This window comes from Pholis gunnellus (genome assembly GCF_910591455.1).
Source record: "Pholis gunnellus genome assembly, chromosome: 7".
NCBI lineage: Eukaryota > Metazoa > Chordata > Actinopteri > Perciformes > Pholidae > Pholis > Pholis gunnellus.
This window is the reverse complement of record NC_136533.1, coordinates 26626399-26768202: the sequence shown is the minus strand read 5'-3', so window position 1 is coordinate 26768202 and position 141804 is coordinate 26626399. Positions and strand designations below refer to the sequence as shown.

The following is a 141804-nucleotide window of genomic DNA, read 5'->3' as shown; positions in this document are numbered from 1 at the left end:
TAAATTAACACAGTAAAAGGCATGTGTAGTTCATGAACGTTTTTATTTGTTCCCACATTAATACGGTTTTACTAAGCATATGATGCAGACTGAGTTTAATTAACAGCAACCTGAAGTGCCTTTGAGCAAGGCATTGTACTCCCAATTACTAGAGCCCAATATCAGACAAATGTTAAGGTCTAATATTTTTGTAATTCTTTAGTTTATGTAACAGAGAACTAATCGTATAGTGAAAACATTTTTTTCCCATATTGTAATATTTTAAATGTGATGTATATTTCTGCAATATTCTGTTATCCGTTTCAGACACTTCCGAAAACAATCGTTGGTTTTAGTATAAATGTGTAGTCATTTATTTATATTCTTTTTTCTTATTCATTTACAAAGGAAAAAACGGTTGATATAATCACGGTTTCAGGTTACCGCTCTTGCTATTATTTTGAAAGTGAAGCAACTAAGCTTCCGATCGAAGCCTATCTTATTCAGTCGGACTTTGAATTAGCTTGTTGCCATATCAGCACATGAGGGAGACGATTGGATCTGCGGGAAAATGACAAGCAGGACAGAAACTATCCTCCCGGCTGTCGCATTATCCACCTGCTGTTAGCCGAGAGAAGGAGAGGAGGAGGGGAGGACAAGGGAAGTTGTTGGTATTATTTCACTTCATGAATCAGGTCTAACTGTTGATGGCATATTCTCACGATGGGACGAGTGTTTGACTGCATCCATCCCCAGAGATGGGCAGTATTTCTATTACTTGTAATTGAAATACGTATTTCAATTACTTTTGAGTATTTTGTAATTTGTATTTGATAGGGCCGATTAAAAATCTAACGTAATTTGTAACAAAATACTTTAGAGTGGAGTAATTTTGTATTTAAAATACACAAAATACTTTCTCCACGAAACAAAAAATAGTTCACGAGTTCAGTCTTCAGATCTTCAAGTTCAACGGATTATCTGTCAAGTTAAATATTGTATCTGAGTGTGACAGATGTCAACTAGCTTGATGTATAACTTATGTCTGGGTCTGGCTACATAGGCTATTGTATATACATGGTGATGGTTATAATATCAAGCTAGCGATCGATGCTAACATGCGAGCGATCGATGCTAATATGCTAATGACGCTAGCATGCTGTCTAGGCTAGTGCATAGCCAGTGTTTAGCAAGTTAACTTATCAGTCGAGTAGCTAGCTATTTAAGCAAAGCAACTTCACGTGGAGAATCTCCAGAAACTGAGCAGAGTGGATCTGCTTCTGTGTTGAAGGCATAATGATATGAAATGTTCTTATTGTAGAACATATGATGTGTCTACTGAACTAATCTACATCAAATTATTTTTATTAAACATGTTTCTTTTTGTTAACTTGTTTAGAACTTTTCTTCTTTTAGTATACAAGTGTTCATGACAATAAAATCTTAAACTGCCTTTAAATATTAGTCTTGGCCAATGTAAACATTAAGAATAAGCTTAAATAAATATGTTATATATTTGTAAACACACACTGCTATATATTTGTAAACACTGCTATATATTCGTAAACACATTTAGTGAAGCTTAAACCATATGCTATGTGCAGTAATCATAATATGTCTCTAAGTGTAAAGTCACAGAGTGAGGCAGTGTATTCCACCTGTGCAGGGCCCCCTCATTATCTAATACAAAACAGGAACCAGGTACTCCCCGGTCTTGCCACTGCCTGGTACAAAATAACAGTTTCGACTAAGAAGTAGTTAAGCGACCTTGGCTTTAGAATGAACTCTCAAACACACACACACACACACACACACTGATCTGACTCATCGCTGGAGCGGCTGGCTATCCGTGTGCCGGTGGAGACGGACATCCTGTGCACCAATGAGGCTCTCAGAAAGTTTAAACCAAGAGCCGCCTCCACCAATAGTCAACCAATCACAAAATGCCCTTAAGAACATATAAATCATTGTGACTCCCCCTTGGGGAGCGCCTTTTTCTTTGCTGTCACAGATAGTTTTGATGAGGTCCGAGCTCGTATTGATCTGCTGCGTCAGAATACTCCTGTTATGAATAAACACTTTGTTCGATTTTAAGTATTTTGAGTTCAGTCTTGTCTGTGTCCTCTTTCATTAACACCAACTAAAGTCCAAAGAACCTGAAATGTAGAGATGAGTATAGTGTCAGTAAGCCGTTGTAATGAAACATGTTGGTTAGATGTCTTTAGGAGAAGATATATCAACCAACATACTGTTGTCTGAGGTGCAGGGGAATGTGTCACAGACTTTCAGATGTGAAATAACTAAATAACATTACAATGAATGAGAGAGCTTTAGGGCTCTCTTAGTGTTTGGAGCTAAGTTGTATTTCCTAAACGTGCAAAAGGACTAAATATCTGTTTTAAGTTATCAATTTTGTATCAGAAGGCACATTTGTGAGGCTTATAAGGACTTCAGTGTGAAATGTTTGCCTAAAGCAGAACAGCTGGAGGTCAGAGTGGGTGACATCAGCTGCTCCGCTATCGCCCCCTTCTGGCTTGGGCCCCGTTCCTCGTACGTGGTTCAACTAAGTCAATCAAATGTCCTATCATCCAGCTTAAATTAACCCGATGATTGATGTCAGGCTATCTCGGGTCCTCAAAGGCTGATCCGCGCTCAAACAATCTCGTTAATTCGAACCAGAAACCATGATTTTCTAACAGTACAACGGCCAATAAACTCAAAGAAAGAGCCTCTTTTTTGTCCGCTGATGAGCAGGAGATGATCATGAACGCATATGAGGGAGTTAAATGCGTAAGTGTTGGGAAAATGTATAGGTTAATTTTAAGTGCCTCATCACCCCAATCAATCAGATGATATTTCTTTAAATGTGCCTGCTGGCAGTAGGCTTAATGGAATGCATCATCCAATGAGATCTTATAGTGAAAATTATTATCTCAACTCTTTCAGAATAAGTAGATAAAAACAAGCCCAAAGAGAATCTAACTGATACGAATTAATAGATACTTATGAGGATATATGTACTGTATGCGCTTATGTATCATGTACTATATATATGTGTATATACATGTATGTGTAGTTTACCATATACAACTAGGAGTTTGAATATGCGTGTGTGAATCTGTGTATGGGCATATCAGTATATGTATTATTCATAATCAGTAATTCAATCAATTGAAGCAGTGAAAATAAATTGTGTGTGATTCTCTCTATTCTTATCATGAGTCCACCTTAATCATTTTCTACAATAATGATATGCTATGGTGTACTAATAATACTGTCATATAATTATGAGTGCTTTCAACCATCATGTAGTTGCAACCCAGCTATCAAGAGGACATGGGAGGGAGTAAAAACTAAGCACACAAACATTATTCAGAATGGTGAGTCAATATGAAGGCAAATCACTGTCAAAATCCGAGAGCGCAAATGAGATCCATGCGCGAGCGAAAATCAAACAGCCGCGCTGTTACTTTGACGTTACTTTGACAAACCTCGTCTTTGGATAAACTGGATATCACTCTGACTTTTCAGATTTTCAGATTAAACTACAGGTCAGGGGCAAATAATGTACATTTTACTGCACGGGTACTTTTACTTTCTGCACATAAAGTACATTTTGCTGATAATAACATACTTGACTAAGGTTTTGATTGCAGGTATTTTACTCGTAGTGGATTATTGTTTCATCAGTATGTTATTAGTACGTTTAGTGCAGTGAGGATCTGAATACTTTTTCATCCACTAATTACTTGTCAGTGATTTAAGTTGGGCAAACAGTTAATATACAAATAGTGGTCCCTAATCTCGGCTCCAGATCCTTGAGCGGGTCCAAATTGTTGCTCATATTATATCTCTTAACTTCTGTAAACACAACAGTATGATTAAATATGATCATCATGTTTTAATCAATTAAGATCAAAAAGTGTCACCAGAGGTTTGACTATCAAACACACATTGTCTGTAATAGAATGATGGAGTGAATTTAAACCAATCTGAGCAACTTGACTTTAACACATTTTGTATTATTGTATTTAATAACGCGATTAAATTGAATTGAAAACCACCTCTATCAGACCTAGCATCTGCGTCAGAGTGATATCCGGTTTATCCAAAGACGAGGAATTTAACCAATTATATGTAGAGATACAAGTGAGACTGGGTCCGCCCACTTACTGTCAAAAAGAAAAACTACTCACGAGCGAGCAAGAAAAAGACTCGCGAGCAAGCAGATTAAAGTTTCGCGAGCGAACAGGTTTAAACTTCGCGAGCGACTTTCACTCGCACGAGAGTGAATTTTGCTCGCGGAGTGATATAAAAGTGCTCGTCAAAGTAAAATACGCTCGCGGCTGTTTGATTTTCGCGCGCGCATGGATCTCATTTGCGCTCTCGGATTTTGACAGTGATTTGCCTTCATATGCGGCGTGTGGTGTTAAATGTATGGCTTGAGAAGCTCTTGTAAATAAATGATTCCGTGTCGGCAGAATCGATAGCGCTCGTACAGGAAGTCATCATGCCATACCAGACAGTGATGCCTGTGGTGAGGGTGCTCTCTACCAGTCCTCTGTAGGCCTGGGTGAGAGGGCGACGGCTCAGACCAGCTTTCCTGAGCAGCCTGATGAAATAAAGCCTTTTCTGGGCTTTCTTTACTGTGGCTGTGGTGTTAGGAGTCCAGCTCAGGTCCGAAGTAACCTGCATTCACAAGAATCTGTAGCCGTCGGTCCTCTCCACCTCGGTCCCCTTGATGATAAGAGGCGGTAGAGGGGGAGGATTCTTCCTGAAGTCTATTATTATTTCTTTGGTTTTGTCTGTGTTGAGGATGAGGTTGTTCTCTTCTCCGTAGACAAGAATGTTATTTACCAGGGTCCTGCACCCTGACTCGTCCCCTCTGTATATATGTGGCCTAATTAAAAGGATGAGACCAAACACTCAGATACATTTAGATTTTATGTGGGTCTGTCGTGTAGACAAGTTAACAAATTGAGTTCGAGGCGTTTACTTAGATTCAAGCAATAGTTTTATTTATCACAGAGATATTAGCCGAGCAGTTAAACGTGCACGGTCCTAACAGTTCCTCTCCGATTGAGAGCAACGTGAAAAGGCGCTTGGACACGGCAGCGCGGTAAGTTTTGTAGGTTCTCCTTAAAGGAGCCATTGGTCAAAGTCAAGTTGCAGGCGGGATCGATTTTAGCAGAGCGACGACCTGGTTGGAGCACTGAGCATATCCGCTCACACTGGCTCTCGTCCGGGATCCTCCTTCGATACGTCATCAGTGTGTGTGTATGTTGTGAAAGCCTAGCCTAACAGGCTCCAAAGTGTGACGTCTACGTTTTGCTATCCCAAGCTGTGGTACGTACTGTTCTCAGCTGGCAGTTTACTCCAAGATTTGATATCAGTGTATAGTTGCCCAAGCGTGTCCTTCAGAGTTACAGTTTTCTCATTCCTTTGTACAGGCGAGTGCTAGAACGCCCCGCCTGGAGTTTTAAACCTTCATAACCTGTAACTCGCAACTCCGCGAATTAGCACATAACGCTCTGATTAAGTGTATTTACATAACAGGTCTTTTATTTCCCCCCGACTGCACTCACAGAGTACAGCGTTAATTAGTCAGATTTTAAGGCACTTTACAATTTACAGCAAACCTAAACCTTTGCTTTTTACTGAATTTAAGGTTACGATATACATATAGCTACATATAAAACACAACAGTAGTGGCTTCCTCCTGCCAAACAGGATATATATATATATTTGTGAGCTGTGGCCAGGTTTTAACACGTCAAGCACTTCTACATATCACAATTAGAAGAGCAATATACACTCTAAAAAGCACAACACAGCAAATGTGTAAACCATTCGCCGTCAAGTCAAGGCTCGCTCCGCCGTCAACTGCCGACAGGCTCCGCCCCACCCCATCTCGCTCCGCCCCACCCTGCCCCGCTCCACCGTCAAGTGCAGACAGGCTCGACAAGCTCCGCTCCGCCGTCTAGTCCGACAGGCATGCCGACAAGCTCCGCCGAGCCACAAGCTCCGCCTGGCACACAAGCTCCACTGAACCGACAGGCCTCTGCCAATGCCAACAAACTCCGCCGAATCCGACAAACTCCGCCGATGCCGACAGGCTCCTCCGATGCCGACAGGCTCCGCCAATGCCGACAAGCTCCACCGAGCCGACAGTCTCAGGAGACTGTCGGATCGGCGGTGCCGCTCCGCCGAGCCTGATGCTCGGCGGAACCTGTCGGATTGGTGGAGCTGCTCCGCCGAGCAGGCTCGGCGGAGCCATGAAGGCAAAGCTCCCGGCGTCAAGGCTCAAGCGGCCGCCGTCTAGGCTCAAGGCTTCGCCGTCTACACTCAGGCTCCAGCGTCAAGGCACAAGGCTTCGCAGTCAAGGCTCAAGGCTTCGCAGTCAAGGCTCAAGGCTCTGCTCTGCCGTCTGTTCAAGGTAGGGCCATCCAATCAATTTCAGCAAACTTCCCAGTATGATTTAATGCAAACAAATTAAGGTATCAAACACGCATTACTACCTTGCAGTTAAATATTTTACATTATTCCAACACGAGAAAAAGCAGTAAATAACATCTTATTTTTGTCACCCTCACAGGCAATTCAATATATATATATATAATAATAATAATAATAATAATAATGACGACTATAATACATTTAATTTCACTATATTTTTTAAATAAAGATGTCTACATTTCCCTTTCTCTCCTGTAAGCTAAGCTCTTTTTTATTCTACTAAGTAAATAATCAATGTGAACAATTTGATATTCAAGGAGGGATTTGGTAATCCTAAAATCAGTCTGGTGGCATCAAACATCCTGAGCCAAATAACAAAAAGTGGTAGCAGTCAAAGTCTATTCTGAATCCAAAGTTACAGGTCAGATATGCTACTGGTTTACATGACAGGAGTTTGGTGCAAGTATCTTACCACAGCATCCTACATCAGACCCACGGGAAGCTTGAAGTGAGCTCTGAGGCAGACTGGCACAAAGACTTCCTGCCCCCAGGTAGCACTGAAAACTGGCCGACCATCTTTACACTCAGCTGACGGCAGCCTGCGGCTTGCCCCACCCAGCGAAGTAAGCCACACAGTGACCTATCATTGGCAGGACTCAAGAGCGCGACTGAGTCTTCCCCCCAGTTCAAACACTCACCGTCAGCATTGGCTCCGAGAAGCCAGCTACTACCTGGGGGCAGTTCTGAAAATATGCTGCGGCCTACCTCAGAGCTATCCAGCTGTCCTCTGTGGAGTTGTTTTTTTTCCATACTATACAACATTTCTACAACTGTGTGATTATAAATACCGTGGCTCATTGGGTAGAGGGGGTCGTCCGGTAACCGCAAGGGCGGCGGTTTCATCCTTGGCTGCTACATGTCCTGTGCCGAAGTATACCTGAGCAAGACACTAAACCCAGCCCACTGCTCCCAATATGCTAGGGATTGGTTAAATGCAGAGCTTGAACTTCATATGTATATAATGACGACTATAATACATTTAATTTCATTATATTTTTTAAATAAAGATGTCTACATTTCCCTTTCTCTCCTGTAAGCTAAGCTCTTTTTTATTCTACTAAGTTAATAATCAATGTGAACAATTTGATATTCAAGGAGGGATTTGGTAATCCTAAAATCAGTCTGGTGGCACCAAACATCCTGAGCCAAATAACAAAAAGTGGTAGCAGTCAAAGTCTATTCTGAATCCAAAGTTACAGGTCAGATATGCTACTGGTTTACACGACAGGAGTTTGGTGCAAGTATCTTACCACAGCATCCTACATCAGACCCACGGGAAGCTTGAAGTGAGCTCTGAGGCAGACTGGCACAAAGACTTCCTGCCCCCAGGTAGCACTGAAAACTGGCCGACCATCTTTACACTCTGCTGACGGCAGCCTGCGGCTTGCCCCACGCAGCGAAGTAAGCCACACAGTGACCTATCATTGGCAGGACTCAAGAGCGCGACTGAGTCTTCCCCCCAGTTCAAACACTCACCGTCAGCATTGGCTCCGAGAAGCCAGCTACTACCTGGGGGCAGTTCTGAAAATATGCTGCGGCCTACCTCAGAGCCTCAGAGCCTCAGAGCTGTCCGGCTGTCCTCTGTAAAGTTTTGGAAGATACTGAGTTTAATTTGCATATTAACCTGGCTTCATACATAAGATGACACGTCAACATTCTAATTTATTCGAGTCAGAGAACAGTGCGTGTTCCATCCAGCATTCTATTCTATTCTCAAGGGCAGATAATGTCTTCTTTTATGAATTCACTATTTGCTAGTCCAGCGTTCACTATGTTTTCCATGGCACAGTTTTCACAAAACTCCACACATTATGACCAGTTAGCAGTAATGAAATAACACTGTATATTACAAATAAAATGTGTCTATTGCTTTGCAGAGTCACAAGTCAGAACAAAAGTTTAAGCTGTGGCAAGTAACTCAACAAATTCTCCTTTTAACATTGTTAAGCTGTCTATGTTTGCAAATTCATATTCAAATGCTAATATATTGCATCCCGTGTACTTGATGGTAACTATAGCAACATCCAATCTCACCTGCTCCTGAGTTTGGGAATTAGTCAGTTGATGGATTTAAGACCTTAAAACTGTTTTGAACTGAAGTATTTGGTGGTTAATAGTTATTAAGACAAATAATAATAATAAGTCTTTCTATTACCCAATTTACATTTTACTACTATGACTTTTTTTGACATAATATAGGCCTACTATGACTTTATTCACTATGCTATACTGTGACTTATTTATTACTTTATTCGACATGCTAAAGCTAAACTATGACTTTTTTAGCTTGTGAAGTAATTCATATTTTTCTAGCTACAACGTTAGCGAGCAAGCAAGCTAAGGTTAGCCAGCTAGCTGCAATTTAGCTATGCTGCATGGATTTGGCAAAAACGTTTTGGACATACTTTATATGACTTTTTTCAATATACAATACTTAAACTTTTTATACATACTGTAATATGACTTTTCTTTGACTTGGTCCATATTATTTTGCGACAAAGGATGCTCTGCTTAATATTTAAAATGTAAAAGGTATTGTGGACTCTCATCTTAGTATAAATATTCATTTTTAATTGAAAGCTTCCTAAAATTCCTCTTTTTGGGGTCCCAGTAAAGGAGGACGATGCTGTAGGATCTCTGAAGTACTTAAACTGCAGGCTTGCTATCTTAGTGAGTGTGCAGTATGAGAACAACGGAACTGTGACATCAGTGGCGGCTGGTGGAAAATCCCAGTATGGTTTAATGCAAACAAATTAAGGTATCAAACACGCATTACTACTTTGCAGTTAAATATTTAACATTTATTCCAACACGAAAAAAAACAGTAAATAACATCTTATTTTTGTCACCCTCACAGGCAATTCAATATATATATATTAATATAAAATGCATATATAGATATAAGCTATGATGAGTTTTCACTGTTAATTTACCATCTCAATTAAATATTGATGCCTCCATGACCAAGTTAAGCAGATGAGACTGAGGACAACTATGTAGAAGAAAAGATGTTCACTTTGCCTAATATGTAGCTTGACAGAGTTCTCATGTGTGCCCTGGTGTTCTCATGTTTCCTTACCTCCTCATCCCTCACTCCCAAACCTGGTTTTTTCATGTTTCCTTACCTCCTCATCCCGCACTCCCGTAACTGTCCGTGCTGGATCTGTTCCCGTTGTTTTAAGTTATTAGCATGACTGCATCCAGCTAGCCAAACCTGTCTGGTACAGCTAGTAGAGAAGCTTCATGTACTGCTTCCTTTTCCCGCTAGTCTGCTGTCTGATTGTGAGGTCAGGCTTATCTGGGGTCAGCTCTTTGGCCTGTAGTTTCTCCTAAAACTTCTCCTCTCAAACGGGTCTTGGGGGAGTAGCGCTCGCGCTCGCCTGTGGAGACTTCTCCTGACGAGAACGCGCAGCTTGGGGCCAAATCATTTTGGCCCCACTCTGAATCTATTTGAGGACGCTGATTGGGTAAATTGTATGTCACTCATTTCTATCTTTAATCAGCAATTGGCTAAACTGCTTCATAGACCCGCCTCGGTGGGGCCAGCCCCACTAGCTGCGCGTTTTGAGCCGTGCACACAAGCGGAGATGATGAGCAGACAGGCTGCATACAAAATCCCCTTCAAAATAAAAACACAGGATTTTCTTTTCTTCTTTTTTTTTGGGGCTCAAGGTGGGGTCAGGCCCCATGGCCCCCTATTGACCAGCCGCCACTGGAACCAATGTTCACAGGGTAGGCATTGCACGTAGAAATGTGTTCTCAATTATATGTTATCTATTTGTATTGTCATATGCAGGCTTTATAGAGTTAATTCAGATACTGTGTGATGGACAAAGAGAACAGCCAATAAGAGGTGCTGAAGGTGACGTGTCAATAAAGTTTTACTTTGAAAAAAGAGTTCCACTGAACAGAAGTGATGCCCCACGTTGTTTTATTCCTCCGTAATTACATTCGGGTTAGCACTGGGTATACACGCCAGCATCGCTGTACAATCTACATCTGCTAACAGGTTATGGGCCCAGAGTTATCCAGAGCTACCCAGGGTCACCCAGAGAAAATTATCCAGCGAAGTACCACCGAGAGAAAAGTCGCAACGTACCGCGTGTCCAGTGAGAGTTCGCATACTATGCTAGCACCATGAGTAGGCGAAATTATGAACTGTGGGAGACGAAATTTTTGGGCCATCTTCGGTTGCAAGGGCTAAAGGATACTATTTTAAATGAGCCCACTGAGGATGAAGAACCGGCAGCCTACGAGACGAAAAATGCCAAAGCATACGCGGAGCTAATCCAGTTTCTGGATGATAAAAGTTTGTCGCTAGTAATGAGAGAAGCGGCAGACGATGGGCGGAAAGTACTGACGATTCTGAGAGACTATTATGCTGGCAAAGGGAAGCCACACGTAATTAGTGTGTATACAGAACTGACTTTGCTTCAAAAGTCGAGCAGTGAGAGTGTGACGGAGTATGTTATACGCACAGAGACCACCATCACAGCATTGAGAAACGCAGGTGAGACATTGAGTGACGGGCTGTTAGTAGCAATGATTTTGAAGGGACTGCCAGAATCATTTAAGAAGAGGGAGATTGGGAGCTTGTATGTCATATGTGATGAATATTTTCTTGTTGATACAACGCCAAAGTTTATGGGCTGTTAAGTCCCATTAATACAAATATATATATATATACATAATCAATCAAGTTGTTGTCTTGTAATAGCTTTGCTTAGTTACACTGACATTCCGTGACTGTTCTTCCTTTTTGTGCGGTTCACCAGAGCTTTATGTACATTATAGCCCAAACCTGAATGCTCTGCTATACCAAATTGTGAGAAAACAGAAAATCCAGAAAAAAGTATTTCCTATATTTTAAATACAAAATACATGTATTTTGTTACATTTTCTGGCACCAGTATTTTGTATTTTGTATTTTGTTGTAATACATTTATTTGGGGGTATTTTGTATTTTGTATCAAAATACATTTTGATGTATTTTTGCCCATCTCTGTCCATCCCCCTTTCCTGCTCCTGTCTCGCTCTTTTCACCATGTGTTATTTGTGTTATTTAACAAGAATGAAGTTGAACTTCCGAGCACATCTTTCAAAACAAAGTTCCGGGACCGCCAAGCTGCAACATGTCAGTTATTAAATATATTTAATATAGTTTACCACCGAACTTCGACCATACCTAAAACACACACACACATGTGTGTAAATATATATAAAATGCCATTAATATTTTAGGTTCGGCTGTAGGGAGCGCCACAAGGCCTTAGCCAATTGGAGGGGGAAGATGAGGGACATTTTCTTTAAAAAATAAAATTCGAATTATTATTATTATATAATGAAATTTAATTTCAATTTTAATTAATGGATAACACATAAAAAACTGTTGCCATGTCCACCCTGAAGGACAAACAATGCTAATAATGGAAAACGGTAATATTTACGTTAATGGAATGATTCAAGATTTGAAGTACAAATGTAATCATTATTGCATTAGTAAAAGTAAGGAAATATATTCAGAAGTGTGCTGTTGTTTTCCATTTGCCATGGTATTGTCAATGGGCCCCCGTCCGTTTTGACATGATCTTTGCTCTGAAAATAAATTACAACAACAGTGGTATTGGGCCATGTGAAGCAGCTATGTTATAGATATTTTGGGAAACCAAATGGAAAACAACGATAGAATTAAGGGAGTAAGTCAGTGGTTTTTCATGTTTTAGCTTATCAACTTCAAATTCCATTAGTTTCAACATTACTGTTGACTATTTTCCCAAGTAAACCATATATTTTTAGATCGATTTCCTACATGTGTGGCAGAATTGGTTTTCCCTTAATTCAGGCATGTCCAAAGTCCGGCCCGCGGGCCAATCACGGCCCGAGGTCAGATTTTATACGGCCCGCGCCTTCTGTCTTAAAATGCATTATTTATGGCCCGCCAGCACAGTCAAAACGGAATGAATAAATCATACAAATTCAACATGCAATTCCTCTTTTCACCTCATGGTGGCAGCACCACTCTGTAACTGTCTGGCTTTTTTTAATTGTCTCTGACCCTTCAACTGTCATGGCTACGGCAAGTAAAATAAGGAAAGTCGATACCGAGGGCCGCCGCTTTCATATTTTTTCACCGAAAACCGAAACAACTGTGTCTGCCTAGTTTGTCATGAGACTGTTGCCTTGTTTAAGTGATATAATGTAAAGAGACACTACGAGAAAAAACATGTTAATACTTCAACAAGCTATCAGAGAGCGACCGTGCTAGAAAAGCGAAGCAACTCCAAGATAACTTGGCCACACAGCAGCGGTCTTTTTCGCGGGCCCACGAGTCAAATGCATACCTGCAAACTTGTTGCTTTTCAGCGAAATTAGCCGTTTTTAATGAAAATATATCATCCACGTGATCCGTAGATGTTTTCTCTTTAGGGGGGGGGGGGGTTCATCTGGCCAGCCAGCGTTTCTCAGATTGGATTGAGATGAGGAAAAAAGGTGATGACGTGATCTTCGCAATAAAACATCTTTGATGTGTCGAGTCTTGGCCAATCAGCGTTAAGATGTCTACACCGTCTTTCCCTCCGTTACAGTTCAGACTTGCTCGGTTAAGGATAACGTCCACTGCATGCAGAACTTTGTTTGTTAACATTCGTCATTATCGCGATTTAGGAGGAAAAAAAACGTAACGCGATGAAACATGCCCGGTTCAGTTCACGTTGATGCAGGGGTGAGATGTGAAGGAGCTGGGCCTGGATAAAGGTGGAGGTCTACTCTAAACAGACGTGAGTACAGCTTCCTGCTGTCGCAGTGTTTTAGAAATATTGATAAGGCAGGGTATGCTAAATGCTGCCTCTGCTCCGAGGAGATGAACTATAGTAACAAGGGCTCACGTGCCCTCTCATCACACTCCCAGACACTGTTCACTGTGATGACCACAGCCAGGGTACTTCCGGTCCCAACAGGGCCCTGAAGTAATGATAGAGAGGGTTAAGGTGCCTGTATCTTCATTTCAGCAGGTTGCTAATGCAGAGGTGTGTATAGATCACAGCTATTACTTTACTCTTCATTCTAATTTAAATAATTGAACTGGATTGAATGCATATTATTTGCAAATAGAAGATAGGCCACAATTCTCACAGCTTTACAGTAACAGTGGAAGTTAATACAGTAACGGGGTTCAATGAAAACTAATCACTTTATTTGTACAGGCGATGGTTCTCGCTACTCTTGCTAACTTTGGTTTTATATGACAAACTTTTGAAAATGAGACCTCGTTCTCAATGGATTTTGTCTACATAAAAGGTTAATAATAATAATAGATTGAAAAAAACTATCCAGCTGTTCAACCAGAGCTGAAATACTGATTAATAACTGAATAATAAATTAGTTTTTTGCTTAAAGTAAATGTCTTATCACTTCATTTTCTTCTCAGAGTACACCAGAATGCTACATTTTAAAGATCATATTTAAAATAAAATTATCCCTGCTGTGTCATTGAAAATATAATTCTTAAATAATAGTGTGTATGTATAGGCAACTTGTATTGTTTAAAATAATGTCAGCAGGGACTGTTGGCCCTTGGGCATCTTCACATTATCAAATCTGGCCCTCTTTGAAAAAAGTTTGGACACCCCTGCCTTAATTGCATTGTTGACATGACTGAGATTTTTAAGCTCCAGCAAAGAGTTTGTTGAAAGGAAAGGTTCATTTTCTCTACACAAATTACATTTGCATATAGTTATGATGGCGCCACGGTCTAAGAGAATGCAAACAGCTATAGCCCCAATGGTTTTAGCTTAAACAAGTATGAAATATGGTAGTTTTTAGATGGTTAATTTTTTTCACTTGGTAATATTGAGAATGAACTCCTTGACTAACTGAATTTTGTCAGCAGAAGTTGTATGCTTCAAACTATTTTGAGCTTTTTTTCAGCTGCCAAAAAATCTCATAAGGATCCAGGGGAGGAATGAGAGGCTGCTTCATATCATGGAAGTCTTTAATGCGTCACGGACCTGTCAAACCTTTTATTTTGAAGGCAAAATCACTTAGTCTCCTGATTTAAATCTGTCTTCTCGTGTTATCTTGTTGCAGCATGTTTTCTCTGCAGTACCACTCAAACTGCAGTCAGCTTACTGAACCTAAAACGAAAAAGACACTTATATTTTGTTATATGTGTATACTCCCCAATATTAATTGCTGATATATGTTATGTTACACTATACACAAATCATTATTCAGAATAAATTGTTCTCATTCAGGTCGCATTACATTTCAGATTTCTTTTCGGAATGTGATTGGTTGAAAATGAGGCTGACATCTGATTGGCTACAGATGGCACATGGTGAAAAAAAATGCATTTGCGAATCCAGCCACATCAGGGGAGTCTCATAAAACCCACAAACAAATGTGAAGCGATTTACAAATAAATGCAGTACGATCCACAAATAAATACATACAAATCCACAAACAAATAGAAAAATCCACACACAAATACATACAAATGTAGAAATATATTTGTGATTTTTTTTTTACATTTATATAAATCGTAACTTATTTATGTGTGCATTGGAATGTATTTGTGAATCGTTCTGTTTGCATTTGTAATTATTGAGACTGATCTGATCCCATAAGTGTGACTCAAAACAGTTACGAAGACACAACATGGATACAGAGAGACACAAGCAGACCACAAGGATACTCAAAATGACTACAAACAGACAATTAAGAACAAGCAACTATCAAGTCTATGTGTATTGCTCCTATTTAGAAGAGGGACCTTTAAGCATGTCTGTGCTCAGGGGCCCATTGTCTCATAATCAGCCCATGCCTTTCGCTCCCCAGTAGTCTCATTATCAGCAGGAACGTCATTTCCAAGGATATGAGTCTTCATGACAAACGTGGAAGTAGAAAATGTTCAGAAGTCCGTGCTTTCCTACCACGTAGTTGTCTTTTACATATTGAAAAAAAGTTCTGAAATTTGAATTTGGAAGACGTGGATGCAGGTGTCATACCAAAGTGTTGTTTGGAATTCCCTCTTTGTGTTACTATCCAGACAGTTCCCTTTGAGGAGGGAGAGTAACACAAAGAGGGAATTCCGAACAACACTTTGGTATGACACCTGCACCCACGATAAAAATGACTGGATCTTTATAGCTCTGAGTTTAGAGTTCATTAGGCTGAATCTAAATGTACTTATGCGTCATATTCCACAGCCACTCATGTGTGTATTTATTTATATACAGTATATATTTTTAAATTACGCTCAGTTAAATATTTATATAAGGCGTATAGAGCGTAGTGTCTTTGTAAACATTGATGTATGCATCTACAAAATGCCATCTAGGATGGTCATAAATGTATAATTCTACTTGAATTATGTTTTGGTGTAGTGGCTTTCTGTGAAAGAAACCTCAGGAACCATCACAGTGAACATTGTGATGAGTGTAGTGAGTAAAAATTAACTCAAAACTATTTTTTACAGTACAGAGATGTTTTAATCCTATTTCACAGATTCAACTAGACTCAGCCAACAGATGGCGCCCAAACGTAAGTTCTGTGCTGCTCTCATCTTCTCTCGAACATTGTGAAGCCAGGTTTTAGCAACCAGCTTCCAGTGAAAGGCCACAAAATAGAAACAGCCAAAGGTTACATGTAAATATTTATTGTGTTCATTAGTACCATAAAGTTTCATGACTACGAACACCAAACCCCTCGGAAAGGCACCGAAACTGTCAACTGACTCTTCACACAAAACCAAAAGATAAGATAAAGGGTCAAACACACACACACACACACACACACACCAGTAAACAGTTTCATACGTTTCACATTACACAGGGACAACATGTTAACTGTTCAGGCACTTCGTGAAATCAGTGGCAACCTTTTTTCCAAAAACATTTTGATTCAATCCACAGAGGAAAAACACATCATGTTGGTCAGTTTATCTGCACATTTGAACTGCTGATCCCATTTGTTTGAAGGTTGAAGCATCACTGTGCAGCTTCCTATAATGATTCACATCCAACAATACCCCAAACCACTACCGTTAAACACGGTTAGTACGTGTGTTCTGTTCAGCTCTCTCCTTTCAACACTCAGCATGTATTTGTTAATGCAAAGGGTGGGATACTCGGCAGGTCAGAACGTTATATAACACTGTCCGTTGGGAAATACATTAACATTTCTGCACACACACACACACACACACACACTGAGAGAACACAGTGTACTAAGCCAGCACTTTGTTCCATGTGTTCTATATGTTCCATATGTTCCATATGTCTCAGGCAGACAATCAGAGTGAAGAAACAGACTCTCGTCTTCGCCGATATTAACTCTTACTGACCCTGGCAACACAGTAGACGTACTGTATTTTGTTTCACTTGACTTTAACAGATACCTGTAAGCCTTTCTTATTGAATAAAGTATGTGTGTAAGAATTATCAGTTACCTGCGGATATCATATGTTTAGGGCTTTTATTGTGAAAGGTACGAATTGGAAAGGAGCAATCTGGTCCGCACTGCCTTTGTCAAGATTGAAAGGAGCAGTAAAGCTTGCCTTCTTGGTTCAGACTACAGGGCATCTGTGTTGTGTTTCTTATAAATAAGCGCAGATCAACCTGTTCCGCACAACGTGATTGGTCGATGCCTTTATTCGCATTGCTAAAGCTCAGAAAAATCAACCTTTTTCCACAAAGAAATGCGTCCCTCTTTCGCCATATAATATTTACAAAGAAGTCATAACAAACAATAGAAAAATATATGATGCAAATTATTTGCATGAAAAGAAAAGGTTCATGATTCTAGTATTTTGTGATGAGCTGCTACTTTGGAGCCCTCGTGATGTGACTCATCCATTGAAAAATCACTAGAGTCACTTTCTACATGTTGCCTTTGGTGAAGTCATGTTTTCTTTTCTAATGCTCACTGCTCTGTGGGTCCATCAGTGAAAGTCTTTCTGTTTTTCTTTTTTTGCTGCCTGCACAAAACAAGGTTGGTAAGCTGCGGGTCTGAAAACTAAAGAAATGAGCTGAAAGAAGCTTAAACTCTCCATAAAGAATGACCCCGTTCTCACTACACACATCTGAGCCAGGGTTAAAATATTGATTAGTGCAGCTGTGTTAAGTTAAATGTGTTAAGGGTACATCACAAATCCACTTTGATGTCTTTTTTACCAACTGACAAAAGAGTTAGCACACAACAAAAAGGATCTTTGTAACTGGGACACAGGTCAGGTTTGCCTAAATTGTCAAAGGTACTCTCCTCAAAACACTATCATGTATTGCATCAGTGTAATCGTTAATCACACAATAAAAAAAGAACAATGTTACCCTTGAGGAGTGGCAGCATCAAGTAAATGTTTGAGTTTGTCCAAACATTCAAATAACAGGAACTAGACGTCCCTCGTGTGTATTGGGAAGGAGGTTCAACCATTGGTTTTTACCATAAGTTCCAGTGGGAGAGGATTGCTTCATCGGTGGCCAAACAGACACCTGAGAATAAATCTGTGGGGAAAATGAAGTACCTCCACAGTTTGAAAATAGTGTCCTTGCCTGGTGCAAGTGTGGCTTTGCTGATTCAAATTCAGTACATCAAACTAAGTAGCGGGCTAACAACTTAAAGTGTGCTTCCTGACAGATGTCGATCCATAACCTTAGCAAACAGCCTCTCCTCCTCTGTGGGAGCGTCATTGGTGATCAACAGTCTCCTGGTGATCAACAGTCTCCTGGTGGTACAGACCGGGCCTTCAGGGGATGCTGGCATGACGCCCAGCTTCAAACAATGTGGATTCAAACGTGCACACAGTGACTGATGGCAGCAGCTCCACAGAGTATCAGGATTTGCAGGGATTCTTGTGTCACATCACTGCTGAATATGCTCTGACTGTGCAAAAACCCAGGCCCAGATTCACTTTGAGCAGGGAAGAGCGCACTCCAATGAGCCCACGCGGTTCACAAACTGCACACAAAGTGGAAAGCTACTAAAGAGCGCTGGTTTTGAATACAAAAATACAGCCTCTTTGTATTTGTCCTGATCATCTTATTTATTATCTGTCAACTTCCTTATGTCCATCTAGCCATCCATTATCTTTTCTACTTATCTGGGGCCAGGATGTGGGGGCAGCAGTCCCTCTCCCCAGCAACATTTTTTCAGCTCTTCCTGGTGAACCCTGAGGCGTTCCCATGCCAGACAAGATATTTTGTCCCTCCAGCGTGTTCTGGATCTACCCCCGCGTCTTACCAGTTGGACGTGCCAAGAAAACCTCTAAAGGGTCCAGTAGGCATCCTGATCATAAGCCCTATCCGCAATCTCATTCTTTTGGTCACTACCCAAAGCTCATGACCATAGGTGAGGGTCGAAACGTAGATGGACTGGTAAATCGAGAGCTTTGCCTTCCGGCTCAGCTTCCTCTTCACCACAACGGTACAACGCCCGCATCACTGCTGACGCCGCACCGAACAGCCTTTCCTTCGCCTGCTGCATTTTACCCTCACTCGTGAACAAGACCCCGAGATACTTGAACTCCCAGGCTTGGGGCAGTGACCCAATGCCAACCTGGAGGGCCAATCTAGGCTTTTCTGGCAGAGACCATGGCTTCAGACTTGGAGGTACTGACTTTCATCTCGACTGCACACCGCCCAGTGCATGCTCAAGGTCACGGTCTGATGGATCCAACAGAACCACATCATCTGCAAAGAGCAGAGAAACAAATCTGAGGTCCCCAAACAGGAGAGTCCTCCCCCACCCTAATTTTCCAACTGAATTAAGATTGCGGCAGTTTCACAAATACATTGTAACACAAACTCACCCAAATTGTAAAATCTTTTTAAGTTTTGGGTTGTGGAGCCAATCCAAGTTGTATAATTGCTGCAAAATTGTTCTTTTACACATGAGCCAGTCTTCAGGCAATAAGGGTAAATCTTAGTGGATCCGGTAATGTGTTTTCCATTTCAGTTCCAAATGTATGTGATACAGCATTCTCCAGCCCTCTGTACAAAATCTATTGTCAACAATTCTGGTGTTTAATCCTCTCACTCCACAGTGTGAAATGTGTATTCATCACAAATCAATGCTTTAACCTCAGACATCATGCAAGGTGATGACTCATTCTGCGGTACCACTCATTAGTTATTAGTTATTAGTTAACGTATACAGCCAATAAACCCTATAAAGAATACAGACGTCAGTCCAATGTAGTCTCTTGGTGTCTTTGTCATTCAAATGCAATTTTAACAGTGGTGGGCTGTCAGGGCCAGCTAAGCCTTCTCTGCTGGCCTAAACAGAATCACAAAGTTATAGCTATTTTATAATTTAATAATTTTTCAAATACATTTTTTCCCCATGATCTTATTTTCTCATTGCACAGCTCCTGTCTTCCTCTGTTGCTCTGCTTCTAGCACAGCTTGTTTTAAGGAGAGCTTTTATCCAATCAGATTCAGGCCCTATGTCTCTATGTAAGGAGAGAGGCCCGAGGTCCTCTAGGTAGACTTTGAAGTATATGGGGACAATATTGTTGATCGTCAAAGTCTTCAACCAATCAGATCTTTAGTTTGACATGTTGGGCGTATTCTTTGACGTGCCTCTGGCACCGAGGTAGCCTGCTAAGTACGTCTGCATTAACGTGCGCCGTGATTGGTCAGTGGGCCAGCATGACTTCTGTCAAACAGAAAGCAGATCTTAGTATTTAATAAGAGTTCAGGTTGAAACATATGTAAGAGAAGTTGTGAAATTTTTACCGTTTTGCTTGGTGTGGATTCTTTTTTTTTTACCTAGCTGTGTTTTTTTAACACTCAATGGCTGAACTAGGAGAAACGGATTTCTGGAGAAGGACATTTCCAGAAAAAAAACATCGTATCAAAGGGTCGGCAAACCCCACAGCAGCCCTGACCCAGCATGGAAAAGGATTTGTACGATTTGTATTTCTGGCTGACAGCGTTGGAGAAGCGTTGCACATTTTATGGCTAAGAATGTGTTTCATTTGCAACTGAGCTCTTGGTGTTTGGAGCTGTTTGGAGCTACGCTATGCTAACCAAGGCGACAGGACACCACAAGCTACGTGCTTTTGAACAGCAGCTGTGGTAAGTCAACTGCTTTTGCGTTTTTACATCTGCAGTAGCAGTAGCAGTATTGTGTCGTTTTTATGAATAATATGAATGGCTCTAGCACTGCAGTGTTGCTGGATTGATTTGTTGCTTTGTTGTCATATACATATATGTGACTGGTTCTTGTCATTGTGTTAATTACATTGATTTGGACTATATGCATTGTCTGTTAATTACGAAGCATCCCGTTATTCACGGGGTTTGAATCCGTTCGGGCTGTTGTTTCCCTGCTAAGCTAGTTAGCTTAGCCCCCCTGAAGACACGTGCGGTGCCTCAGCTGTTTTTTGTTATTGTTCCGGGTTCAAAAGGTCACAGCCCGTTGTCTGTTTGCAGTCCACCAAAAACATTATATTTCCCACAATTTAAGCTTCTGCATTTTCCAAATGCACTAGTATTATTCAAACGTATTGTTCGGTTCGTAAGCCTCATACCGAACGGTTTCGTACGAATACGTGATGTTACACCCCTAGAAACAAATAACCGTAGCTGTGGCGTCATAATGAGCTTATTAGGAGATGGCTCAAGTGTAGTAGGACAGCACAGCAGGCCCAGGTATAAAATGCACGCCCCACCACTGAATTTTAACCATTACTAGGATGCTCTGTTTTATCTGGCATCCAGCTGAACTGGTACGGTTCCTGTGGCACCAGTAGATCTATGTCAAGTCTCTTCTGTTCTTTTTCACTGTTAACCGTCCTGTATCCGAGCAATGACATGGCCCCTTTACACACCTCCTGGATACGTTTGACCTTGTTGTGTGGCAGCATGGTACGCCAAGCCTGGGAGACATCGGCGGCATTCCGCGAGGTGATATCGAAGGCCTCTTTTTTGGTGCCTTTGCCTTTTCCGTGAGTCACCCTGTAGATCCAGTCCTCCAACTGGCTGGTTGCCTCCAGACCTACAAACTCATACAGGGCAGTTATCTCCTCAAGTGGGTTGCGTGCCACGTCCTCATAGCGGACCATTTTGTAGCGGCCTTTTAGAAATGGAGGGGGCTTCAGGATGGCCCTCTCATTAATGCGGACGTGGCTTCGGCAGATCTCCTGCATGACTTGATACTGCACCTCGGCTGCTGGAATGCTTCTCTGCTCCAAGACGATGGCGCTATCACTCATGAAGGAATTGGCTGACGCCTCTCTAGACCGCAACACAGCCCGGGGGTCTCGGACCAGGTGGATAATGCGGAGATCTAAGCTTGGGTCCTGCAAGAGCGGGTAGAGGGATTCCAGTTCAAAGAATCTCACTTCTTTCAGTACCACGTGACTGTAGGTGCCACACGCCTCCTCCACCCCCTGCAGGCCACTAGTACCACATGTCTTGGAGCACTGAGTCTGGTTGCTGAACTGGCCACGTGGCGTGAGAGGACAGGCCGGCGGTGAGCACAGTGCTCTACTGTGACTCCACATAAACAAGGAGGACACATTGTGGATCTCTGGCAGGTAGGCCTCCATCACAGAAATGTCACACTGGAATACGCTTCGTAACAGATCCCTCACTGCCATTCGAAGAACCCGCGCACCGAGTTTTGGAAGTTTGGTCCACACATGCCACGCTGGCTCCATAAGATAGAAGACAGATGGGTGCTGGCTGAACACTTGACCTATGAAGGATGAGCCTGATCGCCACGATGACAGCAGCAGAACGTGAACTTTGCCGTTGGACGGGGCGGAACCGCAGGGACTAAGCTGGACGTACCAGCCGCAGAACAGAACCACTGCTGCTCCCTGCAGGATCACCAGGAAAATCATTGTGCTGAGGTTCACTCTGCAGCGGAGCATGATGGCTGAGGATCACTGCCGGTCTCTGGTGCTCGATGTGGATTTTTTTATTTTCCGTGCTTGGTGGAGCTGAGGAGAGAGGGAGAGAGAGAGAGACAGAGAGAGACAGAGAGAGCAAAATGGATATGTTGATATGTTGGTATCAATATATTGGTATATGGTGAGATATGATGGTATGTGATGGTATATGGTGAAATATGACGATATGTGACGGTATATGGTGAAATATGACGGTATGTGACGGTATATGGTGAAATATGACGGTATGTGACGGTATATGGTGAAATGTGACGGTATGTGACGGTATATGGTGAAATGTGACGGTATGTGACGGTATATGGTGAAATGTGACGGTATGTGACGGTATATGGTGAAATGTGACGGTATGTGACGGTATATGGTGAAATGTGACGGTATATGGTGAAATATGACGGTATGTGAAGGTATATGGTGAAATATGACGGTATGTGACGGTATATGGTGAAATATGACGGTATGTGACGGTATATGGTGAAATATGACGGTATGTGACGGTATATGGTGAAATATGACGGTATGTGACGGTATATGGTGAAATATGACGGTATGTGACGGTATATGGTGAAATATGACGGTATGTGACGGTATATGGTGAAATATGACGGTATGTGAAGGTATATGGTGAAATATGACGGTATGTGACGGTATATGGTGAAATATGACGGTATGTGACGGTATATGGTGAAATATGACGGTATGTGACGGTATATGGTGAAATATGACGGTATGTGAAGATATATGGTGAAATATGATGGTATGTGATGGTATATGGTGAAATATGATGGTATGTGATGGTATATGGTGAAATATGATGGTATGTGAAGATATATGGTGAAATATGATGGTATGTGATGGTATATGGTGAAATATGATGGTATGTGATGGTATATGGTGAAATATGATGGTATGTGAAGATATATGGTGAAATATGACGGTAAGTGACGGTATATGGTGAAATATGACGGTATGTGATGGTATATGGTGAAATATGATGGTATGTGAAGATATATGGTGAAATATGATGGTATGTGATGGTATATGGTAGTATATGACAGCAGCCCATATTTAGAGTCTTTCTGAGCTCTGAGACCAACCTCTGGTGGAACGTGCTGATCACATACATCACATCAATACAGCAACATAGAAAGCGGAGCGTCTGCATTTATGGCAATATTTTGGCATTTCTAAATACCCTGGTGTCCCGTAATACTGCCCAAGACTATATGACAGCATTATACAAAAGGCTGCCACCCTCATGAAGACATTCACTTCTGAGTCTGTCTCTCTTCCTCCTAAGCCATCCGTATTTGCTTTACTGTCACACAGCTGACAAATATAAATCACCTCTATCTAGCCTGAGCTGTATCCGTCTCTATTCTCTACCACACGGATGTGTCTTTTCCCACATGTAAAGTCCGTACCTTCCTAAACTCATACAGCCACACACATAATGAACTAGTGAACTAGAAACTAGATTTTAGAAGAAAGGAAGATGTGGGACAAAGGGAGAGGTGACTAAGCAGCACCCTACAAGTCACCCTTGTCATCTGATCTTGGCTGAGGGACAGAAAACACAACCAGCTTTTCAAGTCAGTGTACAATATGCACTTCTGCTGTGTAACGTAAGAGTGCAATAAATGTTGAAATAACTACTCTAGGCCTCACTTTGGCCTAACTGCTCTTTACTGATTTATAATCTATTTTAATGGAAGGAAGCCTTGTCACATTACAAAATATGGCAGTCAACCCGGGTGTGACGTCATTCCCAACTCCGACTTCTGAGGTAGATGGAACGCAGCATAAATAACAATCCGGAGACACCAGAGTGGAACCGAGTTTATCGGATGGATCAGTCACGTTAAACCTCACAACACAAATTTTGGTAAGTGTAGAAAAAGGGAAGCCCCTGGGCTTACTTCAGGCACACTGGCACAGCCAAGGATGCAGTTACGATGCCTTTGTTAGTTCAGAGCATATTATAATGAAGTAAGACAGCAGGGAGACTGAGACTGTCTACAAAAAAGGTCTGAGTAATCTACGTTGTTGGCATACTTGTGTTCTTTATTAATATAGAACTTGTCGCGAGTCCAAATTGCACCAAATTTGACAAAGCACTCCTTTGGGTCCCGAGCAAAACACCCACCAATTGTGAAGTAGACCGGATGAGCGGTTCTCGAGATATGTGAGGAACACACATACAGAGATTCCTCGCTCTATAGTTTATTTTTATGTACCTTCCCTATAAAGTCCGTCTGTTGTTTAATGTTAGAACACCAATATTATTATTTTTAACACATTTTGATGTTTTACTATCATTTAAGGGAGCTCATCCTCCTTTGTGAGCTGATAATTTATAAAACATTTTGGTTTATGAAACCCCTTCAAAAGTAAATACATTTTTACTGAACCAGGCAAACGTCAACAGGCATGCCTTCATGTCGGCCTTCAAATGGGTATTCTGATCAAACTAAATTGATCTTATTTTCAGCCACTAAACGATATTCAAACACCAATAAAAACAACAATCTTACCCACGCAGGACCACACTAATGACTTGGTGGTGCTAAGACGATTTTGTAAAAGAGCTTTATTGGAAATCTTAACTACTTTTAAATGATTTTGGTAGACATATCAGAATATCTACACAATTAGTGTACTACTCAGCCAAGTACCCCCTAACCAGCGCAAAGCATTTTTGGTTGAAAAAAAGATCATTAGTAATCTGATTTATTAAACTGTCAACACTGAAGATTGCATTGTTTAGGTTAATGAAATTGAATAGCCTTCTGAATATAAAATTCAGTTTATGAACGTACACTTATATTCTATTGAATATTTATTAAATAACTATTTTTCAAGGATTTTTGAATGAATGCTAATTTTACCCCAATTTGAGAACCACTGCTCTAAAGCATAACTCAAAGTACTGGTGTGAGATGGGGGTTATTACCTCTGCAGTTTATGATGTGATTCCTTTCAACTTTATCTCCCGGTAACGAACACGTAGGTGAGCTGAAAAGAAAGAGACAGAGAACTTAAGGGAACATAAAGCACAGAGTCACATGTGGGGAGCAGAAGAGCCTGTGTAGACGCAACTGAGTCAGGGGTTTCCACTTGTGCACACAATGTCCAGCTGGGGGAAGATAGTAGCCAGCTGGGGACCTGGGTGGGGGGAAAATATATAAAGCGGGGGGGGTCTGTGGGTCCAGCATGCAGGAAATGTAGTGCCTCAAACACCTCTTTTCCTAAATTCTGAATTTATTCACCAATTTAGTTTTATGGAAACATAAAACTCTGCTGTCAGGTGATAATACAAAAATACAAAAAAGACAGATGTCTGTACGGAAGTGTTTCTCCAAAGAGTTTCAGAAAGGAAAAGCCTCTGGAAAAGCATCAAGTCTATCACGGGAGGATACATCTTTTAGGGTTCGATTAAAGGCAGGGACACTCACCACATCTCCTCAGTGGTCTCTCCCCGAGCCTCAAAAGAAACTCAGTGAAAAGAAACGAGAGCAAACACAAGAAACAGAGTTTGGGGCTGTCCTTCGGTGTTCCCAGAGGGAGATCAAGATCCCTGCTGTCTGAGATGATCCATGTAAGCATACCATAATCTGTTGTGCTTATTGAACAAGCCCTGACATGAGCTCCTCCCCTCCAGACCCTCCGGATACGAAGGTAAACATCAGACATTACCCTGACAGATCCATCTTCCTCTCTCTCTCTCTCTCTTTCTCTTATTCAGTCTCCTCAGTTGCTGGTATTAGACACAGCACATGTACATGTCCAGTTTCCCTTCAGGTATTTCCTTAAAAACACACATTGTTGTAATAGTAAGCTAATCATAAAGGTTTTCTCTTATCTCATCTCCAAACATGTCATACATTGGCAACTTCACGGAATTTCCCTAAGAGACTGATTCACCCTTGTTGTACATTTCCTCCATGTATTGGCTATTCAAGCATATCACATGTGTCATTTAACTTTACAACATGTTACGTCATCAATGAAAATATCCTGAGTTACTAATTCCTTTACTTTAGATTGACTGATGTTGCAACATTTCCACACCAAAAAACTCACAAAAACAGGCCTCTAAAACGCCTGTGTTCCGGTCCTCATGAGTTACCACATACTAATTCCTCTCAGTGGGTGTGGCAGCGATCCACAAGGACTGGATCCAGGTAACAAGGAGTTTCAACTATCTAGGACCTATGTCCTTGAAATCTAGACCACCTTGGATTGTTCAACAGTCTGTCCAACAGGGGACACCTTCCCATCATCGCTAACAGAGACAGTGCCCTTTAGTTGACTCTTTTCAAACCTTTAGGGTTTGCGCATTAGTACCAGAGTTTCTGGTGTCTATCTGAAATCTGCAGGCTTGCGATAATTTCAATCCCCAATTACTCAGTAACTTAAGTCAGTGAGGGTGGCAGAGAGAATGGGTGCTGCAGGGAGATAAGCCCTTTCCTGTCATTGCACTGAAACAGATCTGAGTTCAGTGACAGACTCGAACAATGTGTTTCATGACGCTGTGGCTAAATTTTCTCTCAAGATACCAGTTTAGCAAGGAAGCTGTTTAATGTCTAGTGCGTATTATATGACGGCACCTAGCCAAGAGGTTGCAGATTGCAACCAACTGAAACTTCTCCTGTGTGGCAAGCGTGGAGGAGAACTACTGTGGCTGATACGAAAAATGTCTATCCTACCCTCTAATTCTGCCAACAACTCTTTCTCAAAGGAGGAGAAATTAAAACTTCTCTATTAACTAACTTTCTAGCTAGCTAGCTGGTTAACAATAAAACATTTTGTGAAGGAATACCGAGCTGATGGCAGTTTCAGTCCCCATCTTTTGTAGCCTAATAACTAGTTCCCAACAGGTGGCAAGCTTCTCCATATTGATAAAACTGGGTTAAACGTGGATTTACTAAACAGTGATTACTTTTTAATTGTGCAACAGCGCTTTGCATAATTTCTATTTAATTTCTAAACTCTGATTAGAATTGATCTTAGATTAAATACATCCTTGTTAGTGCCACCCAGCCCAACAGTTGCTGTCATTTTCATTTTCTGCAAAACATACATTTGGTCACCTACCCATGTTTGTGACAGACTGCATTAGGGACAGATTTATAAGGAAAAACTATTTTGGATCTGGTTCCAAGTCTGCTTTATGGTCTGTTTGACTCTAAATGGACCATCATTTACTAAATGAACATCATGCTGTATTGAAGAAGACTTGAAACTAGAGATTGAGACCATAAACTCATGTTTACAATGTTTACTGAGGTAATAAATCAAGAGAGAAGTAGAGTCATTTTCTCATAGACTTCTATACAACCAGACTTCTTTTTGCAACCAGGAGTTCCCCCTGCTGGCCATTAAAGAGAATGCAAGTTTAAGGCACTTCCACATTGGCTTCACTTTTCAGAACCGGAGGTTGTCACCTGGGGGGAACGGCATTATGATAAAGTATGATCTTGTGGCTTTTTTTGACAACTTGAGGGGGACGAGTGCTCTGCCTCAGACGTGCTGAACCCGAGATGGTATCAACAGAACCCTGACCACATCTGCATCAAGCCTTTTGATGCAGCAACACTCGCTGTGGTTGGTTGGGGTGCCCCCACTGGGTGCGGTTAGGTGTGAGAATTCCATGCGTGTCATAGGAAACACAATGGCTGTCTCCATCTTCCACGGGACAACAGTGGTGGTTAGCAGCATTTAAAATAGAAATTGGGCAAACACATTCATTCTGGGGCTGAAATCTGAAATATTATGTAACGGTACAAATGGCAGGCTCATAAAAAATTGCCCTGCATTTTTAAAAGCCCCCCCACACACACACACACACACACACACACACACACACTGCTGCAAGCCTTTTGTTGTCCTGCTTACATCTGAGAACACAAAAACATTCTGCATAAAGCTGCTTGTTGGGCCCAGCTGTCTGAATGACCAAACAATAACCCAACAAGCTCCTCAGGGTTGTTCTACGGTGTCACGCAGCTGCACGGAACAGCCACGAGTATTGGTGGGAAGAGCTTTGTGTTCAGAGGATAAATAAACATCAGAGCCCGGCAGTTTTCTTCAACAACAACCTCAAACAGCTGTCCGCTTTGTCAACTCTTTTTTTTATTGGAGGGCTGCCTTCAATTAATAAATATGTTAAACATTATGCAAACACCTCACATTGGTGTGGCTGTTCATTAAAAAAAGTTGGGTTAATTATGAGATCCTGCTGCTGGTCATAACACGGCAAATATTAGGGCTGGGTGTTTTTTAACGCATTGTTGGTTGTAATTATTGTGATACTTCAATCCACCACGTCATAGGCTATTAACTCACTTCAACCTCCATGACAAATCTCTGAGCCTCAAACTCCCACCACACCCCAGGAATAGTACTTGAAGGTGATTCAGGGAGGTCTGCAGCAAAAGAGTTTTCATTTACATTTATTGAATCAACCAGTCATGTTCACGTCTCAAGGACAATACTCTTGCTGTGTGGCCCCCGGGTGAAATGATAGAACCGCCCGGAGCTAGCTGTACTGACCCAGACCGAATGGGATCAATGGTGTGTTATGGAGCCCCTCCGTGCGTTTTTAATAAATCCTGAGTTTGGTTCAAGTAGAAGTTTCTGCATACGTTTAGCCACCAACGAACTGGTGTTTGCTGCGCGTGACTTAATTTGTCAGGACGAAAAGGTCGAATTTATTAATGATTTGTCATTAAAGAAAAGTGCGTTCTGCTAGCTTCTTCCCAGGGGTCCCATGGACGAAACTAGCTAACTTACACGAATCACCAAGGTGACCAGAGACAAAAAACGGTCCTGGCCGAAGAGGAAAGAGAGGAGAAGATAGTTTATGTTTTTCTTTTTTACATCTCTTTTAGGAGAGTATATTTTACCTTTAGCTTTGTTTTCGGTCGTGGTGCCTAGCGACGGAGCCGGTGCGCCGTGCTCTCCCGTCCTGAGACCCCGCAGCACTGTCCTCTGCTCCCCTCTGTCCTTTGGCCGGCAGCTGCTGCTCGACTACTTACACCGTCCGGTTGTGTACGAAGCGGTGTTTTGAGACGTGGCCAGAGGCTCTTGCTGGGCTGACTGGCGAGTGGGCTGGGCGGGGAGGGGGCTCCGACGTAAAGGCGGGGTGATGGGTGGGAGCAGCGGAGCGGGCGGGACCAGGGCAGGAGCACCGTTGCTGCTCTCCAAAAACACAAATAGGCTGCTGTCATAAAAGACAAATAGTGTCAAACTCAATAGTTAGGCATTCATCAATACAAAAGTGGTTACAGTGACGCTGCGTGACGTAGGTTGAATTGAATATCAAATGACTTATTATGTAAATTAAGTTTGTGGGTTTTAGGATTTACTTACTTGAACAAACAAAAAGCTTGAACAAACAAAAAGCATATATAGTATAATGATACCACTATTCACCTGACTTAAAAACTCCAAATACGAAACATAACTTTACTTACTTTACTGTGCTTGTACCAAAATGTTCTGGCTTTTCTGTCACAATATTAAAATTAAAAAAATAAAAGATCCAGGATAGTGTGAGGTTGTAATTATGAAGTTTGTGTCAAGTAATAGAGGAACTAAAACATTTAACTGACAAACCAACTTTAATCAAGCCCCTATATAGACTCCTGCCTCCCAGACACACATTGCCAGATTGTTCTTCGGTTTTCAATGACAGACTCTCCAGCACGCTCTCACGGACTGATCTCCTGTTACCGACCCTGCCTGCCCCTGTTCTACCCGCCTTGCCTGACTCCCGGTAAACCCACCAGCCTTCTGATCCTGACTCTGATTAACTCTGCCTGCTGTATCTGGAAGTTTGTAATAAAAGCCAAAGATCCCTGGAATCTTGTGTGTTGCATTTGGGTCCATATACAACCGGTTACAGGTGGGCCAGCAAGGCCTTCTCTGCTGGCCTAAACAGAATCACAAAGTTATAGCTATTTTATCATTTAATAATTGTTGCTCTGCTTCAACTGCAGCTTGTTTTAAGTAGAGCTTTTATCCAATCAGATTTCACCCCTGTGTCAGGTAAGAAGAGAGGCCCGTGGCCTGCAGACTCACAAGTGAATCCCTTTGCAGTTTAAGTAAATGGGGACGATATTGTTGACTGTCATAGTCTTCAACCAATCAGATCTTTAGTTTGACATGTTGGGTGTATTCTTTGACATGCCAGAGCCTGCTAGCTGGCCTACAAGTACGTCAGCATTAATGTGCGTGATTGGTCAGTGGGCTAGCGTGACTGTTGTGAAGCTGAAGCAGCTTGCAGTAGTTAGTATTCGTAGTAACAGTTCAAGTTCAAAGATATGTAAGAAGTTATGACATTGACATGACATTTTTAGCATTTTGCTTCATTTTTTTTTACCTAGCTTTGTTTTTTTAACACTCAATGACTGAAGGAGGAGAAACGGATTTCTGGAGAAGGACATTTCAGGAAAAGCTGGACAGGGTCGGTCAACCCCACAGCTAGCAGCCCTGAACCAGCATGGAAAAGGATTTGTACGAACAGTATTTCAGCATCGGAGAAGCGTTGCACATTTTATGGTTGGGAATGCGTTTTATTTGCGACTGAGCGTCTTGGTGTTTGGAGCTGTTTGCAGCTACACTAACCAAGGCTGCAAAACGACACCATAGCACAACAGGACACTTACAAGCTACGGTGCTTTTGAAAACTTTTGGAGAGACCCGAGTGGCTCTACAACTCAACGAACACGTTCACAGGAGGACCTCTGACTGGAACAGAACTGAACAACCGCGGTATTAAACTCTTCATTAACAAAGAAAGGAGGATATACTTTTTCTTTAAGTGAACAGCATCTGTGGTAATTGAACTGCTTTTGTATTTTTACATCTGCAGTAGCATTACTACTGTGTTAATTTGTCTATCGTGTCATTTTTATGATACGGTTGATGTTGTTCCCTCTGATGTGAACAATATTTGAATGGCTCTGTCATGATTAGGCTTTGCCTCTGTGTTCTGTGTGTCTTTGTGTAGCTCCACACCCTCCTCACTCTACGGCCAAATCCCAATGTCCCCCCTTACGGACTCACAGACTTTGAGGCCCGCTCCCACGAAGTCCGTGAGGGTTTAGGGATGTCCCACTGTCAAATCATCTTGTGTTTGAGGGCTCTCTCGCAGACATTTTGAGCCCTTTATGAACCCTTTCCGGTATGCTGACTTAGCCTAAGGGAATTACCCACAAATCATTGCAATGGGACGTTAAACACGGGGTAACCAGTGGATGCATGGAGACGTAAAAAAAAAAAAGGTAAACAAAGAGGACGGCTCACTGTGATCAGCCTGGAGTATTACATTTACACAGAAACATTAAGGGTTAAAGATGGAACAAACAATAAACATGAAATCAGAGAATATTTATTTATTTATTCATCAAATATTTGATTTTGTCATTGAAGCTGTTTTGACAAAAACGAGTAAACAGATTATATGAAGTTACCTCTCTTGTGCGGAAAGAGCCTGAAGACATTCAAATCAGGGAGTACAATTTCCCACAATAGCTTCTGCATTTTCCAAATGCACTAATATTATTCAAACGTATTGTTCGGTTCGTAAGCCTCGTACCCCACGGTTTAATACGAATACGTGTATTGTTACACCCCTAGAAACAAATAATAACCGTAGCTGTGCCGTCATAATGAGATTATTAGGAGATGGAACTGTAGTCGGACAGCACTGAAGGCCCAGGTATAAAATGCACGGCCTGCCACTGACAACAAAGTACTCGACTCAAGACACATGCTTTGTCTTGTGTGTAGTACCTGTATTTTCTTGAGGTTTATAATTTAATGTCACTTTACTTGACTACATTTCAGAGGGAAATATTCCACCAAAATAATTTGACAACTAGGTATTGTACTGAACGATATTAAATACAAAACATATGATGATCTTATAAAAGTACATCTTGCTGATACTTCCATTTCTTTCCTTAAGCAGCAAACATTTCAACGCTTTTACTTGCAATGGATTATTTTTATAGTGTGGTATTGCTACTTCGACTCGAGTAGATTATATAAATGATATAAACTTCCACCACTGCTCTTAAGAAACATTTTATGAAAATCCATTTAAACCCAATGTCAACTCATTTGAAGTCCTCTGTGTTAAAATCTTATCTTGTAAACCACAAACTAGTACAGCAATCAGATAAACGTGGTGATGTCAAAAATACGTTATTTCTCTCTGAAAAGCAGCAGAGCAAAAGCCTGGAAAAGTATTAAAAAAGGAATAGTTTAGTTAAGCATATACTGACAAACTTAAGTTCTTTTGCAAATGATTACAGGTGTTACTTGTTTGCAATACATTAACAACAAGATTAGTGGCCAGCAGCAAAATAAAAACAATCATTAAGATTGAAGCATGCAGAATCCCCCTTGTAAAATTAAGAGTACTGGATTTACAACCATCCAACACAGGTCACTCGGGTCAGAGGAGGACACCCAGGAGCTCATTTCTGTGATGTTGCTTTGGAGGCAACATGATTGAACGATCTTTCTTTCTTAATAATTTAATAACCAAGAGAGATCAGGCCGGGTCAGCACTATTTGACACTGCTAATTATTAAATTAAATTAATTTTTGTATAGCCCAAAATCACAAATTACAAATTTGCCTCAGAGGGCTTTACAATCTGTGCACATGTGACATCCTCTCTCCCGGATCCCTCACATCGGAACAGGAAAAACAGAGGAGGGATCCCTCTCCCATGATGGACAGAAGTGCAATAGATGTCATGTCTACAGAATGAACAGCATAACAGAATTACAACACATTCAATGTATAATTATACCGTGCTTGTAGTAGTATCCTGTGGGTGCTTCTGTTTGTGACTCCATCCATCCATTTGCTGCTTATCTGGGGCCAGGCTAAGCAAGGTAATTCAGACGTCCATCTACCCAGGACCGTTTTCCAGGATCCAAAGGCGTTCCCCAAGCCAGATGAGGTATATAATCTCTTCAGCATGTTCTCGGTGGAGGTCTCTGGAAAACCTCCAAAGGAAGATGCACAGAACCTAAAGCTGAGCCTGAACACCCATACAGACGAGGCTCATTTCATCTGCTTGAATTCGCAATCTCATTCATTTGGTCACTACCCAAAGCTCATGACCATGGGTGAGGGTTGGAACGTAGACCGACTGGTAAGCCCCGTCTAACTCTTCACCACAAAGATCTGGAACAATGTCGATCTCAGGTACTATTTTAATCGCACTCAATGGTGAACAAGACCTAACTAAAGTAAATGGACTTGCACTTATATAGCCTTTCCACACATATGCTTCACGTCCATATGCTGATGGCAACACTTTCGCAAGCATGTTGGGGTTCAGTGCCTTAAACTTGCATTCTTTCTAATTGTCCAGCAGGGGGCGACTCCTCCGGTTGTATAGAAGTCTATGAGAAAATGACTCTACTTCTCACTTGATTTATTCCCTCAGTAAACATTGTAAACATGAGTTTATGGTCTCAATCTATAGCTTCAAGTCTTCTTTAATGCAGCATGATGTTCATTCAGTAACTTATGGTCCATTTAGAGTAAAATAAGCCATAAAGCAGGGTATGCTTTAGGGAGGGCCAACTTTGTGATTGACAGGTTGCTACCACAGTGTTGTCCGGTCTGGGAGTTGTCTGACAACTTTAACTCTTTCACAGTGACTTATTCAGCATGCGTTTGTACTTAGCTCCACCATTTCGTGTCACTCCTGGTTGCAAAATGCCATGGCCAAAAACCAAGATAGCGACGGCACAAATGTCGAACTCAAGGCTTCAAAGCGGCAGTCCACAAACAATGGTTAACGTCAAGGTGACTACATCCACTTCATATACATAGCCTATGGTTGAAATCCCAAGAAAAAGCTATAATAGTGGACCGGACACTGAAATGATTTTGGGACATTTAACTTCAAGAGGGTTCAGAGTAGCATTCTTTAGCAGCATGTCTAAAGGTGCCTTCCCTTGTGCCAACTTTAAAGGGCCCAGAGGCAAGATGCCCCTAATGTTGCTAAGCGACCACAACTAGCAACCGTATCATTTTGTGGAGCCGATCTTCTTCCAAACATTGTTTTTTAAGTATTGTTTTAAAATATTGACAATGGGGCAGATCATAAAACTCTGTGTAGACCGGCACAAAAATGATCACTGTCTCCTCCATATTTACCGTAGACTGATGGGTCAAAGTTGAAAGAAGTTTGACGCCACGCCAAGGGTTGCACTTGAGTTGGGCGCTTCTGCTCTTCCCTTTGGAAAACAAATGACACAGCCAGCGCAACGCGGTTTTACCGCTGATCATGCGTGTGTGGCTTAAGGCTGTAGGTGAAACGGATGAAATTTCCATATATATGCTATGATATTGATCACAGCATTTATCCAGAGCAAAATAACACAACACTGAAACAAGGATGCACCTGGTTCCTGTAAAAAACACACTCATATCCTGTTCTGCTGCTCTCTGAGGCCAAAGCTAAAGCTCTTTGGTCACCAGTAAATGCTTGCTGGATGAGGAGAGAGGAATGGAGGGGGCAGGGGTGGGTGTCCCTGCTCTGGGGCACTGATGTGGAATCAGTTTGAAACAGCCACAGTAGGGCAGTAAAAAAAAAAAGAATACAGTACTCTGTCATTTAAACAATAGTCACTCACAGGCTCTGTAACCGTGTGTGACGGCACTATTGTTGAAAAAACGGTAACAAACCGGCTGAAAGACTGTTTCTTATTTTACCTTAAATATCTCTCAACTATTGGATGCATTGCCGTGGAATTCTGTGCAGACGTTCCTGTTGCTCAATTTTCACTGATCCTGTGAAAGATCTCAACAACCGATGGAGTTTTGCACAGACATTCATGATTCCAGAGGATGAAGCCTAAAAACTTCTGGGATCCCCTGACTTTTCATCTAGCGCCATCGTCATGTAAAAATATTACTTAATTAGTTCATATTTCATAATTAGTTCATGAACAAATACGAGCAAAACGGATGCTATGTAAGAAATTGTTAGCATGCTAACATGCTAACATGCTAAACTAAGATGGCGAAGATGACAAATATTACACCTGCTTAGCATCAGCATGTTAGCATTTTTATTGGAGGAACTGTGACTCAGAAAATACAGTGGGTCATCCCTCAATCAGATCGGCGGTTCGATGCTCCCGTAGGCTGTGCCATCGGTGTGTGAATGGGTATGAATGTTAGATAGTCCTGATGGGCAGGTGGCACCTTGCATGATAGCCCTGTCATCAGTGTATGAATGGGTGTGAATGGGTGAATGATGACATGTAGTGTTAAAGCGCTTTGAGTGGTTGGAACACTAGAAAAGCCATACAAAGACACTTCCATTTAGTTTTGGAGATTGTTTAAAGAAAACATTCTTTTCCATCCTGCCTGCGAGTTTTGGGGTTCAGAGGGTTAAAAAAACCTGCATATAGTCACATTTGAGAAGCTGGAACTGGAAATACTTTATGCTTAAATAATCAATTATTAAAATGTAAATAAGCTAATTGTTTCAGCTCTAATACTCTTATATGAGGACAGAACTGTTAATAGTATATTATGAAAAAGAGGGCATCAAAACAATCTGAATCATTGGCTAGTGTATTTTCATCTAATAGAGAGATAGATAGATGGATAGATGTATACTTTATTCATCCCCAGGGGGGAATTTGTTTGTAGCAGCAGCAAACGAAGTTACAGAGTAAACATAAAAGATGAAAGATGCTCAATATATACAATACAATAAGATAACAGAGCAGAATATAATAAATTAAAAGAAAATGTAAAGAAAAGAAAATATGCACAGTATATACAATAAAATATAATGGTATTAAATTAAATTAACTAACTAGGTAAAAAACAGTAGTGCAAGGATCACCAACAGCAAACAACAACAGTGTAGCAGTGTTGTTGTCAATTGGAGGATGATCTGGTTTGTTTGTTTTGTTGTACAGTCTTATAGCAGAGGTCAGGAATGTTCTCCTGTATCTGTCCTTGTGTCAGCGGAGCTGGATCAGTCTGTTGGAGAAAGTGCTCCACTGTCCCTGCAGTAGGTGGTGGAGAGGGTGATCCGGGTTATCCAATATGGATAATAGTTTCTTCAGTGTCCTCCTCTCCACCACCTGTTCCGGATTGTCTTGTTTACAACCAATGATGGAGCCGGCTTTCTTAACTAGTTTGTTAAGTCTGTTGGTGTCTCCGGCTCCAATGCTGCTCCCCCAGCAGACTATGGCGAAGTACAGTGCACTGGTCACAGACTGGTAGAACATCTCCAACATCTTGCTGCACACATCGAAGGATCGAAGTTTCCTCAAGAAAAAGAGTCGACTCATCCCCTTCTTGTACACAGCGTTGATGTTGGTCTTCCAGTTCAGTCTGTTGTCGATGGAGACACCCAGGAACTTGTACTCCTCCATCATGTCTACGTCCTCTCCCAGAACTCTCAGCGGTTGTGGAGTTGTCGTCTTCCTCCTGAAGTCAACCACCATCTCTCTGGTCTTGGCCACGTTCAGAAGCAGATGATTTCTACCGGCCCACTCCACAAAGTCATCCACTACTGCCCTGTACTCCTCCCATCCGTCCCTTATACACCCGACCACTGCAGAGTCATCAGAGAACTTCTGCAGATGGCATGACCCCGAGTTGTATTGGAAGTCAGTGGTGTATAAGGTGAACAGGAGGGGAGACAGAACAGTTCCCTGTGTAGCTCCAGTACCACTGACCACCGTATCAGACAGCACACGGCCCAGTCGGACAAACTGTGGTCTGCCTGTGAGGTAGTCAGTGATCCAGAAGACGGTGGACGTGTCAACCCCCACCACCCGCAGCTTCTCCCTCAGTTAAATGCACTGGAGAAATCAAAGAAAGTGATTCTCACAGAGCCACCCGTTCCATCCAGGTGCGACTGAGCTCGTTGCAGCAGGTAGATGATGGCGTCGTCCACTCCCACATGGGGCTGGTATGCAGATATGAAAGAATTGCAGTATGATTTGTACACACACCATTATGTGACTATAATCATTCTGTTCATAAATCAAATACCAAATTTCGGGCAAGTAATGCAGCCCAGTGTGGTTTATTGTCAGGAGTGACAGTCAGAAGTTACAGTAAATGCAAAATCCAAGCTCTGTTGAATTTGGGTTGGCTAACACAGCTTAGTTCTGCTCTATGTTCAACTGCCTTGAATCTACTGCTAAAAAAAAGTGTGTATGAGTGTGACATATTTCAAACAGCCCATTGTTGTAAATATGTTGCCACTTAACACTACTAGTGTTACCTGGAATAGCAACGATAAAGTAACTGCTTTCATGATTTCTGTAGGCCGGGCTGCAGCATACAGGTTTGTGATACAGCTGCTCTCCCTTTTGCTTTGCTGCTGAGCTTTGCTGAATCAAATGCCTGTCTGCTACCCTCCTGAAGGAGGGAAGAGGGAAATGTTACACAACTGCACTGATACACCCAGATGTTTCCTGCATGCACAGACACAGTGACTTTAACAGCCTAGTCATCTCTGAAAATGTTAACTGTTCACCTGAGGCTTCAGGCTACTACCTGACTGTAAACCTGCAGGAGGGGAGGAGCAACACATCATCAAAAACGACATGAGGAATTCATGCAAACAGGTAGAACGCAAAAATGAACTGTTTTTGTAAACATCAAATTCAAAGCAGAAAACTGTGCGACACTCAGCACGGACACAAATCAAACTAAAACGTTTCATGAACGGTGTGGGACACTACATAAACACTATAACATTGTGAAAGGTTTCACACAAGAAATTGCAATAGAGAGAGCAGTGTCAGGTTCATTTTTTCTCTTTGTATGCATATCTGTCACAAGGACTCACAAAAGCTGTTTTTCAAAGGTTTTGTACAAGATAAAAATCTTTAAAGCTTGGGTTTACAAATATTGATTGATAACCACAGGCCTTGAAATCCTTTCTGAACATTTCACAAGCTCTAAATCGTAATGTCCCTTCTTTTGAAAGCACAGGATAAAAAAAGTCACTCGGGATTTTGGTCCGTGCTGAATTGCCACACATTCACAGTGGTCCAATAATTGTTCTGAGTCTCAACTGTGTAGGCCATTGTGTACAATTTAACAAAACAATGATTGAACTCTTTGACCTTGCCTGCCTCATTTACCACTATATGCCAAATACATGACGTATATTTTGGATAATGTGGATAATCTTCTTGTTTGGTTGGAAGACTAGAAAAGTGCTATACAAGACCATTTACCATTGTGCATTGTTAGTATTTTAGCTTGCTGACGTTAGCATTTTGCTCAAAGCGCCGCTGTGGGTGGCTAAGTGCAGCGTCACAGAGCAGTTAGCCTGGCTGTCATCTCCGCGGCTCCTTTACTTACACTTCCCTCAAGATGTTAAAACGATATCACAATACATTATATTAGCTGGTTAAGTGGTAAACAAGGCAATTCAAATTTTATAGAGATATGGTGCCTTCTCTCTAATATATTTAGACTATATGTCCCTCGGTGTTGTGGTGCTCAAAACGACTAAAACATTAATTTGAAAACTCAACAGCAATGTCACTTTCCAGAAATCATGACCCAGTTACTTTAGATAGTCCACAGACCTCGTTGTGAACAGTTTCATTTTCTTGAAAAATAGTTTGTTTAGATTTTGGGTGAACTCTCCCTTTAATGCCAGATATTACCATAAACACACACACAATAATTTAATTCTCCTTGTTGTCTTGTTTTAAATACCCAATTGTACAACCTCTATCTCTCTAGCTGCACTGTATTAATCGACATGAAGGCGGCTGCAAAATGGCAAAAAGGAATTTAATTAAGAGCAGATGAGAACTTTGGGCGGTGAAATTGAGCAAACAGGGTGTGCCTCTTACTAGCCAGTCTGGTCCAACCCAAACTGGCAGATGTAGTGGCTTAAATGAGCTAATACAGTGGTACTGGTCCAGAATTACACACACACACACACACACAATCCATGCACATATACAAACAAAAATGTCCTTGAACAGTGAGTCATAAGGGAAAATGAAAACCATGACTCTTGCCATTTAAAGTGCTGCAGATTATCCTCCCACAAAGCACATCACATTATTTCATAAGCCATTATTAAATGGAAATAAAGCAGTAAAAAAACATCCTCTAAAGTTGTCATTCAAAGATTAGTCCGTTTTACATATTAGTAATTAAGAACAGAAGAGCATTATTTCAATAAAATTCCAAAGTCTGTTAATCGACTCTTCTTACTATTTCTGTTCCATAGTTGCGCAACAATTTTCATTATTAAATAGTCAAACTGTTTTCTTTGCTATTAATTACAAATGAATCTCTTCACTTAAAAAAATGAAATTAAAGTAGGAAGTGTGGTGGAAAATATTCCTATACCCGCTTTGCATGAACCTTTTACTGCTGAAATACATAATACCGAAACCCAGGATGTCTTAGTATTTATTCTCTGTGCAGAGAAGGTTCAATCATCACAACAGAATGCGTACAGTCTCAGTGAGGAAGAACCAAGAAAAAATACAGAATGAGCAAAGGTGGGGGCCGATGGCCAATGATAGACATTTCGGTCTCAGACTTTTGGTCTCAGACTGATAGGAACAACAATGAAAAACAAACGGTTAGCAACCACAACAAGCGGCCCAAAGGCCTTGGCACTGGAACTCTCATACAACACAGTTGTATCTTTGTGAACAATCTTTGTGAACAGGCAAGGGAGAATTCTTCTTTTGCACAACAGAGACACGGTGAAGTTCAACAAAGTTCAGAGCAAAATTACTTATGCATGAATATCAGTGGTGGGCCGTCAGGGCCAGTAAGGCCTTCTCTGCTGGCCTAGACAGAATCACAAAGTTATATCTATAATTTTTCATAAATACACTACATGTATTATAAAAATATTGCCATTAGCATATATTCTCATTGCACAGCTACTGTCTTCCTCAGTTGCTCTGCTTCCAGTGCAGCTTGTTTTAAGTAGAGCTTTTATCCAATCAGATTTCACCTCTGTGTCTCTAGGTAAGAAGAGAGGCCCCAGGCCTGCAGACTCACCAGTGAATCCAAGTGCAGTTTAAGTGAATGGGGACGATGTTGTTGATTGTCATCGTCTTCAACCAATCAGATTTGAGTTTGACATGTTGGGCGTATTCTTTGACGTGTCAGAGCTGCTAGCTGGCCTACAAGTACGTGATTGGTCAGTGGGCTAGCGTGACATGTTGGGCGGTGACAATCCCAATATCTGCTGCCTCTGTGGAGCGGACATTTTCAGCCCTCAAATGCATTAAAACGTATTCAAGAAATACAAGTGGGGAGGCTCGACTGTCTTCACTGGCGTGCGTCCATGAATCGAGAAGGACTTCTTACTGCCGGAGCGGAGGACCTATTGTTCTTCTAATTAGGGCACGAGCACCGACGTAGTCGGAGCGAAGGACCTATTGTTCTTCAAATGTTTATTATTCTTATTAGGGCCCGAACACCGATGTAGCCGGAGCGGAGGACCTATTGTTCTTCTAATTAGGGCCTGAGCAGGTGGACCTATTGTCATTATTATTATTATCGTGGGTATTTCATCAAGAAAAGGAGGTGCTTGGGATACAGGTAACATTTAGAAATTTAGCACACAAGGCAGTCGTGGTGAAAATTGCAGTCTGATTGGGGTGTCCAGTGTGACATATTGGCTCGATAGCGCCTCCTATTGAGTAGCCCCAATATTGGGTTTCAACTAGCTGTATGAAATTTGGTAGGTATGTGTAACGTGATGGCACGTACAAAAAAATCCTCTTTTGTAGTTATTCACTGAATGAAACAGGAAGTCGGACATTTTTTATTTAATGACGTTTGACGATTTCAAGGCTCCATACTCTAACGCAGTGATTTTCAACTGCTGTGCCACGGCACAATAGTGTGCCGTGAGAAAATGTCCAATTTCACCTAATGAGTAAAAAAAAAACGTAGTCCCAATTTTTTGTTTTGTCCCTCTCTGTGATTGAGTTTGACACCATGGCATATATGCTGTATTATGCTAAAATGTGTCATTTTGTAACGTTTTTGGTTGTTGGTGTGCCGCGGGATCTTTGTAATGTAAAAAGTGTGCCGCGGCTCAGAAAAGGTGAAAACACTGCTCTAATGAACTCCTCCTAGAGATTTGACCCGATTTACTTCAGATTTGGCCAGTATGCTCTTGAGACCGTGGCAGTGAAAAGTTACTCAAAGATCAAAAAGTTATCAAACTATGTATCCTGTTCGTGATGCCTATTGTGGTGGAAAATATTCCTATACCGCTTTGCATAAATCTTTTACTGCTGAAATACATAATACCAAAACCCAGGATGACCCAAGTATTTATTCTCTGTGCAGAGAAGATTCAATCATCACAACAGAATGCGTACAGTCTCAGTGAGGAAGAACCAAGAAAAAAGTGAACAAGCTTTCTTTATACAGAATGAGCAAAGGTGGGGCCGATGGCCAATGTTTCGGTCTCAGACTTTTGGTCTCAGACTGATAGGAACAACCATGAAAAACAAACGGCCAGCAACCACAACAAGCGGCCCAAAGGCCTTGGTGCTGGAACTCTCATACAACACAGTTAGTTATCTTTGTGAACAGGAAAGGGAGAACTCTTCTTTTGCACAACAGAGACACGGTGAAGTTCAATAAAGTTCAGAGCAAAATTACTTATGTAATAATACAATATACTGAGTAGAAATATACTGTATACTATGTTAAAAATTACCATTACAGAAGGCAGTATGACACAGGCAATAAAAGGTGTTTCGGGAAAGTGTGAGTGACTTCAACTAGCAGAGGTGGTATGAAAAGCCATAAATCTCCACCCAAAATATTATGCCGTTTCCTGCAGCAGAATGCAAGATTGGCCGTGGACAGACACAGAGGTGCACACTCATTCTCTCACGCAAGCACACACGCGAATGACTGATTCTCCCGGTGGAGATAAAGATGAAATTAAATAAAAGCATTGCAATACCAAACGTTAAAATGTACAAATCGTTTTTTTTATTATCCATCACCTAAAGCTTTCTACAACAGAAATAATTAAATGAGCTCATCCGCAAAAGAACTTCTTTAATTACTGTAACAAGTTGTCATAGACATACAAATAGTAAAAATATAGAAAATCTGTAAGTAATTTCTAGAAATGTCCATAGTTTCAAATAGAGGTAAAAGAAGGAATGCATTTTCATATAAATGAATTTGTGCATGTTTGTATAAAATACAGCCAAATCATGAAGGGAATACAGCAAGTTCTTGCTTGGAGGTTCATTGCTCATTACTGGTTAAGTGAAGAGGACAAACTAGAAAGCTAAATCTTAAAGTGAAAAAAGGAAGAATTTGGTGTGTAGGTGTTTTGTATTTGCAAAACTGACCTAATGGATATTAGCATAGCATCAGTGTTGGTGAGTCCCTGTGAGACATGTAGTCTGTTCTTGTATACCCAGAGGTCAAAGCACCGCACCACTGCATCACGACAGATGAGGTCTTCCCACTGGTACAGGTACGGTGGTTAGAACCTGGTTCTGGAAAACAAATCTCTGCACGCGTTCAAAGACCCAGAGGAAGACGAGGAGAACGCTGACGTATTGAATCCAGGCAAATTTGATAGTTTCCCAGAAGCCAGGCCGATAGGTGGCAGGAGATGGGTTAAGGCGTAAATAAAGAGGATAACTTCACAGCAACATCCTGAACATTTATGTAGCTTCAAACTAATATTTGCGAACAAATGCATCAGAGCTACTCCTTGCTTTGTTGACGTAGCTACGCCGGTCGCGCTTGCACTAAATAAGCAAGATGGATGGATCCTGCTCATTTAAGGAACAATTCAAAGACAATGAGGAGCAGCTTCAACTTAAACTAAATAAACAACTGCCATGCCGATCGTTTCAGCTTTGTTTGCCAAAGTATCTCGCAGTGCGGAGGTGAAAGGAATTCGTTTTTTTGGAGCTAACTTGAAAAATGACAATGACAATGGTTACTCACGATGCCTCACAGGGAGCAGGCTTCATTGGGAATTTTTCTACCAAAAGATGGATACATTATCTTGAAGGGATAAATAGTAGAGAGAAAAAAATTGCGATCTGGACATGTTTTTTATCATTAATAAACAAATGTCCGGCGCTAGGTGCTGTAAAATATTCAGATTACCCTCTCTCCAGCAATAAGTCCTGTAAGGACAAAGTTCATGTGCTGTTTTACATTGTGTACACCAGGGGTGGCCAACCAGTCAGAGACCAAGAGCCACATTTTTTACTGTGTTACCGCAAAGAGCCACATCATACACATGGGCACACATGAACATCACCCTATCCCTTCCTCACACACACACATACCTTTGCTCAGCCAGATTTATTGTAAATGTCACACACCAACATGATAATGACAGAAATGGACTCCTAAGACCACAGGCCAGTCATTTTCAACAATGAACATTGTGTGCACTGTGTCACACAGACAAACTCTCAGTTCAACCAAGTCCACAAACAAAAATATAATAATTTACAATAGTGTTTTTCTTTTACTATGCATGTTACTTAGTGGGACTTCTAGCATTCCTTGCCTTGAACAATCCTCTTCAAATCTGGCTTGTATTCCGTTGTTGCCACTCGAAGCAATTCTTTCACATGGGTGTCAGTCAGAACAGATCGATGCTTTGATTTCACGTGTTTCAGGGTAGAAAACACAGACTCGCAGACGTATGTTGACCCAAACATTGACAGTATCTTAACGCAGCCCGTTTGACATTGGGGTATTTTTTCATTGGCACACTTTTCCAGAACTCAATGGTCCCGTCCCTTAAAGCAGGTTTGAGTTGGTCCTCCTCACAAAGATCGATCATCTCTAACTCAGCCGCAGCCTCATCTGTGACTAGCGGGGCTTTCAAACAGTCCGTCTCGGCGTTAAATGGGTCGACGAGGAACGTAATCTGTGGCCGCACATGTGCGTTTGACGAAAATACCGTATTTAACTCAAGCGAAGCGAACACGCACATTAAAACATACACAAACACAAATACAAACATTGATATGAACGTAAGAGCCGCATGAAACCGGGCAAAGAGCCGCATGCGGCTCGGGAGCCGCGGGTTGGCCACCCCTGGTGTACACAAACACAGACAGACGGATGTTACCCTGACTATATAATATGCACTTGTACCATGAACCACGGTAGAGTGATGTAGATCTTCTTGTGAGGTCAGCCTCTTCACTGAAATACACAAATACTGTTGGAAATATTTTGTGCAGATGCAGACCACAGCTTGGGTATTGTATTTTCAACATTCAATTAAATGATAAATGAACTTGCATTTGTAAAGCACCTTTTTACTCTTCCGACCACTCAAATACATTTTTCCCAAAAACGGTATCTGTCATCTTCAGAAGCGATGTAAAAGAACAACACCTTCCTGCATTTATTAAAGGATATCTAATGACCTCCATAGGGTACCGGATCTCAGCGTTGAGCTGAAAGGGAGAGCCAGCAGCGCGCCCCACAGTCCAGACTGGCATGGGACAGGACAGTACTGTGGTCACTATGGTAGGAAAAAAAGAAAGGGACGAAGAGACAGAGAGAAAAGTGAGAGTTGTCATCATTACAATATCCACATGTTATGCAGTGGATGTAATAAGTAAGATTTAAGTCCACTCAAAGGTGGTGGTTTAGCTTAAGTTCCAGGTTTAGTCACACAGTATATACACAGCAGCAATAAAAGCAAGCAAGCAAAATAGGTTGCTTTGTCAACTTACAGTTTCTTTCCTGGTAGCTCTGAATTATGTTGTCAAGGTTGTACGCACTTGCAAAGTGGCTGGAGCCATCGATCACTGACACCTTGAGAAAAAAAAAGACACTTTAAAGTTGGGGTAGGCAATTCATTTTGGAAACACATTTTGTTATATTTGTTGAAATTTTCCTTACATCCTGACAGAAATCAATAAATCAAATTCTTTGACGAAAAAAAGAAATCTGGTATCTGCGGCTGTCATAACGCTGTAATAAGCCTATCCAATCATTCCATGCGGGCTGAATGAAATGATTGGACGGCCTACCGGCCTGTCTACCTGCACCCGCGTACCTGGCAGTGCACTGACCCGGAATCTTCAACAAAGCCAGGCAGACATATTGCTCAAGCTATAGCGAGTATTGTTTACGTTCATTATGATTATGTTTTATATTTCATGTAAATGAGACTCGAGGTAGATGGATAATATTAGCGATGACAGCGACGACAGCGAAGCGCTGCTCCGCCTCCACGCTCTCTGCTCTCTCTTGGACTCGTCCTCCACTTAGACTGTATCTAAGTAACTGATGTAGTCAACAAGAAGTTGGATAACTCATTGGTTCGTGGAGTGCCATTTTAAAGGTTTCAGTAAACATTTTGGCTGTAGCCATCTTGGTTTTTGGCAGTAGCCACCTTTTAAAAAACAGTTTCATAAGCACATTTGTGGGAAGACTATATTTGCACACTTCACTGTAGTCCAGTCTCTCCTCGCTTCACAAACATCGGCCTCCCATTTCAGCTCTCCCAATTCATAAATTTGCCTTTTTCATACATTTTTGTTGATTGCTTAAAAGGGAAAGGAGAAAACAAGAGAAGAAGAACAGGTGGATGGGTGAACTCTCACATTGTATATGTCGTACAGTCCCCGGTGAGGCAGCGGTGTCCTCTGCAGCAGCCTCAGGTCTCCGCTGACCGACAGCTTAGCTCCGGGAACGGAAGAGGAGTGTTGCACATAAGCCAGGCTCTGCATCACCACTGTGGACATCCGCTGGGGAGAACGCAAAGACATAATGAGCTTTACTTTAGTGGGAACTTCGACTGAGACTGGTCTGGATAACCCGGGTGTGGAATACATACAAAGAGCTTGTAGCTGAAGGTGAGCAGCAGTTGGACACTGTACACCTGTTCCTCCGGTTTTAGAGGTAGCTGCAGTTGAAAAATCAGGAGATCCGACTTCCCATCCTGGTTCTGGTCGTCTTCTCTCACCTGTAGAGTGTGTTCACCCACGCAGAAAAGAAAAAAACATACTGTTAAGTAGTTTGATAAGACAAATCACCTCTGAGTTATAAAAAACAGCGGTGTTTGACTTGATTATTATGCAAGTACACGGCCCATGGGACACGTGTGAGGGAACTGACTGTGTTCTCACAGAGACAGAAGGGATCCGGAGATTGGCCCCAAGCATGTTGTTAAGATGGGGGAAGGAGCTCCAGGCCACATAGTCTCCCCGAGTACTGGTTGCTGCCACCAGCAGAGTCTGGTACTGGAACCGCACAACCGGTTGTTCCTCATAGGTCTTTCTTTTTATCCAGAAACCTTAAATAGCATGGCAATCATTGTTAAACAGCGGGCAAGCACGTCTACTAACAAACGCGCATTTACACATCACAAAACGTGTTTAAAGTTTCTAAATAAGCAATAGCCACATAAGCAACGGTCATAATATTTTAGCTCGAGTTGGACATTACAGTAAGTTACTGTACCTTGGCTCCTGTAGGCAACGAGCAGAGGTGAGATGTAGGTGAGGCACAAAACCACAACCAGAAACAGGGTGGCTTTCGTGCAAACACTCGTTTTGTACCGAATCAAAGCCGGGTGAGAATAGACGTCATAGAAAGCCATAGATAACTGTATAAATAGCGTTCGTGGCCGCGAGTGTTATGTATCATCAAGTCAGCCGGCTAGTTAGCTAGCTGAGTCAAGCTAACGTTTAAGCTAGCATATATGGTACGTGAGTAAAACTAAGTGGATGCGACGGAGGATTAGCATGAGTAGACACAGATTAACCCTCGGTAAGTAAAAGAGAGCGTATTTTTGGCAAAACGTAGCGTATAAACATGCTATTTACGTTAGCCACCTGGCTAGTCTTGTGCCATACACCGCGCCATGTTTCAGCTTAGCCTAGCGTCGCACGGTTACCATGGATATACATTCGTGCTGCATTCAATCAATATCGGTACAATGGGACGAACAGAAATCCCTTTGTTATTCCGCTGTGGGAGTGTTCACGCGCAGTTATCCCAATCAAGTGGCCCTCTCGCACATAGTTTAAATAGCCTAAATGTGCTACTCTTATAGTGTTACCTATTTAGAGATACAAACTACATTTTTAAAAACCTTTTTGGGCTTTATTTTGCAAAATTAGTTATTTTACGTAAGTGACAGCAATGGTGGCTTTGAAGCCATTTTGCCAACAGTTGATTGACACTTCTGTAGTTATTCTCACTGAGTGGGAGCAGTGGCGTAGCACAACCCATCTGGGCCCTGTACATATGGAGCCTCAATGGGCCCCCTTCCCCTTTTAATACAGCCCATGTAACTCCTGTACATATTACTATATTTTGTCATAAAATACAATTTATTTACAATTCTGTCTGATATCAGGCAAATTCAGAGTATCAATATAAAATATCCCAGTCCCTCTGTGTGTGCTGTAATCAGAGATTTACCTTGCTTAAGATTTATATTAATGCAAAAATATATATAATTATTTAATACATTATGATACGGTATAACAGCTGATAACACGTCCAGCCCTATGGAGTCGTTGGTTCCAACTTGTTTGTTAGCACTGACAGCACTGTTGTTGTTGTTAGCACAGTTAGCTGCTCACCGTCGGCTCAGCCGTCCTCTGAAGTAAGGTACACATTAATGTGTCAATAACTATAATCCAGTACCATATAATAAACATTATTCTGAAATGGGCCATTCTGCATAATGAGTACTTTTATTTTTGGTACTTTAAGTATGTTTTGATGTCAATACTTGCCAGTGCTTTTTTGAATGCAGGATTTTTACTTAACAAAGTAACTAAGTATTCTGCACTATAGCATTAAGTAAAAGGTCTGAGTACTTCTTCCACCAGTGCCTGGCAATTGATGGATTGATAGTTTCCGGGAGAACTTGAAGGTAGCATCGTTATCACCACCCCTTCTGTCAGACTGTGACGTCACCTCACAGCTAGACGGACAGTTAGAAGCTTCGGGCAGAGAGACATTGTTGACGTTTTGTTTTGATCGCTTTGTCGGGATTTTTTGGACGTCACGCCGACATTATCCGCTGATTTAGAAGCCAGCCTTTTCCTCGCCACCATCACGCCTCAGTGCGGGGACCCAGCAAAGATGAAATGGATGTTTAAAGAGGACCATTCCCTCGGTAACGGGGTTTGGATTGTTATGAAACGAGAGATGCTCTTGTCATGTCATGCGCTCTCCCTTTCTGTTTTGCTCCCTCCGCGATTTTGCCATATCATTCCGCATAGGTGCAGAAACGCATGCGACCCGCAAACGACCGATCCATAGCGGCTAACGTTGCATGACTAGCAACAAATGCTAACATGTTCCGCCTGCAAGTGAAATGACCGCTGTTGAATCGGGTTCACGTTTAACGTTGCTGATCCATCATATTAGTCAGCCCCCCCCCCCCCCCCCCCCTTAAACCTATCTTATGTTTGCATGGGAAAGTTTCACTGCCATACATATTGGTAGGCAATGGCTTATTGTAGTGACGTTAGATAATTCAAAATGATACAACACAAAGAAGTCCTTTCTCTCAATAGTAACTTTTCGCATTGCTCCACACTGCCTCTGGGACATTATGCTGACATTATGCTGACAAAATACAGCAAACGTTTATTTGTTTCTTTTAAATAACAGCAATATATTTAATTGAAATGAGCAGGGACTGTGTACTAAGTGGGTGCCAAATTTAAGAGTATGATCTTAATATTTGTTTCAGAGCTTGTAACATGTCCCACTAACGTGAACATTGTAATGAGTCAGGGTGAATATTCATTTAACAGAATTCTGAATGGAGTTTGGTGAAGTTCCCCCACACTGGGCCAAGTTTGATTTGCAGCACCAAGAGCTCCTCAGCTCCTTTAAGCTTCCCCTGTTCACATCCTCTTCAGTTAACCTCCACCGTCCTTTTTTTTTTTAAAGCAACTCGAGACGATTCCAAAAGTAGGCCTCTTATCTGGGCTAATGAGAGCCTAAATGGATCCACCACATCTTATCGCCCATCACTTTTCTGGCCTCTGTTCAGTGTCTGCCTGCTGCATCTGGTCCTGCCCACAAAGAAGCACATCACTCTTTGATAGTGAGAAGTACCAACATGTTTAGTATCATTTAATAAAGACTGTTGCGATTAAGATCACTAAAATTAGAGAAGATAATCACATAGTCCGTCTGTCCAGGTGTCTGTCTTTATGCTGAGTTTGGTCCCACATATGGAGTACTGGCAGACTAGGCTTGGCTGTGGTTTGCATTAAAGGCACTAGAGGAGGAAGGCTCCCAGGAGGCCTCACTCATCCCTTTTAATCCTGACTTCCTGTTTGTTTCCCCTCTCTCCCTCAGAGCACCGATGTGTGGAGTCAGCCAAAATACGCAACAAATATCCTGACAGAGTACCGGTGAGTAAGAGGGGGGAGGTAGGATGGGGGTAAAGGGTAAAGATAGGGTCTTTCTCAAACCGGAACCTCCCCACTCTTGTTGTCACACTCTCAGCTGAATGAAGCACCCTTCTTAAAAGGTGGAGGGTGTAAACACAGCAGCGAGCTTTGGGAACGAACTTTCCTTCTCTCTGACAGCAACAGCAACCATGATTTCGCATCAAGCGGCAACTGTTACACACAGCGCTAATAATGAGCGACATAAGCAGTGGCGGCTGGTCAATAGAGGGCAGTAGGGCACCCACAGGAGGCGGGTCTGTGAAGCAGTTTAGCCAATTGCTGATTAATTATATGAATGAATGACATACAATTCAGCCAATCAGCGTCCTCAAATACATTCAGCATGGGGCAAAATTTGTATCACCCTTAAACTGCGCGTCCTTGTCAGGACTAGTCTCTACAGGCGAGCGCAAGCACTACTCCTCCAAGACCCTTTTGAGAGGAGAACTTTGGCGGAGAAACTGCAGGTGAAAGAGCTGATCCCAGATCAGCTTGACCTCACAATCAGACAGCAGACTAGCGGGAAAGGGAAGCAGAACATGCGAAGCTTTTCTAGTAGCTGGTACACCAGAAAGGTTTGGCTAACTGGATGCAGTCATGCTAATAACTTATTTAGCTTTTTAAAACAATGGGGACAGATCCAGCATGGACAGTACGGGAGTGAGGGATATGAAGCATTTGTCTGAGAATGTAAGGCCACATCCACACTACTCCATTTCCATTTGAAAACGCATATGTTTTGCTACGTTTACACTGAGCGTCCACACTACGCCGGCGTTTTCGAGCACAGAAAACGGAGGAGTTTGAAAACCCTCCCGAAGACGGATACGTTTGAAAACGCCGGGGTTGCATATTCTTGTGGACGGTCAAAAACGGATACATTTGGAAACAATGACGCCCACACCCGTGTTCGCTACTTGATTGGTTCTTAGCAGTCATGACGTGTCCTTCTCTGATTCGTCACACACCTATCACGTGACCGTTTCCCGGAAATCATAAACAACAGCCTTGGTTACCGATCGACTACCAGGTTAATTTAACATGGACAACTGATTACAGGCGATGCTGACCTTGTTGTCTTTACTAGCAGCTGTTCTTCAGTTAAAGTCTGCATTATTAAGGAGGAAACAGCTTTTAATGGAGCGATTAGTGAGCGGCGTGTCCAGCGGCGTTATCAGACCTACGGAGCGGCCGTCTGAAGTCACGGTTAGCGGCTTTAGGGAGGGTGATGGACACACAACGGAGGACTTTCCTTTTCTTAATAATGCTTATTTTGCTGTGCACAAGTATTGTGAAGTCCGAAGATAAAATGTAAAAGGAGCCAAAGCAGTAATTGCTCTCCAGTGTGACAGATAAGCCACCAGCAGAGCTACGAGTGAGAACAGACAAAAAGGAAACCGAGAGGGAACGAGTGAGAGACGCGTGTTGACCACATTTATGGACCCATAATCTAGTAAACCTTTACGTGTAAGTGTTGATTTTATGTGTGAGAGAGAGAGAGAGAGAGAGAGAGAGCAAGACCCGCAGCGCTGTAACGTTAAGTCTGAAAAATAATATATTTTCACGGACTGTGTCTGTTTGAGTTCATAGAGGAAGATTTTAGAGAAGATCTTAAGTATCAAACACGACCTTTCATTATTAAAGACTATGTCGTATTTTTTTTTAACGAAGCAACCAATCTACTTTCTGTTTACATCGGCACCCACACGCATGCACAGTGTATGTGAATAGTCACGTGATATTCATTTTCAGGAGTTTTAGTGTGAATGGAGATGCTGAAACGACGTGTGGACGGAGATCGTTTTCGTTTTAAGATGGAGTTTTAAAAGAGGTTGTGAAGAGGTGGATACACGCTTCTCTATACAAGTTCAGTGAATCACAATCAATCTACATCGTACTGTCTATTGTAGGTTAAAGTGTCTGTAATGACGATAGAATATTTTTATGATTCAAACTGCTTATTGCCTAAAATTCATTTTTGAGTGACAAGATGTGACCGACTGCTCCTGAACGTGATTTTGGACACAACAGCTTCAGTTCATCCTTCTGAGCCACAGCCATGTGGAGATCAACCGAGGAGTCGAGGTAATTTACGCTTATCATCCGAAATTCAAAGTCTCCATTATTGTTTTGTCTTCATGATCATTGAACTGCTAACATCTCGGATAATGTTTCACTTGGTCTGTTTCATTGCATTAGGTTGCTAATATTAGTAGAGCTAGCTCTGTAACGTTAGCTAGCTCGAGCTCAAGTAGCCTTAGAAAGGTTAGCTAGCTAACAGCATAGCAAGTTAAGTTAACATAAATAAAGTTAATCACCAATTACAGTGTTAAGATGTAACGTTAGTAACCTAACTTGTGTTTACTTGTGCTATTATTGAACCGACTGTAGGACCGCAAACGGTACGATAATGTTATGTACGTGTGTTCAAGACGATGAACAGTTGAGGTAACGCTAACAGTAACGTTACGTGTTCTCCCAGGAGCAACATTAACACCAGATCAAACTCATTTTATTGTTGAACTTAGTCCATTGTGGCCCATTGTCTTAGCTTAATTTCTTCACCTAACATAATCAGCTCATCACATGTAAAGACTTGCACTGATATGTTAACATATGTGAGGCACATGCAAACCCACAGCTGCACACCCAAAGTTTCTTTTAAGTGTTTATCCTGGATGTCATTGAGCTTTCCAGAAGTTCAGAACATTGTGTTTCTAAAGTTTTTATTTTGTTTGTTTTACAGTCACTCGTCAGAGATTGAGGATACCAGCCAGACGCTGCAGTCAAGTCCTCTTTTAAGGTGTTGTCTCTCTTTATTGTTTTCATTCATGTGTGAGTTCATGCAGTTTAAATTAACTATAAATGTGTATACGACTTGTTAACAAGCTAGACTGTGATGCAGTTCTATTACACTGTTGTTAATGCTATTTTAATTCAGTGTCTGAGGGAATGACACCGAGATCGAAAAGTGGCCGATGGTATGACACTGTGGTTCAGCGATATGTACCTATCCCTGGAGTGGTATGCTGTTCAGCAGTAGGTACATATCCTTAGAGTGGTATGCGGAGTGTGACTTGTTTTCTTCTAAACATGCAGTACATTGTGAGTTTTGTGATGTAATACAAATGTTTCTTTATTGTTTGTCTTGAAAACATGTATTAAACTGCAACAATTATGTATTGAATGATTATTGTTATTCTTTTATTTTAGGATAGGAATTAAATGCAAAAGTATTGGGTTGTATTACCCTTTGTAAATAAACGGTAACATTCTGGTATGTACCTTAAAATCACTGTAAAACCCAGTTATCCTACTATCACATACCGTAATCCAGTATACCGTAAAAGTAAATTACATTTGGTTCACCGTAAAAAAACTGTGAATTACTGGCGTCCCTGCTGCCAGTAAGTTACCCTTATTTTATGGTGAAATTGTTTAGAGTGTATATATATATATATATATATATATATATATATATATATATATATATATACGTATGTGTGTTTTATATTATACTGAATATTATTATATGATATATGTTATTATATTATACTGAATTGCCTGAGTGTGACAAAAATAAGATGTCCTGACGTGTTTGTCAGATGTTATTTACTGCTTTGTTTTGTGTTGGAATAAATGTAAAATATTTAACTGCAAAGTAGTAATGTGTATTTGATACCTTAATGTTTTTGCATTAAATCATACTGGGATGTTTGCTGAAATTGATTGGATGTGGTACAGCCCTACCTAGAAAATGTTCCACCAGCCGCCACTGGACATAAATAACAGTGAGGGAACAGTGGAGTCATTACATTCACTCCACATAAAATAGGTCTTTAAGCCTATAAAGAAGAATCAAAATCTGGTCTATTGCCAAGTGAGTTTTAACATACAAGTTTGCTTTGAAGTTTTGGTGCATTAACAGGAAACATACATATAGACAAAAAAAAAGACAGTTAATATATTAAATAATAGGCCTATTATTAAAAAAATGTGTACAATGTATCTGTTTGAAATGAAAGAGCTTGGCAAAGGTATATTCTAGTGGATGTGCAAAGATTCACAGGGTTTAAGAATAAAAATAAATATATACAGAGAACCTAAAGCAAAAAAAATAAATAAACGTACTCCCATGCTACTACCTTTGTGGCATTTCCTTTTTTGGTAAACCTCTCCTCGTTTTTAACTCTTGTTTATGAGCTTCTCGTTTTTTAACAATCAAATGAACTACCGTTTTCTAGACAAGACATTTCATCCATAGTACAATGTAACCTTTAACTTGTTGACGTCTGTATGACAGTATTAAATGTCTACCTTAGTTAGAGCAGTTTACATTTGTTCAGGTAGTTGCGCGGAACAATCCTTCGCAGCATCTTCCATGACGAACGCAACACGCTTTTGCACTTCCACTTCCTGCTATTTAGTTTGGGATGGCACTCAATCTGGCGGACCCACCACACGAATGTCCAAACTGCGTGAAATCGGGTAGGGAGAGGTTTGACAAAGGCCCCATAGAGCGATCAACAGAGTCAAGAGATAAGGAGCGAGTGCAGAAGAGAACGAGTGCGTGGTAATAATAGTCCGGTAAGGCAGATTAGGAGAGTAGCTCAGAGAAGCAGAGTTCCAACTGTGACCCAGATGAAGAATCCCAGTTTTTATTCAATCAAATCAGAGTGGCTCCATTACTCACAAAGTTCCTTAAAACTTAAAACCATCTATGGAACAACTCTGATGACACCTTATTGTACACTGCAGAGTAACCTATACGGAAACCTTCAGGATGTTCTCACAATCAAATGCCTTTATTCGGAATTCGCCAGTCATCACCACTAGTTTGAAAGAGAAACTGACTAAGTGACATATGAAAAGAAAACACACCATGACATGTTCACTGGCCTCCATGCTTATTTCTACTGTTTACTAAACACACTTTCCGGTTTGTGAAGTTCGAACCTGACACACCAGGAAAAACCATGCTGCCACGATGGTAGGAAGGGAATATAGCATAACGAGTGACACCTCCGATCAGAGTGCATACAGAGGGACTGAGGAAACACACACACTCTGGGCCTTTTGTGTGGATTATAAAGCCTGTTAAACTCAATCCCCTTGAGTAATTCCTGCGTTCTGCATCTGCTTAATTAATGGGAAGACAGCTCACTGCATTGTTAGACCTCACAAAAGAGACAAGGCTCAACACTGGGGGGCATTGTAAACTAGAGCAAAGTAGTACTGCAAAGACATTTACATTCATTTCAAGACCAGTGGTTCCCAACCTGGGGTCCAGGCAAGGATTTGTCCGCTCTCAGGACTGGTACCAAGTAGCCAGATGATAATATTCTGTAAACAAGACACACAAATGACACAGGGCAATTTCACGTCTGTTCATCTCGCCTGCTCCACAGAATGAGGAAACGGCATCGCGCCATTATGGTCATAACTCTACTGTTGTAAAGCCTGCCCGAAGCAAAGCAAAAAGCACCCTGCTGGCCACAGGGTGGAATGCACACTCCATACACAATGAAATCACGTCAGTCCTTTATAAAATTATTATATTTCTAGCATATACAATGCTCACTGCAAACCATATTGGCTGTACATAACACAAAACACACCAATTTACATGTGAAAGCACATTGGTGGGCGTCACACATGCAACTATTTAAAAAAGTATAATCTTTTGTCCTCACTCAAAAATAGTCATCCACATTCTGTTTAAACCCTGTATTACTGCACAGTGTCAGATACAGATCAGGCTACACTAATATTATTAGTATTATACTATTTGTAGAATTGGATTCCAGTGGCACCTGGGTAGGATTGTATTGTATTGTGCTTTTCTTAGAAACAAGTTGCAACAACACTTTAAAGCTGCAAAGTCAATATTATTATATAAGCAATGGATCAGATGACCATGTGTAATGTAAAGGGGGTCGCTTGTCATGATAAACCCACAGGGAATATATCGCTGTTTCTCTCAATTAATAATTAACGTTTTTTAGCTGGTTTTAAGGCCCACAGCCTGAATGCTTTCAGCCAGTCCCATCACTCATCAACGGCCGCATATTGGGGCCATTGTAGTTAAAAAATAAATATATTTACGGAGCAGAGGGAGGGGGTTACATTCTGAGAAAAACTTATAATCAAGTCATAAAATGTATGAGAAAAAAACTTGGTTAATCCGACAAATTTACGAGAAAAAATAGTGGCGTGGAAGTAAGGTTTTGCTCGTCAGGCTTATCACCGTCGATTACTAGTGACATATGTTACTGACATTTTTAGATAGCAACTAACATTCATAAAACTGTGAAATTGCATATTAGAGCGTGCCAAATCACACCTGATTTTTCTGTTAATGTATGTGCTCCAGGTGATAGTGGAGAAGGTCTCCGGCTCTCAGATAGTGGACATTGATAAGAGGAAGTACCTGGTGCCCTCTGACATCACAGTGGCCCAGTTCATGTGGATCATCAGGAAACGCATCCAACTACCTTCGGAGAAAGCCATCTTCCTCTTTGTCGACAAAACTGTCCCCCAATCCAGGTGAGAACAACCCTTCATTCGGCCGTCGTAATAGTGGAAGAAGCTTTCGTAAAAATTGTAAACATGAATTTATGGTCTCAATCTCTAGTTTCAAGTCTTGATGTTCATTTAGTAAATAATGGTCCCATTAAGAGTCAACTAGACCAGAAAGCAGGGTATGCTTTAGGGGTGTGGCTACCACGGCGTTGTCCGGTCTGTTTATTTTCGTCTTGGAACTTTAACAGTGTGTTTTCACTTCATAAAAGTTTTGATCTCCTAAAAATGTTATTCCGTTGTACTTAGCTTCACCCAAAAATGGCGACGGACAAAATTTGGAATTTGAGGCTTCCAAACCGCAGTCCACAAATCAACGCGTTACATCACGTTGACTTTGTTCACTTCATTCACTTCTTACATACAGTCTATGATTAGAACATCAGGGAGAGGCAGATCAATAATGACCTCATCGGCTGTCCACATCTCCTAGCAACAATGGCACTTAGATGTCAGTCAATCACTGCCATGAGAAACGCCGATACAGAGGTCGGAAGCATAACTCCACAGATGTGTCCAAAAAATATGCAAAATACCCTAAGTCTTTCTTTTTCTCACAAAAAGTTCAGATAGACTTGAAGCAGTTTTCTCTAGAGGGCCACAGAGTGTTTATATCATATTGATGCTGCTATACATTTTCATTAGAGCCTATAGACCAGGGGTCACTAATAGGCAGACCGCGGCACTAATAGGTCCACCCCGGCAGAGCACCATGGCCTCAGATTTGGAGGTGCTAACTCTCATCCCCGCCGCTTCACACTCGGCTGCAAACCGCCCCAGTGAATGCTGGAGGTCACGAGCCGAGGAGGCCAACAGGACCACATCATCTGCAAACAGAAAAGAGGTGATCCCGAGACCCCCGAACCTGACGTTCTCCACCCCCTGGCTGCGCATAGAAATCCTGTCCATGAAAGTCACGAACAGGACCGGTGACAAAGGGCAGCCCTGGCGGAGGCTCTGACTTATTGCCAAGAATGCGGACACAGCTCCTACTGCAGTCGTACAGAGACCGGATCGCCCGTTGTAACGGGTCCGGCACCCCATACTCCCGCAGCACCCCCCACAAGAACCCCCGAGGGACCCGGTCGAAAGCCTTCTCCAAGTCCACAAAACACATGTGGACTGGTTGGGCAAACTCCCAGAACCCTTCCAGTAGTCTTGCGAGGGTAAAGAGCTGGTCCACTGTTCCACGGCCGGGACGGAATCCGTACTGCTCTTCTTGAATTCGAGGTTCGACAAACGGTCGGAGCCTCCTTTCCAGCACCCTGGCATAAGCTTTCCCCGGGAGGCTGAGTAGTGTGATACCCCAATAATTCGAGCACACCGGTCTGCCAGTCCAAGGGCACTGATCCCGACCCCCATGCGACACTGAAGAGGCGTGTCAGCCAAGACAGCCCAACAGTGTCCAGCGCCTTCAGCATCTCAGGGCGGATCTCATCCACCCCCAGCGCCTTGCCACCAAGGAGCTTTTTGACTACCTTAGCGACCTCTGCCAGGGATATGGGTGAGCCCCCCAGGTCTTCAGGCGCTGCCTCCTCTGCAGAGGACATGTTGGTCGGGTTTAGGAGTTCCTCAAAGTGCTCTTTCCTCCGCCCGACGATGTCCCGCGTCCGGGTCAACAGTCCCCCCCCCCTGCTGAGAACAGCCTGGGGTAGGCCCTGCTTTCCCTTCCTGAGCCGTCGGATGGTTTGCCAGAACCTCCTTGAGGCCAACCGAAAGTCCTTCTCCATGGCCTCCCCGAACTCCTCCCATGCCCGAGTTTTAGCACCCGCGACCACCGCAGCTGCAGTCCTTCTGGCCTGCCGGTACCTCTCCGCTGCTTCAGGAGACCCCCAGGCCAAACAGGCCCTGAAGGCCTCCTTCTTCAGCTTGACGGCTTCCCTCACCTCCGGTGTCCACCACCGGGTTCTCGGGTTGCCGCCACGACAGGCACCGATGACCTTCCGGCCACAGCTCCTAGCGGCCGCGTCCACAATAGAGGCTTTGAACATGGTCCATTCGGATTCCATGTTCCCAACCTCCCTCGGAATGTGTGAGAAGTTCTTCCGGAGGTGGGAGTTAAAGACCTCCCGGACATTGTCCTCCGCCAGACGTTCCCAGTTCACCCTTACTATACGTTTGAGCTTGCCGGGTCTTTCCAACCGGTTCCCCTGCCATCTGATCCAACTCACCACCAGATGGTGATCAGTTGACAGCTCTGCTCCTCTCTTCACCCGAGTGTCCAAGATATACGGCCGCAGATCAGATGATATGATTACAAAGTCGATCATTGATCTCCGGCCTAAGGTGTTCTGGTACCAGGTACACTTATGAGCCACCTTATGTTCGAACATGGTGTTCGTTATGGCCAAACCATGGCTAGCACAGAAGTCCAATAACGGGACACCACTCGGGTTCAGATCAGGCAAGCCGTTCCTCCCAATCACCCCCCGCCAGCTTTCTCCGTCATTGCCCACGTGAGCGTTGAAGTCCCCCAGGAGAACTATGGAGTCGGCAGGCGGCGCCCTTTCCAGGACCCCTCCCACCGACTCCAAGAAGGCCGGATACTCTGGACTGCTGTTTGGTGCATAAGCACAAACCACAGTCAGAGCCTTGCTCCCTGCAACCCGTAGGCGCATGGACCCTCTCGTTCTCTAGGGAGAAATCCAACACAGCGGCGCTCAGCCGGGGGGCTCGTGAGTATCCCCACTCTCGCCCGGCGCCTCTCACCTTGGGCAACTCCGGAAAAGGACAAAGTCCAACCCTTCTCCAGGAGCTTGGTTCCAGAGCCAGTACTGTGTGTGGAGGTGAGTCCAACTATATCTAGCTGGTATCGCTCCACCTCCTGCACCAGCTCCGGCTCCGGTACTCACAGCTCTTAAAGTGTAACTGATAATCTCTCTTGTAGCGCAGCACTACACTACCACGCTAAGGTCGCAGCTGGGCGTGGTCACCAGCATCCTTTCAACCGACAGAAGCCGGTTCCTTCTCTCCCAGATGTGTGGAGGCTTTAATAAGTATTGAGTTTTAATCTTTAAAACACATTTTTTGTTTCTATTTATGCTCAGCATTTTTGCTGCGATAGCCAGTCAATCTGTTTGCATTAATTCATTCCTTTTCTGAATAGTAGTTTTTATTGGTAATGGCAGAGTCCACTGTTACCGCACTGGATCCAGATTGCCTACCTACGCCATAGTCTGTATTTAAGAAGTGGACGTAATCATCGTGGCGTCAGTCATTGGTTTGTGGACTGATGTTTTGAAGCCTTGAGTTCTGTGATTTTGCCGTCGCCATCTTGGATTTCGGCCCTCGCAATGTTGTTTGTTTCGCAACCAATCAACGGAAGTGACCATATTTTGACTGCGGAGGAGTGAGACCGTGGTAGAGACCTGTCAATCAGTCAAACCCGCCCAAAAGCATACTCCACTTTATGGTCTGTTTGACTCTAAATAGACAATCATTTACTAAATGAACATCATGCTGTATTGAAAAAGACTTGAAACTAGAGATTTTACTGAGGTAATAAATCAAGAGAGAAGTAGTCATTTTCTCATAGACTTCTATACAACCAGAGGAGTCGCCCCCTGATGGACATTAGAGAGAATGCAGGTTTAAGGTACTTTTCAGGGCTGGAGGTTTTTGTCTGGTACTCCAGCAGTATTTGGCAAAGTGGTTTTGGAGGGAGGCCTGAAGGGAGGGGTGTCGTTTTTTCAATTGAAGTCTTTCAAATTCTAGCCAACTCTTGCAACTCTTAACATCTTTAACAAGTGAAGATCTGCTGTTCCTGTCACATCTCACTCAGCATGTGGTATCACTACATGGTGGTAGTATATTGAAATTAAATATTTGTACTGTGATAATTTTTGATGGCTAGAATAAAGATGTTAAAGAGTGCAGGTGCATGCTGGGTTGTAAATCTGAATCAGAATCAGAACCATTCATTGCCAAGGTACAGTATGTTGCACATACAAGGAATTTGACATGACGGGTGGTGCGTAACATTAAACAATCAACAACAATTAACAGTACAAAAAGTAGAAACATATTAAAATTTACAGTAAAATATAAAATAAAGTGAAATATAAAATAAAGTGCTCAAATGAACAGATAACAGGACTATAAACAAGTGAGATGTACAGTAAGAGTAATGTAAAAGTGTAGTGTATTCAAGAATGAATGGGCAAAGCAAGTTTGATGACCAGTCCTTATAATACTATAATTTAATTTACTTTTCTGCAAATTGCCACTAAGCTGAATGAGCTATTAGCAGTTCCTGTTTGCAGTGATTGCCGCCCAATAGCAAATGTGTTAGCAAAAAGTTGCCTGTTTACACTTGTGTGTAAGTATTTGATATTATTAACGTCTGAAATTCAAAAGAGTCATTTTAGATGGACGACTGCATTTTTTTCGGCCTATAGTTGTTGTGTCTATAGCCTTTAAAAAAAAATGTGGAAATCATTTTTTCAAAATGTTTGTGCTTCTGCTTTTTGCATGCGTTTTGTCCTTTTGGGAATGCTCTAGGTTTTTGGAAAACACTTCAAATTTCTGTCGATCAGCACAAAACAACCACTATTGGAGGCGTTGATCTTCACAGACCCATACATATATACATATATAATTTATTCTGCTTAACTGCTGTTTGTGCTGTGTTGCAGTCTGACTATGGGCCAACTCTATGACAAGGAGAAGGACGAGGACGGCTTCCTGTATGTGGCCTACAGCGGAGAGAACACCTTTGGTTACAAGGCCTTTTATACAACACAGGGTTAACGCCACACACACACACACACACACACACACACACACACACACAGTAGGGCCGGACATACACTTGAGCACCATCTTTCAAACCTTGGCCATTTGTACACAACTAAGGCACCCACACAGTTATTTATGGTAAATTTTTTATACTAAAAAACACGCATTCATGGTGGAAATGAACTCCACCGATACACCACCACAAACTGGTAACAAACTTGCTTGAAATGCTTGACTGTAATGGCTGGTCTTTTGTCACGATCGCTGTTCGAAAGGTCAGTTGTGGGGAGAAATGTCGTCAACACTGCCGTTAAAGTAAGAGTAACAACGCACATTATTGGCACATCATTCATTTTCATATTGATATCAGTATTACACTTTTAAAGAAAACTTATTTAGGCTCTGACACACACACACACACACACACACACACACACACACACACACACACACACACACACACACACACACACACACACACCAATCATGCTACACTTTCCGTCAGTCCAGCTTTGTCGTCGCGGATATTTGTGTGCAGCCGAAGTGAGAAAGAATAATCGTGCGACCAGATTCATTAACCGCATTATGGATGTATTTGTATGGCTCGTCGTATCATGTATTAAAACGTCAGTATTTAACGTTAATGCCACAGGAACACTCAGCGGTACGATACGCTGAGAGAACGACTCTACGCATGTGAGAGGAAGGAAGAAGGCGGCTCACGCTGTTGCTGCTGGTGAGGAGGCAGCCAGTGTAAAGTGTGTCCGGCACCACTCCTAGGATGTTCTCTGAGTGCTTCCCAGCCCGGCCGTTATCAATTTGCACATGTTGTTGGCTGGATAGATGTCAGCGTCGCCACCGGGGTTCGTACTCGTGATGCCAACAGCGAGCCATGAACCTGCTAAAAGAAAGTTAACACTTTACTTGAAGTTAAATTAAATTGTGATATTTCGTCGTCATCGCACAGGAATTACTTAAAAGAAATGTTTTTAAGTTTATAATGTCTTCCCCTTATATTATAAATCTGTAACATTTGTTTTTAGGAGGTTTACTACACTACCCAGTGTGCCTTTCGACAACCTCACACATTTTGACCTGTCAAACGCAGGTGTAACTAATAATAATAGTAATGGCTGCATTCCACTGAGGCGCTTAGTTCTCCTTCAATCAGTGGCACGGATTCAGACACCTAAATGCTAATTCAATTCAAAGTCAGACTCATTTGTATATCTGCTGATGTGATATTGTTTAAATTCTACTAAGAAAAGTGAAAATATTGCAGTGCATAATTAGGGATGCATTGACATCTCTGACTATTCAATTAAATTCTATGTTAATTTACTAAAACATTATATCATGGAATTTTAGTTCCTGTTGAAGTTTTTACCAATTTGTTGTTGCATTAAAAAGGTCCACACTTAAATTGTAATTTCTAGGACTGTGCTGCCCACCGGCTGCTAACGGCTAACGTTAACTAGCTCGCTTAATCTGTCGTTCAAAATGTAGCATCAGGGAAAAAATAGAGTGCACGAGAGTGTTTAGGTGTGTCGTGCTAGTTCGCACATGTGCAGTAGCACAGATCGGTTAGCTAGTGATAATAATGTGATCACGTGATATCCGATCGGTGCATAGACTTGCTTACTCGCTGATACCTGATCCAGCAACAACTCTAGTTAGAAGTCTAACAAGCTACAAGCAAGAAGTTTGTGCTTTCTGGAGTTTTTTTTTAAAGGCATTCTGGAAAATGTAAGAAATCCCATCTCGAAGCAGGCCGTACAACAACTCAGTATGTAGCAGTGGAGTCACTAACGGCCTTCAACTGCTGCTTCACATTAGTCCAGCTTTGTACAACTGATCTGAGTACAGGGTTGGTTTGTCTGTAGAAGGACAACCGCTGGCTGATACACTGTGAGCCATCGGCACACAAGCATAACATCAATATGACGTGTTTTATGTTTTCATTTTCTTCCTGGAAAGCCCCGACACTGCACACTATCTCTCTTATGTTGTACTGATTAAACCACACAATGCTCTAAGCGGAAATGTTGGTTAATAAAACTGCTGAATGTGTATCGTTAGCGTGCAGAGTGCTTGTTAATGATTAAATATGTTTAACAAACCCTGTTAAGCCATAGTTAAAATATACAGCAGCGGCATTCACGTTTCAGATACTTCAAGTAAAGTGTTGCTCAGATCACTAAAAGAATGAGAACCTTTAAGATGACGCTGGCATTCTGGCTGCATTTCCACCCTTTACTTGACCCCATGGTATTTTCACATTTGTGCACCACAAAGCCGATTCAGGCTTTTAAACATGATATGTAGATGTGTAATATATTGATGGAATGCTATGATATTCAGTATTGTTTTATTTGGTCAGTGTTGTATGTTTAATATATCTTAAAGGCATAAAGGAGTTTTAGATATCTGAAAAAGGTAAGGGAGCTGGAAGACCCGACCAATAAAAACGAATGTGAAACTAATTGAACGGTGTTTGTCTAATTAATGAGGGATATGATTAATACGTCTCTACACTTTCACTTCATATTTCTTCAAAATGTAAGCTACCCTGAGATCCTTGGTAGCAGAGTGTTTACATATGACTGCAAAGTCGCGGGTTTGATTCCGACCGTGGGACCTTTGTTGCACATCATACCTACAGGTAAATAAAGACAAACAACTTCTATCCTTAAACACACCAAGGCGTGCGTCTTTTATTTCAGCACAGCGGACACTAAACACCAACCTTTGGGAAGACTTTATTGCGGTTACAAGTTCTACATTAACGCTTTGAAGACACCAGGCCCAACTCTTACTGTGTCAGTTGAAAAGACAATTGCTTGAACTACAGGTTGTGGTTGACTGCCCTGGTAGGGACCCACAAGCTAATGTCAAGTGGGGTTTTATATGATGGGTTGCGTTAGCTAGTCGCCCCAAATGACATATAATTAGGTATGTGAATGTAAATACCCAGACTTTAAGATGATTCTTCAAAAATATTTTAGATTTACAGGAAGAGAACAATGGGATTTTGACAAAACATTAAGCATGCAACAACAGACATGAACAATTAACAAAGGAACACAAGATTAGAAGGAGGAAAATATATTTTTCATTTCACTCGCTTTTTAAGTTATAAACATTACACGTCACATTTATGCACATTTTAGATATTTTCTGACGATTACTTTCTAACAAAAAGAATGCTGTGGAAGTACAAAAGCAGTATTGCTTCAATTATGGCCATCTGCCATATATGTATATATATATATATATATATATATATATATATATATATATATATATATATATATATATATATATATATATATATATATATGCTACATTAACATTTCCCACAATGCATCTCTACAACTTTATTAGATCCTCCCTGCTTTTCAAACTTTATGACCCCTCTTTTTAACCTTGTGTGTTATGGAATTGTAGAGTCCAACCCACGCTGATGTCATTATCAGACAGAGGACATGATACTAGTGTAGCCATGCTCAATTATTTTTGCATGGGTCGCCATGAAATTTTGTAGACACTTAAGTTCAACGGAGGAATTGCAATAACTTAAAGCTGGTTTGGCAGTTTTTGGGGGGCGGTCATTGGGGAAAAATTCCATAATAACCTTTCGGCATTTTGTAATTCAAGTGGTTTGAGATAAAAAATAGTTTTAATCTGTTTTCAGGCTTTAGAAAGTCTAGCCTGTGAATCACAGGTCAGCTCAGTCTTCTGCTCGTCGTAGCCAATGGCTCACGGCTGCGGCTAATTCATGTTTATGTAGCTAGCCAGAGTGTCACGGTTTAGGCTTTGCCCCCTTTGTGTCTCTGTCTCTGTAGCTCCGCCCCTGGTCTCCTCCCGGCTCCCTCCTGTGTGTCTCAGTGTGTTTCCTGATTGTCCTCATTCACTACACCTGTGCCCAATCACCTGCCCCTGGGTTTCCCCTCTGTCAACCCCTCTTATATAAACTCCCCTGCTTCCCTGTTGTTTTGTCGGATCGTTTAGTTGCTTCCCTGTGTGTGTGCGCCGTGTACCAGGTTTGTTCCCTCCACGTCCCAGGGTTTGGACTTTGTCTTTTTGGACTTTGCCTGTTGGAACTTTGCTGTTTAGTTTCAGTCTGTATTTTTCACGCTACCTGTTGGAGTTGTTTTTGGTTCCTGTTTTTGTCCACTTTTGTGCCAGTAAATAACCTTGCCTTCCACCTCGTCTCCAGTGTCTGCGCTTGAGTCTTTGCTCTACCCCTGCACCACATCCCATGACACAGAGATGGAATCACAGTATGTCATCTCAAAGGGCCAGTTTGTGAAGAAAACAGGACCTATAACGGCATGGGGATCACAATCGCGATCGGGATAATGTTTGAAATGAATGACTATAACTTTGTGTTTAGCACTAATTAGCGATTGATAGCATGCTGACGTGGCGGCAATGGTAAACAATATATCTGCCAAACATAACCACAGATCTGCTTGTGTGCTCCCCTGGGTTCACCAACAGAGTAGAATGTGGTGAATAAGCAGATCTTGATGTGTAAATCTTTGAACGGCCCCTTTTATGACAAATCTGTGGACATAATGTTAAAAAACATTAACTGATTAATAGAGATACTATGTTCCTGAGCATCGCCAGGTATCATCAGTAAATGTATGCCCACAGTACAAAGAATTTAAAAAAGAAACTAAATCTCTTAAACCCTCTGTAGAGGAAAGAAAATGACATTAAATACACAGTGCAAAGAGCTCCTTTGTCATAACTTGCAACGTGCTGTTCGACGTTAGCGGAGCCAAGTGGGTCGTTACTCGTCAGTGGAATCTGCTGAGCTAAAGCAATAACACAACTGATCCTCAGTCCCTACGGGGATTTGGTGTCTGGTCTACGATGAGGGACATAACTGTTGTGCAAAAATATGCAGGTTCAACTTGTTCTTTGTCTTTACGAGTTAGTCAAGTGTCCCAGAGGACGGGAAGCACCCTGGTCAGGTTTACAGGTCATCACAAGCTGAATACAGACACATGTGTAATTATTATTGTGGTCGGTTTACCTCACCAGAATGACTGTGGGAGGACAGGTACAAAGACGTCCAGCTGTGTTTTCACAACCCGGAACACCAGCCGGCTGCAGTCGCTACATGTCACACACATTGTGAAAATAAAACCTTCATCTGAGGACACTGAGCGGCGGTCGTGAACGGAATGAGGGAGCAGGGTGTCCTCAAGCAGCGGCCCCCTGGGCTGTGGAGAGTCAAAAACAGCCAGACAATATTTATCCAGACCTCAAACCTTGCTGACCAGCTGAACCCAACTGGGCAAGTTGGACCACCGACGAGGACATTTTCAGTTGCAGAGCAGCGTTTCAGTGGAAGAGCAGCAGATCTCTGTCACTGCGTGGCCACAGAGGGAACGCCTGGCTGTGCAGCTGCTGCCAGGCCTGCTGATACAAGCGGGAAGCCTGCTTGAAGTCCCAGTACGTCTTCAACTCTGTTCTCCTGAACACATACACATCAGAAAACACAAGGTTATTGCTCACTCTTTGGTTCTTCTTCTTACATTGATCAGTTCAACAAATGTTGCAATTAATGACAAGGTCCCCTACTTCTCACATGCGTAGAGGGATTACTGGACTGGCCTATCGGGCACAGGGGCCCAAAGTGTCAGGGCCCCCCCAACATTCACCCACAAAATGTCACCCAAAGAGACACATGCCAACCAAGGAGAGACTCAAAACGACTACAAAGAGATGCAAAACAGCCGCAAAGAGACACACACAAAACGGGCAAAACAAAAAACAAAGACGCATAAAGCAACTACAAAAAGACGCCAAACAACTAGAAAGAGACCAAAAAAAGAGTCTCAAAACAGTTACAAAATGACGCAAAACGACAACAAAGACGTACAAAATGAGCACAAAGAGATGTGTAAGAACTCCAAACAACACAAAACAACAAAAAGTGGCTTAACAACTATAAAGTCTGTGTCTGGCTGTAGGAGAGGTGTTAGGGTCTTGTGTATGTCTGTGCCCAGGCACCCAGTCTCATAATAATGCTCACATGTCATCGTTTTGGAAGTTCCTTCTATTCCAAAAGATTAAATTCCATCCGTGCTCTCTGAATGAATATAAACATCCGTTCTGCTCGGCCGGAGAGTGCTTGTGTTACAATGGAAGTCCGTTTGAATGCCACTGTGGCCTAATCAGCTCATAGCTCTTTAGTAATACAAACATTTTTGTATTTTTGCGTGACATTTAATTTATACAACTTTTCAGTTTGTTGCTTTTAGTTTTGCCGTTTTTTAATTTGCTGTATTTATCTAATCTCGTTTCTATTATTGCTATTTGATTGTAATTTGTGCAGGTATTGTTAGCAAAGGATACGTGTAGTGATATGAATCTAAATCCCCTCAACCAGAGCCACCATTCATGTTATTAGAGTCTTTCCTGCGATGCCAAAAGGTCTGCAGCAAAACGGCGAACCGTTAACGTGCCAACCCACAATCAGGTTACTGAGCCGCATTAGGAACAAAATCTTGTGCAGATAAAGTGTCCGTCTGCTTTACGCAATGATTTATGTCCCGTCATACCAACTACACAATGCAAGACAAATACACACCCCCTGTCCTCACCAGACATACCACTGTCGTGTCCATGTGTAGGCCGGGCTGCACTGGGATCAGGTTATCTGCTCGAATGCTGATGAACAGAGAGACCACTGTTCTCCCTGTGGAGAGGATCCTCAGCCACACTAACAGATGAAATGTGAGCACTAAATGTCACGCACAAAGACCCGGCCACAGCACACACTCATACGCAAACACACACAGACAACATGTGTTGTGTAATCTCAAGCGCTTTAAGCAGCAGATGAGGCGAGAGTTGCCCACAAGGACAAACGGATGAAAGTCAGATCCACTCGTTTGGAGATCTTCTTCAGCGTTTTGGGTTGTTTGAAAACCACAGTGACATTATCAAAGAGTCTATTGTTTGTTACCTGAGGGAGTCGGGAAGTGCTCCGGGATCAGTGGCCGCCACCACAGACAGGAAGGAATGGAAAAGCTCCAGTTTACACAGGAGAGACCTGAAGACACAAACATGCATGAATTTCACAGAGTTTGGGTGGAAAGGAATGGTCTATATACAATGATCAAATTCAGCAAACAGTGACTTCTGCTTTATATAATAATATTATATATAATAATGTGTGATAGGGTGAACTTCCCACTGACGTTAGGACAGCAGAGTCACTGCCCATCTTTCATCAGGCTGAAAACTCACCTCTTCAAGAAGTGCTACCCTGAGCCTTCCACTTAGCACTTATTTTATTCGTATTAGCTTATTGCACTTATTGTAATCGTATTATTTCGTTGCACTTATTGTATTGCGGGTTTGCTCGTTGCACTTATTGTATTCCTTTGTTTCTGCACTGTACTTTTGCTCTGGTTTATGCTCTTAGATACTTGTTTAACAAAGGAGATGCACTTATGACTTCTGGTGACTAGTAGTTCTCTTGAATACCGATGTTGAATACACTTCTTGTAAGTCGCTTTGGATAAAAGCGTCTGCTAAATGACTGTAATGTAATGTAATGTGAGAGAGTGTTGGCTCTACCTGGCTTTAGCTGTGCCCAAGGCCTTCTTGGTGACTCCGTGTTTGTAGCCGTTGGCGGTGACATCTAGTGGCCGCTCGGTCACGTTACACCAGCTGATGGCTGAAACACAGGGAGGCTTTTCTCACTGCAGCTTAGCCCGGGGCTAATCACAGCCCAACACAATCATTGCAGACTCTCAGAAACCTTTCTGAATTTGAATCCCTGATATCAGAAAGAAGACTTTTTGTGCCAAAATGCAAAACCAACTGCTTGAAGCTGCTGTTTGGTCCAGCATCAATCAAGCTACTGAACTCCCATGAATCCAATAAAAAACAATGTGCAATAAATACACAAGCACTTTAATCTGCCGTGTTGTCAATGTCTTTTACTGTGTGTTTTAAGATGGTTTCTTGTTTTTGTGATGTGTTTTTTTAATTTATTTTAAAGTAATATATCATATTATCATATATCATGTAAATTCAGTCATGTCTGTTGGTTTTGGGTGTCCCGCCCCAAGATTCTAAGTCGGCCCATCTGGCACCTCTATGAACAATGTCTGGGGGCCTACCGCCACCTATCGACTTTTGAAAAGTGCTGAAATGTGAAGATCAGAACGGCATCAACCACCATAGATTTCAAATGCAATCTAAACAAAGTCACTTTCCAGATCTATCTTAGTGGGTAGAAGACATTAGCTAGTGGCCCAGTATTTAGTGGAAAGGTTTAAACATGTATTTGGTGGAGAAAGCTAGCGTGTAACGTTACACCAGAGAGACATTAGGAGCTACAAGTCTCTAGTCTAGATGATCCAACTCTGTTATCTGTGTTCATGTACAGAACGTCAAACCACCTTTGCAACCTCTGAGTATGAAGGCAAATCACTGTCAAAATCAAACATCTGCGCGCGTATTTTACTTTGACGAGCGCTTTTACATCACTCCGCGAGCAAAATTCTAACAGACCTCTGTCTAACAGACCTAGCGTCTGCGTCCGAGTGATATCCGGTCTATCCAAAGACGAGGAACGTGGAGCCAATTAGATGTAGAGATACAATGGAGACTTACTGTCAAAAAGAAAACGAGCGACCACGGACAAAGTTAACACGGCCACTTACTGAAACAAACACCTGTTGCCGTGAAACATTTGTGATCCTGTCTGAATTCTTATTATGAAATTATTCATAGTGAGTCTACCGCTTCTTATTCTACTTATGTTCTCTCTTTTATCATTTCATATTTAGTACTCCACTCACGCTCAGAGGTAACAGAGCCAGTTGATAACCAGCTTTTTGGAAGTTTTCCAAGACGTTCGGCTCAGAAAAGTCAGCTGACCCAAACAAAGCCGGACTAACATGAGCTTGCTTCAGCATTTAAACATTGTTACAACTATAAATACAAACAACATAAACAGTATAAGCCACTGTCACACTCAGTTTAGGAGTTTCAAAAACACAATGAAAACAACAGAGTGACCACGAGTGCTATTTACCAAAACCTTTAGAATTGACGAAAAATGAATTAACAGTAATCAGTTCGGACCATTTCGCATCCGGCAGCACATTGTTCCAGGAGAGAGGGGGAGCATATCTAAACTGTAGAAACCAACATCTGTAGAACATTGTGAGAATGCACGACATGCTGGTGTGAATGACCTTATTAAAACATGGGATCAATGAGAGAGATTCACCGGGTTAAGGCAGGAAAGTGTTCACGTCGTCTGACAGTTGGGTGATTTCAGAGATTAAGTTGTGAGGGTTAAAAATACTGTGCATTGCATTATGTTCAACCACCTCAACAAACAATGGACTTTTGTTTGGTTTCCAGGCAATTCCACAATATTAAGCACAAGTCGAAAGCTTTCAAGAGTTTTACGATCAAAATTACGACTTCGTTGTTGAAAATGTGCTGTTTACAAGTCAGAAACTGGTAATAACCTTAACTCCCACATGACATGCACGTGAGTGATGATCCTACCTGCTCCACAGGGCGAGATGCGTCCCTGTCCCGCCTGGTGTCGGCGCTCGGTCTGGGCCTGGCTGAAGGGGAACTCCAGGCTGGAACGGAGCAGCTCAGGTGGACACACAGAGAAACCAGCAGGGAGGCCCCACACACGGGAGCACCTGGGAGGACAGGAGGACTACATTGAAGACAGTCTGCTGATGCCCTTACCCTGAAAGAAATATAACTACAATACTCCAACACTGTATAATGGAATCCTCGCACAGCAAACAATATGGAGGTTTTTTTTAAGCTGGTAACAGTGTGGATATTCAGCATCTTAAAATTGGTCTATTTTGATATAAATAAATAAAGCCTGAATTACAACAGTTGTAGCTTCAGCCTCCTGCTAGCTGGGGATGAACAACTGTTAATGTCTCTATATAGCAACACCAGGAAACCAAGATATTGGTCTAAAGCAAGGCTCCAGACTGCGACCAAAATAGTTGCATATGTGATAAGTTAGAATTGTACGTGGTCACATTCATGCGAGTGCATGATGATCATTCATTCTAGAGCGGAGACATCAGCCACCGTCTATAGCTTTCACTTCCGTTACACCGTTGGGTGGTTTGATGTAATGTACAACAACAATGCATTGTATTTCATGTACTCATAAATAAATGTACTGAAGTTAAAAAGTACAATATTTCCCCCTCAAAATTGTACTTATGTACAGTACTTGAGTAAAAAACAAATCACCTGCTGCTGCGAGCAACTGAGAAAGTAGGTGTTAGATAAAAACCTAAATAATTACTATGTATTTAATAATTAGTGAATGTTACACATTTAACAGTGAATTTTTCTAACAGTAGGTCTAAAGGTTACTCAGCATTTCATGATGTCGAAATAATAGGTCTTCTTCTAAAGTATCTCTTCCACTGTATTCATATCATCATAGGAACAATAACGTATTTTCGCCTGACAGGCTTCCCTGGACCGTGGTTCTATCTGGACCCTGGTCCTGCTGACACACACTGCTACTGGCTCCCTGTAGCATTTAGGATCCACTCACTCTCACTTACAGAGCACTACACAGCCAGACTCCTACATATGGGACTGAACTACTTCACCCATATTCACCCTCCCGCTATTGCTGATACAATTACTGCTGCTGTTATTATTATTCTACTATACCCATTGCTGCTGTTATTAGTAGTAGTCGTAGTTTTTCCATCATTATTCTGCTTACTACTCATTATATAATTTATGTCATACGAATGTGTTATAACTGTTATGTTCATTCTGTACACACGACATCGATCACACTTCCCTCCTCTGTATCTCTCCCTAAGGTTTCTTCCTCTTTTCTCCCCGTTAAAGGTTTTTTGGGGGAGTTTTTCCTGTTCCGATGTGAGGGTCCTGGGACAGAGGATGTTGTATGTGTACAGATTGTAAAGCCCTCTGAGGCAAATTTGTGATTTTGGGCTATACAAAATAAATTGAGGTTTTTGGTTTGTAGTTCTGACATACCGAACGATTAACATCGGCCTGTGTCACTCTTACATTATCTCCTTAGGGGTATTCAAACATGATGCACTCCTGCACTGTTCTGCTTTAGGGCGGGCTTACCGTGATTGACAGGTCTCTGCTGCTACCAGAGACGTATATGACGACTCTACGTAACTCACGTAACGTAATTCACTTCTGTTTATCGGCTGCAAAAAACAACATGGCGACGGCTGTATTCCAAGATGGCGACAGTGAAATTGCCGAAACTCAAGGCTTCAAAACGGCAGTCCATAGACCAATGGGTGACGTCACAATGACTACGTCAACTAAGGACTGTTATATTTAAAGCTGCCCAAATATATCTCTTTATTTGAATACTGGGTCAAGTGTGTAATGTGAAAGCCTGACTCTACAATTCCCCTCCGGCTCCACAGATCGTTATTAGCATCATTTAACTCACTGTACCTCGTTTCCGGCTGCAAAGGGGAGCTGCTTTGAGCTGAAAGCAGTACACTTCCTGTCCAGCATCAAATAGCAGAAAAAAAATGAAAGACAAGCTGGTGAAGGAAGTTAAACATTTAGCTTGATGGACTGTAATTGTATTGCGCTTAACTAGTCTATCCGACCACTCAAAGCGCTTTCACACTACTTCTCATCATCATACACTGATGGTAGGGGCTGCCATCAGGACTAACTAACATTCACACACCGTAGGCACAGCTACGGGAGCAATTTTGGGCGTAAGTGTCTTGCCCAAGGACACATTGACATGCGACCAGCAGAGCCGGGGATTGAACCGCCGATCCTTTGCTTGACAGACGACCCGCTCTCCACTAAACCGCAGTCGCCCCATAAGAGAAAGATTATATTCTCAGGAGCTGGTGGAGACCAAAACAGAGATTAAAAGGGGAACAAATATAAGATGTATATTCAACCAGAAACACACCTCAAAAGGAATATTAATGTTGCTCCATGTCTGCTGGATTAGCAAAAATTCACTTTATAAAAGGTATTTATATGTTTACAGATTCTTTGACTGCCCAGATAGAGTTCTTGATTTATGCAACAGTGCGAAACTCTCTGTCTGTTAATTGGCTAATTGTTCTAGCATCAATGCTTACCTTGTAACCAAAGCTCTCTTCATGACCTCTTGGCTGTATGGACACTTCCCCACCACCACAGTGCTGAAGTAGAGCGCCTCCTGCAGGTAGTGGGACAGCAGCGCGCCTTGGAAACCCAGCACCCCCCAGCGGGCCAGCTTGTCGCTGCAGGAGAGGGACCGGGTCGGCTCTCCTCGCCCGGGCTTTACCCGGAGCACCCCTGTGCTGTGGTACCCCAACCCGGGGTGCAGGGGGTCGGCTGGGCTGCCCGAGACGCACTTGGCCCCCGTCCTGTGAACGTCTGGGACGGGGGCCAGACGTCCTGCGCTGTCTGAGGGGCCAGGTGTTTTTGCAGAGTGACTCTGCGATGGATCTTCACTTTTCGTGGAATTGGGTAGGAGGGATTGTTTTGTGTCTCCTCCATCCTCTAGATCCAGACGGGGCAGTTTAATGTGTTTTCCTTCACTTGATTCCTCAGCTCCCCTTTTCAGGTCTCCTCTTCCATCATTTTCTTTGTGGCTCTTTACAGACGAGACAGGAGGGCAGGGCTGAGGCTGAGTGTCAATCATGGGGATGATGGCGGCGTCACCACCTGGTAATACACAAGACGATTCAGATGGATTTTGGCTTGTTTTTGCGGGATTAAAGCTATCTGAGGAGAATAAATGTACCCGATAGCATTTAGATCATCAAGGGAGACTCAAACTTTCTTTTTTGTAGGAACTAAAATAAACAGAAACTATCAAAATAAAAACATTTAAGATGAATAAAACAACAGCCTAATAGTCATGGAAAAATCATACACTAATTCACAGACAAAACATACGTCTTGCATACATATCTAAATTGCAACACATGTAAAATACATGACAAAATATAAAGCTTGATTTAAATCCTGTGAATCCTCTCGGATAAGTGGCCGTCAACCAGACAGCCAGTTAGCATACTGGACTCACAGGGAGTGTGACTGGTGAAGAAGAGGAAGACAACTCCGGGTCGAAGCCTCCACATCCCCCGCTGATCTGCCTGACAAAACACAGAGCTGTCCCCACCACTCACGGCCCTGTTCAGCTCCTGGATCAGGTACCTACCAACACACACACACACACACACACACACACACACACACACACACACACACACACACACACACACACACACACACACACACACACACACACACACACACACACACACACACACACACACGGGTAGCAGCCTATACTTGAAATTGTATATGCGTCAGCATGTGGCACCAGAGCCAACAAACTCCAAGGGATAAACACAAAATTCAAATACACACCTGATGCATCCCCTCCTAGCAATGACTTCTGCATGGCTGTCATTAAGTATGTCACCTAAATGGATGAGAGAATCAAGACAAACAAAAACAACATATTGATATCAAGGTTGTTTTCCAGAAATGAAGACAACAAAAAGAAACTTCCATCTAGGCATTGATGGATTATTGACGGGGCCTACCGAGAACAGGCCTAGGGGCCCAAAATGTCCTTCACCTACAAAACGTCACTCAAAGAGACACGTTCCTACCAGGAAAGGACTCGAGTAACAACCACAAAGAAACAAAACAACTACAAAGAGATGCCAAACAGCTGCAAAAAGACCCTAAAGAGTCTCAAAACAGGGGAGCAGGGCCGAGATCCTCCTCGTGGCACTGGCACCTCAGTGGCTAGTCCGTGGCAAGCGTCAGTCAGGTGTCAGGACTGTGGCACTTCAGCAGCAGGCGGCAGTCAGGTGCCACAACAGTGGCAAGCAAGCAGCACTAGTTCGGCACCCGTCAAGAAGCTGCCGAGCTGAGCGGGCGTTAGCCACACTTCCTGAGAACACCCATTGTTGTTACGATAGGTCAGCTTCTGTGAATCAGTTTTATGATTTTAGTTGAGTCACCTGAGCCACCAACAACAATGGGTGTTCTCAGGAAACGTGGCTCCGCCCGCTCAGCTCGGCAGCTTCTTGATAGGTGCCGAACTAGTGCTGCTCACTTGCCACTGTTGTGGCACCTGACTGACGCAAATCAAATACAAAGAGACACCAACTACAAAGAGAGACAAAATGAATACAAAAAGACTCAAAACTACCAAGCCGTGCAAAACTACAAATTGACACAAAACGATTACAAAGAGACATTTAACTACCAAGAGAGGGGAAAAAAACTACATAGACACCCAAAATGACCACAAAGATACACAAAACCACAGAGAGATGCGCAACAACTACAAGAGACACCAAGCAGCAACAAAAAGTAAATATTTTTTGTGGTGCAACTGTTTTTGGTTGGATTGTCGAAAGAAACTCTCTGTATGGGAGACATCGAGTACTCAACACATAAAGAAGGTGCAGGGCCGAGATCCTTTTTGCGGCACTGGCACCCCAGTGGCAGGTGTCGGAACTGTGTCAGTCAGGTGCCACAACTGTGTCAGACGAGCGGCACTGTTCGGCACCTGAGCGACACTCGTTCGGCAGCTGCCGAGCTGAGCGGGCGGAGTGGGCGGAGCCACATTTCTTGAGAACACCCATTGTTGTTATGACAGGTCAGCTGCCATAAATCAGTTTTATGATTTTAGTTGAGTCACCGGAGCCACCCGTTCTCTGTATACATCCTGAGAGTAACCACGTTGTACTTTTTTGTTTCTTATTCATTTTATTTAAGTATGATTTTGCTGGTTTTGCAACAAAAGGGAACATAATACACTCCTTCCAAATTATTACTTTTATAGTCATTTACAACAATCGGCTAAAATAATGAAAATAAATCATCCGTTTTATTATCATTTAAAAGTATATATATAAAAAAGTTTTAAAATGAAAACCCATAAAATCTCCAATACAAAAATACATGTCTGAAAATATCTTCACTCTTCCTCTGCTTATATGTAGGTGTCAGTAGTAGCCACAAGCTGCAAGTGTCAATAGCTGTCACAGGAGTGCCGCCAGCAGTCAGAGGGGTGTCAGAGGGTGTCAGAGGGTGCCAGAGAGTGCCGCCAGCAGTCAGAAGGGTGCCGACAGTAGTCAGAGTGTGCCCCCCCTGGGTCCTCTCCTCTTCTTTTCACCTTTCTTTCAGTAATTGAAAAGACAACTTCCGCCGATTTTAGCCGATTGTTGTAAATGACTATAAAAGTAATAATTTGGAAGGAGTGTATTATGTTCCCTTTTGTTGCAAAACCAGCAAAATCATACTTAAATAAAATGAATAAGAAACAAAAAAGTACAACGTGGTTACTCTCAGGCTGTATACAGAGAATGGATGGCTCCGGTGACTCAACTAAAATCATAAAACTGATTTATGGCAGCTGACCTGTCATAACAACAATGGGTGTTCTCAAGAAATGTGGCTCCGCCCACTCAGCTCGGCAGCTGCCGAACAGTGCCGCTCAGTGCCGCTCGCCTGCCACAGATGTGGCACCTGACTGACACAGTTCCGACACCTGCCACTGGGGTGCCAGTGCCGCAAGAAGGATCTCGCTGTCTCTCTAAAGAAGGCCAAAAACTCAACACCACACACCTTTGGGACTCATAGCCGTCTGTCCAATACATTTGGTCCCAGTTCCCAGGGACACAACCTCCTTCTTAACTGTGAAAGTACAAATTATTTGATTAGAATATAATTGATCACATATTTCGCCTTCATACACAGACATTTGTCTTCTTCTTCTACACATGTTCATATCCTATTCAATTGTTTTTGTGTCCTAATATGTTTTGCTGCTACTTTGTAAAGCACAACTAAATATAGGCAGACACTTATTTTCCACGTTTTCTTCTCAAGACTGGAGCGTGATTTGGTTCCTGTCTTCTGTTCATACCTGAAGTCCGGTTGAGGTACATTTACTGAGTTTAGCTCATTGTAACTTACGTGTCCGTTTTGAATGGAATACATTCACTTTAGCTAAACGTAAAGTTGCAATATTGTATTAGATATGGGGGACGACAATTAAAAAAGCTAATTCCTGTCCAGTTCTAAAACATTGTTGACATACAAAGAGCACGACATATGTTGTAATGTCATAGCTTCATTCCGTTGTCCAACCTGTGTCAGAGTCAGCACACCGGGTGATTTGGACCACAGCAGCCAGCAGGGTCCACTCTCTGCCCGGCTCAGGCTTCCCTCTCCGGGGAAGCTGGTTGAAACGCTCGTAGCACAATTTGGCAATTTCATCCGCGTGCACCATGTTAAACCGGACAGGCACGTGTTAGTGGAGGCAGACGGGCGTTACAAAATAAACGTTACAGCTATTTTCAACAGCCACGGTATCACATTAACAATATATGAACATTATTTGCGATTAACTTGGGCCAGCAAGTCTGCTTGGAGGCATCTCGAGAAAACGAAAAGGTTACTTCCGGGCCGAGGGAAGGAGTGCTCTACCTTCACAATAAAAGTCCTTAATTTATGGAGAACTGAAACTCTTACATTACAACTTCTTAGGTTCTTCACTTCCTGCCCTCCATCTGAATTTCGCGCGTCATAATAGTCACGTGATTGCAAAAAAAATATATATTAATGCGTTGGATGTATATTTGAGCACAGAAATAGTATCCTCTTAGTATTAGTAGTACATGCAACGAAAACAGCTGTAGTAGGTATTATATTAGTTAGGTTAGGTAGTTAGGTTAAGTAATGTAAGACGTAGAATAAAATAGAATACCACCAAGACATTACATATTAATTGGCCTATCTGCCAGTTCATTAAAAATATTCTAACATACAAACAAAGCACATAAAAACACTATGGAAGCCCATTTCCGCCACTGTGAGGAAAAAATACAGATCCTGTAAGTCATAATGATACTATCTCATATGAGATAGTATCATTATAATGACTTACAGGATTATTATGATAATAATGACTTACTATCTCATAATAATGAGATACTATCTCATAATTATGACTTAGTATCTTAATGAGATTCGTTTCTCATAATTATGACTTAGTGACTGAGGGCGAGGCGTAGCAGAGCAGGGTTTGTCACCACCAATTGCAACACTGACTTCTTGCATCAAATTTCATATTGTAGTCTTGTCCTTGTTAGTGAAAATATATCTATTGCATTATTAATTAGTGGAAACATATGTGTCATTCTACAGAAACGGTGGAATCTAGGTAGTACAGATCTGCTGAAATGTATTTCTCCTTAAAAACGAAAAACCTATTGTATAAGATCAACTAACATCTAAACTTAATGATTCCACAAAACATTGAGCTTAATGTATTTAAATTTTTCATGTCTTTTTGCAGCTTTTATGTGGCTCATTTATACAGGAATGTCACTGGTGTTAGGTGTTACCAGGAGGAGTAACACATTGTAACCCCAATGACAATATAGAGAAAAACCTAAAATGTTAACAAAATGGCTGCCGTGTGTCAGACCACATGTTTTCAGGCAAATCAAAATCATTAAACTGTTCAATATAACCAGTTATAATGTTCAGTTTCTTACCCCTGCGGCCAATACATGAGTAACCCAAATGACAGACTTAAAAGCTTCGCTCAATATTCTCACATATATCATGATATTTTAAACAAATTAAGTAAGACATCTGACTCATCAAATGCCTTTGCCCACTGTGGAGAATTTAAGAATTAGAAGCATTATTTAGTAGAATTTATAGCACCCCTAGTGGTGAATGAAATTGTCACAATGATGAGAATGTAAATTATGTTAAGAGTCACAATATATTTACTTATGGAATGTAATATAGGTTTACAGGATGTTTACTTATAGAAGATATTATATGTTTGCAATAAGTTTACTTGTAGGAGTCTTTTAACATAATCATTGGAAGTGTTGAACCAAAGTACAGTCACATAGGTTAGGGGGTTCTGAGCCATGAGGCAGAGACATCAAAGGGGACACAAAGGTGCTGGACAAATGGCCAAGGAAGGAGGAGGAGAACCGGAGACAACTGATGAGGAGCAGACGGTCATAAAACAACAGAGAGGACTCCTGGGTAACACCATGCGGCCGCAGGACAGAGGGCAGGTCAGAGGTGATGTCACAAGGGGTCCAGCCATTGAGATGAGCAGTGGATCGATGAAGGAGGCGTCAGAGCGATTGGAAGCCAATCACTGACCCCAGAAGACGGCCTTTGTGTTTTACGACAGATTTCGGACACTTTACGACCATCAAAGGACATAAAAGGACTGTTTGCGAGGACGTGCGCCAGGCCATGGTAGTTCGCTTTGCAGGATCCGACTTGGTCGGGCCTGTGAGGGGAGTTGCACGTGGTCTCTGCTCTCGAGATGCATACTATCGATAGTGTATTATAGATTGTAATTGTCATCATCAGTTTACAGTCGTCATTGTTTAATTAAATACTGTTTGAATTTGGACCGGATCGAGTTACTTTATGATGCGCCTGCGCAGAAAGAAGTAAACACAGCAGCGGCCTTGCGATTCCTCCAGAAGCTTCAGCCTCATTTCCTCCAAGGACCTCTTGATCCAGGCGGAACCTCAAATGGTCAGTGTAGTATTTTCATTTGAATAAAATATAAAGGCTCCTGTCGTGTAGACAAGTTAACGAATTGAGTTCGAGGCGTTTACTTAGATTCAAGCAATAGTTTTATTTATCACAGAGATATTAGCCGAGCAGTTAAACGTGCACGGTCCTAACAGTTCCTCTCCGAGTGAGAGCAACGTGAAAAGGCGCTTGGACACGGCAGCGCGGTAAGTTTTGTAGGTTCTCCTTAAAGGAGCCATTGGTCAAAGTCAAGTTGCAGGCGGGATCGATTTTAGCAGAGCGACGACCTGGTTGGAGCACTGAGCATATCCGCTCACACTGGCTCTCGTCCGGGATCCTCCTTCGATGCGTCATCAGTGTGTGTGTATGTTGTGAAAGCCTAGCCTAACAGGCTCCAAAGTGTGTAATCTACGTTTTGCTATCCCAAGCTGTGGTACGTACTGTTCTCAGCTGGCAGTTTACTCCAAGATTTGACATCAGTGTATAGTTGCCCAAGCGTGTCCTTCAGAGTTACAGTTTTCTCATTCCTTTGTACAGGCGAGTGCTAGAGCGCCCCGCCTGGAGTTTTAAACTCTTCATAACCTGTAACTCGCAACTCCGCTAATTAGCACATAACGCTCTGATTAAGTGTATTTACATAACACTCCACTTCCATGTATGATAAAAGTGACAAGACAATTCCTAGAACTTAGGATTTTAAAAACATTGCCAAAATTAAACATTGTACATTAGATGAATACATTTAGTTTTATCATTGCAAGGATAGTCTTTAATTATTGAATATGTATAATTTATGTGATTATTAAGTTAACTTAAAGGAATTTACTGTCTGCAAAAGTAAGTAACAGCACTTCCACTGTTTTTGTAGAATGACCCATATGCTTCTTGTATTAAAAGATGAATAGCGTATTTCAAGTAGACTGTGAGTTATAAAGGAAATTGTAAACAATTTTTTACAATTGCCCCCCATCGGCCCTTAATCAAGTACAGTTCATACATACTTTTACATACACTCAGCCACAGACTCTTACATCTGTACAATCTTGACTGACTTGTGGATCTATATTTCTAAGATGCTATGTTATGATAATACGTTATCTCTCACGGTTCATGTACTTTCATCTTTTTATGAAATAACTGCAGATCCCCTTTATTCATCTTGGTTAATGTCCTGATAGATGCAGAATTAATCATGTATGAGGTTTTTCCTTTTGTTTTAACCAAAACATCCCAATGGAAATTCATTTTGGATATAGCGAGTGTTCAGGCTAAATTGTCATTTATTTAATTTAACATTCATTTTAAAAGGTAAGAGCATAATATTTACTTTACTTATTGCCTGCATCTATCATCTGCATAAAGAGCACAAATTGAGTCAAAGTGACAGTAAAGTCAATACACTGATTTAAAATAGTGTTTCATCCATCAGCTCTATGAAGTCAGATATCACTTTTTGCCATCATATTGATGGCTGACATATCTTCAAGACGTCTGGCCACACCAGACTTTTGCCCTACAGTGTGAACTGTACATTGAGGAATATTTAAACATTGTATGCCACACTGTCATTGACTGGCACAATCACTCTGACCGTGCAGTGCTGCTGTTTGACGACCAGTGTGGGAACACAGAGCCTCTTTGTGCTCTTCGGGTAAACTTACATCCCTTACGTAAAAGTGGAAACTGATTTCATGTTCACTGGCCAATGATGCAGTTGTCCCTCTGTCAGAGGTTCACGAGGGACGCTCTGCTTCTCTGTGCTCACCTTGTTTCAGGGTCCCTAACGGAGACGCACACATCTACACTTTGAGCTCTGACTGAGACTTTGAGCTCTGACTGAGGTCCTTAAACACATCTTTCATACCACTGTCAGTCCTTTCCTTATTTTACGACATCATTTTAATGGACAAGCTCATTCGGTCTGCACCTTGTTGTGTGCATTCTAACCTTTAAAGAAATTACACGATGGCATTAAAATAATAATAAAACCCTTTAAATCATGCTGAAGTAAATTTTTTTGTAAATGTAAAGACCAATTTAAAAAAAATCTGATCACACTGCATCCGCAGTTTTTAGTTAAACTCTGAATAATAATAAATAAGTAAGGAGTACTTGATTTCACCACCAAAACTTTAACTTTGACTAATACATGTTTCGAGAAATTCTAAAGATTTTTAAACTTCTTTAGCAATCAACTTACAGTTCATCGACATTAATGCAGAGTGAATACTAAGGTAGCTAATGCTAAAGGTTCCACATTTCCTCCGAACTATAAACAGGTTTTGAATGCAGTATGTGCTGTGCTGACGTCATGCTAACATTGATATGTTAGAATGTTAGTATTTAACTCAAAGCCCCCTGTGTGTAAAGGCCTGTACTCTTATTTATAACATGAACCCTGAATATATCACGTCAAACTGTCTCTCCATTAAAAAAAAAAAAGCAGATTGAAATCTCATTTATTTTAGTTATGTACAGAGGAAAAAAATGCTGAATTTCACAAGTAACAGAAAAATATCTCATGAGTCTGTCTGTCTGTCTGTCTGTCTGTCTGTCTGTCTGTCTGTCTGTCTGTCTGTCTGTCTGTCTGTCTGTCGTCACAAAAAAAATGTAGTTCTCTCTGGTAGATATGTTATACTGCATTTGCGGGTAGCTGTGCTGCCATCGTGAGTCGCTGCTGATGTTAAAACCATCCGGTTGTCTGGTTTTCGTTGCGTTTCTAAGCGGTGAGTAGAGGTGTATGTATGTGTGTGAGTGTGTGTTGGGGGGGTACTCTAGTCAAATATAACTCTCTGTATGTGCCTTCCTGTCAAACCCACATAGACATACACACCATTTTTATGCATATACACAACGGCATCAATGTGAGCAACCACACACACCTACACAGGTAAGAGCACACACACTGCGACTTTAACCCATGACTCGGCTCACAGACATCATCCCCTCCAGGTGAGAGGGCCGTAGATGATGGATGATTTGTCAGCCCTGTGATTAACAAATGCAAAAAAATAATAATATTAATAACAAAAGAACTATTCCATTGAATGAACGGTTCTCCTTTTCAGCGGCCCGTGTCTCTTTTTCCACCGTCACTCCTGTCCGAATCCCTCCGTCTCCTCGATGGCGAACAGGAGTTTCTCTCGGAGCTGCTCCAGGCTCCTGTAGGGCGGCAGGTCCAGACGGTTGAAGCTGTGAGGACGAGAACATTGTGTAGTTCAGTATATTGGTTTGACATTAGCAGAGATGTCGCCGTCGGTGTTGTCCACTTAAAAAACAAGGAGATGTCGCCGTCGGTGTTGTCCACTTAAAAAACAAGAAAAAAAAGTTTGATGCTCTCTAAGCTCACAATCCTACTCACCAAATTACCTTAGTCATTATCAGACTTCACCCAAGTGTAATGTATTCACGTGTTTTAATCACCATGGGTTTAACGGTATTATCCTCAAAATGTTCATGAAATGGTCACCATTTTTTTTCTACACAGGATTTTCTGTATTTTTAAATCCTCTAATTACCTCCCCATATAGTAGTTTTCATTGTTAGTGCAGCGTTCGCCATTCCAGCACTGGTCTAAATGACCTACACACAAGAGATTCACAGGAAATGATGCACCATCTAATCTGGTAAAAATGATGTAATATTAAAAAGGTGCACTTGCTAGCTTTTTGGAGTCTTCAGTCGGGCCAAAGGCTGTGGTTACACTTGTCTTTTCAATGCGACTTTAGTGAGCTGATGAGCTAAATCAGAACTGTCCACACTTGACACTTGAATGCAACCTGCCTGATCGGATAGTGATCGGATATATTTTGTGGTTGAAGAAGAAGCTGTAAAATGGTGGATGAACACATTTCATTTTCAACTTTTCACAATAAAAGTCCCTGTTGTTTTTGCCGTTACTCGTTCTCCCTGCAGAATTAGTAGACTAACAAAGCTCCGCTAATTGATAAACACATTTTCCTGTAAATTCTTCACAATAAAAGGTATTTAAAAGCTTTGCAATTAGGAAATGTTTGTTTTTCATCAGTAGTAACTCAGACAGTGGGTCTCAGCTGCCTGAGATTTCCTCCTCTCTTTAGTTTGACCTCATCAGGAGAGGAAGTCCCATGTGGGAGGAAGATAATGGAGGCCTACGTTTGATAAATTGTTGTTTTGTCCAAATGCTGTCACCTCACTGAGATCAGAACTCAATGCGAGCCAGGCCACCTCGTCATGTGGACTGATCTAAACCCCATAGGAGCAAGACCCGATCTCGGATGCCACATTGAAAAGCGAAGTAGTGCCACGGCCTTACAGTCTTCCTTTTGTCTTCAAGAACATCCCTCTGAAAAGCCGTCAGATGAGGCAGCAGCTTACCATGTGTGGCTTCTTGGAAGCCAAGTCTCCTTCCCCACCTTGTCTATGCAGAACTTCTGGGGACCGTTACTTCCTGCACAGAGAAAGAACAAAATCATTTATTTCATCAAATAAAAGCTTGACATTTCTTTCCAATCATAAAAGGTCTCACAAAAACACATAATTTAAGATTTTTCTTTGACTTTATTTAACCATAAATATAAATAGGGTAAATGATCATATAAAACTGCTAACAACATAATGTACATTTGCACAGCTCTTATTGCATCAGTACAACATGTTACACTCACCGCTTTGCTGCTCTGACTTTCTCTTTTCAACAAAGATACTTGTGTCATACACCTATTTATTCCTGTTTTTCTGACCAATGAAGCGTCATATCGATTTTTCACATTAAAAGCTTTCAGTGCCAACAATGGCAAGGCTGGGATACAATCAGTGTCATTGAAGTAAAAAAATCTATCGGAGGTGACGGACGCAGACTTCATTTACGGCAGCTCAACATCGATTTGTAAAAAAATCGAAAAGTGAAAGGACTGGAGGCGTAATTTCAGTTAGAGAGGAGAAACGGAGAGCAGCAGAGTATGACACCACCATGGCATTGCTGCTGTGGGAAAAAAAAATATCCAATGCAAAAATAGAATCTCAACAAATACACGGCACTCATAAAAAACAAAACGATGTACCTATGAGCTCAGCGAAGCCTCCGACAGGCAGCCGACAGGTTCCCGTTACAAACTGAAGCAGACGGATTCTCTTCTCGTTGTCCATCTCTTTCACCACCTGCAGGAACACAACTTTGTCATTCACTGGACAGTATGTGTGTGTGTGTGTGTGTGTGTGTGTGAAGATCAAGGGCCCCTGTAGCCACATTGTGTCCGTACCTGCCAGAACCAGTGGATCTGCTTGCTGTTCTTGGTGTAATGTCTATAGATCGTGTTCTTCTGCCAGTCAGCCATGTCGATCTCCTGCATCCCACACAGCATCAGCTGAAACAGACCAAAGTTATGTCCTTTAGTATGTTTGTCTGACTCAGTGGGCAGAGGACAACGCGGCACAGGACAGAGTAAACGTTTCTACTCCAGGATTATTTCATTCCCAGTTTGTGCTGGGATGGGCCTCAGCGGCAGGACTGTTCATCAATCAGGAAGAATAACAATTCACAAACTAAACAGACGTAACTGACAAAAAAATAGGCAGGAACAGATGTTCAGTGCAGCTAGTATAAATTACTGTTAACCCACAACCCAAACGTATAACTGACACATGTAGAATGAAGTGATTTTGATGAAATATCAAACATTTTAATCTTCCCTTTGGTTGCTTTTCCTGACTGAAGCGTTGGTCACACAATGCGTTCAAGGACCGTTGGAAAGTTGAAAAACTGAAAATGTCTGTTTTTACAGCTTCTGGCTATAATAAATGTTTTTTTTTAAGAATAAATGACTGAATTAGTCTCAGAGTAGCTTTGAGTTTGTGCACCATGCTAACATTATTTAACCACTTCCACTTCTTTCGGCCGCCGGTGTGCTCGGCCGACTTTTGTGTCTTTCAGGTGTTGAAGACCAATTAAACCAGTAAAACAAGGAAACAAAGCTGCCCAACTGGCTTCTCCCACCCTTCAGCCCTCCTCACCTCCAGCTCCTTCTCGTCGAAGTAGCGGAGCCACTCCAGAGGAACCACTTCGTTGAAGCCGTCCAGGAAGGCTTTGGTCTGCTCCTCCACGCCGCGGGTGAACCTCCAGTCCGTCAGCAGGCTGAGGGGAGGTGAACCTCCAGTCCGTCAGCAGGCTGAGGGGAAGGAACAGCGGCAGGTCTTTATGTTTGGGTCTCCACCGCTGACATCTGGTTCTCTAAATACTTTTTGTCGACATTCAGGCTTTTACTGCTCGTGTTAACTCACCTGATGTACTCCTCCTTGTTCTCCTCGGTGACCAGCTCGTTCTCACCGTCGTCCTTCAGCTGATGGGTGGAAACCTTCCCGAGGATCTCCATGTCCTGTGCAAAGTACAGCTCCACGCCGCACTCCTCCAGATTGTTCTCTCTGAACACACACACACACACACACACACACACACACACACACACACACACACACACACACACACACACACACACACACACACACACACACACACACACACACACACACACACACACACACACACACACACACCTTCAATCTAAGAAGCATCATTCTTTTAAATGCTACTCTGACTGTTTAACTTCTCCCAGAATGAAAAGCTAAACCTCACCAGTTTTTAAAGTTTATTGATCCTTAGAAAACTGATTTTTGGAAATATTCCATTTCAAACAATTTTCACTGTCAATTTTATATTTGTAATAAATAGTAGGTCATTTTTTTCGGTTTTGGTTTTGTTTGTGGTCCGTGCAAGGTTGCTAGAAGCAGAGGGGGCAGGAAGTGGGAAAGGGTCCATTCACACCCCCCCCCCCCCCCTTAATCTACGTTTTCGACCGGTTTGGGTGTTGCAGCTCGTGTGATCTCATTGCATCTCTGTAATTGACTGATTTCACAACGGTCTACACACATGGGTAGTTCTTGTTTGGTTCTTTCTTTCAGTTACAAAAACAAAAGCAAGAAACAAGGCCTGAAAAAAAACCTAATTTCTACTCTTTCAAGCACAGAATAACAATAACACACACGGAGAGCTCACCCATCCTGCAGTACTTACTTGACCCACATGATGGAGTTATAGAACTCGGGGTCTATGGACTCCAGGTCTTTGAGCGTAGGTTTCTTGTCCAGCATTCGCTTGTAGAACGGCAGCGTGAAGCCTGTGTCGATGAACTTCCCGTGGTACAAAGCCTGCAGGGGAGGATTTCTTACATTAGAAACCACGAAAAGGAACTCAGAAATGTATACATAACATAGTGTAGGTTCACTGAACTGTATGGATCTAACAAAGTAGAAGAGTCCTGTAATTTTGTGACATTACAGTGTTGTTGGATGGTTGGTGACATATGGTTCAAATTTGTTCCCCACAAATGATAAAATATGATGAATCACTGGGGATTGTTTTTTGTGCCCATTCAAGTGTTGGAACTGTTAACAGCCAGTAACCTTTACAGGAAATATGAATGTGGCTTTTCTTTCTGGCTGCGTGACATAATTCACTCCACACCTGCTGGTCCAGAGGGGAACAGACATCGTAGCTACTGCCATGTGTTATTCTGTTCCCTTTATCCTTATTTTCATGGTGATAACTACAAAGAGTCTGCTTCAAACCAAGTTATAATTCTAGTTATGTGTGTGTGTTCAGTGAGCAAACTCAGACAGATGGAGCTGTTTAATGTTAAAAAAAACCACAGAGGGATCAGAGCTGTGATGAGCCAAGAACAACAGAGACACCCACTGACTGACTCAGACTGTTCTGCTTTGTCCTACTGTATCCTGACTGACCATGTGTCTGTCTGTCTGACAGCCAGCGAGAGACACACACACACACACACGAAGATTTATAGACAGAGAGTCAGTGGAAAGTGAGGCGTAAAGGTAAAGAAAAGAGAAAGAAAGAGAGGGTTGGTAGAGACTAGCATCTTTATAAGGGAAGTCAGCAGTGTGCGATTTTTCGGACTAAATATAGGCAGCCGCTGGCGGGCGCGGGCTGGGTGTGGCGGTGAGGTCATGGTGTGGGTGAGGGGTGGGCTGGCAGACGGAAGGAGGTGTGGGGGTGTCGGTTTTGGGACCTACAGATTTCTGGAGTTGATCCCTCAGAGAGAGCGAGAGCGAGAGCGAGAGCGAGAGAGCGAGAGCGAGAGAGAGAGAGAGAGAGAGAGAGAGAGAGAGAGAGAGAGAGAGAGAGTATAGTACATACTGTACATCATATATAGACACTGGAGACCCTAAAGGTTGTGTAATGAATCGTAAACCTTTGTTGCTAGCAAATAAAGGCAAGATATCCAGAAAATAAGACCACACATGTGGTGATAATGTTTCAGTCTTAGCTGGTAGTTCTAAGAAAAATCTGGTTTCATGGTTTATACTCCTTGGCTTTGAAACGACCCGGGAGGAGATAATGCTTACAGAATAAGTAATCTCTTCTAAATCCATTCTCAAAAACAATTTTTACCGGCTTTCTTTAATGTGATGTCCTCTTTCCATGGCTATTATTATTATCTTCACCAGGAGGATCATGCAATCGGTTGCGTGTGTATCTGTGATTGAGTGTGCACCGTTGTGTCTGTCCCCGATTAATCTGGTATTCTGCTGCAGCAAACTGCATACTATTTTGGGTGGCCAGTTATATTTAGCCAGTTTAGTGGCCATCTTTCTTGTCAAAATCTGGTTACTATATTACCCACAATGCTACTAAACTGTGTTATGTGTTATGCTAGTGGCGGTTAATGCAGCCTCGAGCTGTAACCTGCAGCAGAGATGCAGCTTTCAATTAGTCCGTTAAATGCTAATGCTAATCGCTAGCATACACCTAGCTTACCATACCCATATCCCCAGCCTTTGTGGGTAAACTCAAATTCATAAATGTTTATAAACATGTATACTCTATTTAGTCACCATAACAGAACCTTTACGGCACTCTTACCATGACCAATTATAACAATATTCAGCATGCTAGCGATTAGCATAAGCAATTAGCATAGCTAATTGAAATGGTAATGGCTATCATGAACAATAATTCAAAAACAGTTAAGTCAGCTAAATGTTAAAATAATAAAGACCTTGCAAGGCCGTTTATGTGGTGCTTTTTATGTTCTGTAACTGTAGCATGAAAGCATCGTGGAATGAGCATGCTAGCTAGCTAACTAGCCAGCCACTAAATGAGTAAAATTGAACAACTTCAAGCCCACAGAAAAGAGAGAAAAGGCTTGTGTGGTCCTATAAATGTAATGCTACACTGGTTAAGGAAAATGAGCTGACAATAAATGTGACTGGGCGTGTCTTAGTGCCCCCCCCTCACATCCCTACCCACGTTGATACATTTTTCACGCCTCCAGGTATTTATTGAACTTCCAGGACAGAGGCACTTCAGCCAAAACCCTGGGAGCAAATCAAATCGCACATATGATTTCAATAACACCACTCCAAAGTGAAGCTCACCATGGCGATGAACCGCCCGATGAAGCGGAAGTATGTGAGGTGGTCGGGGTTGATGGAGGAGGCGGGGTTGATCTGCAGACAGTAGTTGTTCTTGCCGGCGTATTCAAACAAACAGTACATGGGGTTCAGCACCTCGTGGGACAGCAGGAAGAACCATTCCCTGCAGAGTGAGAGGACATTACAGGAGATATGAGAGGCTAAGAAACGACAGCAGGGATGTACTATTCTTTCTTTCTTTTTATAAATACAAGGCATAATGTTTGATGATTTAGAACTCTCAATTTTCATCAAAGACTAGTTCAGAAGACGAAGCGGAGGAGTTTGTTTCATCACTGTGAGCTGAGACAAAAAAACAATCAAAACAATTTTTTTGCAGATAACATGGATAAAAGAAGACATCTTATAACAACAATCACAGTATATTTAATCCAAGGACAGAACATGATCAAACTATGGAAGCCCATTTCCACCAGCAAAAAAAAAAAAAGTGATGATTCCAGTGATGATTTATTTGTATGACACACAGGGATTTCCCCAAACACTGATATGTTTCTCTATCTGGAAGTGCGATTTAAAAGACATGCAGTCTATGGCTATAACCTCTCTATGAAATTGGTCGTAGAATAAGACGATAATAAAAGCAACCACATGTACTAGCCAGCACTGACTTCACATTTACATTTGAACAGTGGCAGGCCGTCAGGGCCTGCAAAGCCTTCTCTGCTGGCCTAAACAGAATCACAAAGTTATAGCTATTTTATAATTTCATAATTTTTCTTAAATACACTACATGTATCATAATTTATAAAAATATTTTTCCCATTATCTTATTTTCTCATCGCACAGCTACTGTCTTCCTCAGTTGCTCTGCTTCAGTGCAGCTTGTTTTAAGTAGAGCTTTTATCCAATCAGATTTCACCTCTGTGTCTCTAGGTAAGAAGAGAGGCCCCAGGCCTGCAGACTCACCAGTGCCTCCAAGTGCAGTTTAAGTGAATGGGGACGATATTGTAGATTGGCATAGTGTTCAACCAATCAGATCTTTAGTTTGATATTCTTAGACGCGCCAGAGCGGCCTGCAGGCCTACAACTACGTCAGCATTAGCAGCAGCGCTGCAGTGAGATTCTGTGCTGTGATTGGTCAGTGGGCGAGCACGTGATTGTCGTGAAACAAAACTTAGAGCAGAGGCTTAGTTGGAGTAGTGAGAGTTCATATTGAAAGATATGAATGAAATTATGATATTTTTTGCATTTTGCTTGGTGTAGATTTAAAAAATTTTTTTTACCTAGCTTTGTTTTTTAACACTCAATGGCTGAAGGAGGAGAAACGGATTTGTGAGTTGGGATTTAACTGTGGGATTAAACTCTTTGTCAACAAAGAAGGAGGATGTGATCAGCATTTGGTAAGTCAACTGGTTCGTTTTTTTACATCTAATATCTAAATGGCCCTTGAGTATGTAGCAGAATGCGTGTTGCTGCTGTTTTCCCGTTAAGCTAGTTAGCCTAGCCTCCCGGAACACTTGCGGAGCCCCAGCTGTTTTTTGTTGTGGTTCTTTTTGTTCTGGTTCAGAGGTCACACAGACCGCTGTCTCCTACGTGAGCGCAGGAAACATTATATTTCCTACAATTTAAGCTTCTGCATTTTCCAAATGCACTAGTATTATTCAAACGTATTGTTCGGTTTGTAAGCCTCGTACCAAATGGTTTAATACAAATACGTAACGTTATATAGTTACAGCCCAAGAAAGGAATAATAACCGGAGCTGTGGCGCCATTATGTGGTTATAAGGTGGTATTTCAGCAGTGAAGGCCCAGGTCTAAAATGCACGGCCCGCCACTGCATTTGAAGGGTAATGTAAGTTACGGTAAGTTACGGCCACTTGAGTTGTAAACTGAAGGAGCTACCATGTGACTTTGGTGTGTGTTCACAGCGTTTCCACAATATTACTAAAACACTGTAGTCCATAAACTACCATTTGACCGTTAAAAAAAGTGGACACAGTAAAGCAGACAGCGTCAGCACTGAGCTCTAACTGAGTCAAATCAAATTTGATTTCATTTAAAACCAGATTTGAGGTTAAATATAATTTTGTAAAAAAGGTTTCTAAATCCTGGATTAAATTAAATTCAGAATAAACAAATCCTGAATTAAATTTAATTCTGAAGGAAAAAAATTCTGGTATAAATCAAATTCTGAATGAATGAATCCTGAATTTAAATAAATCTTGAACTACAATTAGGTAAATAGTGCAAGTCCACAGCTTCAGAATGAATATTTTAGATGGATAGATACCATTTATTCAACTCTCACAAAAAGAAGGGAATACGCAAAATGTATAATTACAATTTAAATGACAATAAGACTTCTAATCTAGGCTATTTCTTATGGTAATCTTGTGTAGACCAGGTGTCAAAAAGAAGAATTTTATCACTGGATAGTGGTATTTGAAAATACAATACATTAACAAATTTGACACATAAATTATATGGAGACAACACATATAACATGAAAGATAAATACAACAGAATCAAATAGACACAAGGAGACTGTGGGAGGATGCATGCTAGACAGAATGAGGGCCCACGAGCACCACCACCACCACCACCACCACCATTAGCTGCAGCACCAGCACCTAGCGCTCCCAGGGGCCCCTGCACTACCCCCTCGGGGTTTATGGGAGGGGGATGTGGACTGACGGACGAATGGACGCAGACACCTCACAACATCCCGTCCGTGGTTCTACCCTGTGGTAGAACAGCATGATGTCACCTACCATAGGGTAAAACCACTGACGTGACACCGGAGACAGAGACACAATGTAAAAAACAAAAACGAACAGGAAATAAATTGATGAGAACGCCACCAACACAAAAACAACAACATATAAAGAGAGGAGGACCTGGAACACAGCGGGGGTGGGGGATACAGTATATGTGATGGATGGTTGGAGGGATGGACAGAATGTAAAGAAGTTATGCAACAATAAGGATTTACAGAGAATATAGATAGTTTTTGGAAGCCAGCAATCTCAACAACTTCAGCCCATTATGCCCATTGCCTCTTTATAGTCTCTTTAAATAGTCTCAAGCCACCCTGGAACTGACGGTTAACAGATTAAACGCTGGTTCCACTGGAGGAGGAAGCTGATGCAGAGATGGAGAAGAGGCAGGAACAGGAAAAATGCACCATCACCAACATTAAAAACCAATGGGATAAATGTAGCACCAACCGCATGCTTAATGACGGAATAAAAACATTAGGAAAAGAAGAAGAAGAAGGAAGGCACGTTTGTTGCTCTCACCTGGCGATGCCTCCGTAGTCCAGTCCCTCCTCTCCTCTCATTATGATGTAGAGTCTGCGGCGAAGGTCGTACGGCTTCACATTCATGATCTGACGACAGGACAGAATATATTATTTGAGAAATCATTTTAACAGGCAACATCTGAGAAGGATCGAAAACTGGAGACAAGAATACATGTTTATTTTCACCTTTAATTTCCTTTTCTGCAAAAATGATTTAGTGATTTTTTTATTGTGCAAAGTCTGAAATGAATGCTGTGTGTCAGATGCACATTTGTTTTTATAATGTATGCATGGAATCATCTGAGCCTGGTTTACGGATACTTTTGTCCAAGGGTGGCCAAACTGCGACTACTAGATGTCAACTAAATTTAGTAGAATTATCTCAATATCAATTATCTAATATATCTCAAGCAATGTTTTATCATTTCTGTCTGTTCTGTTTGTTACATATTATACACATATTAGACAGATTTACATCTTACATTTGCATCGTAATCTTTTAAGTGGGCGTTTTGCCATGAACAGAAACCAATATTTGGCTATTTCTGTCAGTTCTAACTTTACATCGTAACACATAACATCGTAATATTTTAAAAGAGCACTTAGGCCATGCACTTCATTAGTTTAAAAGTATTGAATGAATTTTAAAAGCAGCAGATACAGAAAAACCTTTTTGTAATATGTGGTCACACCAGTAAACTGTAATGTCAAACGTTGGTGGTAATGTGTAGTTGTTTGATAGAAAATACATTTTCTATGGCACATGTGGTTTCTGGTCTAGAAACACTGATTTTCTTGCAGTGTAACTGGTTGAAAACTAAACATTCACTATTGTTTTGGCCCGTGACCCGTGATATTGTTCTCTATATGACGCACAATCAAAACAGTCTGGCCGCCCATGTCAGGCTATAATAAGATATAAATCAATGAAATATTTTGGAGCAGACGAAAAATGGAAATAAGTCTGGTGAAATATTATAATAACTGCAAACCAAGTTCAGATACCAGAATAAGCCAATAACGTGTTTTTGTCTAATCGCTTTATACTTTTTCTGTAAACATGTTACACAGTATGTATATCATGTCTTTGGTTACAGGGTGAAATGTTGCAAACTAAACACAAGGTGACATAAATGTAGTTGTATTTGAGTGTAGATCAGGTGTGCGTTCGGTTCGTCTCTGACCTGCTGAAACGAGTCCTCAAACAGCGTCTGTCTGGACACGGAGATCTTGACGTGGCTGGGCAGGGCGTTGGACTGGACGGAGACAAAATACAAAACATGCAACAAGTTAGAAAGAGAACTCCATATGGGGAAAAATTTAATCTTGAACAGGTTGGATTCGGTAAGACCTTCTGAAAACTCGACAACTGCTAGTGACCACAAATCTAACTTTCACTTTTGACCCTGAGAACACTTTTCTAAAGCTGCATTTCCACCTCGAAGTTCCTGATAATTTAAAGTTACGGGACTACTTTTTAAGGAACTAAAAGGTTCCTTCAGCCCCTTGTTCTCTGTGTTTCCATGATATCTAACAGTAAATCATCTGCTGAGTGTCTGATGGCTATTTATTAGTTTTTTTTTAGAATGTATCTGCCGTGAAACGATCAGAAAATAACTATTTTTCTCTCGTCGATTTTTATTTATTTAAATGAGTGTGGAAGCCTAACTTTACCTTTAATGTTATCAAACAAAGAGAAATGCTCTCCTCTCATCATAAATCGATACAGGATCACCTCCTTGTTTTAGGAGTGTTTTTATAACGTCTTCTGTACTGCAACGGATTCCCCATGGAAACGGAGTATCCGAATGGTGTACAGTCACAAGCAGGATTTAAATTAAATCCTTTGCATTTGATTGGACCGCTAAAAAGTAGGCAGGCTTAGAATTTTGCTCGCTACGGAGCTACAGAAACTGTGGCTCCACAACAACAGATTGATTTATGGATGTCATGATATTATTGGTTGAATTAGGTTGGTGCTAGCTTACACACATATTTAGTTTTACAGGAAGATATTGATTTTTTGTAATTCTGTTGTGCATATATAACATGTGCACAATATGTGTGGGGGATGTGATCTAAAAGGGTTATAATCTTGACTTTAACACTTACATGGCACAGGAAACGGAACTGGTGGTACTTCCACCTGAAGCTGCGGTCATAAGCACCGGGTGAACCGCCCTGCCGTGAGCTGCACACACACACACACACACACACACACACACACACACACACACACACACACACACACACACACACACACACACACAGAGAGAGAAAAGGAAAGGATTCAGTCATTTTTCACACTGTCAAAGCGAAATCCATTGAGAATCTTGATTGAATAATTCCAGAGTTAATAATCCAACACAAACTAACGGCCTTGATGTTTGATGTTGTCAACTCTTTATTGGTCAGCTGATCAACAGAAACGCGTTGGTCTCCTTTAAAGCACTGAACCCCAAAAAACAGCCAGAGGATTTGAAAAACATGTTTTCTCTTTATAAAATTCACCAAAATTACACCGTTTATCATAGCCTAAAGCTGTAAAAACAGACATTATCAGCGGATTATCACCTTTCTGATGGTCCTTGAGCACATTGTGTGCAACTCAAAACTGTGTTATTTTATCCAAATCATTTACTCTACATCTCTCATTTACAATGTTCCCAAAATAAACCATTTGCTCTAACCAGATCCTGAAAAACAGATTAAATTCTGCGCTCCTCAGTGTAACTGTGGCGCCATGATTGACTCGGCTGAGACCAACAGTCAAATCTGAGAAACTTTGCCTGAACTGCAGGCTGCTGAACACAGAGCCGAGAGGAGAGGTTGTGAGAAGAGGTTATAAAAATGTGAATAGTGCAATGTATATAGCATGTGGAGCCTCATTTTCCCCCAATATTGATAACACTTGCGGGCAAAATGTTTGGTATATAAATTCTATTGTTTTCAAATTAATGTAAAATTAATTATCTAAATGATATACGTCATTATAACTGTGTTGTACTGCACAAAAGACATGTTTTAGTTCTGTACCGTTTAAATACAGGTGAAAAACGAGTGAAATGTGACGCGAGTAAAAAAACAAACAAAAAACACCCTGAAACTGCTCCGGGTTCAGTGTCATTAAGAATCCCTTATGTTCCAGGTTTGCGGGCCAGAAACTCAACGTGAATATCAAGTTCACACCGGCCCTTCTGTTCTCAGTCACGACTCGGTGTGTCTGGGTCTCAAACACAGAGGTGAGTCTGGGCCTGCAGCTGTGTTAGTATAAGCTCCACCAACCCACGGCGCACACACACAACACACAACCCACGGCGCACACACACACACACACACACACACACACACACACACACACACACACAGGATATGTGCCTTGTCAGCACCAGAGAGGCTGAAGGAAGGAGGCCTCTAATGCGTCTGGCTTTCGTGCTCTCCGAGCTGCCAGGTTTGTCTCGGTTTGGGGTTAGGAAAAGGAGACAGCGGCGGCAGAGCGCTGTAGGATCCGGAGTAAGAACAGTGAAGCCCTCCGTAACCACATATACGTTTAGAAAGCAGCTTGCAGATGCACACACACACACGCACACACACGCACACACACACACACACGCACACACACACACACACACACACACACACACACACACACACACACACACACACACACACACACACTGAAAAGACAAGTGCGCGCACACACATGCCAATGCAGTCTGCAGTGGATCTGCACATTCTCCTGACTTCTTCGGGGAGATTTGAGACAGCTTCAAGGCAAGGCTGAGGGGAAGAGGTGTGTGTGGGTGTGTGTGAAATATTTAGAATTAGAAATGAAAGGTAATGGATAAAACATGCAATAAAGATATAAATTAAAAATAGTATTAAGATAAAGTTTTGACTTTTTTTCATGATCTTTTAAAGTTTTCACACCATGAGTGTTTAAGTAGCTATTTGCAATGTCAGACCAAGGAAAAATCATTGTGCAATAATTTGAATAAGAAGTTGATTTCAAGTGTTTTTGAGTGACAGAGATCACTTCCTCAGACCGTCTTAGCCTCTGCCTGTGACACACTAGAAGCAGGTTTCGGGAGGAAGGGCTGAGAGAATATTTACCCTGACTCAAACCCGGGTCGGGGGTCTTTAAAGGTGGTGGTGAGCGAGTTGTGGTCCACAAAATATCGGACTCCCTCGGCGGTGTACTTCATCTCCCAGCCCGGGGGCAGGGGGTGCTCCTTGATCATCCTGCAACAGGGAGAGGGGGGCAGTGAGCACGGTCCCAGCCCAAAAGGAGGGGGCCCCGTCCTGGGGATGAAACTGACACACCTCCCCGCCCCCCTGTGGATCTGAAGCCCGACAAAAACCCCTGCTGCTTCCAACTACTAAAGACTAGTGACTCTGAGCAATATTAAGGCACTGTTCAACCCAAAATCATAACTACATATTGTTCCTCTTACCTGTAGAGCTATTTATCACGCTAGATTGTTTTGTTGTCAGTTTTGGAGATATTGTGCCTTTTTTCTAATATAATGGGACTATACGACACTCTTGTGGAGCTCAAAGCGCTCAAAAAAAACACTACAGCACAGTCTCTTTTTTCGTTTTATGTAGGAACTATTTTCTTTCACCCATAGTTCCTTCATGAAACTGCTCACAACAAGTGAGAAGAAGGCAGATACCGCTGAAACCGATATCTCTAAAACTACTCAACTCAAACGAAAACTATCTAGATTGATAAATAGCTCTACAGGTAAAAAGAAACTTACATAGTTTTGATTTGGGCGTGAACTGTCCCTTTAATGTGGCCATCAATAACTCGTTCCACCCAGGCCACAGTTTGTGCCTCTCATGTATAACGTTTGAATCACAGAGCTAACACTCAAGTTTGTCAGAAAAATAAATAGCTAGCGACCTTCAATATAAAAAATAAAATACCTCCTTAAAAACTCTTCCAATCATCTGGACTAAATCTTTTTTTTTTTTTTTTTTAAATAACAAAAAACAAAACAAGAACATCAAAGGTCATTTAACAATATGCAATGCTGTTCTGCAGGTATAACAAATCCCTCAAAAAACTAAAGACTAAATAAAGAAAACGTGTTTTCTATCGAGGTAAAGTGTTTTCATGAACGTCAATATAGTGAACTGATAACAAAAAGTTAACATTTAGTTTCACAACATTTAAATTAGGCAAGGACATTTCTAATTTACGGCAAAAAAAACAACAACTCTTTTTTTGCCAGTTCAGATGGTGGGAAGACTTTTTGCTGATTGTGGAACTACCGTCAGAGCAGCAGTCAGCGTGAGTGGCTACATTTAGCTGTGTGACCTGAATAGAACGCTACCAGATGAGAGGCACAAACCACATCTCCAGCTCGCCCGCATGAGGTCATGTAGAGAAGATGATGCCCTGCACCTTCTAAAAACCCAGCCATAAAAAAAGACGGGAGATTCTAATCGGTAATGTGTCAATTTGGACTTCCTACAAACGGTCGGAGGCTCAGTTAGAGTGAGGGAGGTGAGAGGAAAACAGTTCAGCTCAGGAAGTGTTTCAATGTCAAAGGAAATAGAGGGGGAATGCCAGAAAAAAATGATCAAATGGACGGCAGATAGATCGTCAGCCAAGTTCTTCCTCTCATGCTGTTTCTCAGCAATTTGTAAAATAAGTTTGCTCCTGTAAACTCACAAATTTGAAAATTTCCACTGAGTGCTCCAGAGAATGTGCCAGTCTATTCTGGAAATCTTTGAACTCCATCATATTCCAGGACAACCCCTGATCAGTGAGAAACAACTCCCTCTGTCCTTTTACCAAACTGTGTGTTAAATCGTCTTCAGTAGCAGCAAACACCCAAAGCGACACACCACCTAACGAGCAGGCAAACACATGCACAGACACACACACACACACACACACACACGTTCACACTCAGAGTCTCACCCTTGGGTCCGAGGATCGTCCCACTGCGTCGTCCGCGTGTTGTGGTTGACGAAGTAGATTCTGCCATTGTCCTGACGCTTCTCTGTGGACACAAACAGAAAAACAACGGCACGCTGAAGAACAAGCGAGTTCGAAGTGGGTGTGTGATGAGATGAAGATATCACGATTTATCCTGGCTGAAATAATCCCGATAATGTTCCGATAGTCTCCAAAATGGCACTAAAACAAAACGAATCACTTCACCTCATATTTTGTTAAGAAGCGAATATTTGTATTGCGTCACACAGACACAAATCTTTGTTTAGTGAAAAACAATCTTATATAAGGTGCGTTTTTTTTCTCTTCTCTACTATGATGGCAACTAGACAGCTTTTTCAAGTGTTTCATATGACGATATTCACAATTATCCCGATAATTTACACGATCAAGTTATTGTGTTTATTTTTTTTTGCAATCTGTGATAAAAAAAACAAATCAGAGAGGATTCTGAAAAACTTCACAAAGGAGATCAACAACTGGGTTCACACTCTGTCATTTGGGATGGAGAAGAAGAGAAAAAATCTCACCACCACGATAGAAAATCTGCAAGTCTGTGTGATATTTCACCGAGGCTTGATTCAAATACCTCACCGGGGTAAACCCAAGTGTGTGTGTGTGTGTGTGTGTGTGTGTGTGTGTGTGTGTGTGTGTGTGTGTGTGTGTGTGTGTGTGTGTGTGTGTGTGTGTGTGTGTGTGTGTGTGTGTGTGTGTGTGTGTGTGTGTGTGTGTGTGTGTGTGTGTGTGTGTGTGGCTTTAAGGTGGCAGTGGGGGTGTCTGAAAGTCAGAGTGACCACGTTGTTGGGAGCAAATATTAAACATGGAGCCGAGGTTTCAAAAAGTAATAAATTGTTTAGATCAAAGAAGCTTAAAAACAGAATAACAATCTATCAAAGTGTGTGTGTGTGTGTGTGCGCACACACACACACACTAGTCTCTAGGCCCACTAGTCTCATGAGAGGAGCTGGTGCCCCATCCTGCTCCCTTCATCGCCCCCAACATCTTTTTCTCATTAACAGGAGTGTGTGGAGGGCCCAGAAACAGTGGTGCTCACATTGCAACTCTCACTTGCTTTTCTCCTCAACTCACCCCCCCCACCCACCTCAACATTACTATCCAGTTTGACCCTCCCCCGCCCCCCTTCTTTTCTAGTTTCTTTCATTCGCTGCTGTCTCTTGCGCTTCTATTCCATCTTTCTCTTTTTCAATCTTAAGCCTTTAGAGGGAAGAGACCAGAGAAGTGAATCAGAGCCAGCGGTATAATTGCGGTTTTTCGTCTAAGAGGTACCGTAACATGCTGAAAAGGCATCATGGGCAGAGAGTAAGCTGGAAGTGGGTGAAAACGTTGGTGGGAGCTGCCAGCAGCGTTCCTGTATGAACTAATGTGTGATTCAATGCGGATCCGACTGCATTAATCATTAGAGAAAATGTATGTCCGACTACGAGTCACAGTCAATAATACGGCCACTGTAATTTGTGGATGAATTGTTATAACGTGAACAAGATAACGAGAGAAAATTAAAAATCAGGAGCAGAGTCATCAATCAGTTAACAGCTGATCTGCTGACTGGGGACAACAAGGAAGAAGCTCAAGCAAATAGTCAAATACACAGAAACAGCATTGTTTCTGGTTTAAAATCATCAAACATGTGCTCAGAGTTCTGTGGAGAAGAGGAAACGCTGCAAACCTCGCCTGCAGAAATGCAAAGTGCAGTTTGAATAAGTTAAACTGACTAAATGGAGATTGCTTTGCTGTTGACTGCTGGCAAGATTTGTCAAAAAAAGCCCCCCCCCAAAAAAAACTCAGCTCAGACTTCAGAATCCATCAGATACGCCTCCGACAATCAGACACCTCCGGCAGATACAGAGGGGCTTTCAGAACCGAACTAGATTCGGACAGAAGCCGTCTCGTAAACGGCTCAGCACCCCTCACTGAGAGGGACTTTGTCTGTGCGAGGAAAGTGTTTCGGCAAACTTACCCCATCCAGGAGGCAGTGCGCCCAGAGGGTCATTTTCCACCGGAGCTCCGGACGGCTGAGGGAGAAACAGAGAGAGACAAAACAACTCCGGTTAGGAACACCTTTTTTCTCTCTCCGTCCTGTCCTCTTCCACATCTTGCTGTCTCTCTGTGTTTGTCCTCGCCGTACGTCACAATATGAAATTCTTCAATCGGTCCACTCTTGTTTCTCACAGCATGAAGGATGAAGAGGAGGGAAAAAGTTTTGTAAAAAAAAAAACAACCCCAAGTTCAGATGAGTAAGAAAAAATAAGAACATTTTAAAAAGCAGCAAAACTCACTCAGTACGATTGACCCAAACTTGTACAATCAAGTTAACGCTTGACCTCGCTTACTCGCGACACCAGGCGTGCTACATGTGTGTAAGTCGGGCATGCTGTCTGTGTGTGTGTGTGTGTGTGTGTGTCGGTGTTGAGGGGTGGGGGGGTGGCTCCTCTCTGCTGCAGTGGTGAGGGGCAACTGAGGGAGCTGGCCGTCGGGTGGCTCGTATGCCTCCCAAAAAAACGACACGCTCAGTAGGAGGATGAAACAACAATGCTGTTCCAATGAGCTCACTGGCTGGACGCAAGCCCCGCCCATCCCCCGGCTTCCCGCTCACCTCCTTGAATACACCCTGGCACCCCCTCCGCCCCCGCCCCACCCTGACGTCCTCCTCCTCTTCTCTCTGGCTCTCTTCTAGCGCTGCTGTGAAAGTAGGCAGGGAGGTGCGATGTCTGAGGGAACTGAGGGGAACATTCATGCTTGTTCCAGACTGGACCACCCCCCCCCCCCCCCGCCTCCTCACTGGCTGCCCCATCCCACCCCAGGCCTGACAAAAGGCACCTTTATTCACCCTGGGCCTGGAAACCACTGTGGGGTTTACTCAGCCTGCACTCATATACACACACACACACACACACTGAAGAAAAAGTGTGTGTGTGTGTGTGTGTGTGTGTGTGTGTGTGTGTGTGTGTGTGTGTGTGTGTGTGTGTGTGTGTGTGTGTGTGTGTGTGTGTGTGTGTGTGTGTGTGTGTGTTAGTGTGCCGTGGTGTAGAAAGTTTGTCTGTGGCAAACAGGGAGTCAATGTGTACATTCTCATGTTGGAATACACACAAAATCGCATGAATATATTAGCTTGAGTGGAAAAGTAGCTGAAAAAGACGCTTGTTAGGAATTAGTGGCCGCCGAAGGGGAGTTTTATGCTGAAGATGTTTATCTGCTCTAGGTGTGTGCTGCAAACAACTGCTAAACCGCCAACAGTACAACATGTTATGCTGGTTAGCGTTGTAGCGGCGCTGTAAATAAAACGGCGGGACGTTCTATGAACCTCAAATTAACAGAATGATACAAAGAGTTTATATTGTATTTTATTATCATAACAGACCCTTTACAGCACTCCTACCTACCATAATCATAATAGTCAGCATGCTAGCAATTAGCATAAGCGCTCGCGATTAGCATAAACTAAGAAAAACAACCCTCAACATGTACAAAAATAAATAAATTACACATTTAGAAAATCATTAAAAAATGTGGGAGAAAGTTAGTTTAGGTGGCTTCACCTTCGATTGAATGGCTGGTTTTGGGAGCACAGGTAGTGCTGGTTGTCCTTTATTAGTTAGACTGAGGTGAAAAAACCTCAAAACCACCATTTTCCAAATGAAAGCTAGTGGATAACTTTTTCTTTTTCACCGAGACATGTTGCACCACAAAAGTGATGATCATTTCCCTGAGAAGCCATAAAGTACAGTATTATGCACCAAACGTCAACGTCACTTTACGCAGCATTTCCCAAAAAGAAATGTGACTGTGCCCATTTAAAGGGGCCCTGTCATGGAAACTGTGAGGGAGTTGGGGATGGAAAGGACGGAGCCTGCTGGAAGAGCGAGAGCGGGCACATAACAGGGTTAAAGGGTGTGTGTGTGTGTGTGGGTCGCTTCCATCGACAGCCAATCTATGCCCCACCCTTATGGGTTTTTCTGTGCCTAAAAAAGGTAAAAAGAGAATATAATGATATAAAGACATGATGACTTCATCCTGGCTCTAACCATTCAGCTCCTCGGCAGCTTCCAGACAGAGCGAGGCTGGAGGGGAGGAAAAGAAAGGGAGGCTGAGAATACAAGGGAGAGAGAAGGAAGAGAGAAGGAAGAGAGAGGGAAAAAGCAGCATGTTGGCAGAAATGTGTGAAATAATGACTGGGTGTTATAGATGTGGAAGAATCAAAACGGCATGAAGGCAGGTGAAAAAGGGGATTTGAGCTAGTCGCTTCTAACGTGTTCGGAACACTTTTACTGCCGATGTGGCTTTAGAAGATACGCAAACATATTAGCAAAACTTTTGTAAAAACTTTTTGTAACATTGCCACTTCTTTTGAGACGTAAAACTATGCAGACAAGGAGAGAAAGTGAAATGTCAAGGTCAGTGAGTTCATCAGCCATTCAAACGCTTCGAAAACATGGCAACTCGTCTGTGTGTTTCAGACTAATTTAGCCAAGCAGTTTTCATCTGACTGAGTTTGTTATGGTGTCTCTTATCTCATATTAAGTGACGCTCACCTGCCCAATGTGCTTACAACATTGTGTATCTAGAACTGCCACAGCATCCTTCCACTTTGATCTCTCAAATAAGTTGACTTTAAGGTTATTATTCGATACAGAGGGGGCTTAAATTGGAGATCAACCACTAAATTATAACCTGTTGCAGATGGACAGATTTTAAAATCGTGCAACACAATATCTCAACTTAGAGGTCTGACTTTTGTCTTGTAATGACCTATTATTTGTATTACCGGTTCATTTGAAATGTATTTTCTTTTCGACTGATTCATTATTTATTTTCTCTCCCCGGAGTCAAAACTAAACAAAAAAGCAGCGTTCAGTTTCTTTGCTCCAAATATCTGGAACAAACTCCCCCAAAAAAAACTACAGGTCAGCTACAACTCTCACTTTTTTTTAAATCAAAGCAGAAGACTTTCCGGTTTACAGTGGTTTTCTATTAAATCATCTTTTACACTGCACTGTAACTTTTTATCTCATTTATCCTATTGTCTTTTTTTAATGACGCAGGAACCAGAGAATGGTTGGCATTTAAGCTTGAAAAAGCACAAGTAATCAGTAATTGCCAATGATTTTTCAGACAATAAACAAATTTCAGGGATAAACACTGACTGTTAAAAGTGGTTGCCGGGCTGGCAACCAGGCTTCAGCTATTGATTGCCAAAACTGAAAGTATGGTTGCCATTTTTAGTCACCTTATACACTATAAATTTCCTTTTTGTTTTTTGTTTAGGTTCATCTGGTTCTTTGTCAGTTGAATGAATTTGCACATTTGTGTGATGTTGACGGATTAGTCGAACTTTTCACCTCACAGTCAAACAACTTAATTTACTTGATCGTTGTCTCTAAAACAGACGTCTGTAGGGAAGCGAGTAAACGCACCACCGCACGTGCGGAGTTGTCTGGTTCTGACTGTACCAGCAATATTTGAATATCACTAATGGAACAAATATAGAAAACACATGTATTTTGGGGTGTACTTCACTATTCTGTATATGTTAAAAAGTGTTTGCCTCTGATGGCAACCAAAGGCCAAGAATTGGTTGCTAATTTCTTAAAATGTTTGCCAACGGCAACCCTTCATGTAAAGCCATGACTCGATTAAGCAACTATTTGTTTTAGCTATAGCTCAAAAAAATCTATCAAGTGAACCTTTTGAGTTGAAATCTTTTGTCACAAAGTTAGGACTTAAAGGACTTAAAGGCTTCTGTAAATGATCCTCTATCTTAATATTCCTCAGGATCATTTACTCAAACATTGTAAAAGTCTGACAACTGCCTTTTCTTGAACAAATACCAGCTAATTTAACAATTTATCACATTAACACAAAAAAAAAGTCAACGTACTATAAAGCTGGACTGAAACACGCATGACGCATATTGCTATGGTGATGGAAGAAAATATATTTAAAAAAATGATTGTGTCTACTACAGAATGATTAGTAGTAATTATTCTAGTAATACATGTAGCTAAACAAATGCAGCTTTCTCTTAATGTGCTACTGCAAACTTGAACAACTGTCTCCTTGTGTGAGGGAGCTACGTAACATCTGGTTGTAAATTTTGTTGCGGACGGCAAAAAGTTAAAATACTTTAACTTTGGACGGCAATGCCGTCTTCTATTACCGTGGCCTGTATGCTCTACCCGCTCTCACTTAATTTTACCGTCCTGCTCTCGGCCACTAAAATGATTTCCGGTCTGCCTGATTCCATGTGAATACAGCATAAATCAGACGTCTCCAACTGTGAGCCGCACCTCTCCAGGGGAATACGAGAAGGGTTGAAGGGGACGCAGAGAGACAGACATGAGGCAAAGATGGTGGCCGAGGTGAAAGGGACAAGTTTGTGTTTCTATATTACGGTACTTTAAAACCCTTCAGTGCCTGATTTCCAAATTTACTTTATAATTTGTACTCCTTCTCTATTTCTTTTAGTCATAACATAATGTTAACAAAACCCGCATCGATGCAGTTTAAACTCCTGTTCATTGTCCTTTCATGGGATAAACCACTTACAAACGCCATTTATGGAAACGTGAGCACTGACGGGTTGTGTGTGTAAACATCAGTGAACGTGAAATTGAGTCATGTATGAGCTTTCTGTCCAGCAGTGTGAGTGATAAAACACAGGGCTGATTCAGGTGCTGCTGTTAGGGGTCCTTGTTCCAGCGAGAATGGACAGAAAGTCGGAGAGGGGGTGGGGGGAGGCAATCGAGGGAAGGTGAGGGGATGGAGCAAAAGACTGTTGAGTGGTAAAAAACAGAAAATATAAAATGGAAGCGGGAGGCATTATCGAAATGAGCCGAGATGATAATGAAGATATCTCTGTGGGATGCAGAAAAGGGGGATTTTGAGAGGAAAATAGAGAGTGTGTGTGTGTGTTCGGGGGTTGGAGAGACGACAGAATGATTGGAGGGGTTGGGTGGGCGGGGTTAAAGGAAAACATAGAGGTCAAGGAAAGGAAGACTGGTTAAGGTGAAAAAAAAGAGCGAGGGGAGAAGCCGGAAACAGCAGTTAATGACTCTGGGGCTGCTCTCTCTGGGGTTCCTAACGAGCTGCAATTACCCTGCGCACACACACACACACACACACACACACACACACACACACACACACACACACACACTACCATTGTGGACCAGCTAAAATAGTCTATATCCACATGGATAGATAGTATAGACTATCTGACAAACAGAAAATCCATTGGCATGACTTTCAGCGATGATTTCGTCCACATTAACAAAGTCACAGTTTCTTAATGAACCGAAAATGTTTTTTACGTTCCCCAGTGGGTGGGCTTGGCTTTTGCCGGGGTGATTCAACTAGGTGGGGTCAGCTTGGTGTGGGAGGATCTCTTTGTGGGACCTCTCCTTGGCGCTGGATGATCCTGAACGGGCACGTTTCCTCTGTGGCGGTGCGTCGCAACTTGCTCTTGATCGGCTTGGAAAGGCCCGGTCTTGAAATACGTTCCCCGTCTCGTTTGCCATGCTTCGTGGGTGTGCCTGTTTTTTTTTTTGCCATGTCATCACCATTCATATCTATATAAATAATGTGTCCATAATTCAATTGCTTCCAAGAGCACAAAGTTCCTCATAGAAAAAAACGAAAACGAAGACTCGCTTTAATTTCAAGTCAACTGATGATTGGACTCATAAGCTTTCAGGGGGCAGCCCTTTGATATACATGTATGTATATGTGTGCGTGCGTGCGGACACCCGTTACAGCGCCACAATCCATTTAAGACGACTGGCCCCTTGACCCTTTTTGGTTGTCATGTGCTACAGAGAAGAAATGTGGCACTTGACCTCGACATTACAGCCCTGTACACCCACACCCCCACAGAGAAGAGGAGCACGTGGTCCAACAGTAGGGAACAACACACACATCAGCATCCACGTAACAAAACAACACAAACACACATCAATACAGAATCCTGATCTGCCACAGAAAATGAAACTAACATGTCCTGATTTATGATGGAAAGAGAGAGAGGATGATGAATCAGCTAACTATTTTTGAGTAATTCTTTTTTTATAGCGCGTCCACACAGTGAGAGCATCAGTAGAACATGTGGCTGTGTTCACAGTTAAGCTATGAGCTCTTTTGTGAGTGCGTGTGTTTCCTTGTTCACACACACACTGGAGCCATAAATAGTAGCTGCTATCAGCAGTGTGGGCATTCCAAGACAAAGCAGTGTACTATCAACACGGAGGGCAGACCTGCCGATTGGCTTTTCTCACACGAAGTGAGGGAGAGGAGGGAGGAAGCACACCGAACCTGAACGTCTCTGTCCTCTTGTGTGATGTCAACTTGTTGATGACATGAAAACCTGAATTTATCCTGAACACTGCTAAGTACACTAAACGTAACCAGAACTTTCATTTAACATCTCTTCCTAAGCAAACATTTAGATCCAGGAAGTCCTCCCCAAAACAGGTAGAGCATCTGGAATAACAGCTACACATTACAGGGTTTCATTCTGTACAAGTAACAGAACAATAAATTCAAAGAATGTTTAAAATGAGAAAAGCTATCATTTAAATGAAAAGCTATCTAATAAAAAGAATAAGGAAAAATGACTACGGCTGGGTTGTACCAACAAGGATGAATTTAATCGAAGATTCGTTGTAATCCGAGTTCAGCAAAACTAGGTTTTAAACGAGTAAATCAAGAGCTCTGTTTCACAACTTAAAACTAATCTCTGTTTAGTACATCCAAGTTTAAACCAAAATCAAATTGAGTTTAATCAATATTGAGACGCTAGCTTAACCAAAGTAAAATGAATCAATTTGTCATTACATTGCTAGCTAGATAGCTAGTTAAAAAGCCAGCTCATGAGCGTTACTCATGATGAGTCGGCAAAGAAGCTCTAATTTCTCCTCCTTTGAGAAAAAAACTTGTTGGTTGAATTAATGAAGCAATATGGTCAAATAATAGAAGTTAAAACAACGGACAACAGTCAAGTAAAAAAAGAAAAAAAACATTTTTCAGAGTACGGAAAGAGACAACAATCTTCCTTTTCAGCTCCAGAACAGTTTTGTTACTGAATTTAAATCTTGAGAGAAATTCAGCAGCAGCACAATAAAACTCAATTGGTTGAGTCTGTCCCTTAACTTTTCTTCAAGGAATTTGATCATTTCTGCCCTATCCATCTAAAAAAGGCGGCCATTTTAAAAGTCAAACCTCCTCAAGTGTATTTAAAGTTAATACTGGATCACATATTGAAGTGCTGGTGCAACAGAATTAGATTTAATCTAGGATTAGAGTAAGAAGTAAACATTTATAGAGAGGTTAACATTTAATCTTTCTTTATTTTACTAAAAGTATCATAATACAGGGGTCACGATTCAATACATAAGCAAGGTTATATGTTGAATTTTTTTCAAAATCTTATTCTAGAAAAACGGTCATGGTATAAAGAATAAACAAAATCTGAGTTTTAAAAAAAAGGTACATTTTCGACAGGGCACATATCTTTGCAAATGAAATAAAGTACTGACTGGCTGAGTTAATCTTCCCATGTAAACTATTCAGTATCACAAAATATAATAGAGTGCTGCAGGAATGAGTCCTAAAACCCAGAGATGAGTCAGTTTTTTGTCCACAAGTCAATGGGTTATTGGTATGGGTTTTTGGTTAGATGCCTAAAATAAGGCCTGTGTTTAGCGTTTTGTTTTACGACATTAAATATGTCAGTAAATGCCCCTCTGGTGAATTTAGACGCTTTTATGTGTCTTAAAAGAGGCGGTTGCAAACAAGTGTCTAAATGAAACGACTAAATGTCATCACTTGAACACTAGTCCTCCTTTAGCTCAGTGGAACGCATGACACCATTGGGTTGTTCCTTTATAGCCAATGTTAGCTTTTTAATTCTGCGCTTCAAAAATCCTAAAAGTGGGGTTCATTTGTGAGGATTATCTTGCTGAACTACTGTAATGTGCGATGCTAACTTCCAGGTCGGCCTACGAAAATACGTCAGCCCTGCAGCACTCTACATCGCAATATGATTATGTATCCATATTTTCCTACAACATTAATGTACATTTTGTTTGGCACTCCAAAAGTATTGAGGTTTGATAACCGGCCTTTTACATCTTACTGATGCGTTCACATTCACCTTAATGTAAGCAGTACTTCCCCTGCTAAAGGGCAGCATTAACAGAAGTCGGTTTCAGTTTCAGTAAAAACGTGGGTTTTATGTTGAACTTTTCACAATAAGAAGTTCCGTTTCTCCGCTTGCTTGCATGTTTAACGGCCAGGATATTGGAAGAGGGTTAAAGTTCAACTACTCTTACAACGGTGTGAAGCCGTGTAAAGAGACCGAAGGAGATGAGACTGAATATTCTGGTTAAACTGAGTAATAAACCTTTGTTGGAAACTGACCACAGGAGCCACAGCCAGACGGAGATAAGTGAGAGTGTAAAAGGGGGAATCTTTGGGTGAGACATCGTCAATGAGTGGATAAAAAAACGGGACGGACAGATGACGGGAGGGTAAGACGGACGGATGGAGAGAAATATCTGGTTATTTGAAACATGAAACAAGAGAACTAAACATTCAGAATCACATGAAAACACACAAAAACTGCTGGAATGAGATCTGTAGAAGACTTTCATAAAAACGGAAACACTAGCACGCACACACACAGTGCACAGTGCAGGGTGTTTTTATAGAAGCCTATAAGAGTTTTTTAAGGCTGCTTTTACTAATGGTCCATTGAGAAAGCTCTGTTGTTTTAGTCCCATAAGTCTTTACTGTCTGGCTGCAGTCTGACCTTGGCTGCTTCTCTGTCAGAGACCACTGGAAAAACACTATAAACAAGTCTCAAATAACATCTTGAATCCCCCCCTATAGCCGACGTCTTCTGACTGTTAGCCAACGAGTGAAACACACCGCGTTGCATACGTTGATCGTGTTCAGTCCCGAGGTGCATTGTGTGGTTGATATTAAAATCTTAAAGATTTGTTTATCAAGGTTCATATACATTTTTACAAATACATTTTCAGGACTTTGAGGCAAATTTTCATGACCGTACTTTATCTGAAAGGCCTGTGTATACATGAAAACATAGGAATAAAAATATGTTGCTAGCCTGCGTTTTTTAAAGAAATGTTCTGCCTCCAGCTATGCTCCGCCCACAAAAAAACATTATCATGTACTGACAGAAAAGAAGTCTATAGTTTTCTGGTAAACATGTCATTACTTTCATTAAAGCTGTACAAGTATTTAAGCATTTAGCTTAATGAGCACATGGGGTGGTTGTTCAATTGCTGAGAGTGCATATTGCCTGGGGGACAAACATTTCAAATGAAAGCACTAATCCTTTGTTACCATTGCCTCAGCAATGTGCCACATCTCCTGAGTACTAACATAATGTATGTTAGCCAGTGGAAGCCCCAAGTACCTGGTAGAGGAAGCGCTGGCTGAACTGGTGCATGGCGCCCTGCAGCTGGCTGCGCTGGCTCTGCCACTGCTGGTAGTTGCGCACGGACTCGGCCGTGGGCCTCTGCCATGTGGTGGTTCTGGTGTTGTGGTCCACGTAGTAGAACCTGCCCCGCTGGTCCACTCGCTTCTCCCAGCTATAGAATGGAGGGGGGGGGAGAAAGGGCTGTGGTTTTCAACATCATCTTTATTTAGCACGTCAAGAGTGGTTGGTTGTATCAAAATGTAGGCTGCTGATAGGAACAGCACTGATTTAAAGAGACATGGAAAGAAAACAGTGAGAAGAGGGGAAAGAGTGGGAGGGAGGAAGAGGAAAGAAAAAGGGAGGGATAAAAGAGTGGACATGGAGAAGGAAAACAAGGAGGATAGATAACGCTGCTAAGATGGTTAAACCAAACTATCCTTTACTGAGGTTAAAAGAATAAAACTGTTAAAACACATTTTTACACCAAATGTGGCAGGAAACGAAGACCGTTGAAAACTATGATGCTCCATTATTGGGTCTTCCACAATTCGTGACACCGGCGGAAGAAAACAAACAACACCAGCCTCGACTCAGCGGTTAATTCAACAGAAATTACAGGCGCTGCTGACCTTGCTGTCTATGCTAGGATCTGTTGTGCAGTTCAATTCTACTAGCGCCTATATGCGCAGGAGGGAAACTATTATTTGAGCGCTTAGGGACAACTCTCGTGTCCGGTGGCGTTATCACCCCGGGTCATGTGATATGCGTTTTCAGGCCTGGTAGTGTGGGAGGAGATTGTTTCTGAAAAGGCACTAAAACGCTCATCTGGACGGAGACCGTTTTTGTTTTATGACGCAACCTCAAAGGTCATCAAACTGTGTATTCGCGTTAAAGACAATGCCAGTCCTCAAGTACAATGATGAGGGGTAATAATGGCCAGCGGCGTTACTCAGACGTCTATGTATACCTTGTTCTTCCCCTGAGATGGACATGGACTAGAGATATGGACGGTCCACAGAAACACACACAAACGAACACAGCTCCACACACACAGACCAGTTCCCTGTGCTCGGCAGGACTGACTGCTGCTCTCCTTGCTATTCCCACATCTCTGACTTCAGCGCTACAGAATTTGGAAGAGAAAACAGCATCAAGCTAACAAAAACACGCCATGCAGATACCAACGGGCTTGGAAAGTTAATACTCCATGACGTTGTTTAGACCTTCCATAACTAGCTGGAGGACTGTATCACTGTGAGCTTCTTCCTTTTGTTCAGGGTTTTTCTAAAGGGTCTTATAGTCTGGTCTCCACTGCAGTCAGGATTTTTTTAAACAGCAAATGCAATGAATGTGTGAGACATGCTGTAAAGTAAAGTTTACTCGACACCTCAACAGTGAACTTTACTAAGTCAAGAAATAGACATTCTAAAATTCCCTGACTTTAGCTGCTTGGAACACACCTCACAAAACTCTATGATATTTCATAGATTTACAGATTTCATTACTGGTTGGAATCTAAACAACACACAGTGCCAAGTGTAAATGCACACATAAAAGAAGGCTCAATATCATATCAGTAACGTGATATGAGACAAGATGTCATCTATAATTATAATATCGTAATATAGCAATAGAGTTGTCTTCTCCTGGTTTTATAGGCTAAATTACAGTAACGTGATGTAATTTCCTGACCTCACCAGACTGATCTAGCTGTTCTATTATTTGTCATTAAATCCATATTACTGATTCTTATTTATCAAAAATCTCATGTAAATATTTTGTAAAAGCCAGGCGGCAACCTCCGGTTCTAGGAAGTGAGGCCAATGCTAAAGTGCCTTAAACCTGCATTCTATCTAATGGCCATCAGGGGGCGACTCCTCTGGTTGTATAGAAGTCTATGAGAAAATGACTCTACTTCTCTCTTGATTTATTACCTCAGTAAACATTGTAAACATGAGTTTATGGTCTCAATCTCTAGTTTCAAGTCTTCTTCAATACAGCATGATGTTCATTTAGTAAATTATGGTCCATTTAGAGTCAAACAGACCATAAAGCAGAGTATGCTTTAGGGCGGGGCTACCTTGTGATTGACAGGTCACTAGCAAGACCGTGTCCAATTTGAGAGTTGTCATGTTTTTTTGTGTCACAACTTGTTTGCAGTTCATGAAAGTACATTTCAAACCTTTTGGTCACCTTATTCAGCGCTCTACTGTACTTAGCTCTCATTTCATTTATGGACAGAGGTCGCATTAACCGAATATTATTGACAATGTTGGAAAAATCTGAAGGCTGCATCGTCTGCGATAAGTCTCTGGTCAGCATTTCTCTTCATGTCCTTAAAAATGTTGAGAGGGCGACGGACAAAAACCAAGACAGTGACGGACAAAACGACAAACTTGAGGCTTCCAAACTGTAGCCCAGAAACCAGTGGATGACTACACTGTGTCAACTTCTTTTATACAGCCTATGGTAAAAGCACCAATGATCAACCCTACAATATAATTGTAATATCGATATCAAAGCATTTGGTTAAATACATTGTGATATTTGATTTTCTCCTCCACACACTTACAGTATGGCCGCGCACACGCACACGCACGCGCACGCACACGCACACGCACACGCACACGTGCTTGCAGCATAAAATCAGATTGTGGGTGCTTGGTCTTCTTTACTGAAACAATACATGATGCAATAAATCTTTTCTTTAAAAGAAGAAGAAGAATTTAATTCCTAAAACTGTGGGGCCTTGTAGTTTTTGGAAAAAAGTTACTCATTCAGGATGGAGATGTGTTTGTTGGGACTATTTTCTGTGGCAGATGAATCCACATTTGTTGCTCCAGAGCAGTGTTTTCAAAACTGTTTCACTGGGGACAAACTTGTAAAAAATGACAACCTGATTCACAATAGGCCTCATCTATTAATTGTAAGAAGAGCTAATTTGTGCATCAATGAACGATTCATTATCTTGAATAGGTGAACCAGCCATTTAGAAAAGATCTACAACTTTGTTTTTTGCATGTGTTTTTGAAAACATATACACGTGTTAAATACTTCATTATTGAGAGCAAATAAATACATTTTGGCAGAGTTAGCAGACTATCTAGTTCCTTTAACTTCCTCTCATCAGTTCAACAAATAGAATGTACACTAGCCTTTTCATATCGGAGTCAATTATCAGAACAATACGGACATTCATACTCCCTTGTGTGGCTGGAAGGTGTTATTGCAGAATATTTTTTTTAATAAAAGACCATCGAAGAAATTCCTTCAATTTCTTTGGCAACCCTAATTAAAGTTCTTTGGGAATGACTGCTCTTAAGAGTATCTGTGTCAGCAGGACAATGTATGTGGGATTGTGTTAAATAAACTACGGAGAAGGAACAGCCAGTGCAACAGTGTGGCTCATTGATGTGTTTTTAATACTTTGCTAGTAGAATCAATTAATTGTTGGTTTGTCTAATCATGTGATTCGTTGTCATTACGAAAAACATAGAATATCTACAGACTTATCTTTAAATCACCCCCACTTCTGTTTGATTTCTGTCTCCAAATCAATTTCAAGAAGTGAAATCTTGAAGATTAAACTTTGAGTGGCATCAGGAGCCAACATGTAAACAAGGTTTTGCACCGATATTAGCCAAATTAAATGAACTAACTCCAAAATCATCTCTTAATACATGCAAAACAAATAAAAAGTATTCTAGCACCACTAATGTTCATATTACTCAATATGGTACTTGAGGTATTCATCTCACAAGACACCAAAAACAACATCTAGCAGCTCTTTAACTGGCCATGACAAAACTGTATGACCCAGAAGTTTGAACAACACTGTGATAAGCCATAGTCCGTGTGCTTGAGAAATGGATGTCTATCTTTGTACTTTTAATGGTTTTGTAGGGTCTAGAAGTCCTCTACGCTGAGGCCTTTTCAACACAGCACCCGACAGCGTCTCTTAAGATCTTGCTGGAGGACCCTTCAGCAGCGGGGATGATTGCAGACACAGGGATAGTCTCTCTGACCACTGTGCCTCCGAGCTTCCTTTAAAAAGGGCAAGAAAAATACTGTTCCCTCTCTGATATTAGGACTAGCTAGTTATTTACTGAAGCCAGAGAAAATCCCAGAGTCTGAGAGTCTCTACTTAGTTCTGCTATCTGACTTTCAACTCTTCGTACCAGTCGCATCATTAACTCTCTACTCCGTGTTTTTCTTGGAGCTAGAAGTGTACGGTCCCCTCACCACGAGCTGTCCGGATTAAGATTTTACGGTGCATCCTTTATGTTGTTTTGGACTCAGTATTTATCACCATGTTGGCTGACAGCAATCCCTACGAGCTCCTTTCTTTTGTCTTCATCCCATTTCCTACTGGGATGGAGTTTGACATGTGTTGACTGAATGAAACTCCCATTTACAAGAGTTTTAAGTCAAGTTGCACCTTGGCATAGGATAGCTCTAAAAAAATGAAAGCTGTAAATGTAAGGACGAAGCCAGGGCCCACATCTTGTCTGGAGCAGCTCATGCTGATCAATTAGTGGTGAGACAAATGACTGATGCAGAAATATGTAAGAAAAAAAAACCATTATGGAGGCGGACACATCAAGACTGGAGACTGGAACATCAGACGGGCAGTGTTTTTTCAGATAAAATGCTCACATCAACACTTGTGGGAAACTCTTTTGTGCTGCTTGTTTCTTGCCGTCTGCTGGCATATCCCCAGACATGCACTATACACAGAAAATAAACCAAAACTGCGATTGATAAACATCTCAGTGTTAGTATCAAACACAAAAAAATGATCGTGGCACAATCAAGGCAGGGGTGTTGTTTTGTTTGCGTGCGTTTAATTTGCCTGTCAATCTAATTTTTCCAACTGTTAGCGACTTGAATTTTCTTCCGGAACAAGGTCAATTTTTCTGAGCTTTCACACTGCGAATAAAAGGTATCTATTTGTGAAACAACAACAAAGGTCCCAAGACGGCAAACTTTATTACTCCATTCAACTTTGACAAAGGCGGCGCAGACCAGATCCACTTTTTCCGTTCTTACCTTTCACAATAAAAGCCCTAGACATACAATTTTCGCAGGCGATTATTTCTCATTTTCTTGAGATGTATTTGTCATGTCCCTGATGTGTAAAGGCCTTAACGCAGCCCCATCAACACAACACTCTGCCAACACTAGAAAGCCACCAGCAACCAGACAGGATAGAAGACTGTGCAGTCCTGACTGACAAAGTACTGCTGTACATAAGAAGGAGCTTACTGCTACATTTAAGATGGGTGCAGCTGTAGCCATTTAACACTGAGTTTTCTCTGTAACCCTGTAATTTAAAAAAAAATAGTTGAGTCAAAATGAAACCATTTGATGTTATAAAATGCAATATCTATTATATCCACAAAACGTTGCTTTGCAGTCTATTTTCTATTGTTCAACTGTGTCGAAATAACACATAGCACAACATTGTGGTCAACAGACATCATGCGACGCTGACAAGTACAGCTTTAAGGGAATGCAGCATCCGTTTTCATTTAAGAGGCCCTACTGCTGTTAGACTAAATAAAGTGTGTAGGGACGTCCTGCAGCTCACCAGGGTTGTTGAGCTTGTGAGGCGTCACTAGTTACAAACTCTACAGCGTATTTGATAAAGAGCAGCGGGACTCAGAAGCTCTCCTCGGCCCGGCTTCGGATGGCTTTCATTATTTCAGCTTCCAAACCTCGATTGCCTAACACCCCCCCACCCCCAGCTTCTAAACAGTTCCTGGTGTGTACATCTGGAGCGCTACCACGGCATTAGCTTGCTAATTGATCCTCTGAAGGGCCACAGGCCCCCAGTGTTGGATGGAAGTATATGTGACTCTGTAAGAAAGGACTTTTGTTCTCTGGGCACTAGTTCCTTGTGTGGAAAAACTGAGATGGGAGGGGGAGGGGGAGGGGGGCAGTTGGAGGTTTGGAGAGAAGGGGGGGTGACCTTTTCCTAAAAACAGCCTCTCTTTCCCTCTGTTAACCCACACTGCAAGTAAAAATGTCATAAAAGGGCTGGACTCTGGCAGAGGTGCTCTGATCTCGTAATGCTGTCCCCAAAGACGGGGAGAAAACTGTGTTCTCACTATGAACGCTTAGCACACAACATCAAACCGGATGATTGAGGGCCAATTACGATGTACAGTATGCAGCTACAACTGAGGACGCACATTCTTAATAGAGTTCTGCAGGAATGAGTCCTAAAACCAGGAAATGAGTCAGCATTTTTGCACTTCCGGTTCCCTCGTCTCAAAGTCAATGCGTTTTTTTGAATAGATTTTGATTAAATGCCTGAAATAAAGTCTGTGTTTAACACAAGCTGAAGAGGTTTTAAACTTTTGTTCTACAATATAACATACGTCAGAAAAAACCTCTCCGGTGAATTTAGAAGCTTCTACGTGTCTTAAAAAAGTGTCTAAATGAGACGACTAAACGTCCTCACTAGAACTCTAGTCCTGCTTTAGCTTAGTGGTGGTGACGTGAGGTCATTGTGATGTAGTTCCTTTATAGCCTAACATTAGCTTTATTCAGTGTGGCTTTGTGGCACAAAGGCAGTAAAACTGCTTGTGCCAAAGCACACTGACTGTAATCCTGCGGGCTTAATCTTTATTATCCAGAAAAGTTTGCCGCGCTTCTCTTCACACAGCGTTGCCAACACCTGCTTAAAAAGTACACCACAACATGCGGCCTGATCGGGAATGGTGTGCAATGACTTTTATAAGAGATTCGCCCAGCGTTTTTCCCGAAAATCGGAGCAAAATTTCTCTTTTCACTTGAATGGGGTTTCGGCGTGAAGAGAGCTAAAAAACACTTAACTTTGGGTCCATATTGACTAGCCATCCTTTGACGTAGAAAAATGGTTCTAAGTTTAAAACGTAGACAAAACGCTGGACTTTATTGAGTCAAATGTACATTTTGATAGCTAGCACAGTTTTTATCAAGTCACAGATTAAGTTTCAGGAAAATTTGGGTCTGTTTCTGACTTTATAATGCGCAGCTTAGAGTGCGTGATGTCACCGCTAGAGTGAAGAGGAGTTTGAGATTCTTGTGTCTTTTGCCATTGACTCCACAATTTTCACTCTTCATGCATCATTTTTGGATTTAAAAGTAGCTAATCTTGTCCTTGTCGTAGACAAATTACTGTGGAATCCCACAGACTTAAACATTTGGCTCAGGGAGCCACAGAGCGACATGAACTCCAACCAACTGCTCCATTAGACTCCATGTTAAATCTGACCACTCATTTCTCAAAGAAAGCAGACGGTACCAGTTAGCGGTGGGAATCGCCAGAGATCCCGCGATACAATATTATCACGATACTGCGATATACTGAGTATTACGATAACATATATTCAGATTTATTACCTTTTTTCAACTGCAAATGATGTCCCCAAAGGAAAACTGTGTCAACATGTTTTATCTAATAAGATAAAGTTTTCAGTCTGTTCATCTCACTTCAATCATTTTTATTGCAGCAAAATGGGATTGTCAAGCAGACAGACTGACCAACACTGTCATAAATGTTGCACCTGACAAACTTAACTGAATGCAAACGTGTCTATAACTTCTATAAGTACGATATAAGAGTTATATAACTGGTATAACTTGCGATCCGTGGATGTCGAGGGCAGAGAGCCAGTTATGCACTGCACTCTCCCGATGAGCCTGGCTACTGTTGGCAGATTTATCGCCCGTTGTGAGGCCAGATTGAGCGGGTGAGCAAAACACTTCACATGCAGCCAGCCACATGCACCATATGGTGTAAACAATGAATAGACGCTGCCGTATTTACGTCTAGATGACGGTATGTTGAGTGTTGATGGAGCTGCTACAATGTTAGCATAGCCTAGCACCGATCGATCCGAGCTTCATTTGATAAAACAAGTACAAATCGGCATCATTACGTAGTTATTTCGGAGTCCCTTTTTGTCGGTTTATTGCCGTTAAATCACAGCCAAATCTGTTTATTTTGTGTTCATACAGCTGTAGTAAACAGCCGACGTGTGGCTCGCTAGACACAGTGAGCTCGATGAAATCCACGGAGCTCCTCCGGACTATGTTATGAACCAGACATGACAGCGTTTAGTTTCCCGTGATATCTGGGACTTCCACAACACGTACTAAGCAGAAATAGAGGCTATTTTTTCCACAGTTGAACGGTTCTCAGGGCGATAAGCCACGCCCCCTCTCCAGCGCGTCCAGTGTGATTCACGCGAATGAACACAAATAGTCGAATTTCTGATTTCTTTCTCCGATTGATGATTTCTTTGTTTTGACCAACTTCCTACCAATCTCACTGACCCATGACCTCTGCTGAACTCACCAGATAACAACTCAGCACCATCTAGTGGACTGAAAAAGCAATTCATATTATTTTTCTAGTACCAAAAGGTTTATAGTTTAGAATAAAAGATCGATACTTGGCTTCCGTGTATCGATACAATATCGCCGCGCAAAATATCGCGATACTATGCTGTATCGATTTTTTCCCCCACCCCTAGTACCAGTTTTGTATATTGCTCTGGAGCTCACATTTTTAACACCACAAACATAAAAACCACATTACAGCGTTTGGCAGAGTCTTATCTTTCTCATGGTATCCATAATTTGGCACTCAGACTCCTGCTTTTTGTTAAAAGGAGGCACGCGCGCGTGCGTGCGTGCGTGCGTGCGTGCGTGGAGACAGATGGAGAGAACCTGTGTGTGTAACTGGTTGCCATGGTGAGAACGCACCTGGTTGGAGAAGCAGACTGATTTGAACAAAACTCCTGCCTCCTTTTAACAAAAAGCAGGAGTCTGAGTGCCAAATTATGGATACCATGAGAAAGATAAGACTCTGCCAAACGCTGTAATGTGGTTTTTATGTTTGTGGTGTTAAAAATGTGAGCTCCAGAGCAATATACAAAACTGGTACTAGGGGTGGGGGAAAAAATCGATACAGCATAGTATCGCGATATTTTGCGCGGCGATATTGTATCGATACACGGAAGCCAAGTATCGATCTTTTATTCTAAACTATAAACCTTTTGGTACTAGAAAAATAATATGAATTGCTTTTTCAGTCCACTAGATGGTGCTGAGTTGTTATCTGGTGAGTTCAGCAGAGGTCATGGGTCAGTGAGATTGGTAGGAAGTTGGTCAAAACAAAGAAATCATCAATCGGAGAAAGAAATCAGAAATTCGACTATTTGTGTTCATTCGCGTGAATCACACTGGACGCGCTGGAGAGGGGGCGTGGCTTATCGCCCTGAGAACCGTTCAACTGTGGAAAAAATAGCCTCTATTTCTGCTTAGTACGTGTTGTGGAAGTCCCAGATATCACGGGAAACTAAACGCTGTCATGTCTGGTTCATAACATAGTCCGGAGGAGCTCCGTGGATTTCATCGAGCTCACTGTGTCTAGCGAGCCACACGTCGGCTGTTTACTACAGCTGTATGAACACAAAATAAACAGATTTGGCTGTGATTTAACGGCAATAAACCGACAAAAAGGGACTCCGAAATAACTACGTAATGATGCCGATTTGTACTTGTTTTATCAAATGAAGCTCGGATCGATCGGTGCTAGGCTATGCTAACATTGTAGCAGCTCCATCAACACTCAACATACCGTCATCTAGACGTAAATACGGCAGCGTCTATTCATTGTTTACACCATATGGTGCATGTGGCTGGCTGCATGTGAAGTGTTTTGCTCACCCGCTCAATCTGGCCTCACAACGGGCGATAAATCTGCCAACAGTAGCCAGGCTCATCGGGAGAGTGCAGTGCATAACTGGCTCTCTGCCCTCGACATCCACGGATCGCAAGTTATACCAGTTATATAACTCTTATATCGTACTTATAGAAGTTATAGACACGTTTGCATTCAGTTAAGTTTGTCAGGTGCAACATTTATGACAGTGTTGGTCAGTCTGTCTGCTTGACAATCCCATTTTGCTGCAATAAAAATGATTGAAGTGAGATGAACAGACTGAAAACTTTATCTTATTAGATAAAACATGTTGACACAGTTTTCCTTTGGGGACATCATTTGCAGTTGAAAAAAGGTAATAAATCTGAATATATGTTATCGTAATACTCAGTATATCGCAGTATCGTGATAATATTGTATCGCGGGATCTCTGGCGATTCCCACCGCTAACTGGTACCGTCTGCTTTCTTTGAGAAATGAGTGGTCAGATTTAACATGGAGTCTAATGGAGCAGTTGGTTGGAGTTCATGTCGCTCTGTGGCTCCCTGAGCCAAATGTTTAAGTCTGTGGGATTCCACAGTAATTTGTCTACGACAAGGACAAGATTAGCTACTTTTAAATCCAAAAATGATGCATGAAGAGTGAAAATTGTGGAGTCAATGGCAAAAGACACAAGAATCTCAAACTCCTCTTCACTCTAGCGGTGACATCACGCACTCTAAGCTGCGCATTATAAAGTCAGAAACAGACCCAAATTTTCCTGAAACTTAATCTGTGACTTGATAAAAACTGTGCTAGCTATCAAAATGTACATTTGACTCAATAAAGTCCAGCGTTTTGTCTACGTTTTAAACTTAGAACCATTTTTCTACGTCAAAGGATGGCTAGTCAATATGGACCCAAAGTTAAGTGTTTTTTAGCTCTCTTCACGCCGAAACCCCATTCAAGTGAAAAGAGAAATTTTGCTCCGATTTTCGGGAAAAACGCTGGGCGAATCTCTTATAAAAGTCATTGCACACCATTCCCGATCAGGCCGCATGTTGTGGTGTACTTTTTAAGCAGGTGTTGGCAACGCTGTGTGAAGAGAAGCGCGGCAAACTTTTCTGGATAATAAAGATTAAGCCCGCAGGATTACAGTCAGTGTGCTTTGGCACAAGCAGTTTTACTGCCTTTGTGCCACAAAGCCACACTGAATAAAGCTAATGTTAGGCTATAAAGGAACTACATCACAATGACCTCACGTCACCACCACTAAGCTAAAGCAGGACTAGAGTTCTAGTGAGGACGTTTAGTCGTCTCATTTAGACACTTTTTTAAGACACGTAGAAGCTTCTAAACACACACACACACACACACACACACACACACACACACACACACACACACACACACACACACACACACACACACACACACACACACACACACACACACACACACACACACACACACACACAAAGCCATTGTTAAACCGTCTGTCGGTCTGTCTGCCTGTCTCACTCACTCACTCACTCTGTCTCTCTCTACTCTCTATCTATCTTTATGTCTCTCTGTATCTCTCTCTATCATACAGTCATTCCGGTCTTATATATTTTTCGAGAACCCCCCCCCTCCCATTTCAAAATAAAAGCCCCACAGAGTGAATCCTAACTGGAATACTTGTGATGAAGCCTGTCATTTAATAACCTCTGTTTGTGTCAAACATTATGAATATGTCTCCTCTCCCCCTCTCTTACCCACCCAGTCCCACCCTTTCAAAATAAAAGCCCCATAGATTAACTGTATCTTAACATGAAGCTCAGAATGAGGTTCGTACAGAAATGATGGGCGCGTTAGCTCCCATCATTTCCAAAGGCTTCTCAAACAAAGATGTATATGTCCAGTACAGAAATGACGGGAGCCATTTGTGGACTGTCCATCACAAATACAAGATTCAATCCAAGAGTATGAATCTAAAATGCAGAAAAGAGAGAAGCGCTATCTCAATTGAACCTGAACGACACTACCGGTAACATCGGCGTGTATGTATATTGCGACGTCTTCGGGCAGTAGAAGCCACACTGTCAAAATGACTTGCGAAATTTTCTAGTTACTTCTGCTTAATTCATAATTCATGCTTCAAAAAGTGGTGTTCATTTGTGAAGATTATCTTGCTGAACAAAACGTGTAAGAACCATAAACGTTTGTTTGCCACAGAGCTTATTTACTGCAATAATCCAGAATCCAATGAAAGAATCCCGTTGGCTTTTTGTGGAGGGAACCAGTGTGATGCTGACTTCCCTGTTGGCCTACAAAAATATGTCATTCCTGCAGACCTCTACACATTCTTCAAACAAACAAGAAGGCTTGTTCTGGCAGCTGACAAAGCTGAACATGAACATTTCTCTGGACACTCTGGACATTTCTGTCTAATGATGTGATCACCTAAAGGGCCCATTACATTTAAAATGTCTTAATTTGGAGGCAAATCAAATTAATTTCATGACAATCGCAGCAATCTGGGATTTTTCAACTTTGATGAACTTTGACACACAAACTCATAGCTTATTAGCCTTGTTAGCATCATCCACTTATATTTAAACTCCTCTGTCTGAGCATAAAGTCAAAAAGAGAAATGTCTGCAGACGATCGTGAGACCATAAGAGATTTGTGGTACAAAAACGCCTTTTAAAAATAACTGTGTAAACTATCTGCATTGAGTTGTTGCTGTGTTGCCAGATCAGAACAGTTTCCAGCCCAAAATAAATGAATCAAAAAATACGAGTGAGTGGAACAGATTTTCTATTATTGTATTATAATGTTTTAACAATATTTTCAAAACCCCTGCCAAATGTTGACAAAAGCAGCCCAGACTTCATCTACCAGTCCAACGCTTATCTTCCCAGCACAACTTCATCAGAAATAGCCCAGCTGGGCAGAAATCAGCCCAATCTGGCAGCACCGTCAGCGAGTAGTCCCTTAATCGCCGAGCACGTAGAGCCGCACGTTTCACATGTGAATGAATCAGAACCTATATTCTCGCCTCTGTGTTTCCCTGATGAACAACGGGTCTCATTATGCCAAAAGGAAATAAAGGCTTTCAAATACCGCAAATCAACAAAATAACAGCAGTGAAAATGACTGCATGATATGGGATTACTAAAGCCTAATGTGGACCCGATATATTGGTAAGCCTCACCTTGTCTGACCCAAACAATCAATGCATCGACACAGAACAGACATATAAAAGTGTAGCTGGCATACCCCGGAGGCAGCGGTCTCTCCCAGGTTGTGGTTTTGGTGTTGTGGTCCACGTAGTACACCCTGCCGTGAGGCAACACCCTCTGCTCCCAGCTACGGGGAGAGAAGGAGACAATTCACACATAAATACTAAAAGCACCTGTACAAGAGTTTATAATGGACGTACGAACTAATAAAATACACAACGTAGATTATTTAGAGCGAAGGGAGTTTAGGGTTCACTAACATACTTGTTTAATGCTGTTAATACCCTTACACTTCTTTTACAAATGTATTCATCTATGCAACTATTTATTCATGCGTTTTGCTGTACTAACAAACACTTGTATTGTATTTCATGTCAATAAAGCTGGTTTTACTAGGAGGCGAGTGTGGCTAAGTGGAGAGCAGGGCCGTCCTTCAATCAGAGGACCGGCGGTTCGATCCCCAGCTCTACTAGTTCCATGTCGATGTGTCCTTGAGCAAGACTCTTAACCCCAAAATTGCTCCCGTAGCTGGTCCTCTGCCTGCACAAATCTACACTTTTACATTACAATTACATTACATCTCACTTGTTTATAGTCCGGTTATCTGTTCGTTTGTGCACTTTATTTTATATTTCAATATATTTTACTGTAAATTTTAATATGTTTCTACTTTGTACTGTGTTGATTGCTAATTGTTTAATGTTATGCACCACCCATCATGTCAAATTCCTTGTATCTTCAACATACCATGGCAATAAACGGTTCTGATTCTGACACCTTTTATTGTGAAAGTGTTGCAACTGTTGCAAATTTGCATCGCTGCCGGTACGAAGAGTTTTGATACGAAATATTCGCAGTTGAGTATTTCGCAGTTTCATATTGTTTATCAGTCACGCCATCGGTGTGTAAAGGCCTTTAGACGCAAACATTACTATTTTAATCTCACAAGATGTTGTGATCTCTTGCTGAGCTCAAAAGGGCCTCCTACTGTGCATGCTGGACATCAGAGCTATCAGAGTAACATTACAGAGCAATGTTATTAGCTCCATTTGTGCTTTTAACTGCTGTGACAAGTCAGAAAGTCTGCCGTCAGATACTCACACCATTTTGACTCAAACTGGAGATTAACACTATTTAATATCCTAATTAATGATCACTGATTTGTTCTGACTTTCAAAGTTAAATATGATGCTGGCATTTTTGAGGGAAAATGCACCATTAAAAAAATGCATGAAGAAGCAATATGTGAAGTAATTAAGCTGCTAACAGCAACATATGAAGTAGGCTCCATTCTGTATGAAAACTAGCATGTGTGGATTCTCATATTTCGTCTGAATGCGAGATGCTCTGATGCCGATTCTCACCCCGCCGGGAGCGAGTCTGTGGGGAGCTCTGTGGCGCTGTTGCTGGCCTGCTCAGTGCCGGCGTTTGGGCCGGGCTCCGCTGGCGCGGCAGGACCCAGGGCGTCCTGACCCGGGGAGGGGCTGCTGCTGCTGCTGCTGGCAGCCGGGGAACGGCCCGACGGGGAGGACGGAGGGGGCGTGTTTCTAGCCACGCCCCCCCGACCGCCCTCCAGCCCGTTAGACGTCAGCTCAACTTTGTCTGAGGGAAGACACAAAGGGGACGAGAATTTTAAAAAATGACTTATTGTTACAGTCATAACAAAAGTAGTAAAATACTGGACTCTTTTGTGTCCCTTTATAGATATAAGCTACATTCATAAATTACTACCAGCATTTACTATCCATTTAACATTAAAAGTCAGGCTCTAGTTGTCGTAAATTAATATATAAATCACAACACACAGAGTGTGAGACTACAACGAGTCGATCAGACCCCTCCCATACCTGCGCTGCTTCCGGGGCTGACGTGACTCTTGGAGGAGCGGAAGCGACCGGACGAGCCCGACCCGGGGATCTGCTCCTCATTCAGCTCCCCGTTAGTCAGGGAGCCCCCCGGGGAGCCGCCCTGCGAACCCCCCACTGAGTGCCTGTTACTCCTTAGAAGAAAGAGAAACAGAGAGAGAAAGAGAAAGAAGGGGAAGTGAAGCAGAGGGGGGGGGGGGGGGGGGGGGGGGGGGGGGGGATGGTAAGGAAAGAAGGGAGGTGAGATGAGACATTAGAACTTACTGTTTGGAGATTAGACCCATAGTTGTTCCTGACTCAGAGGAACAGACCTGGCACGCGTTCGAGCGTGTACACGGACAAAACCATAGGTGTTAGTGCCGGCTGCTTTGACCTCATATTTTCCCAACACTAAATATAACTTAGGCTTTTCCTGACGAAGAATGCTGAGGCCGCTCTCAAACAGCAAAATGGATTAAGTGCTGCGATGTGTTTATTTGCCACAAACAGGAGAAGCAGCACTACTGTGTTTCTTAAGGAAACTGAAGAGGTTGTTGTCAACTGAACAGTGGAGCAATAGAAAGCATACTGACTGGACACATTACAAACTAGCATGGGATGTGTACGGCACAGGACAGGAGGGCTCTACAGCGGGGGATTAAAACCAGAACATCACTGGTCCCATCTACTGAGCATCAGTGATATTGATGAGAAGAGGAGCCTGAGAAGAGCTAAAGGATATTAAAGACTAAACCCAGCCAGACACAACCTGTTCACCCTGCTGCCTTCTGGAGCGAGATACAGAAGTATCAGCTGCCGAACCACCCTCCATATATAATAGTTTTTAGTGTGTGTGTTTTTGGGCTTTTGTTGTGTAGCAAAATGGGACTGCAACCCTGTTGTACTGTGCCATTGTGAGCTCCTCGTCACGGCAGGACAACAGAAATGGCCTCTACTCTTCTCCTGGATGGAGATGTGGACTGCGTCTCCGTGACAGCAGCAGTCGGGGCTCTTGGCTGAACTGCGTTTAAAGCCCCCCTGCAATGTTTATAGGGAAATACCATCCGACCTCCGCCGCAAAGCTTTGAAATAAATGCAGTCTGCTCCACTATTTATTATCTAGCAGAGCAGCGTCTCAAACCACATTCAGGGGGGAAATAACATGCTGGCACTCTGTGTAAGTGCTTCAGTGGATCATACTGGCACAGGCTTCCTGCACTGGATCCTTTTCTTTTCTCTCTTTCTTTCAGTTATTTTGATTCTAATTATGCCTCGGGGTTAACTTTTTTCACATAAGCACTTTTCAAACAGTGTTTTCAGAGAAAGAAAGTGTTGGATTATTATAATTATACTACAACATCTGCAGAAATCTGAGCAGTGTTGTGAACAGTTTCAGTTCCATGTCACCCCCAGCAGATCTCAACACTAACTAACCTTATATTTTGAGTCTTTAAGAAACTATGCAAATAATATTGAAAATGTGACATACAAGAATGAAAGATTGAACTTGTCCAAGTCCAGGTGGTTTGACAAAAAATCCCTCAAAAGGCATTCCTGAGGTATCGCATTCACGAGAATGCACCGAACGGAAACGGAAACGAAATATGACGCCGTGGTTGCAGCACGGAGGCATGAAAAGCTCAAGAGCCTACTGCAAGGCTGGTGCAGAACAACGCCACAAACAAAAACCTAACATGACATTAAAAAACGTGTGCAGTTTACGGACACTTGTTTGCAGGATTGTAAAAAAAAAAAAAAAAAAAAAGCCTGGTACTCGTGATCCTCTGCGGATTTCACACAGCAACAGACAGAGAAACACACATGTAAACTTACAGCTATTCAACATGTGTTGCTCTAAACCAATGGTTCCAAAACCACGAAGAAGTGATGGGGAGTTTTCCCTCACACATCCCCACTAATGAACTCCTTTATCTCGAATTTTCGAACTCCTTTCCTTTTTTAGAGATCGCAGAGTGCTGCTCTGATAAATTAGCGCAGAGCAAATATTCAACATGACAGCTCAACCAGTCATTGTCACTCTCTGAGCTGAACCACACAGATCCTGATGAATCTGGTCAATTTATTATATATATTTAATACATGATGGGACGGTTGCTCCATTAAAAACATGTTCTGTGTAATATAGTGCCTTCGCTCAATATTGATTATTGGTGTTTGCTATATATTTTTAGACTATTCCAAGACAATTTACAAGTGATTCCAATCAAGATTTGGACACATTTTCATAAAAGCCATGCTGAATGCCTTTGCGCACAGAGTCAGTGTATGTTTCGTTCAAAATTGTCATTTAAGAATACGACCTCACGTTGTGACAATCACGTTAATATTCTGACAGCGGAACTTTCGTCCGTCTAAATTTGTTTTCGGATCAAGTTTGATTTTCTGCATTTTCGACAGGTGTTTGACCGCTCAGAGCCACCGTACGTGAGACGTCGTCCAACATGGCATCTGATAAGCTGATTCACTCTCTCAGCCAATCGATAAGAAGAAGTTATGAGTTCATCTTGTCCTTGTTCAGATGTCCTTTCACTGAATAAAAGAATAACTTCACCCAGATTAATGTGGTTAATATGAGGGTATAAAAATATAAAATATATTTTGACATCAGACACTTTTCAGTCATTGGTTAGTCTCTCCGCTCTCATATCACATCCAACATCCGTTTGGTGGTTGCAGCATCAAGGGGACTGAATCTCAATTTCAAAGTGTGCTTAGAGACTGTGTCTGTCTCTGTGTGTGCGTGTCCTGACCTGCTGTGAGATCCAGCTGTAGCGGGAGTCTCCTCACTCTGTGTCCTCCTCAGGTTGGGTCTGTCTGACTGCAGTATCTCTGCAAAGACACAGATAACTAGCTGTTAATCACAACACATGGACAACACATTATTATTTATATTATGACTTTTATGGTTTATAGATAAATTCAAGTTATCGCTACTACTATTATTTCAAAGCGATGCAGAATGCCTTAGAGCCTTACTGCATTCGATTTTATTGTTGTCTGAATTTAGTGTTTTCCTTAATCGGGAGGGGTGGGAGAAAGAGAGCGAGAGACATATTGAGAAAAGGCTAGAAAGTCTTTGCTGTGTCAAGATTGATGCCACTCAAACTTTCACTTACATCAGTAAACCCACTTAATATATTTACATACCACCATGAATGACGTCTTCACACCTCACCTAAGACACTACAGTTCTGAGTAAGAGATTAAGTTACAAGCACGGGCCAGTCGTTGAACGTAGTAGCAGAGATCCCATTATTTCCATATCAGGTTGGATTTGAAGAAAATGTTTCCAAAAGAATGCTAAACACAGCTATATGGCCCTATACATATATATTATATAAAAACATGGAGTCTTGGGGTTTGAAATTCAACTAAGGCCACGGTTACACTTGTTACACAAGACCAATTTTGTGATCAGACGCGTCAGATCAGAACTCAATGCGACCAGCCTGATCGGGTAATGATCGGATAGATCACGTGGTCAAAGAAGTGGCTGTAAAAGTCAATACACACATTTAATTTTCTAGAAATTCTTCACAATAAAAGTTCCCCCGTAATTTTGTTTTTTAAAAGGTTTTATTTTGAAGCATAAAAATCAGGAAATGTTGGATTTTCATCAGCAGTAACCTAACAGGACTCAGACAGGAGGTCTCAGCTGGGCTCCAGCTCCGGGTTTCCTCCTCTCTTCCCTTCGCTGGGGGGGGAAGATGATGGAGACCTATGTTTGATAAATTGTTGGTATTGTGTCTACGTGCTTTCCACACTTCACTGAGATACCAACTCAATGCAAGACAAGCCGCCTCTACATGTGCTCTGGCAGATCCGATCCCAATGCAAGAAAGGTCCGATCTCGGTTAATGCGTCCTGGCATTCGATAACAAAAGTTTCCAAAGAGTCGATGAAGTACGATAAGTTGGAATAAGCTAATTAACAATATACATACAAGCTAATAATGGGGGAAACAAAAGGGAAACTGATTCCTTAAAAGAGTACTCCTTTGATTTAGCTTTTTGTTCCATTACATTGTTGGATGCACAATGGTCAGTTTAAGGGGCCAACATTACCCACAATGCAACTCCAGATTCACGTGGGTTATGCTCAGTTATGTTAAGCCAAAGCTGAAGAGTCTTAAAGCTGCATTCTCTCTACTGTCCATCAGGGGGCGACTCCTCTGGTTGTATAGAAGTCTATGAGAAAATGACTCTACTTCTCTCTTGATTTATTACCTCAGTAAACATTGTAAACATGAGTTTATGGTCTCAATCTCTAGTTACAAGTCTTCTTCAATACAGCATGATGTTCATTTAGTAAATGATGGTCCATTTAGAGTCAAACAGACCATAAAGCAGAGTATGCTTTAGGGCGGGCTTACTGTGTTGACAGCTCCAAATGTGGTCACCTCACTGGTTGCAAAAAAAAAAATGCCGACCTCAAAAAACTGCAATCCACAAACCAATGGGTGACGTCGAGACGACTACGTCCACTTCTTGCAGTCTACGGTTATGCTAGTAGAGACTAATATAGCCACGAGCAGCTAGCCTCAAGTGTAGATGGAGAGCGGCCTACAGAGGTCTGTTAAGCTCACACCCTCAGACTTAAGTTCATTTTCAAACTTGTAGTCTTCAGCTCCAACCGATGGTGAATTGACCTCGCTTTAAGCAGACACAAAAGTTATTATAAAACTTTTTTCAAGATGTTGTACCTGAAAACAGACTTTGAAGTGAATAAATCGGTGGAGTTCCCCTTTAAAACATTTTGTTCCCAAAACCTTATGTAAGGTAGCCCTTTTCCAGGAAACGCAACCATTGAGAAACACTTTAACAGAAAGGGGTCCCTTAGAGGTTAAGCTGCCAACCATCAACCACAACATCACTACTTTGAATCCGGCCGGAGACCTTTGCTGCGTGTCATTCCTCACTTTTCTTTCTACTCTGATTTCCTGTCATCTCTTCTCTGTCAACTTGGTAATAAAAGCATAATATGCCGTTAACTATGATACTGTGACTATTCAAACAAGCATTTAGTATTTCATACCCTGAAACACCCGTCAATGGATTCTAAATGTCTCACCAAAAAAAAAAGAAGCTCCTTTAACAATGACAGCTCTTGCTGCTACACTGGCTGAAACTTTAGAAGAATTCAACACTAAAGCTCCCCCTGGTTGCTAACACCAGCGTCAGAGGCTCCATCTATCGTCACATTACCGACGCACTTTCAACATTACAGTCACCGGTCCGCTCCAGAACTGTGCAGTAAATAAGAGTGAATAATCAAATCCATATAGACCTAAAACATGTGGCATGTGTACAGTTGGTGGTTTAATAGAGACCATTCATCCGTGTGTGTGTGTGTGTGTGTGTGTGTGTGTGTGTGTGTAGTGGCATGCGGTCTTGGTGGTGTGAGGGAATGTGTGACTATGTGCTCAGTCCCGACTGTGACTGGAAACCACAGACCTGTAACATGCTTTTCATTAACACTCACTTTCTCCTTTACACACACATACAAACACAGCACCTTCCTCTGTGTAAGACGCTCAGACAGTCTCCATATTTACACACACACACACACACACACACACACACACCTATATATCCTGCTATCTAAAGTAAAGCAAACAGGTAATCTCACACTGACCCACTCTCTCTCTCTCTCTCTCTCTCACACACACACACACACACACACACAGAGTGCTGTTCCGCAGCAATGAAAGGGTTTCTTGTGAGCACACCCGATGGACATGCAGAAAAATAAACAGTGGTCTTGAGGAGAAACTATTGTGTCATAGCCTGCATGCCGAGTTCACCCCCCCCCCCCCCCCCCCCCTCTTAATGGCACAGGTCTAATCGCTGTGTGTCCGTGCGCATATAAATGGGAGTGTGTGTGTAGGTGTGCAAAATAGAATAATCTTAAGACACAAAAACATCTCAATGACTAAACGACACTAAAGACAACAGTGGGCACATTTCAGATCAGCAGCTGCTGTGGAGAATTTACATTGCCATTGGCAACCATTTTGAAAAAAAATCTGCAGCACTGAAGGCCCAGGTATAAAACACACGGCCCGCCACTGCACAACGTTTAACCATCACTAGCTCCAAATCCACTAAACCAGCCTGAAAATGAAGAAAGTCTGAAACCTTGATGAGAGTCTACAGAGCAGAACCAAATGGTTGTCGAACCCTGGTCGGAGCAGGCCGATGCTGCGCTGTGATTGGCCAGTATCGGGTGCCGCTCGGGTGGCGGGATTAGCGAAGAGTCAATCCTTGTTTTTTGGTCGCCATCAGTTGCAAGTTTAACATACAAAACATAGGGACAGCAATCAGCAAAATCTGCCATGTGGCTTCTGCTTGTATGGAATTGGAAGGTGTGTGTGTGTGTGTGTGTGTCTAACATTAATTTAGAAAGTGTTCCAATATCCCCTGAGCTGAAATCTTTCTGCTCTGGCTTCTGTTTCCTCCCATCTTTCAATACAAGGGTTTGTTTATGAAGCCTGCTCTGTCTGTGTGTGTGTGTGAGAAAAGTTGCCAGGGGGAAATGAGTAAAACTTCTAAACTAACAGAGGTGCGTTTAGAGCGAGAACACAGAGCTCCTTAACACCACCAGAAGGCAACACACTTCCACCTTTATATATTCAGGCAGCCCACAAGTGCCTGCGCGCGCGCACACACACACACACACACACACACACACACACACACACACACACACACACACACACACACACACACACACACACACACACACACACACACACACACTTTAAACCCTGGTTTAGAGGGCACACACACACACACACACTCTGTCATCCCAGCCCCTGCAAGACAGGAGAGGACAACTCTTTTACCACTTACACAATAAGAAATCTCTAATTTCACCATAAGAAAGACCAAAATGTGGATGGGTACAAACACCATGGGGGTAAGAAAAGACTTTACACAATGTAAAGCCTCTGACTTTTTCCAAGCGGGGAAAAAACGCTCATTACAAGACACACAAATATCCTCCTGTACCAACAAATGCATGTGTATGCGCAGTTGTTGGCAATATTAACAAACGTTTAGGCGACACGGGAAAGGAAAGAGTGAGAGGAGGAGAAATGCTTTAATATTGTGGAGTATTCTGTATTAATAAGCCTGGACCCGTGTAGGAAAACAGTGTGTGCGTGTTCCCTTTAATATGTCGTCACTGACTCAGTGAAAAACAGTCTTAGCTTCGCCCTGCACTTTTGTTTAATAAGCGGAAAAGTTCTAAGGTTTTTCAGAGATTTGTTATGAATTAATCATTTTGATACGAGTTTTTTTAACTTTCATACAATAAAGTCACAATTCACTTCTTTAGAGGAGTTATGTGAAAGTGTCAAATTTGACACAACAGCAGTGATACACATGTCCAGCATGTGCACATGGCCTTAATGTGATTGCTACTCTAGGTGTTTCTCTGTGCATTTCTGGGTTATTACCTTCACCTATGTGCATTTGTGTGTGTGCATGCATGCGTGTGTGTGTGTGGTAAAAGGCGGGACTCACTGTCTACTGCCGTGCTGCCATTGGGCAGCATGCCCAGATCAACAACCATGCCGTCCAGACAGACGTTGAGCTCGCCTCCCGCTACAACCGAGCCTTTGTTCTCCGTCTGCAGCACCAGACTCAGCTGGACGTTCTCCACTAGAGGGGGGGGGGGGAGAGAAAGGTAGAGGACAGGGGGGGGTCTTACAACTTGCATTCTCTCACCAGTAGGGGGCGACTAACAAGTACTTCTCTCTTGATTTATTACCTCAGTAAACATTGTAAACATGAGTTTATGGTCTCAATCTCTAGTTTCAAGTCTTCTTCAATACAGCATGATGTTCATTTAGTAAATGATGGTCCATTTAGAGTCAAACAGACCATAAAGCAGGGGATGCTTTAGGGCGGGCTTACTGTGATTGACAGGCCGCTGCTGCTACCAGAGACGTACAAGCCATCTCCATGTCACTCCTTTGCATTCCAAATATGGTAACTTCTGTTCAATGGATGCCAAAAACAACAACATGGCGACGGCCACATTTCAAGATGGCAACGGCGAAATCGCAGAACTGGAGTCTTCAAAACATCAGTCCACAAACCAATGAGTGATGTCATGATGACTTGTTATATACAGTCTATGGTTATCGCTCTAAAATAAGAAAACATTGTCAACCTTGCCGGGACGTTTATACCAGAGGTGGTGTTGGCAAAGTCATTTCAACTTCATGAATAATGCTGTCGGGCTTTACTTCATAGTGCGGCCGGAAGAAGTGAAAACGGTCCCATTGGCTTCGGACGACAAAAGTATTTTGAATATCCGGTAATGCACATTTATTACAATGTAACGTGGGTGGCATAGGATGAGAAATTCCACTATGGTTTAAGCAATGGACCCTTCAAGTCAATACATCATATTGCTTAATCTTCTCTTACAAAGCTTCCAGTAGACAGTGATGCCAGGTGCTTAGAAAGTCACGATTTGTTTGGATATTGCCAAGTTTACTAGTCGACATTTTGAAAGAAACACTAGATTTCTAGAGGAAATGAGTCTTATACTGAAGCTCAGGAGGACATTCGGGTTAATTCTGCTGAAGAGTAGTATCAGGTGTTTCATTACACTAAAGTATTTACAGAGTGGTGGAGCAGAATGTGGTCACTGCTGGACGCTGTCTGATATCTGTCCTTTTCAAAGCTAATGAAAACACTACGATTCTTAGTTTCGGGGCATATTATACAGCGATTAAAACATAGTTATGAATAATATATTCCATTGCTGCCAATTAATCCCCCTAAATGTTACACACTGTTCCTTTAACGTTAGCTCCGTTACTTAGCCAAGCAGGACCGTGCTCACCGGCTGCTAACGGCTAACGCTAACTGGCATCTCCTTCTGCAAATCTGTTGTTCACAATATAGAATTATCAGGGAAAAACTATGGTTCGTGAGGGGGTTTAAGCACAGGTCTGTAGTACTAGTTTGCACATGTGCAGTAGCGTTTGGGATCAGTACCAAGTGACATGTGTTGTTCCTGTGTAGCATAAATGAGCTGATAAATATGATAAATTGATATCAGATCTGTGCATGGACATGTGTACTGGCTGCTACCCGATCAAGCATTTTAGGCTGTATTGGAGGAATTTCTATTGGTATCGGATCAACTCTAGTTATGAGGTTATTCCATATTGAAAACAGTGGATAAATAAATCATAATATTGTCTAAGTGTTTCTCTATGCACGTGTGTGAGTCCTTACTCTTGCCATCGTGAGTGCGCAGCGTGTCCAGCAGGTCTATGGTGGCGCTGCCCAGTAGCTCCTTCCTGAGTGTGTGGCAGCTCCACAGCTTCAGATCTAGACGACTCTGAGGTGTCACATTACTGCGGAACACAAATGGTGAATGGACTTTACTGTATAGTTCTTTTCTAGTCTTCCGACCACTCAAAGCGTTTAACACTACATGTCATCATTCACCCCCCATTCACACCCATTCATACACTGATGGGAGGGGCTACCATGCAAGGTGCCACCTGCCCATCAAGACTATATAATCATTCATATCCATTCATACACCACAGGAACAGCCTGCGGGGGCAATTTGGGGTTACGTGTCTTGCCCAAGGACACATGGACTAGTGGAGCTGGGGATCGAACCAACGATCCTCTGATTGAATGATGATCCTGCTCCACATGATGTTACCACACCAACACACATCATCAAACATACAGGAAACACTGCATATCGGTTTTACCACAGGAAATGTTTGAAATGAGGACTTTATTCTCTCGATAAAATATTAGTTACCTTCATTGTCTTTATCAGTACACACACAACAACAGACTGGGATGAACACTATGTGTATGTTCTATAGAAATGTTTAGCTTACAAGCAATAAAATACGAGATTATATAAAAGTCATTGTGTGTGAGTGATGGTGTTCTCACAGGGTGAGGTCTTCGTTCCACTGCAGCTCGAGGTGGCCGCTGCGTTTGCCAGTTTTTTTGGTTTCGCTGGTCAGGCCGTCTGCCGTCACCTCGACAAAGGAGCTGAGTCGAGAGTGACGGTTTGGCAGCTTGGGAGACTGGGGCTTCGCCGACACCACTGATGCAAGACAGATTGAGGAGACTTGAATATGTTAGAATAGTAAAATGTGTTCTTTTTGTAAAAAGTTGTTCACCGACTGGAAAGGACCAACACAGTTCTCCTCTCTTCAATGGGACACCTCTGTGCACCTGTACAACACTTTTTCCCACCAAAATCAGCACGTACAAAAATCAGAAACGGTTTATTACCAAGACATCATCTAAAAATATGAAAATGTACAGTAAATTATGATAAAACAAACAAGAGTATGTCAAGACATGTACCGTCTATGCAGTGACGTCACGGACGCAAGGTTAGTAAACAGTGAAAATGTACAGTGGTTACTTTTTCTTTTACACATCTGTTACTTTTTCAGTCTATCTTTAAAACTCTCAAGCTAGAGTTAGTGACTGTTGGAACAGTGGAAAGACTGACAAAGACGTTCTGTCGCATTCGAATGACGTGAAAAGTAAAAATGACTGATTGGAGACTGGTGGTTTTGAGAAGAGCGTATTAATTGATGTTTTTTACGTTATTAAATCATGACAACAATCGAAATCCCTGTTGATTTTAACCCACGTTGCGTAGCGTCGCATCGACGAGGGGCAAAAATCAGCGCGTCACCCGGGTGTCATATTTTCATCACTGCCGATCGGAGTCGATTGTACATTTTTGTAACTGAAGACAAAAGTTGACAAGTTGTTTTTTTGTGGGAAAGGGACTCAAGATACACACTATGTGACTGTGGCCACAGTCCAACCACAATGAAGAAATGTATTTCTATTACAGGTCAAAGGGTTAGCCTTTATATCAACAACACCTCAGCCATAATTTATTTTAAATAATATACTGTCCCCTGTCTGTGCCAGTCAGTGAGATCGGGCCCCCACAATTAAGTCATCTGCAAACAGAAGGCCTGGTGTTAGACATGCGTCGAATATAATTTTCTTGGCCGATTACAGTGTTTTTATAAAGTCTGCCAATTCACATTTTTGTCGATTCTGAGTTTTCTTTCGAAGAACCATCATTAATAGCAAAAATCTAGACTAACTTTTTTTTGTTTTAATATCGTCCAGAAAAATGTTTTTAATCGTCCTGTCACGGTCAAAAATGTGAATTGTCATCCTTTTTGCTTTGGTACTGTCATCTGTAGTTGTTATTTGCATAAAACACATAATTAAAATGATTCATTTGTAAATTATTGTTTTTATTTTTTTAAGTGAATACATTGAAGTAGAAGCAGAAAGCTCCGTCATGACACATTGTTAAAATGAGTATAATTTTCAATTAATTTCAGATAATTATCCATAAGATTGTTTACCACTTCTAATAGTTTTGTACTTGTCATGCAATGATAAAATATATATTGTCCTTTTTTACAGTTCACGGAGAGGACGCCACACAACAGTAATGTGCTTTCAGTCAGAATTAAAGATTCTGCCAGCATCACTAAAGCAGACCTTTTCTGCAGTTTGTATAAAAGACGTCGACATACTTTACATGGAATTATATATTACTTGCACCTTCAGATATCAATCAAAGTGCAACTTGAGAATGCCAATTAAATAAAGAGACAGCAAATCTTTTTCCAAAAATGTCAGCTTATTATTATTTTTTATTTCATTTGTTGCTTTATGAGTTGTTTCTTCAGCTGTTTATACCATTCACAGTTTGCTTTAATTTTTCCAGCTGTGTGTCCATTTCTTTTGTGCTATGCATTGTGGGATTTTTTGCTGTTGTTAAATAATACTTATTTTTGTCACTTATTTTGTGTACATACACTAAATACTACTATGTTGTATGGATCTGGGGTGAACTTGTGTTGTTGGTGATGAACTGAGCAAACAGACAAACAATAAACATCGCCATCTAGTGGAAGAAAGAAAAAGCATCTGTGGTGCAACTTTCATTCATTTTCATGAGTCCGGGAAAATAATGAAATGGTCACAATGCTGTTTTGCAGTGTTCGCACCAGTTGAACAACAACCTAATAACATCAATGCATGAAACAGGTTGTACAATATACTCGTGTAAAATGAGACTTCCCTGACGAAACTCTACAACCCATTCAGAGTACACAGGTCTCTCTGCAACTCTGGTAAAAGCCTCCAGCCTGCTGGATTAGCAGCTTTGAATTGTAGTAGGCCTGCTGAGAATTTTGATACAGGAAGTGTGAAGACTTAGAGAGAATGGATTTGATCGTCAACTGAAGCACACGCAGCCTGGCACCGTTTCTCAGGGTGAGAGGCCGGATGAATACATGACGACAGAGAGAGGCCTCTGTCTGTACGACATGTTGTGCATTTTAAAGTTAAATGAGAGCAAAACTAAGATGCTATATCTATGAAGAACGTGGTGCTCTTGTAAACAATTCTGTTGTCTAGCAACGGTGGAAAGTAACTAAGTGCATTGAGTTAACTCAAGTACAGTAATATTTTGACGTACTTGAGGATTTTCATTTTATACAACTTTATACTTCTACTCCACTACATCTCAGAGGGAAATATTGTACTTTTAACTTCACTACATTTATTTGACAATATTACTACTTTACAGATTCAGGTTCTTCATAGAAAATAGCACTAATAAACAATTTAAATCATAAACACATGTGTTGTATAGATTGGAATGGTGATGACGCAACAAAAGTCGCAATCTCAATGTATGGTAAACCCGGAGAGAGCCAGTCATTATGAATCTGTGGCAGGACAAAATAGACTTTGGCAGGCTGCCAGGTAATTGATGGCAAACACTGGTCACATTGTACTTTTTTGAAAACAAAGCTTTGATAAATGTAACTCTTGTGCTTCATAAAACCTATACTTACTTGAGTGACATTACACCCTTAAAAAGGATCATTTCAGGACTAAACACTAACTTTTAAAGGTGGTCGCCAGGCATCAGTTTTTGTTGCTGAAACTGATGGTACGGTTACTATTTTTTGTCACCTTATATTTTCAGTAATAGAGATACTCTGCAGTTATACGTCTGTTAATATGAAAGTCTTGTGAATGGCGGTGGTCATTGTCCCGTCAATGGATGCGTCACATATCAAGGTGTTGCAGTATATTTTTTCATCCCGTAAAACCGAAAATAATTTAGTTTTTTCATTTCGGTTCAATTGCACCTACGTTGACGGTCGTACTTTTGTCCTCACAGTCAAACAACTTAATTTGCTTCACCATTGTTTCTAAAACAGCTGCCTGTGCACACGCGAGTCAACGCACCAACACACATGCAGCGTTGTCTGGTTCTGACTGTAACAGCAATATCTAAATATCATTAATACAACAAATATTAAACATGTATTAAGAAGTGGTTGCCACTGATGTTGCCAATGTATCCAGAAAGCTCCTTGGAGCTGAAGGTAACCGTCACATGATAGAAGTCTGTGGGTCCATGACTTCAAGCAACTTTACATAATTAATATAATATTAATATAAATTACGGATTATTGCTGCTTGAATTATTAATTTAATTATTTTTTATGACAACTTATCAATCATCTGACTGCTTGAGTCTCTTGACCCGTCTGACTTCTTTTTACCAGTTAGCTTCAGTGTCGCAAAGCAGAATGATTCTTTAAAACAGCAGAATGAGTCATTGATGAGTCATTGATGTTCACTTCATTGAAACAACATGCCCTTGTATTGGTTTTACCAACGACTATGCAAAACCACATTGTACAACAACTGCATAATACTATTAGCAGTCTACATAATGTTATTGTCACGATTACATGTAATGATTCATATTTCAGATGGGGGTGTGTGGTTGCCAGTTGTAGCATAGCAGTTTTATGTGCTTTTCTCTGACGTGATAATAAAATGTGGTCCAATGTCTGAACAGCAGATTAGATTTGTAAACAATGGGAGAGAGGTTAGAAAATGGCCTTAAGATGATCAGTGACGAGTGCACAACTGACCAGAAGAATACTGTATGTAGGGGGGTCAGGTTGACCCATTATTCTTTTTAAAGAATATAGACAAAAGAGAAAAAAGGTTTAGTTGGTGCGCCACACAGGATATTTTTATGTTATGATGGATGAGAGGAGAGTTGACATCATTAGAGTTGTTCCAATATCAGCATCATAAACGCCTCCGATACAGCCTACAATGCTGGATCGAGTATTATGCACCAATCAGATGTCACATTATCGTATCATTTATCAGCTCATTAAAACTACACAGGAGCAGCAACACGTGTTGCTCACTACCCGATCCGTACATCCTGCCTCATCACTACTGCACATGAACAAACTAGGACTACCAACCATGGTTGAACACTTTTGTGCACTCTATTTTTTAACCTGATAATGCTACATTGTGAGCAACAAATCGGCAGGTGGAGAGCTAGTTAGCGTTAGCAGCCGATGGCCACACAGTCCTGCTTTACTAAATGACGGAGCTAACAGCTTACATTAGAGGCTGCATTGAGTTACATTATGATGCATTCAAGCTCCATTCAGTAAAAAATTTTTTGGGTGAAAGTAAATTATAACTTTCACAATGTGTTCAAATATAATCTTGTAAACTGTATGGTTTTGGAGCAAAACTTGAATACATTCATTAGAAGGAGATGTTTTCACAGCAACATAAAATAAATATTAGAGAGGGAATTATGACTTCCAAACACTAGCTCTAACCAGCTTATATTACATCATTAAAACTACCAATGCCAGATTTATTTTTTAAATCAAAGCGAACATTAAAATAAAAAAATGTAAATGTGTTTCCTAATCATTTACATTGTGTGTTTTATTCAAATAACCTCTACAGATGACTATAAACAAAGTAAAAGGATAACATGTAGAACTTTTGTCAGTTTAAACGGACTGGTTGAAATTATTATTCGGGACATCCCCGGTATCGGATCGGTAGTCTGTATATATAGTCCGATATGCAACTTCAGGTATCAGAATCGGGAAGGAAAAAAGCATTTTGGCACATATCTACTTCTGACCAACAGTAATGAAAGAGGAATATAGTATGTTGGGTCAGGTTGAGCCATTATTTTTAAAAAGGGAGTAGCTACAATTTAGAAAAGGTTTCATTAGTTGGGCCGCCATATAGAGGGGATATCTTAATGATATTATATTATTATATACTATGATGGATGGACAGAACAGGTGACATCATGCTGCCTCATGTGCAGAGCTTTTTCAGAGAGGACTAAAAAAAACAGATCATTACCTTTCAAGATCAACTGAGACTTCTCAGTGGTCTGGGCACCGCCAGGTCTGCTCACGCCGGCAGCTGCCATGACCTCACAGCTCTGAAACACAGCCACACAATATTTCAACGTATTGTCGCTTCACTGCAACATTACAACAACCCTTGCATGAAAAACAACGTTTATTACAGGTAGATTTAGCAGCTTGGCCAAATAAAATCCAATGAAGGCATAAATGTGTGTTCCCCCACATCAGAGTGCCAAGACTTTCATCAGACCCCATCAACATCACCTTGAGCAAAGTCAGAGATGTAGCCTGCTGGATTCGATGCAAAGAGGACTGCATATGCAAGGACGCAGCCAAACTGAACTCTAGTCTGGAGCTGTTGTAAATAATGGTCTTTACTTTATATATTAAGAAAAGACCCTAACCCTAATACTGGTTCGTGGAGGGGGATCTCATCCTGTTATTAATGTAACGTCACTTGCTGCCTCACAAGGTGACTGCTGGTGGCATCTCTGAGACCAAAAGAAACCCAATGATGCATAGTCAGATGTGACCTGGTCGTAATAGACAGCCAACTATAAACGTGTTGTATTAACCAAATGACCACCCGAAGTCTGTCTCGGGACAATCAGATCGTCGCAATCACAACAAAAGCGTACAGCGTCTTCCGTCAACCTTGTAAAACAAGCTGACCGGCTACGCAGCGTTAGCTAAATCTGCTACTCAGAGGATGCTGGCTAAACTTCATATAGACTTGTAAAGATTGAACTGTCCCGACTAAACAGATTTCATTGTCCCCGGATTTAAATACCATTGGCTGCTGCGCACAAAACACAAACACGGAAGATGATCAAGGCATTTCTAAGCATCACTGTCAAGCGCGGCTGCGAAAACATTGACTTCCGGTTATTGTTTATAAACTAAAGCTCAGCTAGCAAACATTGTTATGTTGCAGCGTGTTATGACCAAGACAATCACACACTAAATTCATAGGCGAGTATTTCCTGAAAGAAAATGGCATTAAGTAGCCCACACTAATGTTGTTCGCCACACACAAAAAATGTTCCCACCTCTGTAGCATTTGTTTTGAAGGGGAAGTTGCGACATGTCCCGTCCTGTGTGTCTAATTCTGGTTACATTCACCCAGAAGAAGCTAACTGTTAGCGAGCGAGCTTCGTAGTGGGATTTTACAAAAGGACATGGCGATAAAACCTGTTCTAACCACTTGACAACAAGTAAAACTGCATTTATAGTTACGTGGTTTACGTCAGAACACGTTATATATTTTAAAACACCCTCAAATTAGGTTTAAATGTAATCTTTCCCGTACCTTTCTCAGCTGTGCTCCGCTGCTGTTTCTAGTGAACTTTCATTTCCGCCTCAGTGACAATATCACGTGACCCGTGGTAGGTTTTTTCATTGCACAAAGGATTGTGGGTCATAAATAATGGTAAACGTCACGTTAATTATTTCAAATTACGGTTAAGCTTCTATTGATTGAAATCAAATCTAATATATAGCAAACACATTTTAAAGGCATTTATTATATTATAGTAATTACAAATATTAAAGCAAGAAATTAAACATAGAATACATAGGTATCATAAGAGAGAAGTCAAATATTATTCCAAAAAAATATCAAGACACTGGTACAAGTGAGCTCCTATTATCAACCCAAATAGAAACAAATGTAATGATAAGTTCCCAAATGTCAGCTGAACATTTGCACTTAAAGCTGCATTCAATTATTTCTTATTTTTTATTCTTGGGGACAGCAGA

General features: G+C 41.8%; 5 protein-coding genes across 8 annotated transcripts; 1 reads left to right on the top strand and 4 right to left on the bottom strand.

Moving 5' to 3' along the window:
- Positions 1-21175: 21175 nt before the first annotated feature.
- Positions 21176-22372, bottom strand: chst6 (carbohydrate sulfotransferase 6; the record flags this gene model as incomplete). The annotated part of the gene is made up of 1 exon (XM_079162591.1): positions 21176-22372. The coding sequence occupies one exon, from the start codon at positions 22370-22372 to the stop codon at positions 21176-21178; it is 1197 nt and encodes a 398-aa protein (XP_079018717.1).
- Positions 22373-42492: 20120 nt separating this feature from the next.
- On the bottom strand, positions 42493-47270 carry tmem231 (transmembrane protein 231). The gene is made up of 7 exons (XM_079162592.1): positions 46919-47270; positions 46585-46751; positions 46293-46421; positions 46060-46203; positions 45184-45265; positions 44864-44969; positions 42493-43069 (listed from the first exon to the last, which is right to left on the bottom strand). The coding sequence occupies exons 1-7, from the start codon at positions 47055-47057 to the stop codon at positions 42907-42909; spliced, it is 930 nt and encodes a 309-aa protein (XP_079018718.1). The 5' UTR covers positions 47058-47270; the 3' UTR covers positions 42493-42906.
- A 1175-nt stretch (positions 47271-48445) lies between these two features.
- gabarapl2 (GABA(A) receptor-associated protein like 2) lies at positions 48446-63671 on the top strand. The gene is made up of 4 exons (XM_079163073.1): positions 48446-48590; positions 49790-49845; positions 56258-56430; positions 61098-63671. Exons 1-4 carry the CDS (start codon positions 48557-48559, stop codon positions 61210-61212), a joined length of 378 nt encoding a protein of 125 aa, XP_079019199.1. The 5' UTR covers positions 48446-48556; the 3' UTR covers positions 61213-63671.
- A 924-nt stretch (positions 63672-64595) lies between these two features.
- Positions 64596-77617, bottom strand: adat1 (adenosine deaminase tRNA specific 1). The gene is made up of 9 exons (XM_079163692.1): positions 77383-77617; positions 76858-76926; positions 74638-74692; positions 74291-74421; positions 73356-73926; positions 70759-70904; positions 68806-68905; positions 68189-68275; positions 64596-66691 (listed from the first exon to the last, which is right to left on the bottom strand). Exons 1-9 carry the CDS (start codon positions 77522-77524, stop codon positions 66559-66561), a joined length of 1434 nt encoding a protein of 477 aa, XP_079019818.1. The 5' UTR covers positions 77525-77617; the 3' UTR covers positions 64596-66558.
- A 4719-nt stretch (positions 77618-82336) lies between these two features.
- Positions 82337-141404, bottom strand: wwp2 (WW domain containing E3 ubiquitin protein ligase 2). Of its 4 annotated transcripts, none has more exons than XM_079162349.1 (24): positions 141356-141404; positions 140039-140120; positions 134708-134864; positions 134021-134142; positions 132290-132427; positions 127514-127592; positions 124746-124897; positions 124263-124500; positions 122936-123025; positions 109972-110146; positions 100498-100552; positions 98484-98565; positions 96662-96790; positions 94661-94739; positions 93733-93804; positions 92547-92635; positions 89248-89407; positions 86864-86997; positions 86074-86214; positions 85807-85927; positions 85056-85160; positions 84858-84954; positions 84172-84244; positions 82337-83007 (listed from the first exon to the last, which is right to left on the bottom strand). In XM_079162349.1, the coding sequence occupies exons 2-24, from the start codon at positions 140106-140108 to the stop codon at positions 82908-82910; spliced, it is 2658 nt and encodes an 885-aa protein (XP_079018475.1). In that variant the 5' UTR covers positions 140109-140120; positions 141356-141404; the 3' UTR covers positions 82337-82907. The 4 variants fall into 4 exon arrangements, with proteins under 4 accessions (XP_079018475.1, XP_079018476.1, XP_079018477.1 ...); XM_079162350.1 differs by having other exon boundaries at positions 124746-124888; XM_079162351.1 differs by lacking the exon at positions 96662-96790.
- Between the last annotated feature and the right edge of the window lie 400 nt (positions 141405-141804).

Bases quoted from the DNA above. Each gene is read 5' to 3' on its own strand.
- tmem231 (XM_079162592.1), bottom strand. From the start codon at position 47,057: ATGGCTTTCTATGACGTCTATTCTCACCCGGCTTTGATTCGGTACAAA. The intron at 46,422-46,584 runs GTGAGAACACAG...CACACTCTACAG, and splicing joins TCCGGATCCCTTCTGTCTCT to GTGAGAGAAGACGACCAGAA. The intron at 43,070-44,863 runs ATATCCTTTAAT...ATCTCCTGCCAC, and splicing joins TACCCTATGGAGGTCATTAG to CTATCGGCCTGGCTTCTGGG.
- adat1 (XM_079163692.1), bottom strand. From the start codon at position 77,524: ATGGTGCACGCGGATGAAATTGCCAAATTGTGCTACGAGCGTTTCAAC. The intron at 73,927-74,290 runs GTGAGTCCAGTA...GTGTATTACCAG, and splicing joins CTTCACCAGTCACACTCCCT to GTGGTGACGCCGCCATCATC. The intron at 66,692-68,188 runs GTAACAAACAAT...GTATGTGTTCAG, and splicing joins GCACTTCCCGACTCCCTCAG to GAGAACAGAGTTGAAGACGT.
- wwp2 (XM_079162349.1), bottom strand. From the start codon at position 140,108: ATGGCAGCTGCCGGCGTGAGCAGACCTGGCGGTGCCCAGACCACTGAG. The intron at 124,898-127,513 runs GTCAGGACACGC...CTTTCTTCTAAG, and splicing joins ACAGCTGGATCTCACAGCAG to GAGTAACAGGCACTCAGTGG. The intron at 86,215-86,863 runs GTAAGTACTGCA...GTGTGTGTTCAG, and splicing joins AACTCCATCATGTGGGTCAA to AGAGAACAATCTGGAGGAGT.
- gabarapl2 (XM_079163073.1), top strand. From the start codon at position 48,557: ATGAAATGGATGTTTAAAGAGGACCATTCCCTCG. The intron at 48,591-49,789 runs GTAACGGGGTTT...TCTCTCCCTCAG, and splicing joins TAAAGAGGACCATTCCCTCG to AGCACCGATGTGTGGAGTCA. The intron at 56,431-61,097 runs GTGAGAACAACC...GCTGTGTTGCAG, and splicing joins AAAACTGTCCCCCAATCCAG to TCTGACTATGGGCCAACTCT.